The 101,687-nt window shown below is 43.2% G+C and overlaps 1 protein-coding gene and 1 long non-coding RNA gene across 4 annotated transcripts; one reads left to right on the top strand and one right to left on the bottom strand.

Annotated features, from left to right (window-relative positions):
• Positions 1-7,034: 7,034 nt before the first annotated feature.
• Positions 7,035-76,513, bottom strand: PFKFB4 (6-phosphofructo-2-kinase/fructose-2,6-biphosphatase 4). Of its 3 annotated transcripts, none has more exons than XM_027860646.1 (14): positions 69,098-69,245; positions 46,825-46,941; positions 45,179-45,275; positions 38,575-38,641; positions 36,752-36,826; positions 35,170-35,226; positions 34,216-34,337; positions 31,560-31,767; positions 28,504-28,650; positions 27,042-27,146; positions 21,573-21,702; positions 21,287-21,349; positions 19,053-19,117; positions 7,035-7,381 (listed from the first exon to the last, which is right to left on the bottom strand). In XM_027860646.1, the coding sequence occupies exons 1-14, from the start codon at positions 69,192-69,194 to the stop codon at positions 7,322-7,324; spliced, it is 1,410 nt and encodes a 469-aa protein (XP_027716447.1). In that variant the 5' UTR covers positions 69,195-69,245; the 3' UTR covers positions 7,035-7,321. The 3 variants fall into 3 exon arrangements, with proteins under 3 accessions (XP_027716447.1, XP_027716448.1, XP_027716446.1); XM_027860647.1 differs by lacking the exons at positions 7,035-7,381; positions 69,098-69,245 and adding exons at positions 9,868-12,595; positions 76,395-76,513; XM_027860645.1 differs by lacking the exon at positions 7,035-7,381 and adding an exon at positions 9,868-12,595.
• LOC114041955 lies at positions 15,526-23,774 on the top strand. The gene is made up of 3 exons (XR_003568961.1): positions 15,526-15,540; positions 15,755-18,084; positions 23,137-23,774. It is a non-coding gene; the product is annotated as an uncharacterized LOC114041955 (long non-coding RNA).
• Positions 76,514-101,687: the final 25,174 nt, after the last annotated feature.

The following is a 101,687-nucleotide window of genomic DNA, read 5'->3' as shown; positions in this document are numbered from 1 at the left end:
ATATGAAAACTTTCCTGCTCTCCTTCCACCCTCCCCCCAATTGCTAGCTTTCCCCTAGAACCCCAACAAATTGCTTTATATTTATTTTTATGTATACATGTCTCCTATTATAGAATGTAAGCTCCTTGAAGGGACTGGTTCATTTTTGTCTTTATACCCCCCAGAACAGAGTCTGGTACACAGAAGACACTAAATAAAAGCTTACTGATTGACTGTGATGAAAGAAAAAAAAAAAACCCAACCCTCACTCATTCCACCAGCAGCTTAAGAGGAAAGAAGTTGAAGGCAAACACAAGGTTATAACCAAATACTGAGGGTTCATTCAAAATGGGGGAGGCCTTAACGTGGGGTAGAGAAAATATAGTAGATTAAAAGTCACACTGGCATGGGAGACAAGAACAAATGTATAGTCTCTAGAAAATGTTAAAACTCAGAAATATAAGGAAATGGGGGGGGTGAAGAGGAGGTGGTGGTGGACTGTATCAGATCCATTCCCCAAATGCCCTCAAAGGTTTTCCATATCATCAACACTGTTTTAGTGCCCAAGATCCCAAGATCTCACATGATAGTTGACGCTGTAGTGGCTGTAGTGGTGAGCATGAGACCAGCTCAATACTCTTAACCCAGGGGCGCACTGATGAGGCGGGAGACAGCAAGATGGCAGAAGCTCCATTTATTAAGTGCTAGTAGCTTTCTTTTATATCCTTAGTAACACCTGATCAAAGCATGATCTCCATGTGACAGCCAATCACCAAGTCTGCTGGACACCTGCAGCCCTCGTATCAGGGGTACAAGTAGGACTTTTCTCCCAATGAGAGGACAGCCGAGCCAACCGTGGGACCTGTGCGTCAGCAAAGGAGAGGTCTTGTGAGACTTCCTTGTTTTTGCCACGCAACAGGTTGTGACCCTCAGCTCTTGCTGAGAGAAGCTAGAACTCCCATGAGAAAATTACCCTAACAGATAGTAACATGTGAATCCACCTGGGGAAAGGTGAGCTTTTTTGGACCATTCACACGTGACTTGAGCCGGAGGAGGCAGGTCATTTCCATACACACCCATATCACCAACACTGGCCATAAAAACAGGCTGAATCACCAACCAGATCTGAGCACAGAGCATAGGATGACAGGGCTAGGATGGGGACGGGAACTATTCATACCAGTGACTAGAAGGTGATTAATAGTCAAGACAGAATAAACAAAACTAAGCCAGAAAAATTCACCATCCCCAACACCCAAACCTTTGAAGACCCAAGACCCAAGCACAAAGCCTCATACAATAGAGGAAAACAAGTACATACAACTAACTTTTCAGTTGCCTTTGTTGACTCTCCAATCAGGCTACATCACTAACTGTAGGTGTCCCCTAAACTCTGTCCTGTCTTCTCTTTTCCCTCTATATTTAATTTGGTGATCTCATCAGTTCCCACAGATTCAACTACCATCTCAACTGAAAGGCTGACACAGGTCTATGTAGCCAGGATTTCCAGTCTTGTATTACTAAGTGGATATCTCAAATTATATCCCATAGACATCTCAAACTGAACACATCCAAAATAGCTCTCATTATCTTTTCCCCCAAATCCTCCCCTCTTCCCAACTTCCCTGTTCCTGTAGAGGGAACCACCATCCTCCCAGTTACTCGCACTTGCAAACTCAGTGCCATCCTGAATTTCTCACTCTTACTACAGCTATCCATTGGCATGTCTTGTCATTTAGACCTCCACAACATCTCTTGTAGATATCCCCTTCTCTCCACTCACACAGCCTCCACCCTAGTTCAGACCCTTTTTGCTTCATGCCAGAACTATTATAACAGGCTTCTGGTTGGTCTCCCTGTGAGTCTCTCCTAACTTCAAGCTTGCTTTCAGTTGCTAAAGTAATTTTCCTACAACTGAGGTCTGATAATGGCACTGCCCTTGCTCCGTACACTCCAGTGGTTCCCCATTACCTTCAGGATCAAATCTAAAATTCTCTGTTTGGTTTTTAAAGCCCTTTATATACTGGCCCCTTCCTTCCTTTCCTGTCTTAGGCTATACTCCCCTCCATATATTCTACCATTCAGTGACACTGGTCTTTTTCCTCTTCCCTGAACATAATATTCCATTCTCTGTCTCAGTGCCTTTTTATGGTGTATTCCATACATTACATATCTGAAATACTCTCCCTCCTCACCTCCATGTCCTAGCTTCCTTCAAAACTTAACTCAAATCCCAGTTACTGAAAGAGGACTTTCCTAGTCCCCACTCTGACCCCTCCTCGCATGCTAGTATCTTCCTCCTTTATCTTCATTACCGCTATATACATATATACCTATATATGCATATATAACCTGTATGTTAATTTTTTGCATGTTGCTTACTCCATTAGATTGTGAGCTCCTTGAGGGCAGGAACTGTGTTTTTACCTTTCTTTGTTTTCCTAGTACTTAGCACAGTGCCCAGCTCATAGAAATCACTTAATAAATGCTTGTTACCTGAAGACCAACCTACAAGTTAACCTACCCAGCAGGTTAGACCATATCATGTCATTTACAGTTGAGGAGAAAAGGTCTGAAGTTAGGCACAACACCAAGTAATGGAGGTAAGAGCTAGGAGTGTTCTGCATGCTAAGAACCCATGGCAGCTTCACTTTATGGCATCCTAGCCATTACCTTCCTCTGTGTGTCTAGTGGAAGACAGCATAGCTCTGAGTCTAGACTCTGTCCCTGTTCTTTGAATGCCTACCTGGAGCTCTAGGTTGTGGTTTGCTGGGATAGCACTGGCAGGAGATTTCCATCAGCCCCATGAAGCTCCATGTTCCTTTATTAGGCCCATAACCTACTCTCTGAGGCATCTCCTAATCTTCAGGGGCAGCATGATGCAGTGGATAGGGGCCTGAATTCCAGTCAGGACGAACTGGATTTAAATTCTGCTTCTGATACTTACAGCTATGTGACCTGGGCAAGTCATTTCATCTTCTGTAAAATGGGGAGAACAGCAACTGCACAAGGTTGTTGTGAGGTTCAAGAGAAAAAATTAAAAGGGCTTTGCAAATCCAAAAGTACTACGTTACCTATTATTGCTGGAAACTCTCCTCTTTGCCCGCTGCAGGTCCCAGATCTCTCAAACATGGGCTGCAACACTCCCAAGTGTGGCCCAAACCAGATTAAAATGTAATTAGGAAAAATATAACAAAAAAATGCAAATAATACAGATAATATTAATTTGTTGTTTTCTAAATCAGTAGTCTCAGTGATCTATATGTAGGGTTGAGTGGTCATGTCCATGTGTGAGTTTGATACCTCTGTCCTAAACTACAAAAATTCTTTTTTTTATTCCATGATTATTGTTGTTGTTCCGTCTGTCCAACTCTCTGTGACCTCATTTTGGGGTTTTCTTGGCAAAGATACTAGTTTGCCATTTCCTTCTCCGTATCTGAGGCCATATTTGAATTCAGAAGATGAGTCTTTCTGACTCTAGGCCCAGCACTCTATTCACTGCACCACCTAACTGCCCCATTTATTCCATGATTACTAAGGGGTGATTCAGTTTAGGGAAGTGGGCCAATCACAACAAGGACCAATGGAAAATGGGAGAAATGTGTATTGATGAGTCTAATGCTAGTCAAATACTTAAATGATCTGGGGTGAGGCCAGGACTGACAGCCCAGGCTTCTGGTTACCTATAGAATAATGTCCATTCACAAGTTTGGAATAGCAAGATAGATTGGATCTGGAATACATGGATGCTGTCAGGAATGCACTTTTTTTTCCCATTTAGGGCAGCTTTGGATGCCTGTAGAAGGTGTTACAAATTAGCCTGCATTGTCTCCAAATCCCCCAAGGCAAGGAATTCTTAACCTGGGGCCTATAAAAAATAGACACACACACACACACATATACATACATACATATATATATATATATATATATATATATATATATATATACACACACACACACACATACACATATATGTATGTATTATATATATATGTGTGTATATATATACATATCCATTTCAATAGTATTGGTTTCATTTGTAAATAATATGTATTTTATGCATTTAAACAATTAGTCTGAGGAGGTCTCAGTAGACTGCCAAAAGTCCCAAAGTGTAAGATAAACAGGGGACCTGGACAGAAATGAGGTGGGAAGGGAAACTGTGAAACTGGAAATATTTTTCAGCGACAAGTTAAGTAAGTTTAGCAGTGGTGGGAAGTCCTGCATAAGGGAAGAAAGGAACCATTTTGGTGAGTGTTCATGACCCCAGGGATGGCATTGTATGCCTGAGAAGCAGGCTATTCTGATTCCCAGTTTCATCAACACTCAGGGGTGGTGGGGACTTAGCATGGGTTGCAATAATACTACTCACTGATTCCCCACAAAATCCTTAACTCAGCACATGCATCAATTTAACAAACAATTATTTATTAAGTTTCTACCACGTGCCGGGCACTGTGCTAAGTGTTGGAGATACAAAGACAAGAGCGAAACAGCCTCTGCCCTCAAGGAGCCTACATTCTACCTTAAGGACCATAGCAACAGATGCCCTATCACAAGTGTGGCTTCTGATACTCTCCCGCATGTCAATTTCAAACTGGCCCACTTGGTCAGTAGCCATGCTGCCATGTTAGAGGCAGAGCAGAGCCAACCTTTGGGAGTAGAGGCTCAGGAGCTTGTCAAGGATTGACTCACCTTTGAGAGGCTGCACAGTATAATAGGAAAAGTCTTCGACTTGGAAACAGTTCATGGGTTTGAATGCCAACTCTGCCAATTACTATCTGCGTGAGTTTGGACAAGTCATTTCCAATCATCATCCCCTACCTCTAGTCCTCAGTTTTCTCATCTGCAAAATGAGACTAAGCTATATGACCTCTATGGTCCTTTCTAGTTCTGACATTCTGTGTTTCTTGGTTCAAGGGCCAAATTGGCTTTGAATGCAGACACTTGGATCTGAGTGAAGGAGCCTTCACCCAGTGCCAACTACTGACAGATCAATTCTAGTAGATTCAACCAAGGAAGCGATTAGAAAGTTGGTGGTCCATTAGAAATGCCAGCTGAGGTGGCTGATCTACCAAGTTAATGAATTCTGGTTTTTGCAACAGTTACTCTGCCTGTCATTTGCAGTATTCCAGAATATAGGATGTGGTACAGTTAAATCTGCTTTAAAAAATGTCAACAGTGGATCTGATGCTGGTTAAATTGATGCACAATCTGTAGCTTTTACTTGAAGATCTCAAGGATAGGAGGAACCCCCATCTCCCAAGGCAGCTCCATTTGGGGATCATTCTACTTGTTAGGAAGGTTTTCCTTTCATCAAAAGTCTTAATTTGGCTCTTTGCAACTTTGACCCATCACTCTCTATTCTTCCCTCTGGGGTCAAGCAGTCAAATGCCTCTTCCACTCAGTAGACAACTCTTTGAATATCTGAAGGGCTCTCATGTGTCACTTCTTACTCCCAAGGGTTCTCTTCTCCAGTTCCTTCAATTCCTCTTCCAGGTCACCCACCATCCTGCTCAACCCTCTCTGAACATGGTCCAGATTAGCAGCTTCCTACTGAAGAAAGCTTGAGCAAAGCTCAAATTGGGTTTAGACCAATTGTTTCATTTTACAGGGGAAGAGACTAAAACTCATAGAAGGAATATGACTTCCCCAAGGTCATCAGACACTACCTAAAATCGAATGGGACCAACATCCATCTGGACCCTATTTTCATGACTACCCCCAACAACCTCATGCTCTCCAGAACTCCTCATAGTTCTGCCTCTCAGTTTTTCCTTTCCTCTAACTGTGGCTATTTTGTATGGCTCCCTGAAGGACAGGGAAGGAACAGTATATATCTGATTCTTCTTGACACAGGTCTGGGTACACTGGGGGAGGAGGACAGAAATGGGAATCAGTGAATCCCTGTGGATTGAGTGACCTATTCCATAATGTAACATTTTGTCTGACTTCCCCTCTTCTACTATTTCCTGCTGCCCCCTGTCTGGTCACAGCCCAGTGGCTGGGCTCAAATGTGGTTTGAAGGCTCTGCTCTGGCCAATAGCCCAGTTCTACTTTGATGGTCTAGCTCTGCCAAGAAAACCTGACTCTCTCCTGACTCCCTTGTTTTGCTTTGAAACCCTGGATCTTCCCCAGAGGAACAACTTTCCTCTAATGAGGCTTTGTCTCATGTACTGGAAAAGTCAGGGGTCTAGAACCCAGGTGATTCAGTAACCAGGAGGAAAAACAGAAGTTTCAGGATTGCCCAGTCTGGTCCTTGGCAGGTCCAACAGGAACTTTCTTCAGTTCAGACCCTAGAGCTGCCCTGGCTTGTGGTTTTTATCTTTCATGACACGGCTGGGCAGATTTGGAAAGCAAAGGGGCTGAAAGAACTTAGGGGACCTGCTGGTTTTGTTTTTTCTCTTGGTGATTCTGGAGCATCTTCTTGGCTCTGGTTATAGATTTATCCCCCCAATAAATGGTCCAGAATTGGGCTGTTGAAAGAAGCCGTGAATGGCCAAGAGGACTGGGGGGAAAACTGGCATTCTGGGTATGAGATTTAATTCCATTCAACCAACAATGATTATGCTATGGCTCAGATTTACAAATCTCCCACCAAGATCCAACCACCCAAAAACTAGAGAACCTAGACTTACTGATAACCCAAGCCCAGTTTCTAGCTGTTTTTCTCCCCCTTCCAACCCTATCACCACTGACTCTTCCCCTCCTATCTCCAGCTTTGGATTCACCAACTCAGACCAAAGCCAGTGGTATTGCCCATGACCTTGGAACACTTGAATTAGAGACCCAACCCAAGGCCCATCCCTGTCCCCACAGACCACAGGGCACATGACAAGAGTCCCAGTCAGGGTCAGAGAAGGAGAAGGTTGGGGCCTCCTCTGGGTACTGAAGATACATCTGCTGTCCAGTCCTGAGCCTCTGTGGGCAGAGAGGTGCTTCACAGGGAACATAAGTAAGAAATGAATTTGCTGAACCTACCTCAGAGCATCCATTTCTGCCCCGTCAAGTTGGGAAACATTAGGCACACAACTGCCCATAAAGACTAGAGCTGAGGCCAATAAAAACATCTATTTTCAGGTAGCATTTTACAGTAAGAGATGTGTTGAAAATATCACAGAAAGAGAGGGGTCAGTTTATACAGTCACAAACTGTCCTCTCAGCATCCTTCCACAGGGGGTACTTGAAGCATGCTTGCAGTTGGACCCTTGAACACATCATCTGGCCTGAGGGCATAGACAGTCCTACCCAAGGGTTGGCTGTGCAGCAGAAGGCAAGAAGTGTGTGGTGGGTTGGGGCTGAGTAGGCCTCTTCTGGGCCCAAGCCTCTCTAAGCCAGGCTACAGGTGTTTTGGAACGGTCCTCAAGGCCTCCTCCCTGGAGCGGTGAATGTCCACATTCTGCAAACACAGAGAAAGGACCATTAGGGCCCCATTGGACTGTTCCTTTGCTTCCCCCTACTCTTCCAGCCACCTCCATCGTCTATGGCTCCAAGAGACCGTCAATGGCTCAGCTGAGAGCCACTGCCCACTCTTCAGTGGCCCAAGGCCAGCTGACCTTTGAGGATGTCTGCTGTGTTCCAGAGCCTTCAGAAGACCCTTAACATAATGAATGGGGGGGAGGGGGCAAACTTCAACATGGGCTACCCTAAATGTCAGGGAGTTTTAGATGTGGAGTATGTGGTTCAGAGGTAGGGAGGCTGGGGGAAAGGCAAAGTGGGGAGGAGAGGTTCAGGGGTAAGGACCTTCCTAGAGTCTTTCTTTTTTTGGGGGGCGGGGGGAGGAAACGAGGCAATCAGGGTTAAGTGACTTGCTCAGGGTCACACAGCTAGTAAGTGTCAAATGTTTGAGATTTGAACTCAGGTCCTTCTAATTCCAGGGTCCATCCACTGCAGCACCTAGCTGCCCCACCTTCCTGGAGTCTTGACAGGATTAATGCCACCCACTCACTCCCCCTTCCCCTTAGTTTAGCCTCATCCAAAACAGGAAATGAGTTTTAGGCAGTCTGATGAGATGAGGTTCAAATGAAGCTTGAGAAGGAGGCCTCTCTCTGGTAAGCCCAGTCTCATCTGCCAAAGCCTCTTAAAGTCTGATGTCCAGTCCCACCATAGCAAGCCCCCACATTTCACATGAGAGAAGAGGAAAGAGTCGCAGCCGTCTGAGCACTTAGTACAGTGTCTGGCAGACAGTAAATGCTTAATAAATGCTTGGTGATTGATCCTTCTCGAAGATCCTTCTGAACCAAAGGAAATAGGATGTGGATTCTGAGAGTCCATGGCCCTCCTGGGACATAGGACAAGCATTCAGCCTTGCCAATCGTGGTTTCTCTAAATGGCCCTGGGATCACATTGAGGAGCTAGGTTTACGAGACAGGGCTTTCTGCTGCTGCTGACTAGCCCCTCTCTGGCAGATAAAGGACTGATTCAGGAGCAGAGGTTTGCCAACTCTTGATTTGTTTGATTTGTTGATTGGAGGAAACCTAGGACAGACAGAGGCAACCCAAGAGTTCTTTCTTTGTACATCTGTTTTCAGCAGAAGCTGTTTTGTCTTTACCATACCCGCCATAGTTCACCTTCTGTTCCTGCAAGAACATTCCTCAAACTTGGGGATGGTTTGCTTTGGGGAGCCTGTCAGATTACAGTGTATATTTTGGGACAAAGGTTGAGGAAGGAGGAGTTGGAGTCATGTGGTGGCGCTGGAAAGGGAACTTGAGCCCATTAGATCCAAAGAAGAGTGGGTGACCTATAATCCTCAGTTGAGACTCCTGGTACCACCTCCTCCTGAATTAGCTATACTTTGGACCCAGCCCCCTGTGCTAGAAAAGAGGTATAGGAGAAAACAGCACATTGAAGCTGATAATGTTAACAGACTTCCTAACTCAGGAACACTGGAAGGCCTGGTGACTATCATCAACCCATGTAGGACCCACCTGCTGTTTCTTGGTAGAATGGGATTTACATGACAGCCTTGAAATGAGTGCTAGTGGGATTGAGACCGTCTCTACCTTTGAGCCTTGGTTTTCTCATTTATGGACAGGGATGTGGGTCTGGGTAGTTCTCCAAGTTCCTTCCAGCTCTATGATCCATGTTTTCAATCAGTTAATCAGGAAGAGAATAGACAATGTATGACTCAAGGCAAGGGTCTGGATCTGATGACTTGTCTGGGTCCCTCCTATTCCATGGTTCTGAGGACTAGGTATATAACAGATTTCAAATAGGTCCTCCCCCACCCTTCAGTGTTGTAGTTCCTCTTCCAGGCAGCCACCCCATTCCACATTCAGCAAGAGGGACCTGAGAGTTATATATATCAAAGCCAGAGTGCACAGGAATCCTGTCCATCCCATGCCCACCCAACTTGACCCTCTGGGCCAAGTTTCTGCTCCCCTTGGGTTCCGCATCTCAACCAAAATATCAAGACTCTTCCCACTTTATCCAGCAAGCATTAGGGCCATCCCTTCTCAGGGGGCTGACACTCCAGTTTAGTCCAATCAGGTCCATACAGTTGTCCCTGTCACATCTCAGTGAGGTACAAGTCACTGGCTACTCCTCACCTTGTCACACCCAGATGAAGTAGGTACAGTCAGACCCATGACACTCTGATAAAGTACAGCCATGACCACACAACTAAGTTCTCCTTCCTTGGGACAGCCCCAGGATATGTTGCAGGAGCCTGTCACATCAACACCAGCAATTCTTTTTTTTCCAGCCAGAGATGGAGAATCACAAAATCAAGGCCGTCCCAAACTTCAGTCAGCAAACTGGGCAGGAATTGCTCAGATGACCTCAACTCAGGCAGTATGGGAAATGGAGGAGTGCCCCCTCTTCCCCATCCTAAGGCTGAGCCTGGTGTTCCAGCACAAATGAAGCAAGAAGTTTTCCAGGACACACTGGATTCCAAAGAACATTTATTGCAATTAAAGTCTGATACAGGGCATGTACCATCTGCACAAGACACAATACAATTAGGTTTGAAAAATAAAACAAAACAGGAAAGGCCTCCTGTGAAGATGTGTGTAGTTCAGGTATTACAGGCTAAAATATAGAGGGAACAGAAAGTGGGAATTTTTTTTCTCAGTGGTTTTCAGTTGAAACATGGCCTTGTGAGACAGTTGGCTGTCCCAGAAGGGGTCCTTGCTCAGGCAGAAAAGCACTTTCCCCCTCCTGGCAGGTGGGGAACTTGACCCAGGTTTCCTAGAGTTCCCTCCTGACCTTTCTCTGGCCTCAGACCCCAGATCTTTCCAGTCTAAGACCAAGGCCAATTGCATGCTAATGCCCCTGAGAACAGGCACAGATGGCTACAGGAAAACAAGGAAGGTATACATGGACCAAGGCCACAGTGGCCAGTGGGGCCCGGCAAAGAAGCAGCAGTTTGATCCTGCTGCTGGGAACTCATAGCTGTTCAGGACAGCAATGGTCATTGACAGGTCTGTGTGTGACCTGTACCAGTGGCCAATGATGGAGCCATAGGTTGCTGGGGGCTAGTCGTCACTGATTAGTCTACAGAGTCTAGGATCCGAGGAAGTTGGTTTTCTAAGGAAAAAAGTTCTGGCCCAGGGCAGAGACACCGGCTGGTTCCTAAGAATCTCAAATGGCACAGTCAGCAGGTGTCTGGAAAGATAGTGATTTCTGGAAGACACTCTCCTCTGGGTCATCCTGCAGGTCCTACATGGGACTAACCCTCAGGGGAGTAAGAGGATTGACCATAGGCCCTGTCATAGTCATAGGGCTACAGTCCCCTCTCCCTTCACAACCACTTCTAGAGTTTCCTTTCTTAGTAATAACCCATATGTGTAGTTTCTCAGGATAGCTGAAGAGCCAAAAATCAACCCTCAAAAACCTCTTAACAAAGTGCTGGGCAGGAGGCAACTGGCTTTGACTATTTGATTAATTTACTTTCAATGTCTTCATTTCTGTACAAAGTTTCAGTGAAGCAGAAATATCCATGTAAAGGAGATTTTCAAGTATTCTGTGCTACAAGTAGAGACCTGGGTTCAAGTTCAGAGTCTCCCTTGAACTCTTGATGATGTGACCTTACATAAGTCATTTTCACCTTCACAGGCCTCAGTTTCCTCATTTGTACAACAGTCTTCCCTGCTAACCTCACAGGGTACCGTGATGTTCCAAGAAGAGAATGTATGGGAAAGCACTGGATAATTGTGAGGGGTTATTATTTTTATTAAGCTTTCATAGACACATAAAACACAGCCATGACCTTTCCATAAAGTGCTTGGGACCTTCTGGCCCCAGGCCTGATCTCCACATCTCTCAGGAAGGACTCAAGCCACAAATCTGATCCACAGGAAGATATTTCAGCTAAAGACTTTAAAGGTGCAGGAGAAATTTTTCTGACACTAGTCACATTCACATCTCTTTCTCCTCCAGAGGCATTTTCGTTTTGAGTATAGTTAGCAAGGGGTGACTACAGGCACCATCTACCTTCCTGTGTGAATTACAGTTTGTGATTACACTCAGGAAGTGAGAACTACGGCTGTTAGCCTACCATGTTAATCTCAGTACTATATGTAAAATCACGAGAATTTCTGTGTGCACAACTGACTCAAGGTGACTACAGCTGCTGCTTTCCTATAAGAACTCCAGCGTGTGTATAAATCAATAGGGGGCCGTCACCCCCTTTATGAATTTCAGAGTGGATACAAAATCAGCAAGAGGTGACTAGAACCACACAGTCCTGGGTGAATTTCAGTGTGTAAATACCCGGCAAAGGCTCATTATGGCTCATGCTTTGCCATATGAAATTGGGTGTGCGTATAGTCAAGGAGGGAGTGATGACAGCTGTCATTTTGCTGTCTGGGATTTCAGTGTGTATATGAGTCAGCAGTGGGTGAATCTGGTGACAGAATGGAGTACAGTGCTTAGCAATGCAGCTGGAGGTGGAGGGTGAGTCTGGCTACCGACAGCTCCTGCCTTATGGAGCTTAGGTAATTTCAAGTGTTTAAAAGGGAAAGGAGATCTGGATCCCTCCAAAGTGAGGGTACTCAGTGGAAAGACGCTGTTTAAGGCAAACACCACCAGGGGAAGGCTCTTTGTTGGCAACAGGCTAAGTTGGACAAGCATGCTGGTCCCCTCCCCAGGAGATACTGCTAGGGAATTTTGCCAATCAGCAAATTGTACCAGTTCAACAAATTAGCAGACAAGGCAGCCAAGGAAATGGCACTGGCTCTCCCCTAGGGCAGTCAACCCAGGGAATTTGCTAACATTCAAGTTCATCCTACAGAAGACATGAGGTTTCACAGTGGCAGAGTTTAATACTTCAGACAGGTCTGTCTGCTACTGCACATTAGAGTCCAAACATGGGAGTGGAAAAATTAGATGATCAGAAAACTCTGGAAAAGATGAGTCAGCAAATTAACTCTAATGATTAACACAGAACAGGGGCCTGCCTAACTTTGGGGAAGCTCCTTCGGAGCCAAGCCCCTTAGGGAAAAGTCTGTCGAAGACAACTGATTGAGTTGATTTAAAAGTGACTTGAATGATTGAGTTTATGAAAAATAATGAAAACTGCACCACAAGTTTGATGACTGATGAGGACACAGGTTCACTGGTGAGCAGGGACGGTGACAAGGGCTTCCTCTGGAGGTCTTGAAATGTCTACATTCTGCACAACAAAATACAGGAGAACACTTATCATGCAACAGGAACAGTTACTCTGACACCGAAAAGCTATTTTCTCAAATACAGAGTCCTGTCTACACAACTGGAACCCAGAATTTACAATAGGCAGTTTTTCCAGAAAAGTCATTTCCAGTATTACACACCCCTAGTGATTTTACCTCAGATATTTCAAATTCCTGAAAATTAAGACAATAGCCCTGTGCACTGCCCTCACATCCTCTTTGGAGCCAACACACCAGTGAGGATTTCTGCCCATAGCACCGGTTTTCTCTAGTTGAGAATGAAAGGACTCACCAATTCCCAACCTCGAAATGAGACTGTGTGCCAAGCTTCAGTGTCCTGGTTGTCCCTCCCACAGGTTGACTTCCTCTCCAAGGGAGAGGTTTGAAAAGACCCTATACTTCTGGAGTCCCCAAAGGAGTGGACAGTGACTTACTTAGCAGCTGCTGAATCTGAAGAGCAATGCCAATGGTCCCATTGGCAGAAAGTGCCATATGTTTTCCAATCCTACCTTTAAGCCACCAGACCTGCTCTTATTAAGAAAAGTTGTGCTTACGTTCTTGAGACAGCCAAATTCCAAGATCCCCAAATTTCTGTTCTAAGTTTGACTTTTGACCTGGAGTTTCTTCCCCCAATTTGTTTTTGTTATTTGGTTTTGGGTTTTTTTTTGTTGGGCAATGGGGGTTAAGTGACTTGCCCAGGGTCACACAGCTAGTAAGTGTTATGTGTCTGAAGCCGGATTTGAACTCAGGTCCTTCTGAATCCAGAGTCAGTGCTCTATCCACTGTGCCACCTAGCTGCCCCCTCTTCCCCCAATTTGGAGACTGATTGGTCTTGGAGCTGGTTCCTTCTCTCCAGCTGCCCTTAACATAGCCAAACACAGAAGTGGCTGCGCAGTAGCTGCTTAGTGAATGGATACGTGAACAAATCAGCTGTCTCAGGAGCCAGATATATACTCAACTTGGGAGGTCCTGGGACTACAAGGGACCAAGACGAACCAGAAGCACCCCTCCCCCCCCAAAGGCTTGAGTCATGGCAGTCTTGTACAGCCTGACTGCTGAAAATGGGGAGGGGACAGAGGCAAAGATAGTCAGTCAGCAAACATTTCTATTAAGCACATACTATGGGCCGGGCACTGTGCTACATGCTGGTGATACAAAGAAAGGCAAAAACACTATCCCTGCCCTCAAGGAGCTCACATTCTAATGGGGAAGGTTTATCTAGTCAGCAAGCACAGAAACCCCACTTGGGCACCCTATAAACTGGCCACCTAGGGTTTCAGAGGTGTTGCCCAGACACAGTTCTGCCCTGACAAGTCTCATGCTTGGGCTCCAGCTGTACTTGTAGCCAGAAAGGGGAATCCGGGAGTGAGTTGTCTCAGTTATTACTGTAGAAGGGCAATGACTTAAAGGGTCCTTGCCCAAACAGGAGTAGGACACAGCTCCATCCTTTTTATCAAGCTAATTTAGATTCCTTGGGAGAAAACAGAGAATCCTATATTACCCTCTTTGCCCATCTTCTGAGAAAGCCATTTCCAGTTTCAAAAAAAAAAAAACCCAACTTTATAAGTTCAAGACAGGGAGGCATGGATGGACAACAAATTGTGCGAAAAAAATCTGGAGTTTTTAGTGGACTTCGAGCTGAATTAGTCTGACATGGAAGTCAAAAAAGCTAACGTGATTTTAGGTTACAGGAAAAGAAGCATGATGGCCAAAGCATGAGAAGTGCTGGTTTAATTGTACTTTGACATAGCTAGCTGGTATCTGAAGTGTTGTGTCCTTTTTGAAGCACCATATTGGCAAGTAGGATTGGGTGAGAGGGCTGGAGACCATTGCTATACAAGGATCAGTTGAAGGAAAAAGATTTTTAGTGTGGAGAAGAGATTTCTCAGGGGAGAGCAAGGGAAAAAAAAACACGATGGCTGTTTTCAAGTGTCTGAAGGCTTTTTCTACGGCAGTAGGATTCGACTTATAGTGCTTAAATTAGCCTCAGAGAGCAGAAGGGGCAAAGGGGAGAAATTGGAGAGGAAGAGACAGTTTCAGCATTTTGATCAACCCAAGGGCTCTCAAAGGACTGATGAAGCATGTCTGAAACATACTTTTTAGACATGGCCAATGTGAGAATTCATCTTGCTTGCTTATGCACATTTGTTACAAGGGTTTTGTTTTTCTCTTTCTTTTTTTCCAGTGGAGGCCAGTGGCTAGAGAAAATAAATTTTTGTTCACCGACAAAATTAAATTTAAATTTAAAAAGAACCTAAAAACACAGTGGGCTTCCCCTCACTGAAGGTCTTCAAGCAAAGGATGGACAACTACCTACTTGGGATGCTATGATAGGATTTCTGCTCAAGCAGAAGTCATTGCCCTTCTACAGTAATAACTGAGACAACTCACTCCCGGATTCCCCTTTCTGGCTACAAGTACAGCTGGAGCCCAAGCATGAGACTTGTCAGGGCAGGACCGTGTCTGGGCAACACCTCTGAAACCCTAGGTGGCCAGTTTATAGGGTGCCCAAGTGGGGTTTCTGTGCTTGCTGACTAGATAAACCTTCCCCATTAGAATGTGAGCTCCTCAAGGGCAGGGATAGTGTTTTTGTCTTTCTTTGTATCACCAATCCTTAAACTTTTTGTGTCATGGGCCCCTTTGGCAGTATCTGCTGAAACCTCTGAACTCCTTCTGAGAATAACGTTTTTAAATGCATAAAATAAAACACACAGGTTTACAAGAAAACCAATTCTACTGAAATAGTTATCAATATATTTTTAAAACAAGTTCATAGGCTTTTGGTCTAGATGGTCTCTGAGATCCTTCTCAGCTCCAGGATCCTGTGGGACCAATTCCTGACTTGTGGAAGGCCCTCAGAAGACCATTGCAATGGAAAAAGCTGAAGCCTTCAGCCCAAGTGAGAAGAGTTAGCATCCTCAGCTTGGTAAGTGGCTGTTCACAGTTCTGGCCTGAACTTCCTCAGGGACGCCATTACAATGACCCTGCTGATACTACACATAAATCTACTTCCTCTAAAGCAAATTTCAGATTCTATCTCCCCATGAGGGCCTAGAGAGACCCAGCAGCTTCAGGATGTAATGAATTCTTCCTCTGGCCACAGCCATAAGCATGCATTTTTCTTTAACCCCTGCTGTTAGGAGGATTCCAGAATATGACCCCCTAGATGGCGCAGTGGATAGAGCACCGGCCCTGAGTTCGAATCCGGCCTCAGACTGAACACTTGACGCTTACTAGCTGTGTGACCCTGGGCAAGTCACTTAACCCCAACAAAACAAAAACAGAATATGATCCCCAGTGACAATCCCCAGTCCAGAGGAAGACCCACCATTCACAGCTATTATCAGGGCAATAGGTAAGAATGCACAGAGACCTGAGTTGAGTGTGTCCTATCACAGATTTGGGGGCTTAGGAAACCCTGATATAGTCTTAAACTGAAAGTGGGTGGATACATATGGGGTTTGTTTGTTTTTTTTAACTATTTTCAGAAAACTGCTTCCTTTCTTTCCTGCTAGCATTCCAGAGTTTCGGCATCAGAAAAACCATTTGGCTCCAGCATGTCCCCTGGGCAAAATCTGATCCCAGCATCAGAAAGACTTCTCAGAGGCAGTGTGATGTAGTGGTTAGAGCGCTGGACTTGGAGTCAGTCAAGGTTCAAATTCCAGCTCAGAAACCTATGAGTTGTATGAGCATGGGCAAGTCACTTGACCTCTCTGGTGCGGCATGTTTTTTGTCACTGGAAAAATGAAGATAAATAATACCTGTAGTATCTACCTCCCAGGCCTGTTGGGAAGCTCAAATAAGATACCATGATAAAGATGAAGCCCTTTGCAAAGCTTAAATCACTTCACAAATATCAATTATTACTTATCACTATTCAGTTACAGGCTAAAAAATGGTCATCCAAGCATGGGAAGGGCTGCCCAGACCCAGACTATCCCCTGGGGTGACAGTGACACCAGCCTGATGCTCATCCCCAGCTTGTCCCCAAGGCACAGGGTGATCCTAGCATCTGGACCAATCAGTGGCAGCCAGTCCTCTGTGCTGAGATGATTGACTGAGCAAAATAAGCACAATGATAAAACAACTGAAAGAGAATGTTGCAGAATGAAAAAGAATAAGCATGGTCCAAAGAGGAGATACGAGAAGATGCCTCCTCCCACTCCTTTGCAGACAGAAGATCCTTGGGCATGGAACAGAGCTTATATTTTCTCACTTTTTTGATGTTTTGCTTGGTTTTGCTGATTTTTTCTTCTTCTTTTTCTTTGAAGATATTCTTTGTTATATGGGATGGCTCTCTGGGAGGTGAGGAGGGATGGGATACTGGGAGATATAAATATGCCACTAAAATAGTATCTTTTTAAAAATTAGCCTTGTCTAGATAGTGCTTCTGGGTCTGACAATATCCTCATAACTACTGGTACCCAGCTCTGCCTTTGGAGAGGAGTAAGCAGGATGAACATTTCTTGGCTTTTAGCAGACCACATGCCCTGGGGGCCACTTAATTCAGGATGGAGAGTTCCTCCATGAAGTCTATGCCCAGGTTCTCTCCGAATGTCTGTTCAGGTATGGAGAATTATCTGGAAGATGTTCTGTGCTTCTGCAAACAAGTCCTAGGAGCTTTCCCAAGAAGGGAATAAGGAAAGCTTCCCAAGAAAGCCCGAGCACCTGAGCATGAATTCCCTCCTCAACAGATGTGAGGGCCCCTGGATCCATCCTCTTATCCAGTCATGGTTCTTCCCCTGATGCTGTCCCTGGGTTGGTGGTGCTGGACTCATGTTCCTAGGCTCCAGGGTTAGCTGGGCAGCCAGCAATGTTTCAATGCCACCAGCATTCAATACTTCCAGCAGGGCATTGTCCTTCCCTGCCCAACTATGGGTCTGGAAAGCAGAGTCCTTGGAATGTGCACCAAATCTGTTGTGATTTTCAAGGAATTTGCATTATGCATTACTGCAGAGAAACCAAGAAGGACTGTCCAGGTGGGAGAATTCAAAGTTACAAATTAAAGTTTAAAGACTTACACGGTAAATAGCTGGATCCTGATGGTGAACTTCAGCTCCTCTCATTCCACTTTGCTCTCACCTTGGTCCTACTCTCTTCCCACACAGCCCCTTAGTCTCTGAGCCTCCCTCCCCCTCACATTCTAAGGGAACATTTAGGAGATGCACAGGAGACAATAAGCATGCCTGATCATTGTGTAATAAGGAAATGAGGCCAGTGTCCAAGGCAGTCCAGAGACCACAGTGAACACCTGGCTCTCCCTTCTCCACTGTGCTTCAAATGAAAACCCCCAACAGATCTTATGACGTGGCCTTCTTTTTCATTGCCAGAATGAGCAGCACTATGTTTCCTCTCACCACCTGAAGTACCTGGTGCACTGACTAACTACCAAGGGCTTCAGGCATGCCAAACCAATGGGCACGACTATAGGATCATGACTATAGCAGCAGGACAAGTCAGAGGAACAAAGGTAAGTGGGAGCAGGGGCAGGGGTCTAAGGGGAAGGAGAATTTGGCCTGCTCTTGAGTTTCAAGGCAATTGAATCTGTGCATGCTACCTTTCACAGATGACAGGATGTGAGTGACCTCTGGGGTCATTTTGAAACAAAGCAAACACAGACTACTTTTCTGCATAAATTGTCTTTTCACTTGTGTCTCATGGCTAGTCTCTGCTACTGTCCAGGTCAGGGTCAATGTGCCTGAGCAATCCTCGTCAAGAAATTAGAATGGACTCCTAGAACTCCCAGGAACCTGGAGCCAATTCCCTGATGCCAAGTAGATAAATGCCAAAAATCAGTTCTAAGAGTTAGCTGATGTCCCATTTGATCTCATTTAACTCCTTCCACCAACCAAAATGTTGCTCAGCTCTGGCTGTGGCCAGAATTTAGGAAGACCTGAGCTCAAATCCCACCTCAGACACTTGCTAGCTATGTGATCCTGGGCAAGTCATTTAATTGCTTTTTGTCTCAGTTTCCTCATCTGCAAAATAGGAATAATAACAACAGCACCTCCTCCCAGGGTTGTTGTGAGCATCAAATGTGATAATAATTGTAACGCGCTTAACACAGTGCCTGGCACAAAGTAAGCGCTACATATATGTTAGCCATTATCACCTATTATCATCCTGGCTCCAACTGGGCACCAGTATGTCAGGATTCTGACACTGACTGGAAACTGTCCTTCTACATTCTTGAGATTGCCTCATGCCCGCCCTGACTAAAGGATCAACTTATGGGTCAGAAACTGGCAGAGGCCCCGAGGAAAACCAAGGAGCTACGTGGGGGTGCTGAGCATGATGACCACTGAAAATATAGGCTATAAGCTTCTAGTGGGTGGGGACTGTCTTGATTTTTGAATCTGTAACCTTAGTTCCTAATATAATCTCTGGCACTCAGTCGACAATTGATAATTATTGATTAACAGTGGGGCCCACTCCTACCTCGGGTCTGTCTCTGTGCGTGTTCACAGCTTCAACATTCAGGAATATGGATTCCAATTTACAACCTAGGGATGCAAGACAAAGCAAATTAATTGGATAGAAACCATTTGATCCTAGTTTGTTTGCGTCCTCCCAACGCTCAATCTTTGGTCTTTGTTTCTCTTCTCCTTTAGAGCCTTTCCATTGGTGATCTATCACTCCCAATTATTACTTGAATGTAGGTGACCCTCAGATTTATATCTAACCCTGACCTCTCCCCTGAGCTCTAATCCTGTATTTCCAAATGCTTGCATTGACACAGATGTCCTGCCGGCATTTCATATTCAATATGCCCAAAATTAGACTCATCATCTCTTCCTTAACCTGATCCTCTTATGAACGTCTCTATTTCTTTTAAAAAGTAACTTCATATTGACATTTTTTTTGCTTTGGCTATATTTCCTACTGTTTTCCTCCTTCCATGAGAGCCACAATGAATAATAAGGGAGTAAAAAAAAAAAAAACCAGGAAGGGAAAAAATTCGGCAAAACTAATCAACATGTCTAAAAAGTGTATACAGTGTTCCATACCCATTGCTCTCTGCTTCTGCATGGCAGTAACTCCTGTGGGCTTTAAGAATTTCACAGCTTGTGGCTTCAATTGTTTTGCTGTTGCTCTTTCCATTTACTTTGTCAAAATCATCAGCACATTGTTTCGGTTTTTTGGGGGGGAATCTGTTTACTTTGCATCAGTTCATTTTTGTCTTGCCATGCTTCTCTGACACAGTCATTATTTCTTACAGCATAGTCCTATCACATTACATTCACAAGCCTCCGTTTGTTTGGTCATTCTCCAAATGACAGGCACCTGTTTTGAGTTTTCTGTTGCCACAAAAAGAGCTGCTATAACTATTTTGGGGTGTGTGTGTGTGTGTGCAGCTCTGGTCACGTTGCGGCTTTGCTCTGAAACCTTCAGTGGTTCCCCACTGCTTAATGAACTAAGTATAAACTTCAAGATCAAGGCATTCAGTGTCTTCTAGAGCCTGGCCCCAACCTATCTTTCTAGCCTTATTTCACATTATTCTCTATCACATAATCTGTGCTCCAGTCAAATAAGATTATGTACAGTCCTCCATCATCATCCTGTCCTCTTCTATCTCTCTAACTTTGTTCATGCCAACATCTACACCTGAAACAGACTCCCCACCCCCCTAGCCCATCTCCTCTGCATCTCCATCTATTGAAATTCCGGCCTTCCTTTAACATCCAACTCAGTTGCTACCACCTCCGTGAAATGTTCTGATATTCCTTGTAATTTCCCACCCCCAAACCTCCCCATAATACTCCAGACTTATTATTTGCACACGTCATATTCTCATGGGTATTACAGTTATCTGTGTATATGAATAATCTCCCTATTCAATTAGTCTCGCTATTCTACTCACTAAACTCCAAGGGGTCAGACACCACATCTATTTTCACCCCCTAGTGCCAACCCCAACAAGGCTCTGCACATAGTAGGCTTTTAAATGCTTGCTAAATTCACTCGAAAGGAATGACATCTGAGATCATTTAGTGGTGGGAGATTTCCCCAAAGTCGGCCCAAGAAGCAGCTAGACCAGTTGCGAGCTCATGTTGCAATCTCTCCCTTTCACTGCATTTCTCAAATTCAACATTACACAGGCTTGAGTAGCATCAGCGAATCCCCTTTCAATCGTAATGGCAAAATTGGTGGCTGTACCTCAAACAAAAAAAGTGCTCTCCATCTTAAGCTGGTGCTTCCTCAGGCCCTCACCGAGGCAAGATGCCTTAGGAAGAAATTTGCTTGGGAAATGTGTGACTCCCTCTTAGAGAAGAACTAAAATAAAAAAATGTCCCATCCTCATACAAGATCAGTAAATACCCAGCCAGCACAGAGAATCAATAATGACATAGGGCCCACACACTATTTGCTTTAAAAGCCACAATCTTTGGAACAGGAGATGGTGGGTACTGGAATCAATGGGACATGATTACTCTTTTCCTTTTCTTCTGGAACTTAAACAAAACCCCCTACACATATAGTAACTTTGGGAAATCTCTTGTTAGTTCACTTTTATAAATCTCTTGTCTACTAGGCAATGTCTGAGACTCTCATTCTTATTTATTCAATACCTAGGTCCCCTGGAATACCTGACTAGATCACAGTACACACTCTTTGGCACATTCAGGCAGAGTGACTGGGCTGGAAGATAAAGAGCAGGTCTCTTCCCTTACCGTAGGCCACTGGGGTTAGCTTTAAAACCGTGTGCAGCGGGCACTTGAGATAAGGCAGCTGTTCTGAGAAATATAAATGGGGAAGAAAGTTAGTCACATCACAGAAACACTGAATCCTCCCAAAGCACAAACAACCTCTACTGAAAGGCCTTTGCCCAAAGCCCACCACAGGCATCTCCTGTTCCCAACTGCCCTTCTATGACAGATGGCACAGACATAAAGACATCCCTGGAGACTGCATTTGGATGCTCCTATGGCTGGGCAGTACCACCTTTGGCACCCATACCTGCAGTCTTGTCTAGAAAATAGGCAAGTAGGCAGCGCATTACGGCTTGGTGACAGATCACAAGGACATTCTCCTGCCTCTCCAGCTCCATAATTACTGGCTCCAGTCTCTGTACAAGGTCTTCATAAGACTGAAAGAAAACAGAATTGCTAAGTAGAGGTGACATTAAATTCCAGCAGGGGTGGAATAGGATGGAGCGGGATGAAGAGGGAGAGTGGCCAAGACCCAGTGCAAATAAGGGAAGTGAGTATGTACACACCTCTTTCCAATGCCACAGTCCTGAAAACAATGATGTCCCTCCTAACTCTTCCTAAATCTGACTTTTTCTCTAGCCAGTAAGGCAGCAACTGATCCACAGTAAGGTAACGGGAGGGGGATAAGTTGTGCTCCCCACCCCCACAAGTACACCCTCACCACCAGTTTTAATGTCATCAAGGAGGCCTCCTGCACTCCAGTGACTGACGTCACAACGACAACTAGCGCTTCAAAGCCTTTAGTTCAATCTCTCATCTGTACAGAGATCCCTTCTATAGATCCCCCCTAGAGATGGCCAGGGCAGCTAGATGGTACAATGGATAGAGTGCCAGGCCTGGAGTAAGGAAAACCTGAGTTCAAATCTGACCTCAGACATTTACTTGATGTTTGACCATGGGCAAGTCACTTCACCCTGATTGCCTCAGTTTCCTCATCTGTAAAATGAACGGGAGAAGGAAATGGCAGTATCTTTCTCTCAAAGATACTCTCCAGTATCTTTGCCGAGAAAACCCCAAATGGGGTCACAAAGAGTCAGACATGACTGAAAACAATTAAAGGACAACGACAGGTGGCTGCCCAGACACTGAACAAGGTCAATGACAGGGCACTCACTATGATTCATGAGTAGCCCATACTGAACTTAAGTCCCAGATCCTTTTCACATGAACTCTTGTCTAGCTATAGTTCCTTTATTCTAAAACCACATAATAGTAGTAGTAGTTGTTGTTTTCGCCTTAAATGAATGTCAGAAGCTACATGGTGGGCAACCCAAGGCATCAAACCTCATGGGAGCCAGCCAGGATCAGGTGCAGGCTTGCTTCCACACTGGTTAATGGTGTAATCAACTGTTTTATTTAAGTAAAGGAGAATCAAAGTAAAGTCACTGGTATTTGGAGATTGACTATAGAATTTTCTGGTGCAAGGAGACCATTCTGTGAGAGTGAGGTAAGAGATGGAAGGCTTGAGGAAGGAGTGCCCAAGTGCCCACGGTGGTTAGGGATTCTAAAGCCCCATTCCTTCTTTAATAATAATAGTTAGCATTTATGTAGTGCTAATACCCGGCACAACCTCCTGTGATGTCTTTGTGTCAATGCCACATGTCACGGAAGGATAGTTGGGAACAGGAGGCACCTGTGGTGGGCCCTGGGCAAAGGCCTTTCAGTAGAAGTTGTGATAAGTCAGTGTTTCTGTAATGGGACTAACTTTCCTCCAGATCTGTATTCCTCAAAACAGCTGCCTTATTTCCACAATTTTAAAGCTAATCCCAGTGGCCTACTGTAAGGAAAGAGACCTGTTCCTTATCTTCCAGCCCAGTCCCTCTGCCTGAGTGTGCCAAAGGGTTTGTGCTGTGATCGAGGCTTTTGGTGGCAACTCCTTTGCAGGCCAGACCCATTTCCAGTCCGACCTGTGATATCTGATAGGAGACTGCGAATGGAACTAAGAGCCAACCTGCCTCTTGAAGAAGATAAAGAAGATGAATGGAGGATGATTCCACCTGGTCATGAGATGTTTTCCCTACCACTGAGTTTCTCTGGTACAGGGGAACATTGAGTCGGGGACTTTCCAAAGGGCGTTAACTAACTCTGTGTTAGCATGGACTCTAGAAGACCTCTTTTGCAAGTCAGCACAATTATGGACCAATCACAGTCTTAGTTTAGTTGGCACCAGCTGACATTATGTAATGAATTTATATAACCAAACTGTATAAAAGTCTGCTCTGATTGTATGAGAGGGTCTTTGATCACTGAGCAATCATTGACTTCCATTATTGGTAATTGCTAGCCTTGCTAATAAATAGATTACACTCAGACTTTTGTGCCCCAGTTTCTCTTAATCAAAGACTTCTCAAGATACAAGTGGATGAGCAGCTTAGGGGTGGTCCAGGCATGTACAATATTCAAAGAGGAATTGTGTAAATGTGGGGCATGTTCACTGAAGAAGTGAGAAGTGGACTGCAGTAATCAAAATAATATCAAGACAAGTTCATTGACTCTAGGTTAAGAACTGATTTTTTTTTTTTGGTGAGGCAATTGGGGTTAAGTGATTTTCCCAGAGTCACACAGCTAGTATGTGTTATGTGTCTGAGGCCAGATTTGAACTCAGGTCCTCCTGACTCCAGGGCCGGTGCTCTATCCACTGCACCACCTAACTGCCCCTTAAGAACTGATTTTGTAGGGCATGGATCATCCCACTGGAATCTCTGTTATCTGCATGGTCAGGTTGTGGGTCCTCAAGAAGCACCTGCTGATTTGGGGGCAAAAACAGCTGGCTCTGATGTTGGATGACAAGAGACAGATTCCATTAAAGAGTTCTAGGCTATTCAAATGACCCTGGGGCCCAGAAGGGCACTGTGGACTTCACTGAATGATGACTCCAAGAGACCTAAATGCACTTAGGACCTCTTGGTGACACTATCTAGGGCCCTTCTAGATGAGATGCTAAACCACAGAGGATTAATTAGCATTGGAAAGGAAGGACCTCCAGACCTGGCCTTCAAACGTCTCACACAACTCTGTGGCCAATGAGGGGCTGCTATGGGAGCAATTTTTTTTTCCTTTTCTTTTTTAAATTCAGTTTTATTTTATTTTCAGTTCCAAATCTTCTCCCTTTCTCCTTCCCCTCCTTCATTCATTGAGAAGACAAGAAAAACAAAACCCATTTCAATGTACTGTCATGAAAAACAAATTTCCACTTTAGACGGGTCCAAAGGGAAAGGAAGAAAACAAAATATGCTTCAGTCTAAACTTTAAATCTATAAGCTCTCTACATGGGGGTGGGCAGAATGTTTCATCATGAGTCCTTTGGAATTATGGTAGGTCATTGTGTTGATGAGAGTTCTTAAGACTTTCAAAGTTGTTTATCTTCAATTGCTACTATACTGTTGTTATTATATAAATTGTTCTCCTGGTTGTGCTTACTTCACTTTACATCAGTACACACAAATTTTCTCAGGTTTTTCTGGAACCATTCTCTTCATTATTTCTTTGTTTGTGTTTTGTTTTGTTTTTGCCAAGCAATGGTGTTAAGTTACTTGCCCAAGGTCACTCAGCTAGTAAGTGTCAAGTGTCTGAGGCTGGATTTGAACTCAGGTCTTCCTGACTCCAGGGCCAGTGTTCTATCCACTGCACCACCTAGCCGCCACCCCCTTCATTATTTCTTAAAACACAACAGTATTCTGTCATATTCATATACCATAACTTGTTTGACTGTTGCTCAACTGATGGGTATTCCTTTAGTTTCCAAATCATTGCTACCACAAAAAGAGCTGTTATAAATTTTTTTTATATGGGTCCTTTTTTTTTTTTTATCTCTTTGGGAGCAAAGGCCATGTAGTAGCATCACTGAGTGGGAGGGCATGCAGAGTTTCACAGCTTCAGGGGCATACTTTCAAACTGTTTTCCAGAATGGCCAGGCCACCTCCTAGCTCCAGCACCAGCGCATTAAAGTACCTGTTTCCCCACAGCTCCTCTAGCATTTGTTTTCATTAATCTGATTATTTTAAGGTAGTACCATGGAGTTATTTTAATGTACATTTCTCTAATTATTAGTGATTTAGAACATTTGAAAAAAAAATATGGCTACTGACAGCTTGGATTTCTTCCTCTGCAAACTTCCTGTTTACATCCTTTAACCATTCATCACTTTGTAGGGGGCAAGTTTTCAAATCAAACCATTAAACTAAACTCAATTTGCAGTACCTGGGGGGAGGCCAACTGTCTTTGGGAACCTTCAGGCCAGAGATCTGTCTTGCTTAACTCCTAACAGGGGGCCAGCTGGAAGCCTCTGTCACTTTAAAATAAATTTTAATTTTAATTTTTTATTCTAAACTTAATAAATACCAAAATAACATGAGCATTTACATAATACATGGTAAATCAGAAAAGGAGGAATGCACATGAAACTTCAGATCTCTATTATGTAGAGTTTACTTTTCAAGTATAAAATACGTTCAACTTGTAGCTTTCAAAGCTATCTTTCCTGATTCTGGCCTTTCTTTTGCTTTCCTCTTGGCATTTAAAAAACAATCGATGCCCCAATGGCCCTTTTTTCTTTCTTTTCCTTTTTTTTTTTGGATACCATCCCTATTCTCCCTCACCCTTCAACCCTCCCCTACTGGGAAGACGTCCATGTAACAAACATGCCTAAGCAAGCAAATCAAATTCCCACACTGAGTCTGCACCACTAATAAGGACCAGAAGAGGGCAGCAGCAACATCAGGTTAATCCAGAGCTCCAGATGGTGACTGTGCCTCTCAGTGCTGGGTGACAGAGGCAAAGGCCCTTTGGTATCTTAAGGGGTTGGCACAGCTGAGGTTTGACACTGACAAGGCTGAGGGTACTGGGCCTAAGAGAGATGGAGTGATTATGGGTGAAATTGTCCTTACTAGCAGTTGGTCACCTCCCATGGGAAAAGTATAAAACCACCTTAAATCCAGCCTCCACAGAGCAGGCTCAATTCTCCAGATATTCTCCTGGGATCCAGTTTACCTCCTTCAGGGGACAGAGCAAGGTCCTAAATTCATGGGGGTGAATGTTGGCACTTCTCCAACACTAGAAATTATTTCTAGGGACACTGAAGTGGCCAGACCTTCCTCAGGGATCTGGCTGAAAAGTTCCAGGGAATTCATGCCCAAGTCAGAACCGTCCCTGTGTGGTGACCTCCAATCGGGATTGGTCAGGTATAGATGAACAAGGGCCATTCTGCTCTCCTGGGAGACCCCTGCTCAGGATGGGTGGGGGGATTACTGGTAGTCAAGGTCACTTAGGAGCTGTCACAGCTGCAGCCACAACTCTTTATCCTTTCTCTATGCCCATGGCAAGAGATAAGCAGTGACCCCAGACCGGACCACCAAACCTTGGGAGGCCCATCTCTAGATCAGAGGTTCTTATCTTAGGGTATGTAAACTGATTTTCTAATACTTTGATGGCTGTATTTCAATATATTTAATTTCCTTTGTAATCCCAGGTACTTAGTCTTACTAATTAAAAAACATTGTTCTGAGAAGGGATCTAGAGGCCTCATCAGATTGCCAAAGGGGTCCAGGATACAACAAAAGGTTAAGCACCCATGACCTAGATAATGATAATGATAAACTCTCTTCTCTTCTCTCCATATGAGATAATGATAAGCCCTCTTCTCTTCACTCCAGCCAAGCCTAGGCCCACAAAGGTCTGAGACAGATCCTAGATCAGGGCCTGAAGAAAGGACACATACCTCTCCTTTTGGGTATCTGTATCTATACTTGTCTTGATCCCGAAGTGCAAACTCTAGAGGGTGATGCTCTTGAATTTCTTCATAAGTCATTTCTTCACAGACACCCTTGAAAACAAGACCAGAAGGCATAAGCTTTATCAACCCCCAAACCATGGATCTCCTATCCCTAGAGCTCCAGGTGTCAGCGCCCCCCTCCAGCTTGGAGACATTAGCAGTATTATGGGGTAATTAGGAATTACCCACACTCTGGAGCTCTCAGTCACCCAGGTATTGCCCCCTACTCTGAGCCTTCAGTATTCTAGGTATTGCTCCCTCGTCCTCAACCTGGAAAAATGAGGTCCAATAAGAAGGGCCACCACTTTGTGAGAAGGGTGGGTTCAGGAATCAAGAACCTCACTAGCCAGTACGGATAAGTTAGGAACCTCCCCCACTTCCTGACTGGTAGGATTTCTGAGCCTGGATGGGGAAACATGACACATAAGGAAAATAAAATTTATAACAACAGGCAGCTTGTGCTAAGGGCCACAATAGGGGCTCTAGTAGTTTGGAGAAGCTAAGACCCCTGAGGACCGGGGTTACCAGGGGGCTTTTGGGAAGGGGTGGCATCTGAGCAGGGCCTTGAAGGATGAATAGTATTTTGATAGATGGAGAGTAGGTTGGAAGAATTCCAAGCAAGGGGAAGAATATTAGTAAGTTATAAGGATGGGAATCGATATAGAGTATAAACAATGAGGAGTCATCTCCATGGAAAGTGCTCCACGGAGAGTCAAGAGAAGTAGAAGGTATATGTACTGGCATTGACCTCACCAAAGATGCCTGGCATGGTGTCACTGCCCAGTCCAGGCTGTTTGCTCTGGTGGAAAACCAGGGTCTGGGATTGGAGTATGACGGCCATGTGACCCTACGAGTGGCAGCCTAGGGGCCAGTTGCAGAAGGCGACTGTTTGGAAAGACAAGATTGGACCATGTTGTAGAGTCCTGAATGCCAGTTTGTACTTTACCTTGTGGGCAGTTGGGAGCCAATAAATATGGGAATATGGGAATGACATGAACAGCTCTAATCATTCGGAAAATTACTCTGGCAGCCTGTCTGGGATGGACCAAAGGGGGATTGAATGGAAGTGAGGCAACCAGTTAGGCAGCTGATTTAGTTGTGTAGGTGAGAGGTGATGGGGGCCTGACCTAGGGCAAAAGCCCTATTAGTGTGGAGACTGGAGGATCTCTCCCAGGGCACCAGTCCTGGCATAGATTTTTCAGGGATAGAAATCAGTTCTTTTCCACTTCAGCCTGGACATACACCCTTGAACATGTCCCTATTTGATCTAAAGGCAAGATCTACTCTAGACTTCACCCACATTGCCCAAGTGAATAGAATCATGTCTTCACTTGTTGATTGGGTAAGTAGGTGAGTGGGTATGATACTCACTACAATGGCAACAAGGTGTGTGTACGGGGAAACTTACAGCATCAATTTCATTCAGAACCTTCCACTGCTCATAGGGGACACCCAGGGCCTCTGCAGTTTGAATTGTCCTCTTCATCTGGCTAGTCCAAACCTTCAGATCTTTGATATTCTGATCATTAATGAACCGAGCCAAGCTCTTAGCAAACTGAAGGCACAAAGCAAAATCAGATTCAGCAATTGTGGATTTGCCTTTCATTCATGGGTTCCCTGAACTCCCCACAAAGTAGAAACCACCCAATCAAATCACAACACCCCTTCACTTGTGTTTCATAAAACATGAGAACATCTCCTCAACCAAACAAACCCTGTCCTGATTGTAGGTCTGTACAGATGGATCACCTGTATCTAAACCTGACCAAGTCAAATTCTGAGTGGTTACGTCCTCTGGATTGCCCCCCAAGAGAAAGACAGTGGTTCTGATGTCAGGATGAATTCCAAAAGGGTCTTAGTGAATTCCTTAAGGGAGTCCTGGCTGCTCAAATGTCTTGAGAATTCTTTTGCCTGTTGTCAAAGAAGTGCCAGCATAAGTCTGGCTCACCCCCAAGCTGAATTCACCCCTATCAATTAAGGACTGTGATCTTTCCATCCCTGCACCCTACCGTTCCCTCAGATTTCTGTCCTCTAATCCTCATCCCTTTCACAGAAAAAAAACAAAAACAAAAAACCTGTTTACACTTATTGTCTCCATGTTCTGTCCTCTCACTCACTTCTCAATCCCTTGAAATTCAGTTTCTGACTACATCACTCAACGGAAACTTCTCCTTCCCAAATTACTAATGATCCTATTACCAAATTCAATAGACTTTTCTCAATCCTCATTCTTCTTGACCTTTCTTCAAGAAATTATACTCTTACTTCCTGAATATTCCTCTCTGCTGGGTTTTTGGTTTTTTCTTCCCTCTCTTGCACCATTTCTCAGTCTCCTTTGCTGGATCATCATCTTCCAGATCTCAGCCCCTAACTAGGGATATACAACAAGGCCCTAGGCCCTCAGATTTTCTCTCTCTCTCTTTCTGTGATCTCATCAGCCCAGTTCCCATAGGTTATATTAGGACCAATTACGCAGACGACTCACAAATATAAACATTTGCCTTAGCCTCTCTCCCGAGGTCCAGTCTTGAATCTCCAGCTGCCTTCTAGACATTTTGAATTGGATGTCTCCGAGATATTTCAAACTCAACATATCCAAAACAGAACTCATTATTTTTCCCCCACCCCTGCCCAAACCTCCCCTCCTCCAAACTTCCTTATTTCAGTCTAGGTACCACCTTCCTTTTAGTCACCCCAATTTGCAGCCTCCCAGTCATTCCTGATGCCTAAGTCTGTCCCTTCCCATATCCAATTAGTTCAAGGGCCACCTCCTACCCAAGCCCTTTCCTGATCCTCCCAGCAACCAGTGGTTGTTCAGTCGTGCCCAACTCTTCATGACCTCATCAGCTACTAGTACCTCCCCAAAAATATTTCCGTGTATCTACTTTTTATATATTGTACGGAGGGGTAGTGAAAGCCAGCCTCAAAGTTAGGAAGACCCACTTCTGACAAGACTGGCTGAGTGAAACCAGGTAAAATACTTACCCTCTCAGTACTCTGGATAATGCCAAGCTACAAGTTGCAGAGAACATGTCAACTTGCACTGTTAGAGCTTTCTCAGTTGGGAGCTCCCTAGTGAAATCACAGGACTGTTCTCTATCCGTAAATCTTACATATACTTATATAGGGTGCTCCAAAAGTCTTAGTGCTGTTTTTAGCTTCAATAACTTCACTTGAAACATTAAGTTTTTTAAAATATATTTTATTATAATTCAACATAACTGCCATTTTGTGCCTTAATCAATTCCAAAACTTTGCAAAAACTTTTATCAGCTGCCACTCAGTGACTGAAAAGATTGCATTTGTAATCCTAGTCTTAAAATCATCCAAACAACAAATTTTGTTGTGTTTTATGTATACATGATAGTTTTAATGTGACCCCAAAAGAATGCATCTAATGGAGCTAGACCAGGTGACTGAGGTAGCCAAGCAAGAGGACCTCCTGTACCTATCCACTGGTCTGAGAAAAAGTCGTCCAGAAAAAAACCAAACCAAACCAAAAAACTGTTGCACACACACAATACATAACAACAAGGTGCTTCGGTTAAAATTAAAAGTAAAAGAAATTTAAATAATTAAGCTTTCAAAATGACATTTTTGTCAGTTTGTAGCTTTTATATTTCTGAGGTTATTAAAGCTTAAACCTGCACTTAAACTTTTGGGACACCTTATATCTGTATATACTGTCTCCTCAAAAGAACGCAAGGCAGGGAGGGACTGCTTTATTTCTGTCATTGGAGCTTCAGTGCTTAGAACAGTGCCTGTCACTAGTTTGAGCTTAATCAATATTTGCTGATTGACTGACTTCCCAGAAAGGACAGTTGCCTCAACATCCAGTGAGCTGAGTGGCCACCGGAGTGGTCACGTTTAAGGCAGCTCCCAGGATGCCACACGCTTTCCACCAAAACCCGAGGATCCCCATGATTCTGCAAAACGTCCTATATAGAGCAGTGCACATATCTAAGGAGAAAAGCTGGGAGCGACTCGTGTTAACTTAGGCCCAGGTAATGAGCACTGATGCGAAGAAATCCATGGAAGATGGTGTCTGCCCACCCTGGAGGTCCTCAGGTCTACTTCTCACTGCAGGAAGGGGACTTCCATCAACTGCCACACCCACGACTTCCTGCAGAAAAGCTGTGCCATTCACGTGAGCTCAGTCCAGCTGGGCTCTAGGAAGGGAGGGAAGCTCCAGGGGGAAAGATTCTACAGTGCCGACACACAAACCAGCCTGAGCCCTCTTGGCTCAGACTTCTCCTATCTGTGGGATGACCTTAGGTCAGTCACTTACCCTCCCTTAGATTCAGTTTCCTCATCTGTAAAATATAATAATGGTCACTTACCCTACTTACGTCCCAGGGATGTTGTGATGGTCAAAAGAGAAAGCCTATGTAAAGCACTTTCTAAATGGTAAAGAGCTATGTGAGCATCAGCTATCATCACTATTATGAAATTATCATCACATACCTCCTTCCCCCTTGGGGACAGTCCCGTGTCCCCACCTATCCTTCCTTTGAGATTCAGTTCACTTTCTCCATGGCGACAGAGGTAGATGGATCGAGGGGTCACATGAATATTCATGAGGTAGTAAACAATGCGACTCTGAATGTGGTCCATCACTCTATTTACCAGGTAGCTCCGTCCCACATCCATGATCTTAATGTAGGAGAGATCCCTTTCCCCCACAGGGGAGGGAAAGAGGGAAAAGGGGATGGGAGATAGAAAGGGAGGAAGTTGAGGAGAGAGAAGAAAGTGAAGGGGAAGGAGAAAGATACGGGGAAGGAGAGGAGATAACAGAAGAAGAAACACAGATGGGAAAAAGCGGAGAGAAAAATAGAGATAAAGAGAATGAGGGAAGGAGAGACAGAGACATGGAGAGATGGAGTGGGAGGAGACAGAAAAGTGAAGGAGAGGAGAGAGATACAAAAAAGGGGACGTGATGAGAAGGAAGAAAGTGGAGCAGCAGATAAAGGGAAGAATGAGGAAGGACATATAGAAAGGCAAAGAGAAGGGAAAGAGAGGAAAAGGGGAGAGGGGAGGAAGACAGAAAGGGAAGGAAGGCAAAGGAGAAAAAAGACAAAGAGAAAATGGAAAGAGAGACTCATTAGGATAGCTCAAGCTTCCATCTCAAACTCCACTGGCTCAAATAAAAAAGGACATTTCAATCAAATTCTTAGCTATCTGTGGACAAATTCTAGCTCCTATCATCATCTCATTCATGGCATACACTTCCGTAACAAAAGGTCTTTGCAAACAGCTTAGGTTCATTAGTTGACAGTGGACTGGGCAGTAGGAGGCCATTGTGATGCTGGTGGGATTAGACAAGCATCACTGTGTGCTCTCTAGGCTTCTAGTGTAGCACTGAGGGGTTCACTTACACACCACACGTGACAAACAATCTGACCTGCAGAGCAGCAGAATCTCTGGCCCAAGGAACCACTTTTAAAGGAGCTTTTTTGACCTTTCATAAAACAAAAGGCCAAGTGAGTCTGTCCCAAGTTTTCATTCTCACCATGCTCTTCATGTCCCCTGTAACCCCTTCACTCATGCCTCATCTGTGAGTCAAACCAAGAAGCCATTTTAACACTATTCACCTCAAAAAGACCTGGCCAGGTCCCCAGTGTCACTCCCAGTGTCTCCCCTAAGGTTTTTCAGGCCATGGGAATGCAGATTTAGACCTGGAAGGGACCTTGGGGACCATCAAGCCCAATGCCTTCCTTTTAGAGATGGGGAAACTGAGGCACAGAGAGGAGAAATGACTTCCCTAAAGTCATTCAGCTAATATGTGTCTGAGTTGGAATTTGGACCCACACGCTCCTGACTCCAAGTCTAACATTCTCTCCATTACACTGGTCACAATCTCTCTCAGTCCTCATCTCCCTTTTTTCACAAAGGAGCCAGCGGTCAAGTTAATCCCCTCTCATCTATAGAGGAGACACGTGTAATCTGACACATCTGTCCAGAGGTCTGCGATGTGCCTAATGCTTGTGCTAGGCTATGCTGAATGTGGATGGTGAATGTGGTAAGGAGAGGCACAAAAAAGGCTCAATAAAAAAAATGAGGTCTTCTTTGTGCCTAATACTGGGTTTGGCTATTCGATGGGAAGGGGGAAAGGAAGAAAGCAATCAAAGACCAGTAGCCAGCTTTCAATGAGCTGTGTGGTACAGAAGGAGGGCATTCACCTAGCTCCAAGCCTCAACCTAAAGGCATTCCGAGTGCAGGTGCAAGAGAGGCTAGGATGGTGTCTATGAGCCAAAATGCTGGGATAATTTTCAAGATTCTCACACAGCTCTTCATGGACAGCAACAGTCTTGTTTACCCTGGGAACTCTCTGTTGTCACCACTAATCATCACAGCAATAAAAGCATGCAGGACATAACTGTCAGAAGAATAAAAGAAACTACTTGTTAGCCTCCACAGCTACTGGAGCCAGAAGGAATCCAGCCAGGGACCCTGGCAAAGGGGTGAACCTGGAAATGAACAGGTCAGATTCGGCCCTATGTTTTTCCTGTAGTCCAAACCGGGAGACTCAGCCACCAGCAGTCAACACCCAAGAAGTCAAGGCAGGCAGTGAGGGTGGTGGGGAGTTGCTCCCTGGGTCTTAGGAAGGGATCATTTCAGCTTATTCTAGAAGCGTGATCAGGAAAGGCTATTTCAATGGGATTTTAAAAGATCTCATTTTTTTTCCCCCTTTTCTCTAGGCAGCTAGGTGGTATAGTAGATAAAATGCTGGACTTTGAGTCAGGAAGTCCTGAGTTCAAATCCTGCCTCAGATATTTACTAGCTGTGTGACCCTGGGCACATCATTTAACACTCTGCTTGCCTCAGTTTCCTCATCTATAAAATGTGGATAACAATAGTACCTACCTTCCAGGGTTATAGTGAGGATAAAAATCTTTGTAAACCTTCAAGTGCTAAATTATAAATGCTAGCTATTGTTGTTGTTACTATTTCTTGCCCTCACACCCAAGCAGTTCAGGAAGGAGACTTGTCTTAGATGGCCAGATGGGATAGGATAGAAGAAGGAAAGGGTCTCTCTAACCAGACTACTGAAAGACACTTCCTAACAAGTCTGCTTAAGGAGGCCTGACTCTTCCTGGGACCAGGCAGCAGGGACACTTACTTGTCCAGATTTTCATCCAGTGTCTCATAGGAGTTCTTGTAGCATTCAATTCTGTTCATGAAATCTTCTGTGGCTTCATCATTCCCGCAGTCAATGTAGTCGGGACTGCCCAGTTTCACTTGCTATGAGAAAGAGAAGAAAGGGACAGTGAACAGTCCATGGGAAGAAAGGAGACGATGAAAGAGAATTAATCATTTTTCCTGCTTTCAGGCCACAGCAGTAAAGGGAAAATGCTACCCAGGGAGAAAGTGTGCTCAAAATTAGCTCTGTACACATTCTATCCTCAAAGTCCTTTGGATGAACAGACTTTTCTGGCAAAATGCAAAAGTCCCTCCAGAGAGAATAAAACCTCCCTCTCACCTGTCTCTAGTCAGGCAACATCTAAGTTTTGATAGGGAAACAAAATGGAACAGGCAGGAGAGGGAGTACCAGGGTGGGAAGCCTGGATAGAACGAGGCACTATGGATAGCCAGAGGGTGTCAAGGCTGGAGCCTGGGAGGACGGATGTGGGAAATAGGTTCAGAAAAGGAGGTAGGAGAGGGATTTATAAAGGGAGGTTGGAGGAGAGAAGGCCCCTCCATCGCAAGAGTGTGGTTGGTCATTAATCCTTGAGTTATGGTATTGGGACTAATTTATAAAATTTAAAATCTTTGCAACTCTTCATCTAGGCTAAGCCAGGCCCACTTCTCTCCTTTCCCTTGGTGTTTTCCTTATCTAATCTCATCAGCCTCCACTCTAGGTACATAAGCAAACCCTACCTCCCCTTCCTTTTTTTTTTTTTAAATGACATAAGTAATGTTCCCAGGAAATTGGCCATTCTCATGATGCTGAGTATAACTGGCTGTGTCAGGCAGGAGATGGGGGAGAGAAGAGCAGAAAAGAAGCCTTTCTTCAACCAGGGGCCATGGTCCCCTTTGCTAATGCCAAGCAAAGACTTCAGGCTGATCCACTCACCACTATGTTGGCAGCAATGACATCAGGATCCACACAGATTGATTCAACAAAGAAGGTCTGCAGCCTCAAATCCAAGGAATTAAGGACCCCAAAAAGGGAAGAAACCAAGACAGAAAAGGGACATAGTTGGGCTACATGTGTTATCTGCTGGGACAACAACTTCAAATTTAAAATCACTTGCTCGGACATTGAGATTCCTTTTTCCCCAGAGGACAGAGCTTAACTATACCAGGACTCAGGGCACGCAAGTCCCTCTCCCAGGGAATAAGCTACTGCAGCAGCAGGAAGTTCCTCTCTTAATAATATTAGCTAACATTTACAAAGCACAAGGTTTACAAAGTGCTTTACACATATCATCTTCACAACAACCCTGTAAAGTAGGGGCTTTTATTATCATCATCTCCATTTTACACACTGGGAAACTGAAGCACAGAGAGGTTTAGTGACTTGCCCAGGATCACATAACTGGTAAATATTTGAGGCAGGATTTGAACTCAGATCTTCCTGTCTCTCAGTTGAGTACTCTATTTGCTATGCTACCTAGCTATCTGATTTCTTTTAGAAACACTCCTCAAGTTTGTATCCCAAAAAGATTTTTAAAAAGAGAAAAGAACCTATTTGTACAAAAATATTTATGGCAGCTCTTTTTGTGGTGGCTAAGAATTGGAAATTGAGGGGATGCCCATCAATTGGGGAATGGCCGAACAAGTTTTGGTATATGAATGTAATGGAATGCTATTGTGCTGTAAGAAATGATGAGCAGGTGGACTTCAGAAAAACTTGGAAAGACTTAACATGAACTGATACATGAAGTGACCAGAACCAGGAAAACACTGTACATTGTAATGGCAATACTGTACAATGACGAACTGTGAATGCCTTAGCTATTCTCAGCAATACAATGATCCAAGACAATCCCCAAGAATTCATGATGAAAATGCTATCCACCTCCAGAGAAAAAACTGATGTTATCTGAATACAGACTGAATCATACAATCTTTCTTTCTTTTTTTTTCTTGTCTTTTTGCACAAAATGACTAAGATGGAAATGTCTTATGTGATTGCACATGTATAACCTATATCATACTGCTTACCATCTTGGGAAGCAGTGAAGGGAGGGAGGGGTAGAATTTGGAATACAAATGTAAAAAAAAATGTTAAAAATTGTTTTTATGTGTAATTGGGGAGAAAAAATATTATTAAAGTGTTAACAAAAAAGAAAAGAAAAGAGAAGAAATATTCCTCAAAATTCAGACTCTAAGAGGAGGTTCTTTCCTAGGAAAGTCCTACTCCAGGGCTCAAAAAATAGAAGAGCCCTTCTCTCAGGATTCAGACAGTGTGAGGCATCTTTCCTAATAGGCATGGAGCCTTAGAGCTCAGACAGCAATATACCTCTCTCCCAGTGAGTCACATCCCAGCTAAGGAAGCAAGCTCTGGCACGACCTCCTAATGCCCCAGAATTCTTAGTTCAGGGGATGGACCACAAATGAGCCCTGATAGACAGACAACCCATAGAGGCACTAGTGGTCGGAGACTTGGCTCCCCTGGGCAAGTCATACAAATCAGGAAGCTAGAGATTCACCTTGTAGCCATTCTCCTCTCCAAATTTAAAGATGGTCTCTCTGCGTTCTCGCGTTGTGTTTGTGGCATCAAAAACCTAGAGTCAAATGGAAGAATATGACTACAAATAGTCCTTAACATTTGAAAACAGCAATAAAAGGTCTACATGGATACTATGCTTTCAATGTCAGGTTTGGGAAAAACAGTTCATATCAATACCGACCAAGAAAAACTGGATATTACAGAGATTGGAAGGGAACTAATTAAGGGGTAGAAGGGAAGGGAGGACTGAGAGAGCTTCAAGGGGGAGAAGAATGAAGCTACTCCCATGGCCGATTCTGGTTTGAACCACCTGCTTCATCTCCTCAACCCTCTGTCAAAATTAGAACTCCTTCCTCCCTCCAGGGCTGGAACAAGGATTAAACACACATGCATTTATGAGTACAGAGAGCAGGTGTTTGGTACACAGAAAGTGCTGAGCTGATAGAACAGAATAGTTCTCCTTTAACAATCATGTAGGTGGGGTACTAGGCCCTTAGAGCCCCTTTTGTCACTTGACTGACAAATATTGCTTGGAGGGGGCAGGGAAGGGGGCTGGGACACATCCTGGTGAGGTCCTGATTTTTCAAAGCTGGTGAGACATGGTCTGGTGCCCATCGGAGACACCATGAACCCCAAAACTGGGGCATATCTGTCTAAAGTCAATCCCCAGAGCACTTCCTCAGAGCCTGGCTTGGGAATTTCTACACCTACCTCTAGATCAGGGGCTCTTTACCATTTTTGTGTCATGGATCCCTCTGGCAGTCTGGTGAAACCTATGGACCCTTTCTCATAATGTTTTTAAATGCAAAAGATCAAAGTCATAGGATTACAAAGGAAACCAATTATATTAAAATATGGTCATCAAAATATCAGAAAATCAAGTTGACAGATTCCAAGTTAAGAACCTTTGCTCTAGACACAAAAAATAATGATAATAGGTCACACTTACCTTAAGGTCTGCAAAGCACTTTTCACCTATTATCTCGTTTGGTCCTCACAACAACACTGTGATGTAGGTACTAATATTATATCCATTTTACAGATTGAAAGGTTAAGTGACTTTCCCAGGGCTACAGAACTAGTGAGTGTCTAAGGCAGGACTAAAATCTAGGTCAAGTCTTGTATTCTATTTACTACACCAAGGGTAACAGAGTCACAAACCATTAAAGCTTTTTATCCTATGAGATGTTAGAACAGCTCCCTCAGACACAGGGGGAGGGGGTGAAGGACCTAATGAAATTCCATCATTCGTTGGGGTCCAAACTCTCAGCCCTGAGAATGGCGTAGTTCAGCTCTAAGGATATGCTTCCCTGAGGCTTCGTTCTCATAACTCAGAAGTAGGAAAGTAACTTTCACAGGGAAAAGCCTCACTTCCCACAGGGGTCTTGGGATTTGGCAGCCTCAAAAAAGGGAAGAACAGATGAATTCCCCATTTGGGGCTGTCGGGACAGTGAATTGCTTCCCTCCCTCATCTCCCCTCCTTCTCTTTCTTTCACAGGCAGAGAAGGTCCTGGGTGAGAGGTACAGTGTCATCACAGCACGGAGGCAGACAAGACAAGACCACGGGAAGTTGTACCTCAAGGATTACCTGAGCCTCAAAGCCAACACATGCCCCACACAAACATGCTTCTTACACAAAAGGTATTCAACCCTTCCCTTGCACACAAAGGCAGGGACTATGACCTTGAGAAAGGCCCAGTGAAAATGGGTGCGATAAGTGTAATCATAAGCTCACCCACTGGGGTGTGTCTATGTGTAAGTCGAGCATGAGCACAATGCACTGTGGTGGGGTGTCACACTCACCGCTACATGTCCACCCTCTTCACTGAGGAACCGCCTGACATCTCGGAGGGCTGCCTCTGCACACTGTCTGGGAAAGAGAAAACACCCATGAATATTCTAAGTTTGAATCTACATTAAAGAAAACAACAACAACAACAACAACAAAACTTCATGCTGTTAAAAATGGTTCCTTCAATAATTTAAACATTATAATTAAGGTAAACTTTAATTTTTTTCAGTAGTTTACTGAATGTCCTCTGACAAGTACAAATCTTCAAATATACAAAGTAAAAGTAATTGAGCACCAATATGAAAGCATTTATTAAGGATCTACTATATGTGAGGCATTGTGCTAAAGGATGAAGTTACAAAGATGAAATTGAAGAAGTTCCTGCCCTCAAGGGGCTTACATTCTATCAGGGAGACAAGTACATACAGCTATAATAAAGCTATATAGCCAATAGATACAATGTCATTGCTGGGGAGGGGGGTGCAGAGGAGGCACCAGCTGCTCATGGGATTAGGAAAGGGCAGGAGGTGGTACCTGACAAGTGTTTTGAAGAAAACAAGAGATTCTAAGACATGGAGATGAGAAGGAAAGAATATCCCAGGCATGGGGACAGCCAGAGCAAAAGCAGGATATGATGGTGTGCAGTGTATGGGGAAAAGAAAAAGCAGAAAATAAATGAATGTGATGATGAAACAAAAGCCATCAAGACTTTCATCACTTGAAATAAAAAAAAAAAAAAGAATTAGAATCTCTAGTTCATCTTGCTTGTTACATAGACCTTGTGAATTGTTGATACAGACCTCTAGGGGCATGTGTTTTATTATTGCATCCTTTTTTAAAGTTATTTTTTGTTGACCAGCTCAGTTCCTGGAGTAGGTATAGTAGAAGGGTCTACAGAACACCCCAGCAAAGGCCAGGACGTGCTAAGTTCTGAAACTGGAACTAATATTGAGTAATATTGGCCACCAGAGCTAAGATATGTCACAATGGCCGATCTTACCCAATGTTATGACATAAAGCTTGCTGTAAGATCAAATGTTCACTGATGAGGTGAACTGTGATCTGTCATGAGAAGAGGAGAAAACAGAAAATTTTGGTGACTGAGAAGGAATGTAGAAAAATAAGAACTACAGAGCTCTCATTTTAGATAATCAGTACCAGCTCCATAGCCAGAATGAAGAAGGTTGGTGGAAATTTCCCTCAACAACATTAGAATGCAATTTACATATACCAAGCATTCTGATTTTATACTTTGGTGTCAAGGGGGACCTATCCACCTACCTACCCACCAGGGGGAAAGAGCCTGTGACAGAATACTGCAACTGGTCCTCCTGTCAAGACTATTTAGTCTATTGCAAATAAATGAACTGACATCTGGCTCATTAACAATAAGACAAAGATTTCTAGAACAAACACCTAGTCAACTGCTTTCTTCACAATAAGCCCGTACTAGTTTTACAGACTGGGAAGCTGGGGCTCAGAGTGGTTAAGTAACTTGTTTATGGACACATGGTATGGCTAGCACTCAATCTTCTGATTTCAAGTTCAGTGCTCATTATGATGAGGTCTAGAGGTTAGGGGTCCTGGAATCCCAAAATCATGACAGGCAGGTCCTGCCCAAAAGAATTCGACCCAAGTCTTCTTTCAGCCAAAAACACAGTTTACTGAAGATTCCTCATATTAGCTAGACTCTTAAGGAATCTGAGCATCTGTGGGCTATTGGCTAGATTGTCAAAATCTGCGCATCTTAATGGAGACAAGATGGACCTTATATACAGAAAGACTGTGGGAGGGATCCAGGAGTGGCCAAGTAGTCTATGAGGTAATAGAATTCCAGGGAAATGGAGCCTAGGTGGGACCAAGGGTGGGAAGTAGCCTGGGGATATAGGAAGACAAGACAATGGAGGGCCAGGTTAGGTCAAAGATAACAGAATTGGGGGATTGGGTGTAGCCAAAAGGAATCATGGCCTCAGGGGAACACCAGAGATCTCCTTGATCAAGTCGGAGAATTCAAGGACAGTCTAAAGGTTTTCTAGGGCCCATAGACAAATGGAGCCCAAATTGGGACAGAGATCTCACTTTGGGCCCAAACCCCATCAATTCTACTAACCCACCCTATCAATACTTTGGGGGAGTTGGTTGGTATGAATTAGTTCCCTACACCTCTGAGTAGACTGGGAAAATCAAAATTCTGAACCTAAAGATCTTGATAGCGCTTTTGTATGTAAGTTTACTCAAATTCAGTCATCTATCCTGTTTATTTAAAGATTTTAAAATAAGAATTTGTTTTCTTCTAGACCAGTGGTCTCCCATTTTTTTCGTACGACCCCTCCCAATGTCTATATTTACTTTAGCTATAAATCATACACATGTTGTTGTTGCTCAGTCATTTTCAGTCACATCTCACTCCATAACCCCATTTGGAGTTTTCCTGGCAAAAATACTGGAGCCATTTTCTTCTCCAGCCCTTTTCCAGATGAGGAAACTGAAGCAAAAAGGGTTAAGTGACTTGCCCAGGGTCACAGAGCTAGTAAGTGTCTGGGGCTGGATTTGAATTCAGATTTTCCTGACTCCAAATAAGCTGGAGAAGGAAATGGCAAACTACTCCAGTATTTTTGCCATCAAAGAAGAGTTTAACCCTCTTGGGAAGCGTCTGAGGCCAGATTTGAACACAAAGAGATGAGTCTTCCCTATCGACCATGCTACCTAGCTATTCCACATACTACATGTACTTAATGTACTTAAACAATTAAGTACATTATAAAACTTAAACACAAAAAAGAAACATTTCAAAAGAATAAAATAACATTTGGTCCTAGAGTCACTAGGAAGCCAATGTGTTTACTGGGTACAGAAGTGACATGGTCAGACCTATGCTTTAGGAAAATCACTTTGGCAGCTATGTAGAAAATGGACTGGATAGGGCAGACACCAAGGGCAAGGCAGGGAAACCAACTGAGAGGCTGTTGTTATAGTTGTTTGTCAAATGTTCTAGAAGAGGACCGTGATGTCAGGAAGTTAAGGTCACCACTTACAAGAGAATATAGTGAGAGTTGGTGACCAGGAAGATAGTGGGGCCATTGACAATAAGCAAGTATGGAAAACAGGAGGGTGGGGTGGGAGGGGCTGGGAGTAGGGAGAAGATAGAATCATGAAATCTCTGATCTGTAGCAATTTATTACAGCCTGCTTATCTGGCGCAAGACACTCTGGAGACCAGGGGATAAGTATGTAGGGGAAGAGGGATGTTGGAATTTTGCCATTGGCATTTGTGCTAGATGTATTGAGAGCTCAGGGAGTAGTATTGCCCTAAGGGACTGGACCCAGGCTTAAAAGGGAGGGGGAAGGGGATGGGAATTTACAAGAAGGCCAGGGAGCGTTTGGGGATAAAGGTAGATGAGATTATATTGGACACAAGTCCCATGACTGGCCAGCACCCTCAGACTAAGTGATCACATTTCCCTTGGGCTCAGGCCCTTCCTCCCAAGGGGACATGGGCCAACAGCTTTGGACCACCCTTCTGGACAATGTTTCTGGACAATTGTGAATATTAAGCAATTTTTCTCTTTGTCATTTTGCATGGGTATTTTTCAGGATATTTGTTCTTTACTAAAATTAAATTTTTCTTGTTTATTAGGCAAGAGGCCACTTTGGCATGGATGACTAATGTTTATATGACCTGAACTTAGTGTTCTTGCCTCTGTACTCACCACGGATGCTGGATGAAAATGTTCTTAAGGATTTTAATTGGTCTTGGAATGTCACATATGCTTCAAAAAAAATGTTTTATCTTAGGACAATGACCTGTCTTTTAAAAGCCCTGCCTCCTTAGAGGTTTGTTTCCAAAGTTATCTTGATTTCTCTGATCTTAATATTAATAGAACCTTTGATTCTGGTAGAACTAGCTTTTTAAGTTTTGAAAAATGGGGTGTCTCCAGAAGTTTAAAAGTTTCCTCTTCTTTCACTTTCACATATTAGGATTAATAGCATTTAAAAGGTACATTGTACCTTTATTTTTTGCTACTTTTTATTGTTGTCATTGCTATCAGCTTGGGCTCATCTTTGGTTTCCATGATTTTCATTAACGTGTCTTCCATTTTCCATTTTGTAATATTCCTTCTACTCTTGCTCAGATGTAAAAGCAAGTCTTTATCCTTGATAACTTACACATTTTTGGACATGGCCATGCAGTTATTTGCTTTGCCTGATTAGGCATATTTGTTAAAAGGGTTTTATTTTTATTTCTTTCACTTGGGAGGAGGGAAAGTGAGGACAGAAAACAAGTGCTTGTTAATTGAAAAAGATAAAATAAAAAGTTCTTGGCTTAGACACTGACCATGCTGGATCTGCTTTTCCAGGAGGAGGGAACCAAGCCTTCTCCTTCCCACCACCTAAACCACTGCTCAGACAACATGACCCCCTCTTCACCATAACTGGCTTGGCTCCAGACAAACGTACTCTTTACAGCAACTCTTTTCACGGTGATTAACGACTGGTTCAGTAGCCACCTGCTCAGGTTCTCAGACCTTTATTTGTTGTCTCCCTGTCTTTCATGAAACCATATTTTAGTCCCATTGACATCCATCATTGCTGAAGATGAGATTTCTTAGTCTAAAACAACTTGTGAAATCTTTTCGACATCCACTGAGAGGAGAATCAGCACTTTAAAATCAGATTCTAGTTTCTGCTTGGCCACTACTACTCTGATTTCTAGCTTCTTCCTCTGTGAAATGGGAAGAACTCTAGGCTACACACATACACACAACATGCACATATGTATACACACACTGAGGAGGAAGGAAATGACAGTACTTTGGGGTCTTCTGAGAAAGGAAGGAAATATAGCCAAGATATTCACATCTTGTTCTAATTTTCTTCAAAGGACAGCTGATTTTCCATTCTTCCAATTTATCTATACCAAAGGAAGGCCTATGTACTCCCAGAAGTGGAAGGAATGGATCCTAAAGTCAACAAGTCAATTCAACAAGTTTTTATGAAGCACCTACTATGTGCACTGGGATAGAAATAAAGGTAAAAAACAGTGCTTGTCTTAAGGGGCTATAATAGGGGAGACAATATGCAAACATATGTACGAAACTATACATGTGCAGGGTAAATTGGCAATCGCCTCAGAGGTACTAAGATTAAAGAGGCCTGGAAATGGCAGGAGTTTAGCTGAGATGTGAAGGAAGCCTAGCAACCCTAGAAAGATGAAGATGAGGGCAGCTAGGTGGTGAAGTGGATAGAGCTCCAGCCTTGGAGTCAGGAGGACCTGAGATCAAATCTGACCTCAGACACTTGACACTTACTAGCTGTGTGACCCAGGGCAAGTCACTTAACCCCAATTGACCTGCCAAAAAAAAAAAAAAAAGATGAAGATGAGGAGGGAGACATTCCCGGTCATGGGAGATTCTGGGCAGTGAAAGTGCCCAGAAGCTAACACTTTAGAGGAATGGCCCCAAAGAGGGCCACCTGACAATGATTTAAGTTGGTTCTGACAAATATTTTCTCTTACCCAAAGATTATGCCACCACTGTCAAGAAGAGCATAAAGCCTTGAATGTCTACCAGCCAACACCCCTATCCCACCCATGACCCTACTAGAAGCCATGAGTAAGCCAGAAAGCTTTGCCCTGAGATACCTTCAAAGCAGAAATAGATGAACATCTAGCCTGCCATTCAGAGACAGCCCTTTGGGAGTGTGAAGCTGAGAATATAGGGCAGAGCACTCTAATATGTGAAGAGGCCACTAAGCTGGGCTAATCTGATCGTCAGTAACTTTAAGAAAGTATGGAAGAAGCAGCAGACAATGAGTGTGGAATGGAGAAACATGACATATGGAGCTTGAACCCCCATGTAGGGCAGAAGAATGAACAGTATTCAGGCAATGTGACTGCCTGAATCAATATTGGTGGACATCAAGCTGGCCCATTCTTTGGTAGGTTCTTGGGGTAACATGTAGGAAAATGTCAGAATGAATAGCCAGGTGGAATTCTGGGCAACAGTTCTTCAAGTAACAGTAGTCAGTCTATCTTCTGAGTCACCTTTATCTTCCCCATATGACTCTAACTGCTGGCCCTCAGTAAAAACTGGACTCAGTCAAAAGGCCACATGTGGCCTTGAGGCTGCAAGGTCCCCACCTGAGTACCTTTTAGCCAACTGTGTGATGGTAAAAGATTGTGAAAGCTTGCCAGTTCCCCTTTCAAACCTTCACCGAGGAAGCCCTGGCTGTATGGGTAGATTATTCTCATAAAAATGTTAATGACACCAAGCTCCTCATTTTTTAATAACAATATTCTTCTGTTGGTGATGCTGCGTAGCTCTGAGTCATGCAATACCATGGTCTTCAAAGTATTAAAGTTAAAGGTCACAAAAGATCAATGAATGAGCAGGCTGACAACTTGTTGATGAAGAATGACACAGAAATGAAGGACTGAGGGGAAAAAATGGATTGGTCATGTAATGAGAGTAAGGTGGGAAAGAAACAGGCCCCTCTCCCCTTAATTAACATCAAATCAAAGGTTAATCTTAAGAGTCTTCATAGCAAGCCCAGTCCTGTCTCCTCTTTCTTGGTCTTCCACTAGAGTTTAAAAGAAAAAAAAAAGGCTTCAACTTACTTTCTGATTTTCAAGCCTTCTTCATTGTCCGGAAGAAAGAACTCAAAAGATCTATATGTTTTCACCAGGTCTCGACGATACTGGCCAACATTAAATTCTGAGATGAAAAAAAGAAAGTCTCAAAATAGTAGGGCAAGTGGGAGTTCCAATACCTCTAAGAACAGCACTTTGACAGACCACGTTACCCTATTGGCAGAGGAGGCACCCCTTCCATCAGAGTCAGGGTCAGGGTTGCCCCGTCAAGGATCACCAATGAACATATCTATAAAGACCACAGGCCCTTTCATGCATGAGAATGACTACTCTGCTTATTCCTTTGTAAAGAACAATGGGCAGTCGCCCCTGGTTGGGCTCCTGCCATGCTCCTTCTAATCAGCTCACCCCATATCAGCATAGAGGCTTCTCTATGACCCAGAACCATGCAGGTCTGAATTTTATGCCAGAGACCAGGAAAAGAATATTCCAAATTTCATACTCTGCCTCCCATCCCTGGTACCCTTCAGTGTCCTCAACTCTGTGATCCCCCAAACAACTGATGATTCACAGTCAAAAGCCCTCAGGCTTGAGACATTTCCTAAGGAATAGTGATGCCTCCCAACACTTCCAAATGTCAAAACCAATGAGGTGCCTAGACCTGTCTAGACCCAGAGGGTAAATTCACGTCATGGTATCCAGGCACCCTAACCCCACCCAATTTCCAGGAAGGTCCCTTAGACCCAGGGAACCTTCTTCTCAGGTGTCTGTCACCACTACTATCTGGCCAAAGTGTAAGGTGTGAGAGTACCCCTTCTCCCCAGTGCCTCCTGAGGCTTAAAGGGCCCCTTTTTGGGATCCTTGTTTTGAGGGTAGATTGGAGAGGGGTTGGGAGGGGAGGGGAACTTTATCAGTATATAAAATTCTACGTTATTGTGCATTAACCATTTAATGTGGATTAGCCATTAAAGTTACAAACTTAGTCTGCAAACAATGATATGGAGCAGGGATTTTAGCTCCAACCTACCAGCCTGACTTCCAATAAATTTATAAGAAAATTATTCTCCTAATAAAACTGAAAGCTTCCACTAAAGTCTTCCTATCATGCCTCGCCGTGCTACGGAAATAACCCTGGGTTCCTGAAAGTGACGCCCATGGGCCAAGCCTACCTAAGTGTAGAGAAACTCATTATGAGAAATTTGGCCACCAAGCAATGAAGCAACTCATTTGGGAGATTTCCAGCTCTATGAATGGAGAAAGGAACTACACCAGTGAACTCATGTACCTTTCAGGCTACCAAAGGCATGAAGTGAAAAATGAGACTATCACTCCTCATATTTCAAGATGGTCTCAGGGAACAGTAAGATAATGTCAGAGTTTTCCTAACCTGGTCCTTGTGATGACACAAACTCTGTGACCACCAGTCCCCTGGCAAAAAACTAGGCCTGTCAGGCTGTCCAGAATTCAGGGGCGGGGAACTTTCGGCCTCAAGGCCATATGTGGCCCTCCAGGTCCTCAAGTGTGGCCCTTTGACTGAATCCAAACTTCTCAGAACAAATCCTTATCTCTACACCTTACCCCTGCTCTAGATAAGAGCTGCTTCCTCTCAGAAGCACCAGTAATGAGAGTCTAGCTCAGACAGGAGATAAATCACAGGCTTCTCTGGCCCTCACCTCTGGTTGGGACACCAATCCAGTTTAAGTAGCGTGTCAGCTTCTTGGAGATATAGGTCTTCCCTCTAGCTGGCAGGCCCACCATGACGATCAATGTGGGACAATTGGTCACACAAACTGTAAGAGAGAAACACACAGATAGTCAGCATCTCTTCTTGCCATGGGATGGAAGCCTTGAGGTCACAGTCTGGAAGAGCCTTAGTCTCACACACCCAATGAAGGGCCTGGGGCTCAACAATCCCCAATGCACATCTGTCTGTGTAACACCCGGTGACCTTTGACACTGTCTTACATCTACATTCTGTCTTTCTATCCATAGTCTCCAGCACTGTCTTGTGCACATAGCATTCGTTAAAACCTTACTGAATTGAATGTATACCTGGTACAGAGAGACCCATCACACATTAGGGGCATGTTGCTGGACCAGGATGGAAGAAGTGAGGGATCTGACCAAGGGGAAAAGTGATGAAGGCACTGCCCTCAGAGACACTGTAGCACTCAGGCTCAGTCATATTCTAGGTTTCCTTTCTGATAGATAACAGATGGGAGGGAGTTCCACTGGGTCCTAACACAGAGAGGTCCCCCCAAACCATCAATAAATTAAACCAAAGGGGGAAAATAATAGAACATAATCCTGGAAGCCAAGGGTCCCTTGATCACCCAGATCCCATTTAGGGCAGATGGGGAGGAAGAGCTGTCAGTGGGGGTGCCTTTCCTCATCACTTTCCTCCAATTCTCCACAACTTGGCAACCCAGATCCCACCATCAGGTTAAGTGGGCTAGGAAGAGCAACACAGCTTCTCAAACCACCTGAATAAACTGAACATCACTAACCTGCCCCCCCCCAACGCCCTTGTTGATGCTGATGTTTGATGTTGCTATTGACATTGGATGAAGCATCAGGGTTGCCTCCCCCCAAGTCCCATTCAGTATGCCAAACAGAGAGTTGCTCCAGAAGCCTCACTTTTCTCTTACTTTTCATCATAAGCTCTTCAGTTCCCACTTACTAAGGTCTTTCTCCTGAGCCCTGAGACAGGGGAAATTCTTCCCTCTGGGCCTAAGAGACGGAAACTGGATACCCTCAAAGGACTCTCCTTTGCCACTATTGACTTTGAGGAAGCATCTTTTCCAAGAAAGTCCTTCCAGATAGTCCCAGCCTGGCTGAGCCAGACCCGGCCCAACAGACCTCCCCAGACTAGGCCAAGGTCTCTTCCTCCCCAAGAGAAGTATGGTAAAAAGCAAATAACCCTACCTGGACGCCTGGAAATTTAGGCATTAGTTTAGGCTTTATCTTTAACTCCCTAAGTACCTAGAGGTAAATCTCTTCCCTTCCCAGGACATCCTCAGGATTTTGGTGTTTGGTATTTTTGTTGTTGTTCTTTTTCTCCTTTTTGGTAACCTGCTTGGGCTAGATAAAACAATTTCTAAAGTCCATCAGGCTCTGATATGCTATGAACTCATAGAACCTGTTTGCTTCCCCTGTTTCCTGCCCAGTTACCTGGGCTGATTTCTGCCAAGAGCAAAAGTTGCTCCATCACATTTGGATTTGGGGGGTAGAGTGGGGACACTATGGGGGTCCCCTGGACAGCACTTGCTCCATCATGGGTCAGTGAGAAGCACCTGCTCCACCAGAGACAGAGCATAAACTATACTCGAGGCTTGCAAGAAAAAAAAAAAGCCATAACTGACTCAGGAGGAAGAAAAACAAGTTAAGCAATGAATTGCCTTCTGGGGCCAAACAGTGAAAGCCTTGAACTGGGGGGAGGGGATGAAGACTCTCTACTCTCTAAGCACAAAGACAGCATTTCAGACTCAGCTTTTCTGGAAGCGAAGAATGAACTACTCCACTCTTTCCTCAGCCCCCAACCACTGAATTAACTAACACACACACACACACACACACACACCCCCACATACACACACAGCCCCATCATTATCAACAGTGGACATTCACAGAGCACTTTTAAGATTTGTCAAGCATTTTTAATATGTTCTCTTATGTAATCCTCACAACAACATAATGAAGAGAAGACCAATTCCGACTTTGTTAAGCCTACCTGTGTGACTTTGGGCAAGTCACAACCTCTCTGAGTCAATTTCTTGATTTTACAATAATCAATTTTATAATTTTACAATAAGAGAGTTGGCCTCTATGACCTCTACAATCCTTTCTAGTTCTAAACTGATGAATAAGCACTAGAGGTACTATCTTGATTTTATCAATGAGGAAACTGATGATCAAAAAGATTAAGTGATACGGTAAGATAAAGTAGGACATTAACTCAATTCTCACCAGATTCCCAAGACCAGTGCTCTGTCCCCTATAATTTATGCCTCTTAAACCATGTTACTGGCACATAGTATTCAAAAACACATTCCCTTCCCAATCTGAACTACAAGCTAAATCATAGGGCTTACATCTAGAAAGCCTGCGTCACTCCAAGACAAGGAAACTCACCCAGAGAGGCTGTTATGCACATTCACACAATACAAGGCAAATATTTATTAAGCATTTTCTGTGCACAGAAGATTGTGCAGGGCACCAGATGAGATTTACAGCTTAAATAAGACAGTTCCTGTCATCATGGAGCTCAATGTCTGATAAGGGGGTATGACATCACAGGAACCTATAACATACAACATTACTGATGCACCTTATAGACTTGCAAAGCACAGCACTGTATGAGATCTAAGGGGGAGGAACATTATGGATGGGGATAGAAATGAGGAAAAGATTCCTAGTAGTGTGGCTCTTTTCAGCTGGGCCTTCAAAGGATGAATAAGAATAAAACAAATAAAAGGCAGGAGAGAGGGCATTTTAAGCATAAGGAACAATGTGAACAAAAGCATGAAAGTATATGAGAATATACAAGGGAAATTAGATGGGGGCAGCAAAGTCATCCAGTTTGGTTGGAGCATAGTATTAAGAGATTAGGCTAGAAACTAGGGTAGTGTCAGATTGGAAGACCCCAAATGTCAGATTAAGAATTTGGTCTTTACCAGGCCAAGTGATAGGGAACCATGTAAGTTTTTTTGAGCAAATGATTGACACGGCCAAATCTCTGCATAAAGAATGTTAGTCTGGCAGCATGTGAAAGATTAATGTGAGGGAGAAGAGTAGAGAAGTTAAGATGTGTTAGGAGGCTATTAGTAATACTTCTGGTAGATGGTAATGAGGACCTCTTCATTGTTCAGTTGTTGTTCAGTTGTATCTGCCCTTCTGTGACTCCATTTGGCTTTTTCTTGACAAAGATACTGGAGTGGTATGTGCTATAATTATCTCCATTTTAAGATGAGGAAACTGAGGCAAAAAGAGATGAAGTGAATTGCCCAGGGTCTCACAGCTAGTTAATGTCTGAAGCCAGACAACTCAGGTCTTCCTGATGCCAAGGCCAGTGCTCTATCTACTGTATCACCTACATGCCTATATCTGTACTACGGTGGTAGCAATGGGAATAAAGTTGAAGGAGAACTATAAAAGATGTTTCAGGGCTTGGGAACTGTCTGGTTATGAAAGGGGAGGGAGAGGGAAGAGTTACTGATAACACCATGCCCTTCAACTCCGGAAGCTGAGAAATGGCTTTCAGAGAAAAGGTGGGAAGCTAGGTTTGGGTTATGTTGAGTTTGAAGTGGCAGTATAAAGTATAACATTAAGGTGGAGATGTCCTGGATGCACCTGGAGATGTGGTTCTGGAGAGAATAGGATGTATGGTTTTAAGTCATTAGTCAACGAATAAGCCATAGGGCTTAATAGTATCGCCAAGGGAAAGAGTACAGAGAGAGGAGAAAAGAGGGCTAAGGACAGACTTTTGGGGAATATATACATTAAAGTGGTAAGTGCAAGAGATCTTAGAGGCCACAAGTCAACTTCCTTATTTTACAGATTATAAAAGCAAGGGACAGAGAGTTTAAGTGACTTGCCCAGGGTCACACAGCTAGTTAAGTATCTGAGGAAAGATCTGAACTCAGGTCTTCCTGATTCCAAGTCCAGCACTCTAGCCACTATTCCACCTAGCTACCAGCCAAGTGTGGTATCTCTGAAGCCAAGGAAGGAGAGAATAACCAATAGGAGTGGGTGGTCAACATTATGAAATACTGTTGAGAAGTCAAGAAGATGAAAGTTAAAAAAAAAAAAAAGGTCACTGGATTTGGGAATTAATACATCACTGGCAACGTTAGAGATAACATTTTTAGTAGCGGTAGGAGCCAAAGCCAAGTCTACAAGGGACTAGAGAGAGAATAGTCAGTATAGAAGCAAAAGAATCTGGGCAAGAAGACTTTTTTTTCTTAAGATTAGTAACAAGGTCAAGAACAGAGAGGAGAAGGTAGCTAAATGAGGGGGCTAGGAGGAGGACCATGCCATTACATCCTACTGCAGCCACTAGTCGCCTGTCTTAGCCTGCCTCCCCATGGATTCCTTGCTTTCTCTAGATCCCCAGTTTTCCAGCTACACACTGCTGCTGAAAGCCCAGGTGAGGTCAAATCAGCAAGGGAAGTGAGGATAAACAAACTCCCACCCTCCCCAACTGAGCAATTCTGTACACTTGATGTCATTATTCAAACCCCATTCTCTGTTCCCCCACTTCCTACTTCCTTATTCAAATTACCCTCAACCCCACCCCTCTAGCATCTCACTCTAAAGTTAACCATCCCTTGCACTATACTCTCTGGAATTCTTGCTCCATAAGTAACAAACTTGCTTTCACCTTAAAACTTTTTGTTTTCTGCTCCTTCTAACATCTTTCTTGTTTTATTTTAGTTTTTATTTTCAGTTCCAAATTCTCTTCCTTCCTCCATCTCCTCCCCAATCCATTCAGAAGGCAAGAAAACCCTCATCTGATCCATCCATATCTGCTAGCTATCAACCTCTATCTCTCTTCCCCATTGTAACTAAACTCTTGGAGAAGGCCATCTACAATCAATGCCTCTAAATGCTTTCTTCTCATTCTCTACTTAGCTGTTTGGAGTATGGTTTCTGACCTTATCATTCAAATAAAACTGCTCTCTCCAAAGTTATCAATGATCTCTTGTCAAATCTAATGATTTTTTCTCTATCTCCAGTCTTCTTGACCTCTCTACAACCTCTGACACTTGGTTACCTACCCTCTACTCTCCAGGTTTTCATGACATTATCACCTCATTCTCCTCCTACTTATCTGACTGTTACTTCTCAGTATTTTTTGCTGGATCTTTACATGTGAAGATTCGTGAGTGTTCCATGGGGTTCTGTCCTAGGTCGTCTTTTCTTCTCCCTCTATTCTATTTTACTTTGTAATCTCATCAGTTCCTATAAATTCAATTATCGTTGCTATCCGCATGGTTTTCAGTTCCACTTATTCAGCCTTTCTCTCCTGATCTCCAGCTGTCTATTAGATATCTCAAACTAGATGTTCTGTAGACATTTGAAACCCAACATGTCCATAACTGAGCTAATTATGCTCCCCCTCCAAACCTTCCCTTCTTCCTAATTTCCCTATTTTTTCGCAAGGGCCCTTCCATCCTCCCAGTTACCCAGACTTGTAACCTAGGGGTGATCTACAACTTCTCATTCTCCTCTCACCCTGTATAGTCAATCTTCTGCTAAGTCCTATCGATTTTTGCCTTTGTATCATTTCTCATATATTTCCTCTCTAATATATGTTTCCTTCTCTCCTCTGACACTGGCACCACTCTGGCACAGGCCCTCATCTCCCCATGCATGGATAACTGCAATGGACTTTTGGTTGCTCTCCCTGCTTCAAGTCTCACCCGATTCCAGTTGTCAAATTAATCTTCTTAAAACACAGGCATGACTATGTCTCACACTTACACAGACACACCCCCTTTTCGATAAACTCCAGTGCCTCCACTTGCCTTCTGGATCAAAATATAGAATGCTTTGTTTGGCTTTCGGAGCCTTTTGTAATCTGGCCTCCTCTTGTTTTTCAAGTCATCTCACATCCTGCTCCCCGACATTCTTTGTGATCTAGTGACACTGATCTTCCGGCTACTCCTTGAACAAGACACTCCATCTCCAGACCCTGAGCATTTTCACTGGCAGTACACTATGCCTGGAATGCTCTCCCTCCTCTTCTTTACCTCTTGACTTCCCTGACTTCCTTCAAGTCTCCCCCCAAATCCCCCACCGTCCATAAGAATACTTTGACTCCCCCTTAATGCTAGTGCCTTCCCTTTCTTGAGTACCTCCACTTTATTTTGTAAATATCTGATATGTACATAGTTATTTGCATATTGTCTCCTCATCAGATGGTGAGCTCCTTAAGCAGGAACTGACTTTTATTGCTGCTATTGCTTTTCTTTGTACCCCCAATGCTTAGCATCCCAGGCAAGGAAGACACCTAGGTCACAGTGCCTGGCACATAGTAGGTACTTACTAAACTGCTTGACTGACTGATTTTATACAAGTGGGACAGAGCCAGTAATGGAGGGAGTCTGAAGAAGGTGATTTGAGAAAGAGGAGTGACTGTTGAATCAAGACCCTAGAAAAGGAAGTAAGGAATGGGATCAAGATAAAGGAATTGACCTTAGAAGTAGAGATAGCTCTCAGAGGGAGGGAGAAGGTGTTGATAATTTTAGAGAAATTCAGGAATGAATCTGAGAGAGTCCATGTTAAAGAACCACAGAATCTTAATCAAAAGGGACCTCAGAAACCAATTAGTCCTGCACCCAAAAAAGAAGTCCCTCTACAACAAGTGCTCATCCTGTCTTTTCCTGAAGACTTTCAGTGTGGAGGAACCCACTACCTTTTAAGATAGAACATTATACTTTTGAACAGCTCTAGTTGTTAGCAAGTTTCTCCATATATCAAACCTCAATTTGCCTCTTTGCAACTTCTACCCATGGTTTTTAGTTCTGCCCTTGAGGGGCCAAAGAGAACAAATCTAATCCCTCTTTTACAAGACAAGCTTTCTTTTTAAAAAATATATTTTTATTTATTTCATTAAATACTTTCCAATTACATATAAAATTTTTTAAGACCAATTTTTTAAAGTTTTGAGTTCTAAATTCTCTCCTTTCCTCTCACCCCTTGAAAGAAGGCAAGCAATATGATATCGATTTTGTATGTGAAGTCACGCAAAATATATTTCCATATTGGCCATGTTGCAAAAGAAAACACAGTGAAAAAAGTACGCTTCAATCTGCACTCATTGCTCATTGGTTCTCTCTCTGGAGGAGGATGGCATTTTTCATCATGGGTCCTTGAAATTGTCTTGGATCAGTGTCTTGATCCAAGTAGCTAAGTCTTTCACAGCTGATCATCATTATGATATTGCTGTTGCTGTATACAAGGTTCTCCTGGTTCTGCTCACTTCACTTCGTATCAGTTCACATATGTCTTTCCAGGTTTTTCTGAAATAATACTGCTTGTCATTTCTTATATTACAATAGTGTTCCATCACAATCATATACCACAACTTGTTCAGTCATTCCTTAATTAATAGGCATCCCCTCAATTTCTAATTCTGTGCTACCACAAAAAGAGCTGCCATAAATATTTTTGTACAAATAGGTCCCTTTCTCTTTTCTTTGATCTCTTTGGCCTGCAGCCCTAGGAGTGGTATTGCTGGGTCAAAGGGTATGTGCACAGTTTTACAGCTCTTTGGGCACAGTTCCAAATTGTTCTCCAGAATGGTTGGACTAATTTACAACTCCACCAACACTGCATTAGTATCCCAGTTTTTCTACATCCCTTCCAGCATTTGTCATTTTCCTTTTCTGTCATGTTAGCCAATCTGGTAAGTATGTAGTGGTATTTCAGAGTTGTTCCTATTTGAATTTCTCTAATTGATAGTGATTTAGAGCATTTCATGATAAGCTTTCAAGTGGAGACACCTAGAATCTTACCCCCTTATTGTGCTCTCCCCAGCAAACACCCTCTATTTTCCACTCTAAACATCTCCTGGAATTCAAGTAATTCCCATTTGCTATGACCTCAAGGTCCTTCACCATCCTGGCTGTTCTCATCTGGACACACTCCATTACCAATGTGCCTCCTAAAGTAAGACAGCCAGAAGTGAACACAACACTCCAGATGCAGATTAACCAGAGTAAAGCACAGCAGGATTCTTACCTCCCTAAATCCTGAGCTGTGTCACATTACCACTGTCTTCCAAGTGAAGAAGGAGGCAAGTTCATCTGAGGTAATCATGAGATTTGAAGGTATAGTTGAGGATTAGAGAAGAAAAGAGTTGGAATAGTCACCGTTGGGAATGAAATAAGGAGTTGATATGAGCAGAGTACAAGGATGGCTAAGCAGCTTTAAGGGACCAGCTCAAGTCAGACACTGTGACATTGTAACAGGTTAAATCAACTCAATTTCTTTTGATAGAGAAACTCAGGAACCCTGGGGTAGGAACAGAGGAATCAAATGGTGAGTGTCACCCAAGGATTCAGATAAGCAAGTAAGGATGGCAGGCCAGAAAGGAAAAATAACCCAGAACAGTAGCCAGTGAAACACAGAAATGGCAGACTGTGGCATGAAGGCTTAATACAGAGTCAAATGAAGCCAGTATGAGGAAAATAGATTTGGTAACTAGGGAAAGGTCAAGGCACCAAAAATCACAGTGACTGTAAAGAGTGAATGGGAGAGGGAGAAGAAAGAGATGCTGCGGAGTCTCAAAGTTCTAAATCTTAGAGGTAACATAATTCTGAGAGATGAAGAGATATATGGTTTGACCATTTTGGAATGTGACTAAAGTAGAGTAGAAAAGATCACTGGAATCTCTCCATTGCATAGATGAATAATATGGCCACATCTACTATCCCAGGCAGAACAGGGAGTTTGGAGAACAGGGAAGGAAAACCAGATCCCTTTTCTGGTCTTTGCTGTAAGAAGCCAAACAAGCTTATATATTTTGAGATGAAAGAACTTCGTGCTCTACCCCCTAAAGCCAGAAGCCTTTCTCCAAGCTTCAGCCAAGAGGGCTTAGAAGCCTGGAACCAAAAGCTGTTTACTGACTTTTTCTGTAATAGCATTCACAGCAGGACAAAGGCACCCAATCTGTGAAGAAAGGAGCCTTCGATTCAGTGGCAATTTCTGCAGGGATGGGGGAAAAGCTGGGTCAACCTTGCCTGAAAAGTTCCAAAGCAATATTCTGGTCTTCTTACCCTCTCCCAATGAACAATTTTTCTTTTAACTGAAAAAACCTGCAGTTACTTAACAGGGCAAAACAAATTCCTCTATTAGTTGTGTCCAGAAATGTCTCTTCCTTCATTTTTAAGTCCATCGCCTTTTTGACAGGAGATGAAAGGTTTTGTTTCATCATTATTCTTTTGGACTCAAGGGTCATCATTACATTGATTAAAGTTCTAAAGTCTTTTAAAACTGTTTTTCTCTACAATGTTGTTTTCGTTGTATAAATTGTTCTAAACCCAGTTCACTTTGATCTGTCAGTTCAGTCTTCTCCATCCTTTGAAATACTTAATAATTTCTTATGGTACAATAATATGCTGTTACATACAAACTGTTTAGCCATTCCAATAGAAGGACAATACCCCCTCAGTTTCTTTTTTTTTTATTCAACCTCCCCCTTTTCACCCATTGAGAAGACAATAAAAACAAACTTTATTACAAATGTATAGTCAAAGAAAACAAATTCCTGCATTAGCCAAGTCCAAAAAATAAATAAAATGTTTTAATCTGCACTCTGAGTTTCTATCTGGAAAGGGAGAGCATATTTCATTATGAGTTCTTTGGAATTGTGGTCACTGTGTTGATCAGAGTGCCTAAGTCTTTCAAAGTTGCTTATCTTTACAATATTATTTTTATTATATAAATTGTTCTCTGGTTCTGCTCACTTCACTTCGCATCAACTCATACAAATCTTTCCAGGCTTTTCTGAAACTTTACCATTTCTTTACATTAATGTACCATAATTTTTCTAGCTATTCTCCCTTTGATGGGTGACCCTCCTCAGTTTCTAATTCTTTGCCACAAAAAGAGCTACAATAGATATATATTTGTAGTATATATTATCCTCTTTCCTACATTTTCCTCTTTTGTCATCTCTATCAGTCTGATAAGTGTGAAGTAGAACCTTTATTTTCCCATTGATTTAAGAATATGACTGAAATGCTTTTGTCTGTGATTTCACTTAAGCTCATGACTGATAAAATATATGTTTAAAGATTTTTGAAATGAGAAAGTGTCTTCTAGGCAAGACTTTTTGAGAATCCACTGCTAATATTAAATAATTATTATTTTGCACGGCTATTTGTTGTTTTACTGATGTTAAATTCTTTGTTTATTAGACAGAACGTCACTTTGCTCTGGATGAGTTTATTTCTCTATGACCAATTGATGAGAACTGGCACATGTGCCCTAACCTTTTTCGTTGGAAGGTTTAAACTTTCTCTATCAGCCAGGGCACATATTAAGCACAAAAAATGAGGTAAGGGACTGTGGTGTGTCAGCTGGGTCCAGCTCGAGCTGAAATGGACACGTGCCTGGGTCCCCACTGAAGCTCTGTAGGTACTGCTTATTTCTTTCCTCTAAAATGTCTCAAACCCAACCCAGAAATTTCACTTACTAACCACTATGACCTGACCTGTCAAATTCTTCCATGAGGGTCAATGAGAGGGATCTGGAAAAGGGCAGAATAAATAGGCAGTTTTTCTATGAAGAAATCGAAACTATACTTAGTCATACAAAAATGCTCTACATCATTGATGCATCTAAATTATTGATTAGAGAAATGCAAATTAAAACAACTTTGAGATATAATCTTAAATCAGATTGGCTAAAATAATAGATAGCCTTCAATTGGGGAATGGTTAAACAAGCTGTGGTATATGACTGTGATGGAAAACTGATGAGGTCTGGGGTTGTTGATGATGAGGTTTGGGATTCAGGGGTGCTAGGACCCCAAAATCAGAATATGCGGGTCCTGCCCAAAAAATTCTACCCAAGCCTTCTTTCAGCCAAAGACAAGGTTTATTTTAGAACATCTAACATATTGGGCAGACTCTTAAGGAATCTGAACATTAGTAAGCTATTGGCTAGATTTTAAGAATCTGAGCAATGGCTAGATTTTAAGAATCTAAGCACCTTAATGGAGACAAGATGGACCTTATATACAGAAAGACTGTGGGAAGGATCTAGGAGTGGCCAAGTAGTTTGGGGTGACTGGAGGAGGGGTCTAAGGAGAATCTGGATGGGAGTGGCCAGTTAGCTGGAATGAACAGAATTCCTGGTACCTGGACCATGTGGCCAAGGGAGAATAGAGCCTAGCTAGGATTAAGGGTGGGAAATGGCCAGGTCCACAAGGAGGTAAGACAATGGAGAGCTAGGCTAGATTCCAAGTAACAGAGAATTGGTAGATTGGGTATTGCCACACTTAAAGACCAGTTGATGAGATGATAGCCTAAGGCGAATGCCAGAGATTTGGCCATGTGAGAAAGTCCAGGTTTCTTCCTTTCTGGGGTCCAGATCCCAACCCCATCACTGGGAACCCTGAAATGTCAGGGTACAGGGCAGCATCTGCCTAGAATGAATTCACAAACTCAAACCTTCCAGTCACGGGGCAAATCTTATTGTAACACCAATAGAAGTGGGCAGGGTTCCTGGCGAACCTATAATTTATGGGGGTGATATTGATGCTTATATACAAAAGGGGCAGTGAAAGAATCTGGATGGGATTAAGGAGTGGTGAGCAGTGTGGGGTGGGCCAGGTGCAATGTGAAAGGAATATCAAGTAGGCTAATTAGATGATATAGGTGGGATTAAGAAGGGAAGGGTATATTCAAGTAGTCTGGGGTGTGTAGATAGTGAAAGGAGTATTAAGTATCTAGGTGGGCTGGGGCGGGCCAGGTGCCTTGCGTAGAGGTCAATGATCTAGCTGCTGAAACATATGGGAAAATTCAGGGACTGGGTTGCTTTCAAAGACATGGTCTTTTCCTTTTAAGGGTTCAGGTCCAATCACCCCATTACTCCCCTCTCAAGATATAAGAAAAGATGAGCTGGTTGATTTAAAAAAACATGGAAAGACTTGGACCTATGAAGGAAGATGCTATCCACCTCCAGAGAAAGAATCAACAAATAGAAATATGCATATTTACATATATGTATGTTTATATGTGTGTGTGTATATATAGATATTCATGTTTTAATTGTAGCTATCTCTTGGTAGGGAGGGGGAAAAAAAGTGCACTGGAGAGAACAAAAGAAAACCTAGAAGGAAAAGCTGAGTAGCTTTGAAAACAATGTGTAGTATTTGTTAACAGGTTTTCTTGAAATGGAAATTTACTGCTTTATATTGAATCCTCTACATTTAAAATGAATAAAAAAATTTTAAAAAGAAAGAAAGGGAGAGAGGTTTAGCTACTCAGAAAGTTTAGGAAGCCTATGATTAGTTCTCAACCACTGTGGAAAAGGCATTAAATTTGAAGTTAAATGACTAAGTTCAAATCTCAGCACAGCTACTTAACTACCTGTTTGACCCGAGGCAAATCACTTAATCTCTCTGGGTCTGGGTTCCTCATCTGTAAAATGAGGGCGTAGAACTAGCTGACTTCCAAGCCCTACCCCACCTTGTATGACCATAGGAACTTGGTGGTTCAGCCTGCAGAGACCCATCCCCACCATTCCTGTTCTGGCCAGGTCTGTATCCTTTCCCACCAGGAAGTATACACTTGAAGGTCCTATCAAGCACATGCCACTATTATATAATCCAACCTCTTCATTTTACAGATGAGGAAAGTGAGGCCCAAAACCTTTAAGTGACTTGCTCAGGGTTACTCAGTAGTAGCATTGATGGAATCAATAACTCAAGTAATAAATCAAGGTCCTCTAACTTCAAAACCGACGTTGTCCCCAAGATGTCTACCCTTTGTTCCACAATCCTGAAAAGATTTTGAAACAAAAGTCTGACCCCATGCATCTTAATTTCCCAATAGCCAGTTATTTTTCTGAACCAAGCAGCAGAGAAAGGTCAAATCCCATGAGCTTTCCTCTATGAAAAACAGTCTTAAGCCTTCCTTTAACATTTTGTTTTCCAGAGAAATGGCCTCCCCAGGAACGCCCTATGAAGGTAAATCTGTCCATTTCACTCTCACCAGAATGATTCCATGTCCATCCTGAAGACGGAAAGCAAAAGTAGTGAGTTCTCCTTCCCTTCTTCAGGGTACCAACTGCTCTGCAGATACAGCTGCCAGGAGATGGGCCCACAGGGCAGAGGTCACACAAACCAGGAGCCTGTCATCCCCAAAAACACTCATTCAGGGTGTTAGCGCACACTGACAGGAATCAGGACAGTGTTATGTGTCTGAGGCCAGATTTGAATTCAGGTCCTCCCGACTCCAGGGCCGGTGCTCTGTCCACTGCGCCACCTACCTGCCCCACTTTAGTATTTTCCTCTGGCCATTAAGTCACTGATCTCTGGCTTCTGTACCCCATTTCTTTTTTTTTTTGACTAGGCAATGGGGTTAAGTGACTTGCCCAGGGTCACACAGCTAGTAAGTGTTATGTGTCTGAGACCGGATTTGAACTTGAGTCCTCCTGAATCCAGGGCTGGTACTCTATCCACTGCGCCACCTAGCTGCCCCTCTGTACCCCATTTCTGAGCACCCTGGGCCAGGCCATAAAGCTCTTATACCCCCAGGTCTGATGAAGTCTATTTCTGAGGAACTGTTTGGACCAGGCCAAAAAGACTCAGCCTTGCAAGTAAGTGGGACATAGTTCATTCATAAAGGCTAAATAGGACACTATCCCTTGCCTTGCTTGGAAGGGAATCACAGAAATTAAATGGTTCCCCTATGGAAGAAGATTCTCTGAATGTACCAGGAAAGGGTTTGGGGAATAACTGGAGATGCCAAGGCAGGACTGTGCAAGGGAAAGCACATAAGTCTGAGATAGGGCCTTTGGCCTGGATCTGGTCTACAGCAGTGAGTTAGTGAGCCAATCAATTAAGCTTCTACCAAGTACCAGACCCTTTGTTACAAAGAAAGGCAAAAAGACAAGAGCGTGCCATTGACAACACTGACAATACATTGACAAGTGTATGCTCACAATCCACTGGAATCACTGAGCCTCAGCTTGTTAATCTATAATATGGAGACGATGTTTGTACCACCTACCTCATAGATAGGTTTTGAGGATGAATGGAGGGAAAAGATGTGAAAGTACTTTAGAATATGGGAGAGCTTATGACAGGGGAAGAAAAGGGAATAAATACTTATATAGTCCCCATTATGTGCCAGACACTGTGCAAAGTGCTTTTTTTCCTTACAAAAATGATCTCATTTGATCCTTACATCTGAAACGTAGGTGCTGTTATCTCAATTTTACAGTTTGAAGAAACTGAGGCAAAAAGGTTAACTGACTTGCCCAGGATCACAAATCTAGTAAATATCTGTGTTCAAATTTGAACTCAGGTCTTTCTGATTCCAGGTCCAGCAATCTAACCACTCTGCCAACAGCTACCTCCCATTAATTTTGTTATCAATAACAAAATGCATCTTTAAAACCACTTGTGATAACTTAGGAATAGAATACGATCACTCTGAGGATGAGGAGGTAAAATGAAATAAATATTCATTTCCTCAGACTGGAATTACATCTTGCCTTCAGTCCAGTGCTTCCTAATAGCCAAGGGGAGAAGAAACTCTTTTAGAGCCTGAATCTAGACAAGTCACTGAACTTCTCTGGGTCCCTTTCCTCATCTGAAAAATCAGAAGATTGAATTAGATGATCTCTAAGATTTCTTCCATTTTTAGATCTGTGATCCTATGATTTTCTCATATGAGAAAAGGAAGAAAATTAGCCCCTCCTCCACCCAGACAGAGCTCAGGACTGACCTTCACGTGGCAAATCTCTTTCAGTATCCACCAGATCAGCAAGGCCACCAACCCTGAGGAATCTGTGACCCTCCAAATCATCACCACAGCAGGAAAGTAAACAAAGCAGTTTCAAAAGACCAAAGATTACAAAGGGAGATGAGCTGTCAGAAAAGGTCTAAAGGGATGTTCTAAAAGGCAAATGAGATTTTTTTCATCTAATCTTCAAGCCATCAAATGACAGCACATGAAGGGATCTAAAAGCAAAAGCAACCCAATTCGACCCTGTTACTTTTTTTTTTTTTTTAACAGATGAGGAAAGGGCAAGCATTGAAAGAGATTTGCCCAGTGGTCAGGTGAGGTCTAGAATACAGGTGTTCTCACTACAATCCAAATTCTTTCCAATGCACTAGATTTTACTATCCTGCTTTTTCACCAATTTTGAAATCTTTGTCAAATATACCACTTGAGAGGAGGAGACATATTGTGGATATTGACGCCAACACCTCCCTCCCCCTGCCAAAACCAGGTCTATCATGCTATCATCAATGATGGAAGAACATTGAGATTTTATGAGAATCAAGATTTGTTCTTCCCTCTCCATATATCAAAAATAAAATAAAAAAAATAACCAAGAGAATGATCTATATGGTAATAGCAATATTGTTTAAAGAATAACTGTGAATGACTAAGCTATTCTGGGTATTATAAACATTCAAATCAACTACAAAGGACTATGAAGATGCTATCTACCTCCAGATAAAGAACTGATAAACAGAAGTATGCGTAGTATGGTTCTATCTATCTATCTATCTATCTATCTATCTATCTATCTATCTATCTATATATATAAAAATATATAATGTGTCAAATGGTAGCCATCTCTAGTGCTGGGTGGGAAGGGAAGAAGAGAAGAAATGTGGGAGCTCAGAACTTAAAATGTAACAAATATAACAAGATGTAAATTAAATTTTTTTTAAAAAGAAGCATGAAAAATATATATACATATATAAAAAAGGAACTGACTGCAGAAACTTCTCTGTGCCCAAAAGTCGGTGAGGCTGCACAATCCTATCAGGGATGGCACTGAGGGCTTATCTGCATGGGGTAGAAGGTTAGCCCAGAAACCTCTGAGGTCTTTTCTACTCCACTCCCTCTCTTTTACCTCCCAGGCAGCCATTTCCACTTCCTCTCTGCAATGTTGACTATTGAGTATTGTGCTGTGGGAGTGAGGTTCTCTGTACACATGTAGACATTTGTGTTTTTGTTGATGCTGCTGTTGCTGCCACTTTATTACTTCAGGATCATACTGAGCCAACAATCCACTAACTTGGTGGGGGCCTTTTTTTTGCATAAATTGCTGTCCATCTTCCTACATCTCTACAAAGATATAGCTTGTGTTTCTCACTCAAATGGAACTAGATAAATGAGATCTGACAAAGGAAAGATGGGACGAAGGAAGGCAAACACATTTTTTTTTTATCCCAAGTTCCACAAATCCTTGAAACCCTAAGGAAAAATTTTCCGACTTCACCCTTACCCAAACTTCTGAAACAGCCTTCTGAGGGCTGAAAGCCTATATGACTATTCACTTAGAAATATTTGATGTGTAGCCCGGAGGGAAATTATGGTATATATGTAGCAAGAACACAGGACTGTTGTGTTCAACAATTGATAAATGGTCAAAGGATATGAACAGGCAGTTTTCTGATGAAGAAATTAAAGCCATCTATAGTCATATGAAAAAATGCTCTAAATCACCATTGATTAGAGAAATGCAAATTAAAACAGTTCTGAGGTACCATATTACACCTATCAGATCGGCTAACATGACAAAACAGGAAAATGATAAATGTGTGTCTGATTTTCAGAGATGGGGTAAAGAAATGAAAAACTGGCACCCTGGAAGCCAATTCACTGTACGGATTGAACTAAATGATCTCTAAGATTGGTGGAACAAGAATGAATGGTGTAGGTCAGGAGAAGTGTAAATGTGCATGCGAAGGAACCTATTCTTAATGTCATAAGTGCTGGTGTTGCAGGGAGGATGCCGATGGGACTGTGTCATCTTCTCCCCTGCCTGCACTCACTTTGGGGCCCTTGTCATATACACAGAACCACAGGCACACAGACTAAAACTGCAATTTCTCCTTGCTAAGGAGGGATCCCTCCATTTTTGTCTGACCCTGTTACCCTCTGCTCAAGAAGCTTCAGTGGTTCCCCATTCCCTTTAGGGTAAGAAACAAACTTCTTTTTCTGACATTTAAAGTCCTTCAAAATCTTGCAGTAATCGCTTTCCAGACTGGTTTCACATTACTCCCCAACTCACACATTGCAGACAAACCAGCCTACTTGTTAATACTCTGTTAACATTTTTAACACTACCTGTCCCTGTTGCCTGGAATGTTCTCCCTCCGCATCTTTCTTTTCCGGTATGTCTAGCATCCTTCAAGGTTCAGTTTAATGCCACTTTCTATACAAGGCCTTTCCTGATCACCCCCAGTAGTCAATGATCTTCCTCCCCAATCTCTCAACCTCTCTAAGAAGGAGGTTGTTCTGTATTTATTTCCTATTTACTTATCTGGGGACACATTTTTTCCTCAAGTGGAATGGAAGCTCCTTAAGGGGAGTTTCATTTTTGGTTTTGTATCCTCACAGCCTAGTACAGAACTTTGTACATCGAGCTTCTTAATAAATGCTTCTTGAGGCAAATTCATTTTTTTCTAAGAGACAAGAAAGCCAGGAAAAAGACTAGTTTGTTCCTTTAGCTAAAATACCCAGAGAAAAACACTAACATTTTTACTGTTTGCCAGTCCTACTCCTCAGCTTCTGGTAATTGGCCTTAAATCCCCACTCTAAGGAAACTATCCACTTCAAGGTAACGAATGACCTGATATGCAAGTCTATCTATAGGCCTATCACATCTCTATTCAGCTTTATCTAAACAGTCTTTATCTACTTCCAGGTCTCAGGGGTATTTGACAACGTTGATTGGCTCCTCCTTCCACATTCTCTGTTTTTCCTTAGAAGACACCAATCTCTTTTGGTTCTCTTCCTACTTGCCAGAGTATTCTTTATGGGAAGCTTTCTTTGGGTTTTTTTTCCTCATCCTGCCTCCTAAATGTGACCGTCACTCCCTCCTGCAAAACTCTATCATTGGCTCCCTTCTCTCTTTCTCTTCCTAGAATATTGCACTCACTCCTATGGTTTCAACTATCACCTCTATGCAGATGTTCCCCCAATCTTTCTTTTTCTAGCACTGACTCTCTTCTGAACTCCCCACCCACAAATCCAACTGCCGTCTGGCTAGTCTACCAGCACTGAAACCTCAACTTGTCTAAAATAAAACTCATCTCACTTCCCCCTCCCCCTTCAGATTTTATATGTAAAATTTCTCCTTCAGACTTTATATTTAAAATGTTTTATTGCCAAATTTTGTTTTGTCAACATAGATCCCACTATACTGACCAATAAGGGGAGAGAGAAACCCCAGGATGCTATTCCCCTACAAGGCTATGGATAGAAAGCCTGCCCATCTTTATCTTCAAAAAGTAAGTACTTCCTAGCTTAACTTTTCTTGGTAACTTATATTCTACCACACTAGTAACTCTACTCTTAATCTAAGTTTCTTAATCTCTATGGGTGGGCCTCAGTTTCTTCCTATGTAACATGAGGTAGTTAAACTGTCCTCTAATGTCTCTTCTAGATCCAAGTCTTTAAACATAAATCATTATTACACAAGATTATTTGGAGTGATATTTAAGGTTCTAATAAAAAATAAATTCCCCAACCTGGGGAAAATTTCCTTGGGTAAATTTCCAGTTGCCAATATTGCTCTAAAAATAGCATTGGATGAGACAGATGAGATAGATGGTGACTTGTGCTACAAGAGGGATAAACCATATGGATGGGATCAGAGCCTCTGGAGTATTTCTCTTCTGAATTTTAATAATGCCCTTATTTATGCAGTTACAGTCAGTGTGTAGATTGTTCTTCTGGCTCATCCTTTCATCCTGGGAGCCCTCCATTTTGTGTTCCTTATTTCTTTCAGAGAGGGGTGGAGCCAAGATGGCAGAGTAAAAGCAGTGACTTGCTTGAGCTATCCCCCAAACTCTTCCAAATACTTATTTCTTTCAGGTCAGTATTCTACGTCACAGAACTTACTCTGCCACCCCCCAATTGTGGGGCACATAGTTTGCTTTCAACTCTTTACTAATACAAATAGTGCTACTGTGAATATTTTCATGTGGGTCTTTTCTTCCTGCCAATAACCTCCTATGAGTAAAATCCTAAAAGTGGGATTGCTAGGGCAAAAGTATGAAGAGTTTTGTAACTTGATTGTACAAATATGTATGTCTTTCCAAAACAGTATTTCACCAACTTTCCAGTTTATTTCACAATATTTCCAAAACAAAATTTCATAGTTCTGCCAGCAGTAAATTCACTCACTTTCACCTATCAGAATGAATGTTATTCTTTATCTTATTTACCAGTTTGGTGATATAAGGTGTTTCTTAATTGCATGTCATCACCACATTTCAGAATTGCATTAATTTGCATTTCCCTGATTACTATCAACTTCCCTTTTTTCTTCCCAAACAGTAGTTGACAGTTTGAGTTTTTCCTTTTGAAAACTGCTAGTATATTTAATTATTAGGGAATGGTTTACAAATCATTTTAATTGTTTCTGTTAATGGCACCACCAATCCCAACACTAGGCTTTAAACTCTGAAGCCATCTTTGATTTTTCCTCCTTTATCTCCCATATCCAATCAAGTTCAATGCCCTGTTGAAGCTACCTGCACAATAACGTCTCAAATACGCCTCCCCTTTTCCCTATTCCCATAGCTACCACTCTAGCTTAGGTCCACACATGTCTCAAACGGCTTATTAAAGTAGCCTCCTAACTAGTCTCCCTGTATTTATAGGCTCTCCTTTAGAATCTATGCTTCATATAGCTTCCCAAACAATCTTCCTAATGTACACATCTAACCATTCCCATGCTCAAAAACTTTTCAATTGCTCCCCACAGTCCACTGAATAAAACTCTCTTTTTATATTCCAGTTGGCCTGGAGGTCCAGATCAAATGTCACTTTCTCTATGAATTATTCCCTTATCTTATCATCTAAAAGCAGTCTCTCCCTCTGAGCTTCCTCAGTCCACTGTCTATTACCACTCATGGTGTTTAACACAACTTGCTTTGCTCTATGTCCCAATTTTCTCCTCCATCTGCAACCCCAGAGGATGATCTTCCCCCAGAGTAAGGAATCTGTCTTACCTCCCTCTCAACTCCCACCCCTTCCAGTACACAAGTGATTAAATATTTGTAGAAGCAATAAAGGGTGAAAAATCCTAAAGGAGAGGCAGAAACTTATTTTCTGATTGGCTTAAGCTCTATTTTTAAGTGTGAATTCAAATAGAGAAATGTGGACGGTTTCCCTGGAAACAGAAGAGAAATCCTGCCAGAAGGATGCAGGCATATGTATTGCATATAGATAATATGGTTACCAACCCCCACTGAGTATAAAGACAGAAGTAGCTTGGAAAGCAAATCTCCTAAAAGAAAGCCAAGTTCCCAAGTTTTTCTGATAGCATGTCTGACAGGAGAAATGTAGCAGATTTTTGGAAACTTGAGTCAAAAAGAATCCAACTTTGGCACCATGAGAGCCTTTAGTTGCAAAACTGTATTATTTGGAGTTGGAGGGGGTGGAGGAAGTGCATGACTGCTGAGACTCCCTGTCATGTGGTAAAGGTTTTTGCCTATCCTCGGGGGCTAAGTCTAGATTAGAGTGGCCAACTTGAGGCCTGCGGGAGTGACAGGGCCCAAAAATCAAAGGGAAGAGCCTTACTATGTGGGGACTTTCTCTGACTGATTCCAGCCAACTGTGACTGCTTCCTTACTCTAGCACCTCAGGGTTGAAAGATTCAGTATCAGATGTGACGGTTCTACAAGCTGCTTAAACTTGTCAGACCAGAGGATAAAGGAGAGGCAGGTAAGAGGTAGGTCAAACTTACTCATATTAGGGGTGGGGGGAAGGGAGAAGTAAAATCCTATCATGAAGGTTCGAAGAAATTGAGAGAACACTTATGCCACCCCCCCCCCCCCCCCGCCCCCCCCCCCCCCCACCGGTCCTTTGCCTCTCACTCAGTGTCCCACCTAGACCCATTGTTGACCAACCAATGAAGGCAATAGGGCCTTCACCAGCTGCCAAGGACTTGCCAAAGACAGGCTGCTCAAGGGTCCTAGTCAACCTTGCCTGGAAAAGGTTCAGTTAGACTTCAAACCAGCTGGTACAAAACCTTCCTCAGCTTCCTCTTCTGAACCATGAATCCTGGACCCTCCTCTTAGGACTACATGGCAAGAACCAGCCTAGGTTAGGTTGCCCTAACCCAAGGCTAACTTGGCTTCAAGCTCACATATCCAGAGGGTGGGAAAAAAATGTTTATACACATACAACCTCAAAACATAGACATTAGAGACTGGAAATTCATACACAAGTACAGGAAGACACACAATCCAGAGCAGGGGGGAAGATAGTTTCCTGACAAGTACACAGACTGACACACCCAAAGGTCAAAGTGCAATAAGCCTCACTCATATATATTGTCCAGCCAAGGCTGGCCTATTCTGTGAGGGGGCAGAGGCAGCTTTAGAGACCATTCAATAGCTCAACACCTGCAAAGAGCCTCTGTCATCCCACCCCCACGGAGACTTCTGACTCCACTCACCCTGGGCATCCAGACAGAATTTCAGAATTGAAAAAGGCTTAGAAATCCCTTTAGGGAAACTGAGGCCCAGAGAATGGAAGTCATTTGTTCAAGGTTGCAGATCCAGTCAGTCAGTATCTGATCTGGGTCTCAGAACTCAGGGCTTTTCCCTCTGGATAAGAACGCTTTGCTTTCCTATCCCTACCCCAGACTCTAGAACTGCCTTCACCCACCTCCCAATGCCCAGGGCTCCAGACTTCATTCCATATTCCAAGGGATCCCCACCACGGTCTCCGGTTAAACTGGGTTTCCTGTTACCAAAAAGAACAGCTCTCTCTGACACACATCCCCCTTTCCTCCCCAATGTCCTTTCCACCCGGCCCCGGGTCTCTGACCCCGGCCGTTACCGCCCTCTAAGGGCACTCCGCACACCCTTCACAAACAGGTGCAAAGGTGCGGCGGCCAGAAGCACACCTCTGGAGACAAGTCTGCTGATGCCCCCCGCTCCACACGCCGACACTCGTGCTGTGCCCCCCACGCCATCCCACCTCCGCGGTCACCTGTGCTATGCCTCCCCCCCTCCCCCTTACATCCTTCCAGGTGCACCCATGCCCCTCACTTCCACTCGGACATGCGTGGTGCACACAGACCCACGCGCCCCCTCCTCTCCCAGGAGACACATATATTCCACCACCAACCCCCCTCAGCACGGAGACGCAAGCTGCACTTCCCCCCCCAATCCCCCCATGCGCGCCCCCTCACGGGCACGCGTGCGGCAGCCTAGCCCCTCACCTCCGCGCGGACACGCGTGCTGTGCCGGCCTCCCGTTGCTATATGGCATCCAGATCTTCTTCAGGGGGTTCTGGGTGAGCTCCCGGGGGGAGGCCATGGGGATGGGCCGCAGTGCTGGCGGGCGCTGCGCAGCCGGCAACAGCTAGCGGGCAGGCTGGCCTGTGGGCTGAGGGCCACCTCCTCCTCCGCCGGCCGGAGACGGAGCCTCCCCCAAGGGCGGGGCGCCGAGGCTCCGCCTCCGCAGCCTGGGGACCAAGTCTCCGCCCAGCCCCGTGGCTCCGCCTCCCCCCGCGTGTGGGGGACCCTCCTTCGGCCTCGCCCCGTCAGTCTGCGGCCGCGGGGAGCGTGGGCTGGGAGAGAGGGGGAGAAGATCCAACCGGGTGATCCCGGATCCCTCGGCTACTGGTACGCGGCTGAGCAAGCAACTGAGTTAACTTCAGAGACGCCGCTCCGTCCGCAAGACCTCCCAGGCATCGGGGCCAGCCATAGAGATATTGCGCCTCCCTCCTTCTTTGCCCTTGCAGGATGAGGCAGCAACTCCCACCCTCTGTCTCGGCTTATACGTGTGTCTCATTCCCATTCTCTTGATACAAGGCTCTCCTCCCCCAACACACAAACCCTTCACATCTTCCAGCCCCAGGCCAACCCCTACCCTTGAGTCCTTCTCAGATGTTCCCCGAGGAATCTCTGAGATCTCTGAGGTCTCCAAGGGAGACCAGCACCGTGAATCTGGACAAGATCGTTTCCCACTCAATTTCTCAAGCTGAAAATGCGGGAGGGGGTGGTTAAGAAGGTCTCTAATGCCTCTCGGGGGTGCTGGAGGAGGGTATGTGTGTGTAGAGGCGGTCAGGAACCCTTGGATCACTACTGAAGATAACTCCTCTTGCAAAAGAATGATATTATGATATTGCAAAGAACTAAGAAACTAATTCGTGGGGTCCCAGTGATCTGGAATGCAATGGGTCTAGGCCTGAATACTTTAAGCTGCTCTAGACTCAGGAGTATGGAGGGAGAGAAAGGTGCCTGTAGGCCTTCAGGAGGAGAAAGAAAACAGAGCAAGGGAAAAGGCCATGGGGTGTGGTGGGTAGGGCCAGCCCAGACGCCAAGAGGAGCCTGGAGTTTGCCCTCTTGCCCAGGCACAGGCCCATGAAGTGCTGAGCTCTGTCTGCGTGAGCAGTTGATCATTGGAGTGGACTCCATGTGGGCTAATTCATGGTTCCTATCTCGATCTATCTTCATAGGTCAAGGGACACTGCTGGATACCCCTCTGAGGCCCTTCAGCACCATCTTACCCCATCCCCACCCTCAGGCTTAGACTGAAGCTCAACCCAAACTCCAAAATCCATCCTCTTTCCCAGGTCATCTTTGTCTCATCACTGAAACAGGTGCTGAAGTATCTTCCTGGATACGAAATTCGGGTCAGAGAACCTGAGTCTGAATCTGGGTTCTGCCACTTACTACCTGTGTGATCCTGAGTAAGTCAATTAGCCTCTGGGCCCAGCTTCCTGATTTGTAAAATTAGGACATTGGACTACATGATCAGTTCTAACTCTATGAACACATGACAGCGTTATATTTATACCTATCCCTACTCAGCTGATGACAGTACTCTGCCCCCAAATTTCTTCCCATCCTCTACATATTTATGGTGCCCCTTCATGAAGTGACTTCCACAAACATCCTACTGTGTTTCTCACCTATGTATAGTTCCATAGGTTCCCAAAGTGGGCAATACCACCCCCTGGGGAAAGATGGACCAACCCAGTGGGGAGGTAGTAGCCTCCAGTGATGCAAATTTTAAAAAAACAAACCATTAAAGGGTTAAAGAAAGTAGATTTCTAGGGGGGTGTTGAGTAATTTTTTTTAATGGGGCAGTAGGCCAAATAAGTTTGGGAACCTCTGTATATAAACAAATACCCTACAAATCTGTATTTTACGTAGAGCCGTAGATTATTGGGTCACATCTCTGATTGGATCTATTGCCCCGTAGGACATCATGTGTGTGCGTGTCTAACCAGGGCAAGGTCAATGCCTGTCCCAAGACCCTCTTCAGAGATTCCAAGAATCTACCCTGAGACACACAGTCCATGCCTTCCCACTCCACTCCCACCATAGTCTGAGTGTATACTTATAGGAACTGCCATATATGAATCACTTCCTTAAACATGGGGCCATAATCAGAGTCACAGGGCCCAGGCTACCTCCAGAAGGCTAGGATAGAAGGCAGTTGAAGCAGCAGATACTTCTCTACATTGGAGCTGTCAAATCCCTTTCCATCACATTCTTCTTAGAGGCCAGAGACTTTCTACTCACACCATAGAAGGAAAGACCAGGGTGCATTGATATAATGCTTTGGGGTTTGCAAATATTTCATCTTATCTTCACAACCCTGGAAGATAGGTGCTATTATCTCTATTTTACAGAAGAGGAAACTGAGGTAGACAGAGGTTAATTAACTTAACCTAGGGTCGCACAGTGTCTGAGGCTGGATTTGAACTCAGGTCTTTTCTAACTCCAGATCCAGTGCTCTATCTACTGCTCCATTTAGCTACCAAAAACCACACATAAGGATACAGTTCTAATTCCAGCTTCTTCCCTACCCATTCTTTTCTGCTTCTATTTTCCCTTCCATGTAAAGTCTCTAAAGATGTGAAATTTTCCTTTTCTGAGAAAGTAAGCACCTTGACTGAGTCCCCTAATTTACACTTGGCTTCCTTAAGAGATATTCAGGGCTAAGGTCTTTGCCTGACCCTCCTCCCTCCTAGATACTGTACAGCCTGCAAACTTGCCTTACTCCCAGGTACCCTGTGTACCATGGAAAGATTTCAGGAGAATCTGTGAACTTGAATTGGAAAAAAAAATACATCTTTATTTTCACTAACCTCTCTCTGAAATTTTGCATTTCCATAACTTACGAACTGTAAAAAATACACTCTTAGAAGAGGTCCGTAAGCTTCACCAGACTGCCAAAGGGGTTCAAGACACAGAAGAAGGTCACAAACCCCAGCTGTGCACCAGTGACCACCAAGCCTCTATTTCTGCATTACTGAGGGATGAGATCCAGGGGTATTAAAAACGAGGAACAACTGAGAGGCTATTCCTGACATGAGTCTATGCACACTCCAGCTATAGCCTGGGTACTGAGCAATGGGTGTTCTGGCTGCTTTCAGCTACTCTGACGATGCTGCCGGCTCTGGGCTCAAGGGTAGAAAGAAGCCTGATAAACCCACCCTATCTTCATGGCTCAGAGAGGGAAAAGTCAAAGCTCATTAGGTAAAGGAGGGTGGCTCAGGGGCTGTTGGCAGTGAACCGTCAAGCCTTGACAGGATCATCAGGAAGTTTCAGCTTGCCCTTGCCTAAGAAACAAGCAGAGGAATGGACACACAAGCACAAATGCAAAAGCAAACATCCATACATGGATGCTCAGGCAGACCTCCTTCCCACCCCCAGCATGGCCTTTCCCCTGGGACCCAGGCTGTGGGAGCCTGGGGCAGATTCTCCCTGGGATCACTGATAGACACTTTCCCAAGAGCCTTCAACCTTCCTGCTTCCAGGAAGATGAAGTGGAGGAGGCTGGGGAGTTAACCCTTGTAGTGCTAAGAACTGATGAGGGACCCTCCTCCTTGTAGAGTCCATGGCTGAGGTAAGGGGATGAACCTGGCTCAGAGCAATTCAAGCCTAAATAATTGCTGCTCCCACAACCAGTTCTTCTGAACACCCCTCCCCCAGCAGATCAAAGCAGATCCCTTGATCCCAAAGACACAAAGTCCTACAGCAATTACAATCAGCTCTCAGTTCTCTCCACAAATAGTAGGCAGATATAACTAACCCAGAATGTTCCATTTGACTCAGAACTTCAACATAGAGTTGAATTTAGGGGAGCAATGAATTTTTCTTCATTTCTATCATTGGGTCATTCCTCAGCTCCAGAGCCTTTGATGATTTTCCACTGTTAGTGGAATCAATTTCAAGTACCTCAGTCTACCATTCAAGGCCCTCTACCAACTGGTCTCAACATACTTCTCATTTCTCTATTTTCTTCACCCTTTTCCTTTTACATCTTGAATGATTTATTGATACTTTTTTAAAAAATGGTAGTCACTTCCCAATGGTAGTAACTTCCATATCCCTCCTCCCGTTCTCCCTTGTAATAGAAGACAGTTAAGCAAAACCAAACACACTTGGGGGACAATGGCCTGTTCCATACCTGTAGTTTACCACCTCTGTGCCAAAGCGAGAGAGGTATGCTCAACATCAGCCCTCTGAAATCTAGTTTGGTCACCACATTAATTAGAGTCCTAAGTTTTTTTTCTGTGTTGCTTTTTATTTATATAATTGTCTCACTGCGTCCCCCCCCCACTACCACAGAAGCTACAGTCATTCCTGCTCCCCAGCTAGTCTCATTCCAGTACCACCAACACCCCATCCAAACCTAGCTATCCTTTAAGGTCCAACTTATTTCACCTTCTCCAAGAAGCTTTCCCTAACCTCTACAGCTCATATGGATTTTTCTCTCCTCTGAACTGTGCAGGAAGGGAGGGGGGGATGGAGAAAGAATAGTAGGGATAGTCTATTTTTGAGGTGATGGGGGAAAAAACTACCTGCATGTGACAGTTCTTTATATCCTTCCCTGCCCCATCCCCCTTGGGTAAGAAAGGAGGCACCTAGTGGGTGAAATGATTATGCAGTAACTACTGATTGGCCAAGAGAGAGCATGGAATTACAGAATGGGCCAATGAATACTACCCAGAGTACAGCATGTGGACAAATCCTAGATTGGAACAGAAGTGTCTGAGGTGTCTTCATGCCTTTCTAGGGCTTCCAGGGAAGCCTAGGCTCTGGTATCTGGGATCTTGGGCCAGTTTCCTCCTAGAGAACCTTAAAGATCAGGCTAGAAGGCTTAGGCACTACTATCTAGACTGGTTTGCCATTGTTAGTTCTTTTACTCATTCTAATTTTCTTCCTTTTATGAATCCTTTCTAAATCTGCTAATTCTCTTTAACCTTGTGAATTGACCCTAGAAAACAATCAGGTATGTGGTGTGCATGGTGGGGAGACAGAAAGGAGAAGGGAGAGGGAGTGGGAAGTCAAACTAGGGCACAGAATTACCTTGGGGAAGTGGAAGGGTAATTAAGGCTGGAGGCTTAAGGGAGAAGGGACAGATTTTTGAGTCCAGGGAGCCAAGCAGTATTCAGAAACTAGGAAAGTCAGAAGGTTCAACCACCTAAAAATTGAGAGTTAGTCGCCAGTGATTGTTTAAAAGGTGGGGGAAAAGGTGCTATGAATGAATTGAGAAAAGTGCTGCTATACACAATCAGCAAGCTGTGAGATCTTCTACAGAGCCCTGAAGGTCGGAGTTTAAAGTGACCATAAATTTAGAGCTAGACCTTATCTTGGGGGTCATCTAGTCCAGCCAACTGGAAAGGATCTAGCCATGACTCTGTTATTGTGTGACAGTGAAGATAAGGCTTCACTTCTCTAGGCCTTGGTTGGTTTACCCATCCTAGGGGTGGGTAACAACCCCGATAGTTGCTTTTGTGAAGACCTAAAGGATCAGTGGCTAGGAAAGCCCTTTACAGAATTCTGCACAGATGTAAGGGAGGGCTATCACATGTACCATCCAGATGTGAGCCTCCACACATCCTGTCCAGATGTTGGGGTGTCATATGCTTTGCACGGATGTGAGAAAACGCTGCACAGAAGAGGGACCATCATAAAACCTAATGTGCTGGCTAGGCCATGTCACTGTCATGTTCAAAAATGGTTCATGACTCCTCATTGCCTAGAGGATAAAATAGAGTCCTTAGCTCAAGCATTCCCTCCACAACCTGTCTCTAGCCTTCTTTCCCAGCTGAATTTCCTACGACTATTCTTCACACACATTACCTTCCAACCAAATTAGACTACACGGTCTCATGTTCTCATCCTGTCCTCTTCTATCTTTGTTCATGCCATCAATGAACAGCACCTCCATAACCCCCCCATATCCTTTCAGTCTATGGACTTGTTGAAATTCTTCCTTCATGACCCAACTCAGACGTCCTCTCCAACAAGAAGCCTTCCCTGATTTTGCCAACTGAAAGTGATCTCTCCCTCCTAAAGTTTCTTACAGTACTTTGCATTGCTTGTATCCCTCCTTTGCACTTATCTCATTGTCCCTGGTATCACAGCTATTTGTGGATTTGTCCTTCCCTCTCCATTAAACCGTAAACTTCCTGGGAGTAGCATCTTCAGTCCATTCCACATGAGGGTAAGCTGACAGGTAAGGGCATTTTTAGCCTAGAGAAGAGGAGTCTCAAGGGACGTACAGTAGCTGACTTCAAGTATACGAAAGGATGTCGTGAGGAAAAGGGATTCGATTTGGCCTTAGAGGGACCTGGAAGCAATGTGTGGAAGTAGCAAAGAGGCAAATTTTTGCTCACTGAAAGGAAAAACCTAACAATAAGAGCTATCCAAAAATACAATGGGCTGCCTCCATCATTGAAGGTCTTCAAATAGAGGCTGGATCACCACTTAACTGGGTTTGTTGTATTGGAGAATTTTTTTCTAGCAGGGGCAGGACTAGATACCCCATGAGGTCCTTGCCAAATCTAAAATTGTGGGGTTCTGTAATTCATGGTTGTCTTTATCCCAGCACAGATGAGCACAAGGTCTCACACGCACTAGATTCTTAACACTTTTTGGTTTCTTAAAGAATGGAAACAAGAAGGGTTGGGGGTAAGTTTTCACTAGACACTGTCCAACTGTGAACTAAAGATCCAAATCTGGGGGGGCACAGAGGCTCTGGGGTGGGAAGGAGAGGAAACCTCCACATGGATGAGTCCTGAAGGGGCTGTGCTTCTCACTACTGCTCAGGACAACCTCAGGAAAGAAAGGCTATTTTTAGCTCCCCCTTCTGCCCCCCCCCACCCCGTACAGCAGTTGGGGGTTGGGGGGTGGTGGGAAGAGGAGTCTGGGGCCACTCAGATGAACCACTCAGGAACCCCGAGGGAGTGAAAGTGGGAGTCTGACTCTCAGATGTCTCAGCCCCAAGCAACAGCGACGCCGGACAGACAAACTGACCGGACAGACAAACTGACCCACTCCTTCAGCTGCAGGCCCCGCCTTCCCCCCTATAGTCTACGCTCCAGCAGTGCCCAAAGGTGTACGCACCGGCGTATACCACACTCCCCGCGAACTAGAGGCTAGTTCCCAGAGGAGGAAGGTGGGCTTGAGGTCAGGCTAAGCGAACTAACAGCCAAGAAAACCCTGCCTGGGACCCCTTCGCCCCGAGTCCCAGCCCCATGACCTCTCCTACCTCTCAGACCCTCCTGGGGCGCTCGCTGGTTCACCAGGTTAGACATCGGTATCAGCCGGGACCCCCTACCCTGGAGCGCCAGCAGCTGTTTGCTCCAGGGGCCAGGACCCACCCGGGCCCGAGGGCGCAGGGGCAGCCCCAGCCCCTCCTCCTGGGCCCCGCCCCTGGAAAACACACCCTGGCTCCGCCCCCTGCAAGCATCAGGCCCCGCCCCGGACGGATTAGGCCCCGCCCACTTCTGGCGGGGGGGGCCACAAACTCGTAGCCCGCATGGACTGGGGGTTCGTTGTTTCTGCAAAGTGAACGGGAGAAGGGAACGGGGGGAGAAGGGAGGGAAACTTCCCAGCTGAAGCGGCGAGGGGTGGGGGGCCCTCTGGGAGGGGCAGAGTAATGGGGGAGGGGATTCTCTGTGTGATAAACAAGGTCTCTTGGCTAGTCTGACACCGATCCGCCGGATCACCCCCATACACCTTCTTCCTGGACGCCCCCATTCGTGGAGTGGAGAAACTGAGTCACTGATTTTACCCTGCTCATTCTGGGCCAGTCCCTCATACCAGCCCTGGAGTCAGAGATGGGGAAAGCCTTTCCCTGCCACTCTTACAGTCAGTGGTGTCCAGCTCAAGTAGGAACCGTGGCCGCTGTCCTGTACGTAAGGATCTCTATGCGCTGCCAGCTAACGTAGTTTTAAAATGTAATGTTATCTATACTTTGTTGTATTTTTTATTTATTTTGTTAAATATTTCCCAATTATATTTTAATCTGGTTAAGACCACAGGCCAGGTGTGACCCAGCTACTCTAAAAACACCATGTTCCCTGAGTGTAGGACCTCCTCAGTGGCTCCTCCATCTTCCTTATAGTCTGAGTTCTCTGTGGATTTCAGTTGTTGTTCAGTACATTTTCAGTCTGTTGGGCTCTTCACTACTCCATTGGGGTTTTCTTGACAGAGATACTGGAGAGGTTTACCATTTCCTTCTCCAGCTCATTTTACAGATGAAAAAACTGAGGCAAATAGGTGAAATTACTTGCCCAGGGTCACTCAGCTAGTAAGTGTCTGAGGTTAGATTTCAACTGAAGAAGATGAATCTTCCTGACTGCTGGATCAGTGCTCTATTTACTTTGCCACCTAGGAATGGGTTGGGTAGTGGAAAATACTTAAGTGTCTACTCCATATCCAGAATAAAACACGTGTAGTTTGAATCCCACCTTGGACAATGTGTGACTCTTTGTGACCGCATTTAGGGTTTTTTCTTGGCAAAGATGCTGGAGTGGTTTGTCATTTCCTTCTCCAGCTCATTTTACAGATGAGGAAACTGAGACAAACAGGGTGAAGGGACTTACCCAGAGTCACACAGCTAGTAAGTGTCTGAGCCCAGACTTTAACTCAGGAAGATAAGTCTTCCTGATTCCAGGCTCTATTCATTGTGCCACTGAACTGTCCCAAGAGGGATAATAAAAAAAAAAAATAGGGATAATAGTTAATGTACAAATATTTATTGTACACTTAATATTTTCTGAGCACTGTTCTAAGCCCTGAGGATACAAAGAAAGGCAAAAACAAGGTCCTTCCCTTTAAGGAGTTCATGTTCTAATGGAGAAAATAACACACAGATAACTCTGTGAAAGAGAGGTCACCTCAGTGCTGGGGCTAGCACTGAGTAGGAACCTGGAAAAACCTCTTTCAGACAGCTCATTTGAGGTGAGTCTTGAAAGAAGCCAGGAAAACCAGAATGTGAAGGTAAGGTTGGAGGACATTCCAGGAATGAGAATCAGCCTGTGAAGGACAGTGTTACTAGATCTTAGAGTATGTTGAGGGAACTAACAGGTAAGAAGACTGGAAAGGTAGGAACCAGCAAAGATGTGAAGGGATGTAAAAGCCAAGCAGAAGATTTCATATTTTATTTCTGAAGGTTAGAGGGAGCCACTGGAGTTTATTGAGCTTTGGGATGATGGTCTGATTCTCTATTTAAAACCATCATTTTGACAGCTGGATAGAGGGTTGGCTGCAGAGAGAAAAGACTTGAGGGGGGATCAATGACTTCTATTTGAGTTTGACACTATTGCTTTAGAAAGTGAGATTTGAGCTGAGACTTGAAGGAAGCCACAGAAGAGAGGAGGTGAAGAAGGGTGAGCACTCCAGGAATGGGGGATAGCCAACATAGAGTGTGTGGATGAGAGGAAAGTGTAAAACTACCAGAAAGGTAGGAAAGGGCCAGGTTATGAAGAGTTTTAAATGTCAAACTTTAGATTTGAGTCTGGATATAATAGAGGGCTACTGGAACTTAATGTGTGTTGGGGAAGGAGGGGAGAATGATGTGGTCAGACAAATCCCTTTGGCAGATGAGTGGAGGACTGATTGATGTGGAGAGAGACTTGTAGCAGGAAGATTTAAAGATCATTGCCATAATCCAGGCTAGAGGATTGAAATCCTGTACTAGGGTGCACAGACGGAGACATATATGAGCCAGTTTGTGAAGGTAGAAGCGACAAGAATTGATAACAGAGTAGATAGATGTGTGGAGTGAGTGAAGGTGAGCAGTTAAAGACAGGCAGTTCGAAAATTGGTTGACTGAAAGGATGCTGGTGCCCTTGGCAGTAATATTAACTTGGAAATATGAAACAGTTTGGGGAAAAAAGGTAATGAACTCCATTTTGAATATGTTGAGTTTCAGACACCTACAGGATGTCCAATTCAAGCTGTCCAAGGGGCCATTGGTGATGTTAATGGATGAATTCTAATGCCTGTGCTCAGAAACCCTCCTTCATAGATAAGGCTTAGTAGGAAACAAGGCCAAAGGGGTGAAGGATGGCAATTCATCTATCACAGCCATGACAGCCTTCTGCTGGGTGCCCAGCTCAGTTTCCATTCCAAACATGGAAATTTTCCAACAACTGGTCAGAAGAATGTTGAAACAAATAGACATGGAAACATCATTTATTGCTACATATTTGTATCCCCTTCCTGTACCCAAGTTAGAATCCACTTTTTTTTAGAACAAGTATTGTTAACCCAGGGTCCATGGAGAGATTTCAGGGGATCCATGAAGTTGGATGAGTAATATGTATACATATACATATATATATATACACACACACACTTTATTTTCATTCATCTCTAATGGAAACAGTATTTTCTTTCATTGTTCTGAGAAGGAATTCATAGGCTTCACCAGACTCCCAAAGGGATCTTTGACCCAAAAAGGATTAGAATCCCCTGTTCTAGAGTCACATAGACCTAATATTCTACTTCTCATGGGAAAAAAAAAAAGGAAATTTGTGATTTTTCTCAATATTCTTTCCTTCAGGGGCTACCACAGTTGCAGGAAATGCCTACAGTCAGTCAAAGCAGAAGAAATATAATTTCCTCTAAGGGCTTGACAAGAGCACAGGTTGTGTAAGAGCTCTTCTGGTCAGAGCAGAGGGATTATAGGGGTTTCTCTGAAGGTTTGTCAGATCAGACTTGTGTACAGAAGTTGCTCTGAGGGCTTAGCAAAAGCAGAGGAAGTGTACATCATCTGAGGACTTGATCTGAGGAAAAGAAGTGCAAGAGCTTGTCTGAAATCTTGGTCAGAACCCAGAATATATAAGATCTCCTTTGGTGATTGGATCAGAGCAAAGAACAGAGATCAGGAGGCATGGGTCAATAACCTGCTTGTGGAAAAGTAAGAGGTCTGCTCTCACTAAATCTTCAGAGACTTATGTGGGTTTGGAGAAGAGCTACTGAAAAGGGATTATGTCAATAAAGGAAGCCTATGCTTTCCAGCTATGATAACAATGTTGTTTTAATTTAATAGAGGATTCCAAAGCACTTGCAAATGTAATTTATGGTAGGGTCATTTCCCTCATGTTGCAAGCCTCCATTTTAGAAATGGGCTAAATCTAACATGAAGAAATCTAATAAATAGAAAAGTAAAATTTGGTGCTTGTATTAAAAAAGCCAAACTCAAGTATATGATAGGGGATGTGTGGCCAGATAGCAGTTTATATGAAAAAAAAAAAAGAGCTGTAGGATTTTAATGGACTGCAAACTAAATGTAAGAGTCAATAGTGTGATAAGACAGTCCATAAAAATGAAGGTGATATTGTCATTTTACAAGAGGGATAGTGTCCAGGAAGCAAGAGTCCTACTTTTCCCTGTCTTGATTAGACCACATCTGGAATATGATGTTGAGTTCTGGGGACCTTAGGAAAGACATAGACAAGCTGAGACAGGTCCAGAGTAGGGTTACCAGGATGAGGAAGGGTCTCAACATTATCCCATACAAGGATCAGTTGACAAAACATTTACTTTGCAGAAGAGAAAATTGAAGGGTGGATCACATTGGGGGGCAGGGCGGGGCTAGATTTAGCCTACTTGGCTTCAGAGAGCAGAACTCAGAGCAATGGATAGAAAATTATAGAATGGCAAATTTAGGATTGATGTAAAGGAAGATCTCCCTAACAATTAGAGCTGTCCAAAGGTGAAATAAGTTGCCTCAGGACTGAATGAGTTTCCCCTCACTGGAGGTTTTCAAGCAAAGGCTAGATGAGCCTTGGTTGGTAACTAGAGGAAATTGCTATAAGGATTGGACTTCACTAGATAATTTCTGAAGTCCTTTACAGCTCTGACATTCTGTGATTCCGTGAGGACAGTCATATGCATATGCAAGAGAGATACAATGATGAAACATCCGAGTCACATACTCATATAGATACATACTCATGACTCATGGGCTAGAGGAGAGAGAAGAGACACAAAAGACAACATCAGACTTGTCATTCCCTTTGGTAGGGTAAAGGATGGAGAATGTCCTTCTCTTCTCTCCTCCTCCTCCTGGACTCCATGGAAGTAAAAACAGAGGGTATAACGTGAAGGGAAGGGGTAGGGGGAGAAAGGGACCACTGGGCCAATCTCATATAAAGCATTACCACACACAGAGACCCTCCTTCACCTCTGCACACACCATACCTTCCTTCTCAGAATTAGCACTAACTCTATTCTTGTCCTCACCTGAGTAAAAGGTCAGAGATCAAAAAGGCATAACAATCTTGTCCATATAAGGTCATGTGTGGTATTTTCCATCTAAGTCCATATTCATATAGAAAACTGGACACAAGAGGCTGTACCACATATAGAACTATCCATGTAAGGCTGTCTCATTCTATCCCTTCAAGGAGCATCGCTTTCAGCCAACCTGTGCCAGGATTTGAGCATTGAGAGCTGCTTGGGTCCTGTGGGCTTCAGCTCTGGCCTGCTCTATCAAGATCTGTAGGAGACCTGTGGGAACATCCAGGGAGAGTGTGAGCCGTGCTCCTCGGCAGCAGCTGGAGAGCGCAGAGGTTGGTTTCCTTGTAGCCCTTTGGCCTTGGGGTTCCTGGGCTCTGCTTCCTACAAGATAGTCTTCCCCAGAGGACAGAGGCTGGTGAGAGGCTGTAGGGAGGGAAGCAGGGGATTCCTGTGTGGTCAGATTCCAGGCTAGACCTTGATTTATTACAAGGATCACCAACATAGTCAGGGTCAGCTGCATCATTGTCCAAGAGGGCAGTCTGTTAAGAGAGGAAATAAAAGCTCAGACCAGACTCATTGGGCAATTCAGTACCCAATGCTGGGATTTAGGAACCTAGAGAGAGACAGAGACAGAGAGAGAAACAGACAGACAGACAGACAGATACACACACACACACACACACACACACACACACACACACACACAGAAACAGAGAGAAACAGAGAGAGATTGAGAAAGAGACAGAGACAGAAAGAGAGAGAAAGAGGTGGGGTAGGGAGAGAGAGAGAGCGCGCGCGCTAGAGACTGAAACCCAGAAACCCAGGACCCAGAAACTGAAGGATCCAGAGCCAAAAAAATAAGACTTATAGGTCCAGAGACCGACAAAGAACCCAGAGACTTAGACATTGGGGACCAAGAGATTGAGGTCCAAAAGAATCAGAGACACAGATAACTGAACACACAGAGACCTTCCTTTACTTCTCCAATCACCATACCTTCTGGTCTTCCCCCAAGAATTAGCACTAATCCTACTTCTTTCCTCCCACCTCACCCAGTTAAAGGTCAGAGGTCAAAAAGGCATACTAGTCCTCCTTCCATTTAATTCCCCAGGTGCCTTAAGACAGCCAGGAAGCTTCACCTTCTTCCTATGAGCAGATCTCAAAGGGTGATTCCAATTCCTCAGAATTGTCTGCCTTGGTGGATATCTTGGACCTGATGCTGATCCCTTTGTCTCTAAGTCTCACAAAGAAAAAGAAGAGTACTGTTATATGGAGATTCCCAGAGGACTAGGGTCTCAGAAGTTGTTCCAGTTTCTCTTTCCTTCACTAGAACTTGATCCCTATATCTCCCTCAGAATTCAGACCATGGGGGGCCATGTAATGTGGGGGGTCTGGTATGGAGGAGGCTATGACCCCAGCCATGTGGGCACTGGGTGAGGGGGCATTTCCAGGGACTCAGGCAGCAAACATTTCCCCTCCCCTCAATATGACTCAGACTTCATTATCATCTCCTTCCCCTAACCCCAGAGCAGGGAAGTGCCTATGCTGTTTGATCTTTGCCAGGGGTGGATATAGGGGAAGGGGGCAATTAAGGGTCATTCTCTTCCTAATACCTTTGATTTTAAGGTTAAAGGATGAATTGTTTTGCCCTAGGGATGAGGGAGATGCTAATAGGATCCTAGGCATAGAGAATACTGACCATCCTGGGAGGAAAAGTGGCCAAAGTCAGAATTGGGGAGCCAGGACCCAGGACCCTTGGGGGTATGAGCCATGTGCCTGGGTATGTGGCAAGGATGAAGGAGAAGGAAGTCTATAGATGACAAGCTACCCATACTCACTTGAAGTGTGAGGATGGATGGATCCTGGAAGGACTTTGTGGAAGCAATAAGAGGTGGCTTGGCAAGGCCATGTGAGATCATGGCAGAGATATTCTGTCTGGGCTCAGTCCCCAACTTCTGTTACTTCTGTTTCCTACAGAGTGTGTCTTGTGTGTGTAGATTCAGTATTGCCTCCTCTATCCTTTCCCTGGCCATTCTTCCTTATGGCTAAGTACATATGTGCATCCTGCTTGCCCCACAGTTTTGGGGTTTCTTTGAAAACAACAGCTTCAATGATTCCCAGGAGCTGTATCCCTTCTGAGAGCTAAGGGGAGGAAAATATGTCAACTTTTCTGGTACATTACCCAGTGCCGTGCCCCACTCCTTCCCCCCGCCCCCCATCAGCATTTTGTCAGAGAATAAGGGGAGTGTGGGCTGAAGAGACAAGTGCTCAGTCATAGGGTCAGCTCTGGAAGTATCATCTCCTGCCTCCCAAAGGTGAATCATCTCATCCTGGGGGCCTGGGCATGTGGCTATTTGGTCCTTTCAGTGGATAGAGCTTCATGGAAACTCCCACCCCCACCCACATGCATGTAGAGCCAAGTTTCCATTACACCAGATCCAAGGGGAGGGGGAACTATCCAGACCCAGCTGAACCACAACAACTCAGCCTCTCAGTCTTGCCATCTCATTGCCTCTTGATCTAATTATTTCTGTCCTGATCTTTTTTTGGTAAAAAGTGTCTGTCCCTGGTGATTAGATCAGAGATGAGGCCAGAAGGGGGTGGCAACTCCAAGGGCCATTGGAGAGAGGTCAGGCCCAGATGGTGACAGAATCTGGGAATCCCTGACCCCCTAGAGAGTGGGGCTCAGGTCATTATGAAGTATGACATCAAAAATATGACTGTGAGCAACAGCTTTCACAGTGGATGGAGTTCATTCAGATTAACTCAACAAGCATGACTTGTTGGGCTTGCCATGTTGAGGAATGTCATCCCTGGGTTGGGAGGTGGATATGGTACAAATGGCCTCTGTGAGATTTTTAATCTACTGGTCAGGAACCAAACATGCCTCCATCTAATTCTGATATAGAACAAAGTGTAACAAGTGGGCGGGGGGATGGGATGAGAAATTGAGGAGAGATGGGAATGAATGAAGATGGTAGGGAGGGAGAAAAGATGATGGGAAGGATGAGAAAGAGAGAAGGGAATAAGCAACCCCTCTCAGAGTTGCCTTAAGCCCAGTTTTAGCAGGTTAAGCACAAGGTTCAAGAGTAGATCTACCTTCATTCTGATACATCCAGAATGGTTTTGTTTTGTTTTTTCTCTCCTCTGGGAAGATTGAGGCTGTCTTACTATGAGTAATGGGGCAAGAAAACATGAAGGAATTGTACCAGATGGCCTATAAACATCTCTGCAACTCTGACATTTCTAGGAGACCATGAAAATCTGTTGGTCCCAAGAAATAACTCCCTATGGAGTTAACTGGTACCATAGATAGGGATAAATGCAACTAAAATTAGAAGAGAAACAGGACATTGGGGGAAAATTTTTGGAGTTTTCATGTAAAATGTAGGTAGCTCTTGTGGCTTCATGTTCTATCCCACTATCTTCTTAAAAGTCCTTTGTTTCTTTTACAGTTATTTTGTGTTGTCTTTGGATCTTTTAAATTTCTTAGGCACACAATTATATCATTTGCAAGTAGGGATATTTCAGCCTCTTCAATGACATTTATTTAATTTCTAAGATCTCTCTGCTTCCCTCTAATGGCTCTTTTATTAAATATTACTATGGTTTTAAAAATTCTATTTAATTTTATTTTCAGTTCCAAATTCTCTTTCTCTTACCTCCTCCTTCCCACCCATTGAGAAGCCAAGAAAAACAAAATCCATTATAAATAGGTATAGGCAAGCAAAACAAATTTCCACAACAGCAAAATCTAAATGAAGGAAGGAAGGAAAGAAGGGAGGGAGGAAATCTATGAAACATAATGACATTTTCAGAGCAGCTTTGATAGAGATTAAAAATAAGTAACCAATTGAAAGGATGCCCTTTGAACATGGATGATCCCTATAGCAAAATGCCAGTACTTCCTAAATTAATTTGTTAGCTTAAACTTACATACAAAACAAAATACTAATGGATTACTTTTTCTTTTTTATTCTGAACTTAACAAACAAAATAGACATTTTTATATATAGAGTGGAACAGAAGAAAACAAAACATAAAAATGCAGGTTTCTATTCAGTATACTTTGCTTAAAAAAATACAAGTAACACATGTAGCTCTTCAAAGCTGTCCTGTTTATCTATGCTTTTTTCTGAATTTCTTATCTATTTTATTTTCAGTATTTAAAAAGAAGATTCCCTCAATAGCCCTCTTTTCTTTATTTTCCTTTTTTGGGGGAAGGCTATCCTTTTCTCCTCCTTTTCCATCCCTAATGAAAAAGAAAGAGAAGTCTTTGTTACAAATATGCATAATGGAGGTCTGTCCCACGTGCAGAGTATCTCAGATGGAACCTCCTCGGTGAAGGGAGTAAAACCTCCTTGATTGTATGAGTTCAAAAGATTTGGAATATACTTTAGTACCCCATCATTCTAGAGTTTGGGCTCCAGAGCCAGTGCGTCATCAATGCCCTAAGGAGCAAGGAGTGCCCTTTGAGAGTGTCCTTCAGGACCAGGCCCTCGGAAGCTGAGATGAATCTTCCTCCAGTAGTCAAGCTAAATCTGGACATGAACTTGGTAGGATCAGCACTACATGAGAACTAAGCTAAGTTATAAGCCTATTCTCCACCCACCCCCACCAGCCAAGGAGGTATCTGGGAGGGCATATCCCTGAGGGGTTGGGGGAAATGTTGATACTTTGTTCTTCTATATCTTTGAAGCAAGTATTTCTTTGTACAAGATACCCAATATTGAGTGGTTAAATGGAATTGGGGGCAATGTAAGCAGAGCCAAGAAAACAACATACACAATGACTACATTCATGTGAATGGAAAAAACAACTACACGCACAAGTCAAAAATGAATATTGTAAAATTATAAAGAACAAATAGGTCTCAAAAGAAGAGATGTGAGAAGATACTCCCAACATATCCCTTTATGGAGGTGGAAGGTTCATGAATGCTACACATTGCACATAATTTCATGCTCTTTCAATGTATTGATCAAGTATGCTGATTTTTCTTCCTCTTCTTTTTCTTTTTTTGTCTTTAAAAAATACTATTTGTTAAATGGGATGGCTCCCTAGAAGATGGTAAGGGAGGAATACTGAGGAAAATTGTGGTGATATAAAAAACAAAAAAAATCAATAGAAGCTTTTTTAGATAAGTAAATAAATTGAATTAGGGCACTAGTCATTGGTTCCCTAAGGGTGGGAGGGTGGGGAACACAGCTAGTGGAGGCTGGATCTGATAGCAGTAAAAGACAAAGCCCTCAGATTACCTGAGGACTCAGAAGGGCCAATGAAGCAGCCTGGCAGAATGTACTTACTGCATAAGTAAAATCTAACAAAACAAATTCCCACATGTTAATGGATTGCTTTCTAGAACTAGGAGAAATGATAATGAAATCTATATAGAAAAACCGGTTTGTTTGATTGGAGGGGATCAATAAAAAGAAAAACTGATGAGAAGGGACTGCATTGCCATGGTTCTGAAAAATTTTTAAAAATTGATATTTTATATCACTTTCATTCCCACGTACATCCCTCTCCTCTCCTCCTACCCATTAAGTCATCCCATATGTAAAATGTCCTTCTTTCTAGGTTGCAAAGTGCTTTATAGACTTCATCCCATTTTACCCTCACAATAACCTTGTGAGATAGACATTTTAGCTATTATTCCCATTTTAGAGATGAAGAAACTGAGACTCAAAAAGCTTAAGGGACTTGTCTATGGTCACATAACTAACAGGTTTTGCTGACTCCAGGCCTAACACTTCATCTACTAATTTACTGGGATTATTTTGCCATTTTTCTGTGATCGCGTCTAAAAGGTTAATTAATATTTCCTGCCTTTGTGTAATGTTGTCATTTTGCTTGTTTCTATGTAGACTAGATGTAAGTATAAAAACAGATCCCACTGGCCCATTGTGGCTGGGAACACCCTTTCCCACTAAGGGGCCCCGGTTATAATCTCAAACACAGCCTGGTTCAGTCCTAGGAGGAGCATAGTCCCTAGAGAAAAGGGAAAGACTCTTTTGTACAAGGTAGATTACGTGCAACACAGATATTGCAAAAGTTACATAGAGTACAAAAGATTTCTAAGTACTCTTTGACAAAGACTTAGAACGTGATCTAATAATCCACAACTCTTATTATACTCCTCTGGAAGGGTGATGCTTAAAACATTAAGACAGGAACAATTACAGGGACTGTGCAACAGGCATTTCTTTTTCATCTCAGTTCTTTACTGTCCAAACAACTCTCTCAGGGTCCATATCTTCTAGCAAGCCTGGGCAGGGCTTGCTTGGGCTTATCTTTCTGTCAATGGTCATCTTCTCTGAGAAAGATATACTTTCCGAAAACTTCCTCTATTTCCATTCAGTTCCAGCTGAGAGTCTCAGGAACTCCTACTTCTCAAATTCATGAGTTTACCTCCAAAGCTAGAATTGTCTATCTCAGGATTACTATTGTGATGTCCACAAAAAGCCATTCAAAGGAGAAAATGCAGCTGGGACCTTTAAATCTCCTTCAGTCTCACTTAGAGCTCAAACTCTAGCTGCCATTGGATCCAGAGAGGAGAAGCACTCTTTTTTTTTTTTTTTTTTTTACAGTGAAGAAAACTATTTGGAGGCAGGCATTGTTGTTCAGTCATTTTCAGTTGTGCCCAACTCTTCATGATTCCCTTTTTGGTTTTCTTGGCAAAGATACCTGAATGATTTGCCATTTCGTTCTCCAGCTCATTTTACAGATGAAAAAACTGAAGCAAATAGGGTGAAGTGACTTGCCCAGGGTCACACAGCCAGTAAGTGTCTGAGGCTGGATTTAAACTCCAGTCTTCCTGACTTAAGGCCCAGTATTATATCCACTGTGTCACCTAGTTGCCCCAGGTAAGCTCTCTTTAATTTCCCTCTCAGCAGTTCACAATTCTATTGTCATTTCTAGGCTCCTTGTTGAAGTCTTCCAATCTCTGGAGTATTTTCTATGCAGCCATTTCAGTGTTTGAAGAAATTATAATCACAGCCTGTCAGGACTGCCAGTTTTTCCTAGAGACACACACATTTGAGACCTACAGTTTGTGACTAATGAACCATCCTGAAGTAGTACACCCAGGCAGAATAGAATTACCAAAGCACCAGAGGGCCGTTGTGACAGTCCCTTTTTGAGGAGACACTTGGCCCCTTGTTCACTGGGTTGAGGATTGAAGTAGCTTGTGCTGGGCAGGGTGGGAGGCAGAGTGGAGCTATGAATAACTTGATTTGTGCATCACCTTGTAAAAAAGCTCTTGAATCCCATTGACCTCCCTAAGCCACATAAGGACTAAACAATGAGTTCCAGGAACCTCTGTTCAGGCTGGGGAAGAATTGGGCAGTTTGAGAGTCCACAGTCATAGAGATGGTATTTAAGGCTTAACAAAACAATCACAGTAGCATAGTAGATTATGCTGTTGGAGTCAGGGAGAGCTGGGCTCAAATCCTTCCTCTGACACTTAGTAGCTGTGCTATCATGAGAAAGTTCCCACCTCTCTGAGCTTTAGTTTCTTCATCTGTCAAGTGAGGATAATACCTGCTTACCAGGGCCATTGTGTGGTTTAAGTAAGACATCGGTAAAGTGGTTTACAAACTGGAGAAGAGAGCAACTGGAATAGTGAAGGGCTCTTAGTAATTTTTTCCAATGTCTACCTGGAGATAAAAGTATGGGAGTCAGAGGAGGTGTTTTCATTCAAAACCACTATCTTGTTACCACCAATTTCTCAATGAGGAGTCTAGATTTAAATGGGTGGAGAGTGGGCTGGAATGCCTTTGGGAAACTGTGAAAGCTCCTTTAATGACCCCAACCTTCCAGGTAAAAGAAAGGTTCATCTTTTTAATATTGATGTCCTATTGGTGTTACGATAAGTCAGCAAGACACAGAATACAATCTATGGGAAGATTTAAAATGAATATCACACAGGGCAATGGAGAGACACATGGGTATGAGCAGGCTGCAACTTATATTCAAAGAGGAACTTTGAAATTAAACAGGAATTAAAGATGTTATCAAGAAGTGTATGATAAAATGAGAAGATAGGCTGGTAAATAGTGAGGGAAAAGAACAATAGGTGGACAGCCAGAGTGCTCCATTGGTACCACCATGATGTCATGGGAAAGGAAGGAAAGCAGCAGCAAGTCACATGGTCCCTTATGGTGAACTTTGGGAGACACTGGATGGCAGGGAATGGAGAGTTCTCAATCTGCATCTTTGAAGAGAACTTCTAAATTGATGGGATTACAGATGGGAATTTGAGAGCAGCATAACAACCAAAGGGGTGTCCCTTTAGATAACTGAATTGTGAGGGCAGGGACTACATTTAAGCTATTCTCTGTATCTCTCCCAGAATTGTGCTCTGTCTACAGTAGCTACTTAATATGGGAGATCTAAAGTCCCAGCGAAAACTGAAAGATATAGTACAAGTAGGTATTTTTTGAATAGATCAGAAAGAAGGACCAAAGAAAGCCTATGAAGAAGTTTCTTCCCACTAGCAGTACCATCTTGGAACTTGTGCTTCATGGTTACTTGCCCTCTTGAGGGCCCACCATCAAGATGATCACCATTCTTGAAGATAAGGACTGTTTTGCTTTTGTATTTTTATTTCCAGTGCCTAACACAGTGCCTGACACATAGCAAGAACTCAATAAATGCTTGTTGATTGATTAAACAAGAGGATTCAGTGGTCCTTTGGGTCTTTCTGGTCCCCAGCAGAGCTCATATCTGAGCCACATCCAGAGAAAAGTTATCAGGCCAATGCCAGATATGGATAGCTCCATAATCATCCATATCATTTCCTTTTTGTCATTATTGTTTGGTAAATTATTTTATTTTAAAATTTATTTAGATTATTTTTTTCAATTAATAAGCATCTACCTTCATTCCCATCCACCTCCCTCCTTCTTATTGGAAAAAAGAAAAACAAAATCCATGCGACAAATATGCACAGTCAAACAAAAGAAATTCCCACATTGACCACGTCAAAAAACGTGTCTTACTCCATGTATCTAATCCATCCCATCTCTGTCAGGAGGTGGGCAGGATTCTAAATATTTGGTCTTCTGGAATTATCATTGATCATTGTGTTGATCAGAGTTCTTAAGTCTTTTACACATTTTTTTTACCTTGTTATTATAGTATAAATGGTTCTCCTGGCTCTTTTTACTTCTTGTATCAGTTCAAAATGAGGTTCAAGTTATACCAGCTCTTCCTTCATCCTCTCCTTGTTTGTATAGATTTCTACTTGTACCCTCCAATTATGTGGGATAATTCTCCCATTACTCCTCCTTTTTTCTCCTAACGTATCCTGTCCTCTCTTTTTCCTTTTTTCTTTTAAAATAATCAAAACATAGCAAAAATTACTCCCAAACCCTCCATCTTTTTTGGGGGGGCGGGGAAAGGCAATTAGCATTAAGTGATTTGCCCAGGATCACACAGCTAGTAAGTGTCTGAGGCCATATTTGGCTCCTGACTCCAGGGCAGTGCTCTATCCACTGTGCAACCTAGCTGTCTTGCCATCCATCTTATCTATCTATCTATCTATCTATCTATCTGTCTATCTATCTATTTTTGGGCTAGGCAATTGGAGTTAAGTGGCTTGCCCAGAGTCACACAGCTAGTAAGGTCCTCCTGACTCCAAGCCCGGTGCTCTATCCACTGCACCACCTAGCAGCCCCTGCCATCCATCTTATTTTACTCCTATGACCCTGCTGACATTACAGTTCTCAGAAGATGCTTGTATCATCTTCACCATTAAAATACAAATACTTCATCCTTATGAAGTCTTTTCCAATTTTTTCCTTGAATATACTTTTTTATGTTTCTTTTTACTCCCATATTTGTATATCAAAATTTCTAGTCAATTCTAGTCTTTTCATTAGGAATGCTTGGAAGTCTTCTGTTTCATTAAAAATCTATTTTTGCCCCTATAAGATTATACTTAATTTTCTGGGTAATTTATTCTTGGTTATAAGCCTATCTTTTGCCTTTGGAATATTATATTTCATGCTCTTGACTCCTTTATAGCGGTAGCTGCTAGGTCTTATGTAATCCTGATTGTGGCTCCTCAGTTCTTGAACTCTTTCTTTCTGGCTGCTTGAAGTATTTTTTCTTGGATCTGGAAAGTCTAGACTTTGTCTGTGACAATTTTGGGATTTTCATTTTGGAGTTCTTTCAGAAGGAACGACTGGTAGATTCTATTTCTATTTTTCCTTATGGTCTAAGAGTTCTAGGCAGTTTTCTTGCGTGATTTCTTGAAATATGTCCCATTTTTGGTCATGGTTTTCAAATAGTCCAATTATTCTTAAATTATCTCTCCTAAATCTGGTTTTCAAGTCAGTTGTTTTTGATAGGAGTTACTTTATATAATCTTCTATTTTTTTAATCCTTTAACTTTGTTTTAATATTTCTTATAGACCATAGTAACAGCAACATTGTGTGATGATCAACTATGAATGACTTAGCTCCTCTCAGCAATACAATGATCCAAGACAATTACAAAGAACTCATGATGGAAAATGCTATCCACATCCAGAGAAAGAACTGATGGACTCAATGCAGATCAGAGAATACTATTTTTCACTTTATCTTTTTCACTTCTTCCCTTTTTGTCTGTTTCTTCTTTCACAAGATGACTAATATGGAAATATGTTTTATATGATTGCATTCATATGATAGCCTATATAAAACTGCTTACCATTTTAGGAAGAGGGGAGGGAGAAGGAGAAACATTTGGAACTGAAAATTTTGTAAAAATGAATGTTAAAAATTCCCTTTACATGTAATTAGAAAAAAATAAAATACTATTAAAATATTTATTATCAACTCATGGAGTCATTAACTTTTGTTTGGTCCATTCTTATTTTCAGGGAGTCTGTTATTTGGGTAAGGTTTTTGTACTTCTTTTGCTAAGCTATTGATTCTTCTTCCATGTCTTTCCTCCATAACTCTCATTCCTTTTGTAATTCTTTCCTCTATCGCTCTCATTTAATTTATAATACCATTTTAAAACTAATTTTTAAACTCTTGTATCATTTCTTCTAGGAATTCTAATTGACTTTATGAGTAAACTGTATTTTCCTTTAAGTCTTTTCTTGTAGGAACTTTGGAATTATTCTCCTCTTTTAGGTTACTATCTTGGGCATCTCCAGCCTCCCAATAGCTCAATTTTTTTTTTGTTTGTTTAGTTTTTCTTACAGCAATCTGCTTTAAGAAATCTGGTATTACAGACCTAGCTGGGAATTCTAGGGGCTGAGTCTGCAATTCTGGCAACTCTCAGAGACCCTTTGCTGTTGTTCTAGGTAGATGGTGGTGGTGGCTAAGACCCAGATCAGCTCTGGGTGTCCTGGTGTTGCTAGCCTACTTTAGCAATACCTAATTCAGGCTTTTGGGGGCTGAGGGTATGTTCTCAGTCCTTCAGGAAGACTTGGAGCTGATTTTCTGAGTCCAGGATCTGCTCTGGGCAAACTTAGGCTTGGGGCTTAAGGTGCTGAGTCTATACTCCAGACTCTTCTGGAAAGCACCTCCCTGCTGGCCTGGGCAGGGGACTGAGTCCTCAGTCAACTCTGGATGTCTCTGTACTACTTTCCTGGCTCCGGATACTGAGTCTGTGATCCCAGCTCCTCACTGTTCCACAGATCTTGCTTTGGCCATTTGCCTATAGGTCAGATTTGTGATCTTGGGCTAAAAATATGATTCACTATACTTTTTCCTTTGATTTCCTGGTCACTAGTCAGTTCCATGTTCTTAGATTGTTGTTGGCATTGTGGGGGGTGGGGGGAGACCCGGACTGTATTACTTCTTACTCTGTTGGCTTGGCTGGTTTCCCTGTATTGTTTCCTTTTCACTTCCCAAGGATAATAAACCTTTTACTCAGTCCCAAGAAAAACCCTCTGGGGCAGAGAGGCAGAAACCATTGCATGATTGCCAGGGTCCTTTCCAGTTTTCATTTCCTTTTTGTTGTTTACAGCAGATAGCAAGTGAGTTGATCACAGAGAGAGGAACTGAGGTTGAGATGCTGGAAATTTGGATGTGATCCTCACACTGCTGGCTAGGTAAAAAGAGAGACATATTATAAAGAACATCGCTAGCCTGGAAGGAACCTTAGAACTCAGGGCTTTGAGAATGACTCTCCAACTTTGCCAGGATTCTAAACTATGGTGTCCAGGACTGAGATATAGGTGAAAACTCAACTATGGATCGGGATCTCATTGATGTGCCTCTTGGGGGCACATATTGTAATCCAACCACACTTGCCCAGTCTCCCCACAAGTTCAACACAAGGGATCTACCCAATGTGCTGAAGGCTTTTCATTGGTTATCACTCACTCTCACTGGGACTAACCCATTTCTTTTTCTGCCCATACATTTTTTTTTCACAATATACTTTATTTCAGTTCTTCTTCATTGTTCCTGGTTTTTTACATACTCTATCCATTCATGAACATCTCATGCCTCTCTATTGTCTTTTGGGTGAGCCTTAATTTCAGTTATTTGAAAACTATAACTCATCATTACTCATTGGCATACAACACTGGATGAGTACTGGTATTGAAAAGATGAGTCTTTGTTTTTACAAGAAGCTTAAAGGACGTGAAAAGACCTTTGATATTTATCAAAGGCAATATAATCCATACTTCTGCTGCTTATTTCTACTGCACTCACCCCATTGTCCTTTTGCAGTGTCTCTCCAAGATATATATACTGGGCTTTAAAGGTTGTCCTTCCAGCTGCATGCCATAATCTGGACCATAGACATTCTTTTAACTATTTGGTTTTTCCTGCGTAGGTGGTTACACTGAACTCTTTTGAGAGGTTATGGATCCCATCTAGGAGGTTCTGCAGTGTTTGGGGTGGGGGGGCATTGTTATAATTAGCACTTTGGAATCTACCAACAGCAGCATTTGGACGAAATCACCATCTCTAGTAGGAATTCTTAACCTTGTAAAGTGTAGATCCCACTTGGCAATTTGCAGAAGCCTAATTGACCCCTTCTCAGAATAATGTTTTGTTGCCTACATTCATAGTGGAAAGAAATGTTAAATCTTGGTGAGAAGTAAGTGAAAATAAAGATGTCATTTTTTCCATCCAAGTTCATGGTCCCCATGAAACCTATCAACCCCTTGGGAGGGTCTGTGGAACTCCAATCTATAGGGAAGCCCTTATTAACTCGAACTCTGAGCTGGATCTACTCCCTGGTCATGAACAACTTGGGCAACAAAGAATACATTTTCTTATTTTATGCCTAATATTAATGCTATGAGAGGGACAGCTAGGTGGCATGGTGGATAGAGTGCCAGGAAGACCTGAGTTCAAATCTGGCCTCAGACATTTACTAGCCGTGTGACCCTGGACAAGTCACTTCACCCTGTTTGCCTCAGTTTCCTCATCTGTAAAATGAGCTGGAGAAGGAAATGGCAAACCACTCCAGTATCCTTGCCAAGAAAACCCCAAATGGGGTCACAAAAGAGTTTCATGCCTGAAACAACTGAACAACAACAATGCTATGAGGCACCTCAAACAGTGTTATTTCTGTAGTTATATTTTTCCAAAAATTGTCATGTAATACAAGCAGATGGAGAAATTTAAGTGAGTAATTAATAATGTCTCACACATATAGTACTTGAAGGTTTATAAAGCCCTCTTGTTATAACGACTTAGTGAAGTAGAGAACCCAAGTATTATTCCCATCTTATAGCTGAGTCTTGAAGGATAGATGACTAACTCATAGCCATTCAGCTAGTAAGTGAATCTAAAATGTTCCTAATAGTTAAAAACTTGGGATCTTAAGGTCAAAATTGGGCGTGTGGCAGCATAGGCACAGAATAGAAAGCAGCATAGGCAGCTAGGTGAACCATTGGAAAGCCCACTGGATTTGGAGTCAGGAAGAAATCTTCCCTCAAACACTGTGTGACCCTGATCAAGTCTCTGAACTTTCATTTCTTCTTCTATAAAATGGACGTGCTGGACTCAATGGCCTCCAAGTTGGAGCCTTCCAACTCTACATCTATACTCTTATGAGAAGTAGCACAACGTAGTGGGAAAAAACCCATGAAACTTCCCGTCAAAAGATGTCAGTTTGAGTCCTGGCTGTGTCACCTCAGAAACTTGGGCAAATCGTTTTCCATCTCTGAGCCTCAGTTTCCATCTCTGTAAATTGGAGATAATAATGCTTGCACTACCTAGCTCCAAGGCTGTTGGGAGGCTTTGTGAAACCTCAAGGCAATAGACAGATGTCACTAGAAATGAAATTTAGCTACAAAAATGTAAGCTATTATCATTCAGGTGATTGGATAGTCAATTAAAAGCTTTTCTGTTTTCTAAAATGTATTTTGATGAAGCCTGGATAAGCATGGTGGTAATTTGTCGTTCTAGCCTAAGTACAAGGCGCTAATTATGTTTGCAAGGTCTGAGCAAAAAGAAATTATACTTCATTATGAAAATAAAAATAGGCCTGGGGGCATTAAACCTGAGGCAAGTGAATAGGTTTAGCTGAGTACAAAATATACATTTACAGCCTCCAGCAATGTTCCTGTCTCCCAGGGTGCCTCTTAGCTAGCAGGCTTCCTTCTTCAGCCTTTCTTTTCCCTGCCTGCCCTCTTTCTCTCTCCCCTTTATGTGTTTTCTTTTCTGCCTTAGACCATAAGCTCCTTAAGCATAGGGACTGTCTTGCTTGGTTGACTTTGTACAAAGACTGGAGCTTACTTAGCACAGGGTCTAGCGTGTAATAAGAACTTAATAAATGCTTTATCAATAAATAAACATTATTAAGCATCTACTATATGCCAGGCATTATGCTAAGTGCTGGGGATACAAAAAGAGGCAAAAGACAGTTCCCACCCCTCAAGGAGCTTACAGTCTAATGGGGGAGTCAACATGCAAACAATTAATGCAAAGCAAGCCACGTGCAAGATAAATAGGAAATAATTAACAGAAGGAAGGCTCTAGAATTAAGAGGGGTTGGGGAAGTCTTCCAATAAAAGAGGATTTTAGTTGGGATTTATTAGGAAGCTAGTGAGGTCAGTAGGCTGAGCATTCTAGGAAGAAGTGTTCCAGGCATGAGGGACAGCCAGGAAAAATGCCCTGGACAGACTGGACAAATGTGAGTGGTCTCTTCTCTTCTAGGGTTTTCATTCCACCAAACATAACTGACAAAGAACAGCAAGATGAAGTCTGATGAGGATCTCACAAAAAGTTACTTATAAAATGTCATATAGGTTAGAAGCAGACTCCAGAGTACTATGCCTAGGTATAGAACAGTACAGCACAGTTACAGGTGGGCCCACCAGGTTCCTCAAGGTTAGACTTCTAAAAGTGGGTGCTCTTTAAGCATTTGTCCTTGGCCTTTCTCTTTCTATTTTATCTCCCTTGGCAATCTCATTCATTCCTATGACTTCAACTATAGCAGCATGGTACAGTGGAAAGACTGCTTGGAAATGCAGCAAGAGGTCCAAGGTTTGAATCCTGACTCTGCTAGTTACTACCTGTGTGACTTTGGGCAAGTCACTTAACCTCTCTGTGCCTCAGTTTCCTCGGCTGTAAAATAAAGGATTTGAATTAGAGGACCTGATCCCTTTCAGCTCCACATTTCTGATCCTATATGTAGATGTCTTCCATATCCATATCTCTAGTTCTGATATCTCTTCTGAGTGCCAGACCCACACCTCCAACTGCCTATGAGATAATCCTATTCGGATGGTACACCCCTATCTCAAGTTCAACACATCCCAAACCAAACTCATTATCTTTAGCTCCCAAACTTGCTTCTTTTCCTGACATTTGACATAAAGAGAAACTGTCTTCTAGATTTGTGTAAACAGATACACAGTGAAATATGCAAAACCAAAAGATAGTCTACTGAATGATTATAACAATGTCAATGAAAAGCTCATTAAAAGGAAGCCAAACTGGTCAACTGGAAAACCAGTAATTGCCTTGGAGAACAGATGAAGAAGCATTCCTTTGTCTTCTTAGCAGAAAAACAGGGCACTGGTAGGGCAGAATGTGGTAGGCATCGTCAGGCATCCGTATTGGATCAGGATTTTTACTTATCTATTTTTCTTTGTTAGAAAGGAGGGTCAGTTTGGAGTAGGGTGGGGAGAGAATATTTCCAGAAATGACTGACATAGGAATAAACATCAATAAAAACGTATCTAAAAAAAACAAAACTCTAATGTATAAAGATACTCATTTGAAGAGAGAAGGAACAATTTCCATAATTTTAACCAAGTTATTAGTTTGGCCTCCATGTTTGGCTGTCTCATGCCAAAACGCACCAGATCAGTCAAATAACTGGCTAAGTTCCTCATTTCTTTTTGCATACATACCCAAGAATCACAACAATAGCAAAAATGATGACAATCACTATGATAATGAAGATGATGAAGAAAATGCCAATAAAAGTAAAGTACTATACTTATAAAGTACATGTGCAATAGAGTGGTGGATCAGTGGAATAGTTTAGGTACGAAAGACACAGTAGTCAATGACTACAGTAATCTACTGTTTGGTAAAGTATATGTGCCCACAAACAAAGGCAACTTAAACTTCATGTGCCTCCTAGGGGACATGTTTGGAACGTCTATTTGGGGTGCATTATCTGCATACACCACCAGGTGGCAGTCTAAGACCAAGCTGCTCTAACTTACTTGCCCTATGTGTGCACCCAGGTTTCAGTGGAGCAGATTCGCTCACTACCAATTGAGCATGCTCAATGTACAATGAGGCAGTTCCAGTCCCCTACATATCTGCGTGATCAGTCTACAGCAGAGCTGGCCCTTTCCCTGTTCTCTCCCCTCTCGCCACCCCCACCCCCCCACCCCCGGTCACCTCCCCTTGCCTCCCTGGCATTCTGCCTAGGGATATAGATTACTGAAACTCATAAATCTCTTACACGGTGCTAGTGCCCCATTCCTACAGGATTGTAATTACTTTCCCCATCAACGTGATGGGAAAGGATAATTCAATCATATACAGATTACAATACATTTACTGAATGAAATTGAAAGTGAAAGTCTAAGCCTTCTTATCCCAGTGGCTGAGTAAATCATAGCCAATTATATTATTTTGAACTTTCCAACCCTTCTCCTTTTGTGTTGTCATCAATTAGACAAACATATCCCAAAGCATACTGGGTCTCAGCAACGTGGCAGAGATGTGGAGAAAGCATATCCTCATAGGTAGAAACATAAAACACGCCCTTCCCCTTTAAAATTCTTACTGGGGCTTGCACCCTCTCAGGACCCTCCAACAATTTCCTCACCAGTCCCCACCATTTCTATCTTTAATATGCACCTACAGAAAATGAAATGGAAGGCAATGAGCAGATGTAACAGAAGCTAGTGTAGATGGAGGTTAAAATAATAATGGTCTCCATAGCATTGACGGTTCACAAAGCTCTGTCCTCACAACAGCTGGGAGGTATGCAATGTGAATTATCCCCATTTTACAAGTGAGGAAACTGCAGGCTAAAAAGCTTAAGTAATTTGTCCATAGTCATTCAGCTATTGAATAGCAGAGTTAGGATTTAAACTGAGGTCTAGCTGATTCCAAACTGGGGACTCTTTTCAGTATGCCAAGCTGCTTCTCCTAAGTAGAAGTCCCAGGATTTCAACACTGAAAGGGTTCAAAATGATGAAATGGTACAATTTTCCTACATTTTACAGTGAAAGAAAATGAGGTTCAGGGAAGGGAAAGGATTTGGCCAAAGACACTGAGCAAGGTAGTGACAGAGTGTAGTCTGAAAGCCAGCATCCTTCTTCCCCTGCATCACCAGAGACCACTCATGTCTAAATGAGTTTTCTGTGTTTGGTCTTTGGCTTTTGAGAGTCACTGAGACTTCAGCATCCCTGGAAAACCCTTTCAGTTTCATTCCTTGTGAGTGAATATGTCTGAGCCCCATTTTTGCATCTGAATGTAAGAGCTCGGTCGCAGAGAGGACCCTTTCTTTCTACCCGAGTATCTTGGGGAGACTCTTTGGGAATGCCAGTGGCATCTGATGCCCTAAAGACTCAGTAGCAGTGTGACTTTGACAGATCACTTCCTGGCTCTTGTCTCACCTATAAAATGAAGATAATAATACTTTCACTATCTGGTTCAACAGTTGATAGGGCACTACCCTTTGATCTTTAATCAGGCTGGTTGAAGTTAGAGAGCAGTTTGAATGTACATCAGCCTATGGCACCCCTTGGAAAATGATTCTTAGATAAGGTCTCTGATTATTGTTCTTGACCTTTTAGGTATGAAGAAAACATTTCGGTTGATTGAGAATTGTGAGCAGACTAGGTTCTAATTATCTGAAGTTTTAAAAATATTTGGTTTCTGCTGCTACGAACTTTCAAACGCAAGAACCATGGACTTATACGACTAAACTAAAAGGGCTCTTAGAGGTCAACTAAATCCAGTTGCCTTATTTCACACATGAGGAAATTGAGGCCCAGAAAGGTTAAGTGGCTTGCCCAAAGTCATGCAATACTTATAGAAGCCAAGATTCAAACTCAGGTCCTGTGACCCCCAAATTCAGAGCTCTTTCTGCTGTGCACTTGCATTGGTAAAGGAAGTTTCTTCTCGCAGTTCCTGATAACAACAAAATCCCAGGTTCAGTCCCTAGCTCTTGGATTTTATTGATTTGGAAACCTCTACATGTGCACTGAAATGGTGGGGAGGGGATAAAATTGCTCCTTCAAGATGGTGGACTTTACTGCCACAACTCAACTCTCTTCTCACTCTGAACTTCCTTCAGCAGCAGGGGCCTTCTGACCCTGGAACATTACTCCATCATGCTGGCCCCCTCCTCCCATTAATGAATTTCTTCTTGGGACCTACACTTTATTTTATTTATTTATTTATTTATTTTTAGTCAATTGGGGTTAAGTGACTTGCCCAGGGTCACACAGCTAGTAAGTGTCAAGTGTTTTGTCTGAGGCTCGATGGACCTCCACTTCAGAGACAGGCCTAGTCTAGCTGGCTTCATTCCTCTCCCAGCTGTGCTTCTGACTCTCAGGACTTTTGCCACAATGTCTTTTCCCTCTTGTGCCCCACTCTGCCCCTTCTCAGCTTCTTTTTATGTGTGCTCTTCCTTCATTAGAATGTAAGTTCCTTGAGGACAAGGCCTTTCTTTTTGCTTATATTTATATCCCCAGTACAGTGCCTGACACAAAGTTAGCACTTAATAAATGCTTGAAACCTTATTGCCTTGTTTGCTCCTGGCTATAAGGAAGAAAAGCTTTTATTAAGGGTCTACTGTATCAGCCACTGTGCTAAGCACGTTATAAATATCATCTCATTGGTTCTCACAACAACTCTGTGAGATAGGTGCTATTGTTATCCTCATTTTACAGATGAAGCAGAGGTTAAATGACTTGTCCAGGATCCCACAGCTGGTATGTGTCTGAGGTCAGATTTGAACTCGGATCTTCCTGACTCCAAGCCCAGCATTCTATTCACTACACCACTTGATGCCTCTGCTGTCTCTGGAACTGACTCTATAACTTCTCTTTTGTCCTTTCTAAGAGACACCACTCAGCAAGGCCCTGGTGTTCCTGCTCTGGGCACCATCCAAGGGCATAGCATATTCCCATCCACCAATGTTCTTGGTTGGTTTGTAAAAGCCTTTGGTAGGAGTGCAGCTATGCTCTGGGTTAACCCACTCTGCTCACAGCCCCCAACCGTAAGAAACACATGTGAGAGGAAGCATCACAAGAGATCTTCTCCAGTCTTCTCTGCTAGTTAAACCACTAGCAAAGGAAAAGCAAAGCCTGTTGGGAATTTGGAAGATGCCCTTTCTCTTAAACTAACTCCTTAGGCTTTCACAGTGGGGTATGGCTGTCTAATAGAGTTCAGAGTAGGACAAGCTATTGGGCGTGGTGGTGAAACTGTTCAGTTTCTTTTTTATCTGCTCTGGTTTTCTGAAACTGAGACCCAGGAACAGAAAGAAATGAGATCATCCAGCTAACGACCTTTCTTTGTTGAGTATGAGAGTAAAAATTATACTTAATGAGGTCTTTTCAACAGAGCAACTGAAAGGATCACCCAAATGGAGCACTGTGGAAGAATGCTGAATTTGGAATGAGAGGACCTAGGTTCAACCCTGCCCTCTGCTATTCAATACCTGGGAGACTTAGGTATCAATTAACCTCTCTAGGTCTCAGTTTCCTCAATTATAAAATAAAGAGATTGGACCTCAAAAGTCCTTTCCTTTCCTAAATATAGGCTCCTGTGATCTTTGTTCCTGTTTGAAGCTCATAGTCTGGATTACAGAACATCTCCCTTTTTAACTGCCATGTTTCTCTGCCTCCATTTATCTACA

The sequence above is a fragment of the Vombatus ursinus genome, unplaced genomic scaffold, assembly GCF_900497805.2.
Source record: "Vombatus ursinus unplaced genomic scaffold, bare-nosed wombat genome assembly UNPS02014225.1, whole genome shotgun sequence".
Taxonomy (NCBI): domain Eukaryota; kingdom Metazoa; phylum Chordata; class Mammalia; order Diprotodontia; family Vombatidae; genus Vombatus; species Vombatus ursinus.
Note: the sequence above shows the minus strand (reverse complement) of the source record. Positions and strands in the feature narration are given on the sequence as shown.

What these genes read in the sequence shown, in the direction of transcription:
- PFKFB4 (XM_027860646.1), bottom strand. Translation starts at nt 69,194, where the DNA reads ATGGCCTCCCCCCGGGAGCTCACCCAGAACCCCCTGAAGAAGATCTGG. An exon ending in GCACGCGTGTCCGCGCGGAG is followed by an intron (nt 46,942 to 69,097) that starts GTGAGGGGCTAG and finishes TCTCTCTTACAG; the next exon opens with TTTGTGTGACCAATTGTCCC. An exon ending in TTCTGAATGAAATTGATGCT is followed by an intron (nt 27,147 to 28,503) that starts GTAAGTTTCCCC and finishes CTTGTTTTCAAG; the next exon opens with GGTGTCTGTGAAGAAATGAC.